The sequence below is a fragment of the Vitis riparia genome, chromosome 4 (assembly GCF_004353265.1).
Source record: "Vitis riparia cultivar Riparia Gloire de Montpellier isolate 1030 chromosome 4, EGFV_Vit.rip_1.0, whole genome shotgun sequence".
Lineage (NCBI taxonomy): Eukaryota > Viridiplantae > Streptophyta > Magnoliopsida > Vitales > Vitaceae > Vitis > Vitis riparia.
The window spans coordinates 16929043-17056533 of record NC_048434.1 but is presented as its reverse complement, the minus strand read 5'-3'; the positions used below and the strand labels follow the sequence as shown (position 1 = coordinate 17056533).

Sequence of the window (127491 nt, the reverse complement as noted above, 5' to 3'; positions counted from 1 at the left end):
TTCAAACGGTGTACAAACTAGAGCTACAACAAGGAAGATATGGATGATTGAAGAAAACTGTGCAAAGAGGAATCAAAGGAGTGTCAGTTTCACATGATCGTACGAAATGGACCAGAGAGCTTGTTTTCGTAGCAGCGTGGAAATCAGTTTCGCATAAACATGTGACTTTTAGCACAACCATGCCAAATGTGCCAGAATGGTGTTAGAATGTGGCCAATCCATTTATATTTCACATGACCATGCGAAATGGATCATCCTCATGCAAAATCAACATCTTTTCATTAAAGGTTCCCGTGACTCAAATTTTTACAACTTTTATTGAGAGCCCTTGATTTGGAAAGAAGATTTTACATACTCTCTAGGATCTTGCCATGTGTCAACTTAACTTTTAGCCTATAAATAGGGCATTAGAGTTCTTTTTTGGGAGTTCGGAGAATTATTAGATGTTTTGGATTTTCTTAGGGAGAGAAGACAACATTGAAGATTTTCGGTTTGTTTTATTTATTTTAATCAATTATTTCTAATTTTTTATTCAAGAATGGTTCCTTATTATTCTTTTATGGATTGTGTGAATGAAATCACCATGAGAGACTAAAAAGTCATCTTGGGGTGTGAAACATGAAAACCTAGGGTGGTTAGAGCTAAGGGAAAAGAATGGGTAAAATCAAACTAAAAATGGAATGGATGAAGGGTTGAGGCATAATAGATGAAAATAGAAATATCCTCTAATGTTAGTTTGAATTAGGGGATGGTACAATAGCCAATTCCTTGATACTAGGGATTCTCAGTAATTCTTGATGCCTAGTTATTTGAGGTTTTGTCATTGTTATCTACTCTAAGACAAATCTACACAAAGTGGTAAAGGCCTAACTCCTAGACCTAAACCCAATTTCCATACCCATTCATCTATTTGGTATTTCAATAATGGAATAAAACATGAAAAGTTAGGATATGGATGTAACCCTGAGTTGTGGAACTCAGGTTGATCTTGTTTGACCCCACATTCTAATACCCTAAGACTAATTAAAATTGATACCCTTGTTTTACCTGAGGCCCTATACCCAAAGTTGGATTGTGGAACCCCCAATCTTGAATCATTTGAATTAGAAATCAATCATTCTTATGCAATTTATTTAAGGTTTATTTTATTAAATTCAATTTTGTTCAAATCAAATTTTTATTTTTTCCAATTCAAGAATTTATCAAAAAGCAATCTTTTAGACCTAATTTGACAACTTCCATAGGCCAGTCCTTGAGGATGGTACCCGGAGTACTACAAAAGCCGTAGTGACTCTTTCTCTGATTTTTTTTTTGCTAGAGTTGCTATGTAATTTAGGCTTGGTATTTTGGAAAACAGAGAATTGTGGTCAGTACTCCATGTTTGTATGCTGCTCCTCATAAAATAACAAAACCAATTCTAAAATCCTTGAGATAAATTCTAAAATTTGATGCTTCGCCATGACCTCTGATAAGAAAAAAATATTAACAGAAAAATATTTTCTGCACTTCTAGACATTTTGGTCCCGAGGGTCATCTACAGCTATTGGATCAAGCAATATAATCCTAATAGATTTACACTCATCTAAATCAGCTACTCAAAGTTACAAATTCTAACTCTAAATCACCAAGTTTTGTGTGATGTATCAATTGTGAGGAAACCTAAATTCTAGGAGCCCCAAGCTTCTATGTAGCTAACAAACAACTGAAGCAGTGCAAACATGTGATGACTTGTTTTCTCCTATAGAAAATTTCAAAGATCAATATAACTTGTTTCTTCCTAAAGCAAATTTCAGAAACTGATAGTATTTATAGTGTCCAATTGTATCCCACACGATTAATCACTAGGAATTCTTCTGTGAACTTACTTCAATGTTCCAAGGGATAAGAAACGCTAATTAACAGATAAGAACACATCTCGATGATAAAACATTGTCACAGAGTTTGCCAGATAGAACTCAGGCATGCATGCCAAAAGATATTTTCTGCACTAGTACATACTGTGGTTTCAAGCATCATTTAGAACTCTAACATGCAGCAGATTGATCCAGTAATGGTTCATAGTCAGCACTCAGACTTAGCTCTTCAATTCTCATGTTTAGATGACAACAGTTGGGGGCTTCACCACTAGTTTTTGGGTCAATTGTCTTGAAAGGTTGGGATTAGGTGAAATGCCTTTACCTCAAGAGTCTTAAGTGGGATGTTCATACTGCAAACTACCCCATACCTTCAAATGCACAACTTTCAGAAGTTGATTCGCAAGAAATTAACCACACAAATAGTATAAAATGAAAACAAAAATAAATCAATCCTTGCGTAAGATGATTGGGACAATGGCATTCAAAGGTTACCACTCTAGTGTAATTACTGCCTGAGCTGGAACTCATTCCTCAATACCTGCATGCATGCTTTAGTCAAAATTCCAAACTGCATAAGGCCTAGTTTTTAACTCAAGATTGTATGCTGTGTGTGTTTGAACAGAAGTGATATGGAGATGACTTCTAAAGAATGTGTACTTCACCTAAATGTGGAATGCAAGCAGGTATCCACACTTCCAAACTTAAATTGTATTCTTTAGAACTTCAAGGGTGGCATTAGTAATCTCTTGCAGGTGTATATCATCAGTTTGAAGAACCACTCACATCAACCTATCTTCTATCTATGATAATCCTTTTTATAGATGCAAAAAATATGATGTTATGATTAACGTTCAATGATGAATTGAGACAAGCTTTTATTGCATTGTTTTGGAATCTTATAGACATCACAACACATCAGTCGGTGCCAACATCATCAGACGACTTTGTTTATCTAGCATTGTTTCCACAAACTTGCAGAAATGATTACCCTGAGCTTCTATATGGAAAACAAGCATGTGAGGCCATGTAGCTTAGGCTGGCGGTGGATGAGACAGAGAGAGGAGACCAGAAAGTCCATGTGATCCTCGATGAAGTAGGCTCATCATGGACCTAACTGCAACATGTGGGACTGAAGCACACCATAGATGGTGGGTGGTTGACAGAGGGAGAGACTAGGCTTCCATTATGGATAACAAATTCAAGGCAAATGTGGGGTAGATAAGCACAAGAGAGGAAGGCAAGGCCATGTGATCCTAGACAACATAGGTCCTTTGTCCACCCAACAGCCACTTATGCCAACAGAGTTATCATACACTCAATCTTCAAGAATTGGAAAATAAACAATTCCTTCTCTATAAATACATAGCTGAATCCCTTTCAACCCCAAGTTTTCTTCCATATTTTGTTCTTCAAGCTCTAACAATTGCACTTTCTTGTTTTATACCAAGCTAAACTTTCTCTAAATTAAGCTTACTCAATCCTTTCCCTAGTCCTGTTTCATAGAAGATCATGGGCATTCGTTTTCCCTCCATGGTTCAAGCTAAGCAGATTCTCAAACTACAGTCACTTCTTTCTAGAAATCAGGCAGAGGTCCCTAAAGGCCATTTTGCAGTTTATGTTGGAGAAGTGAGAAGAAGTGCTTTGTGGTTCCAATATCTTACTTGAACCATCCTTCATTCAGATCCTTGCTATGTCAGGCTGAGGAAGAATATCGCTTCAAGCATCCAATGGGCAGTCTCACAATTCCAGGCAACAAAGATGCTTTCATTGATCTCACTTCTCAATTAAATACATCATGAAGAGAAGGAAGATCAAAGGGTTGGCAAAATAGCTGGCTACTTGAGTCTACTTTCTCTAATTTTGATCCATGTAGATTACATTGATGATGTAAATAAACTAACAAAGCAATAAGAAACTGATCATCAATTGACAGATCAATATACTTCTCCTATCTCTTCCAAATTGCAGAAACTCAAGTACTCACTTTGTTCAATCTGATAGTTACATACACGCTAAAATTCAACAAGATCTGTCTTTCACAATCGTAGTTTCAAGTTTTTAAGTGCAATGTACCAAGGGAAGAGAATTGAGATTTAGCATATAGGAATAGATTATCTTGCACCCTGGAAATCTCAATAATAGAACTTTGTCCCCAAATTTACCGGTATGTATTCAGGCATTTCATGAAAATATATTTCACGATAGATCTTGATCACCTTTTGACAAAATTGGAAGGGGAAAAAAATTCTGGGCCTACCTAGTCCATTTCTACTAAGAGAATTTTTATGCTCGTATGTTGCTTCTCAAACAACAACAAATACAATGCCAAGATCCTTGAGACACATTCTTAACTGTGATGCTTCACCATGGCCCTTCATAAGAAAAAATATTGTGAGGAAAATATTTTTTAGACTATATGGTACTGAGTGTCATTTACAACTATTAGATCAAGCATAATAATCAATAATCTGAATAGATTTATGCTCATCATCCAAACGAAAAAAAATGGTAATTTACCAATAGGAACATGATATCCTGCATCTCTTAAATCTCAATATGAATTACTTGCTTCAAAATTTAGTTACCATCTAGTATTCAGACATCAACCTTTGGGTTTTTTAATTCCTCTCTAGAAGCGCAAAAATTTTGTGAGATATGTCAATTATAAGCAAACCAAAATTGTAGGAGCCCCAGGCATTCTAAACAGATGACAGCAATGAGGCTGTGCAAGAAAGGCTGGTGGTTGAGACAGAGGGGGAGAGAGAGAAAAACTGCCAAGCCCATGTGATCCTTGATGAGGTAGATCCTCCAAGAATCCAAGTCCCACAGGTGGGACTGATACACCATAGGCTGTGGGTATATGACAGAGTGAGAGACTGGACTTCTACTACGGAAACAAATTCAAAGGCAAAGGAGGGGCTGATGCACGTAGGTTCATATATTGGGGTTGGATGGGAGATAGAGATACCAACTAGGACCATGTTATGGGTACTTAAGTAGTGGGGTGTCCGGGTGGATATCCCGGGGCAGTAAGGTGTCCCAGTAAGCAACCCATCCTAAGCAGCACCAGTCCAAATGATCCCAATTTACCAAAGCCTACTTGGGCAATGAGTCGCCATAAATAGATGAGTTACAAAAGTAAATATGAGAGTAAAGAGGGGTCATAATGGCCTGAAGGCAGTTACAAAATTCATCCTATATAAAGGCAGAGGGATCAAAATTAAAGGTAGGCATGAAATTCTTCCCAAAAACTTGATTCCTCAAACCTCAAAGCAAACACATCTGAACACACTTTTTTTGCAGGATTAAGAAGGAGGCATTGAAAAAGCTGCCTAGAGGGTCGGTCTGCCCAAAACACATCTGAACACACCTTTTTTTGCAGGATTAAGTGGAGTTGAAAAAGCAGCCTAGAGGGTCAACCACAATCCAAAACCAACACAAGTGATCCTTCATAAGTTAGGTTCTTCATGGACCCAACTGCCACTTCCCCCATACCACAATCTTCAAACACTCCATTTGGATTACTCAGAAAATAATCAGTTCATTCACTATAAATTCATAGACAACACAATTAACATTTCAAACCCAAGTTCTCTCCATATCCAGTTCAAGTGGAAAAGCTTTCAACTCTTGACCTACATTAAGCTCATTATATCAATTCAAGATCATTTTCTTACTTCCACTTCAGAGGAGCCAATTGGAATCCATTTTCCATCAATACTTCATGCCAAGAAAATTCCTAAACTATAGTCTCTTCTTACTAGAAGTCAAATATCTATATCATCAATCACAAATGGGGCAGAAAGTTACAAAAATAGCTATTTTTAAAATTTAGAGAAGAAAGTAGAATAACAAGTTAAAAGCATAGAAGAGAAAGAAGAAGATGACACAAAGATATAACGTGGTTTGGCAAGTTGCCTACATCCATAGAGGGGAGAAGAAAGAATTTTTCACTATTGTAGATCTTTGTCAAAGAATGGCTCCAAAATAAATACAAGATACTATCACCTTCCAGGTAAGTCAACAACCATAAAAAATTTTAATAGAAATAATTGGAGCAAATCAAGGTAAATCCCTCTAAATCAGCCATTGAGTGGGAAACTAATATTCAGCACCGGATTCTACTCCTTTGGAAATATGATTCAGTCTGCTCTCCACCTCAATTTTAACACTCCCCCTCAAGTTGGAGCATGAATATTGAGAATGCCCAACTTGCAATGATGGGAAAAAAACAAAGCTTTCCCCAAAGGTTTGGTGAACATGTTTGCAACTTGATGATGAGAAAAGGTGAAAAATGGTCTGCACATCTTCGAATTGAATTTTATCTCTGACCAAATGACAATCTAACTCAATGTGTTTTGTTCGCTCGTGAAAGACTAGGTTTGCCACTATGTGCATGGTTGCCTGATTGTCACAATGCATCTTTGCAGCTTCCAAGTCAGTAACTTGTAGATCTTGAAGAAGGTATCTCAACCAAGTGAACTCACGAGTGAAGGAGGCCATGGCTCTATACTCTGCTCTTGCCAAGGAGTGGGATATAGTGGTTTGATTCTTAGTCTTCCAAGAGATGAGTGACTTTCCAAGGAAAATACTATATCATGTGATAGATTTTCTTGTGGTAAGACAATTAGCCCAATATGCATCACAAGATCCAACAAGCTTCAAATCATTTTGGGCTAGGAACAACAAGCCTTGGTCAAGTGTTCCTTTCAAATATCATAAAACGCGAAGAGCAACATTAAGATGTGGTTTTCGCTGGTCCTGCATAAACTAGCTGAGAACTTGAACAGAGTAACAAATAGAAAGCCACGTGATGGTAAGATAAATGAGATTCCCAACAAGTCTTCTATACTATGGGGGATTATTAAGAACATCTCCCTCTGTAGGTGTGAGTTTAAGATTTTGTTCCATAGGAAAGCCACTAGAGCAACACCAAGAAGTCTCATATCATCAAGAATATCCAAAGTATATTTCCTCTAAAAAATGGCAATTCCTTGCTTAAAACGTACTACCTCAATACCCAAGAAATATTTTAACTGGCCGAGATCTTTTATCTGAAATCTATCACAAAGAAATCTTTTGAGAGACTTTATTGCCTCTGGCTCATTACCTGTAATAACCATATCATCAATATAAATAACAACAGCAATAAAGGAATCTCCGAAGGATTGAATAAATACAGAATAATCTGCCTTGAATTGTTGAAATCCAACACTCTAAATGGTTGTTAGAGAACCAGTTGCGAGATGTTTGTTTCAAACCATATAGTGACTTGTTCATTCAACACACTAAGTTCTCCCCCTATCAACTGTAACCCAGAGGTGGAAGCATGTAGGCTTCCTCATCAAGGTCACCATGAAGAAATGCATTTTGAACATCCATTTGGTAAAGATACCACCCTTTGGTTGCAGCAATGGCAAGTAAACAACAAACAATTACAAGTTTTGCAACGGGTGGAAAGATCTCATTATAGTGCACCCCCTCAATTTGTGTGTAGCCTTTGGCGACCAAGTGAGCTTTGTAACATTCAATGCTCCCATCAGACTTATACTTAATTTTGTATAACCATTTGCATCCAATGGGTTTCTTGCTAGCAAGAAGAGGAGTGAGAGATCAAGTATTATTTTCCTCCAATGCTTGGATTTCAAAGTGCATAGCTTCTTGCCACTTAGGAGCCTTTTTAGCTTGAGCAAATATTTCAAGTTCAACAGATCCAGAAATGCTAGAAACAAAGACATGGTGAGAGGGTGATAAACTGCGATAAGAGATGTAATTAGACAGAGGATAACAAGTACCTTTTGTCGAAGCAGAAACGGACGATGAACCCGAGGATAGCAAAGTGGCCTATGAGTAGTGGTAATCTCAGAGCCATGTCAATGGTCAATGGTTGATGGTCGATGGGTATGTTAAGATCGTCGTGGTCCCTCATAATCAGTTTGATTCCCAATATCTCCAAAAGTGTTGGGCAAATTGATGGGGTTAGCTCCTCTGGAAGTGTCGGGCTCTTGGAAGGTAGAATCACCTGAAGGGGTGGTAGTGACTTCATTGAAGGGTGTGGTCTCAAGAACGAAAAGGTAAAGCATGATAATCTGACCTGGTATCTTGAGGGACAGTGGAAAATATGAACATATCTTCATGAAAGACAATGTCTAGACTGGAGAAGAATTGTTCGATGACCAAATCATATACTCTGTAAGCCTTTTGACCAGGAGGGTATCCAACAAAAATACACTTTCAAGCTCGTTGGTCAATTTGTGTGTTGGTTTGACATTAGTGGCATAGCAAAGACACACAAATGACTACAAGTGGGGGTTCGATTGTAGAGTTTTTCAAAAGGAGTTTTCTTAGAAAGAAATGGGGTAGGAAGTAGATTGATAAGATAGGTGGTGGTCAGAACACACTCTCCCCAGAAGGTAATCGGAAGATGAGATTAAAACATAAGGGCCCGAGCAACATTAACACATGTCGTTGTTTGCGTTCAGCAACCCCATTTTGATGATGTGTTGACACACAAGAATGTTGATGGATCATACCATGCTTAAGCAAGACTAAATGCATAAAGTCAAACTCACCACCATTATCAACTTGAATTCGCCTAACTTTTCTATCAAATTGAGTTTTGACTAGAGCAAAGAAGGATGTCAACAAGTGTTGAGGTCTAAAAAGGAAGATGCATGGTTAGCAAACGGTTCATCTAGAGGAACATCGTGAATAGGCTTTATCTGGAGATACCTTTTAGTAGTTCAGGCCATTATGCTGTCTCCTTAAGCCAATTGTCCTCTTAGTTGAGATATCCTGAGAAAGGCAAAAATCAAGAAAGAATGTGATTGAACAACTTAAGGCTCGAGTGATTTTGCTAACCGACAATAAATTAACATGGAAAGAGGGAGCATGAAGAACTTCTTCAATAATGGTTTTTGACCTAATTTTTTCTGAACCAATAGACGATATTTGTGATTTACTCCATTAGGTAAATTAATGAAGGAGTGTTTAGAAAAAGAAGTCTTATGCAAGAGACTACCCGAGGAAGCAATATGATCCATTGCACCACTATCAATGATCCAATCAACAAATTTATTTGAAGTGAGGTGAGAAGAAAAACAATTTGGAGAAACAAACCTACAACATTTACTTTTGGCTCAGATTTGCCATCACAAAAAAGGGTAAGAAGTTGTTGGTATTGTTCCGAAGTAAAGTTCAGTGTCTCCGGCAGAGTCCAAATATTAGCACCAAACTTGTCATTCTTCTTGTGGTTCTTAGGAGGAATTCCATGAAGATGATAGCATTTATCAATAGTGTGATTTGTACCATTGCAATGAGTATCATGAAATTTCTCTCGAGTTTTATTAGAAGAGCGGCAAACCGAAGAGAAATTATGTCCGGAACTAAAGCTCTCCAAGGTCTGAAGGATTCCTCTGGAAGCTGTCTCCGAAGCATGGATCTTTGACGTATATTCCCACCAATGACCATGGCTTGTTTTGAAATCGCTCATTCTCTTTGTTTTTCTTCTTGTAGGATTAGAGAATAAGCCTTTCTGATAGTAGGCAAATGCTGTCTAAGAAGAATTGGGCCACGAACAGCAGTGTAAGAATCATTTAATCCCATGAGAAATTGCATTACCTTTTATCTTTGGATCCATTCATCGTGTTTCTTCATGGCACCACAAGAACAAAGTGATAAGTTGTTGTAAGATTCTAGCTCATCTTAAAACCCTTTTAATTTTGTGAAATAAGCCATAATAGATATCATTCCTTGATGATGGGACACGATTTCCCTCTAGATTTGGAAAATCCTTGGCACATTATTCTGAGAAAATCTTTCTTTGAAAGCCACCCAAACTTCAGCAACTGAATTAGTGTATATAACACTATTTGCAAGGTTTGGAGCCGTGGTATTAAGAATCCATGATAACACCATGCCGTTGCATCGCTTCCAATAGGAGAATTTTGCATCAGTACGTGGTGGCCTTGTGATAGAACCGTCTATGAACCTGATCTTGTTCTTTGCACTTAGGGCTATGGTCATGGAGTGGCTCCAAGTCCCATAATTTTCTCCATTGAGTATTTTGACTACAACATGATACCTGAATATCGGAGGGATCAAAGTGATAAGGATCCAAAGAATCAATAATCTTCATGTCCTTTTGATGACTCGAACACCATTGATGAACAAAAAAAATGGAGAAAGAAAAATAAGTCCGGAGATTCGTAAGGATTAACGCCCTAATACCATGTAAAATTTAAAAAAGAAAGTAGAATAACAAGTTAAAACCATAGAAGAGAAAGAAGAAGATGACACAAAGATATAACATGGTTTGGCAAGTTGCCTATATCCATGAAAGGGAGAAGAAAGAATTTTCCACTATTGTAGAGCTCTATCAAAGAATGACTCCAAAATAAATACAAGATACTATCACCCTTTTAGGTAAGTCAACAACCATCAAAATTTTTGAATAGAAATAATTGGAGCAGATCAAGGTAAATCCCTCTAAATCAACCATTGAATAGGAAACTAATATTCAACTCCGGATTCTACTTCTTTGGAAATATGATTCAGTCTTCTCTCCACCTCAATTTTAACACTATCCACTTAGGTTTCCATCACCAACTGATTGGAGCAAAAATATGTGCTCTAATGGCACATATTCAATATGACTTATGCACCAAAGGAACATTCAAATCACCCAACTTGACCTAAATCAATGCTAAGGCCCTAGCCATGAGTTTAATTTGTACTTTGGAGACTTATCTCAGGTTCAAGGGAAGAAAAATGTGCAAGTTGAATCACTTTAGATTTTGAAAGATCAAGAAATGGCTAAATGAGGAAATAAATGAGTCAAGACTCATGGACCATAAGGAAAGGCAAGACGAGGACATCATGAGTTTGGAAGATGAGAAATAACCATTATGGAATAAGAAAGAAGGCAAGAAAACATGGGAAATGAGGCATGAAGCAGGATTCAGCTGCATAGAAATTCAGAACTCAAAAATCTGATGGCAATATATACTCTAACTTTGAGGACAAATTTGGAGCACTTTCCAGAGTCCATTTTATATATACCATATATCGTTTCAAAGCTCGGGAAGTCAGGAGTCCAATGCTTCAAACAGTGTGCAAATCGAAGCTGAAATGAAGAAGTTATGGCCATTTGAAGATAACTGCACCAAGCTGAAGGGTCATTTCGAAATGATTTTGAAATTCAACTTATGAATTCGAAATCCACTTTGAAATGACACCAATTTTGAATTCACCAACTGCCACTTTGATGTTTCGTCTCCTCTACCTCGGAAATTGCATCTAGGGCACTCCATCCGCCCTAAGCGGACCCCACATAACTATAGATCACCATTTTATTATTTTTTTTAATTAATTTTAGGAAACTATTTTGTAATAAGTGGCCAATGAAAGTGTGTCACATATTAGGTAATTGATGATATTATATAAACTCTCTTAATTCTAGGTTTTAGGGATCTTGGATTTTTTTCCAGAGAGTTTGACATTGAAGGTGGAAGAAGACAAGAATTTTTAGTTTGTTTTATTCTTCTTCTTTATTAAATATATTGTTTTAGGTTTTTTTTATTCAATTTATGGATTTTTACCCTATTATGGATTGTGAATGTGACATCACCCTCATGAGAGGCTAAGAGCGAACTTGGGGCTTGAAGCATGAAAACCTAAGGGCTAGGAAGCCTATAGGGACAATGGATAAATTATTATAACAATGAGATTAATTATTGATTGGGTGACAATAATTTATCAATTTTTTTATTCTATCCTTGTGAGTTAGTTTAGGGAACGATACAGCAGGTTATTACCCGATACTAGTGATTCTTGATAATTCTTAATCATTAGTTATCCTCGTCTTCCCTAACGTTATTTGCCTCAAAACAAAGCTATAAGGAGTAGGAAGGGTTAAAAAGTCAAATCTTAAAATGGTAATCAATCTCATTCATTTGATGGTTTTAGGAATCTATTTTCAAAAGGAAAAATTAGATTTCGAATGCAATTTTGAGTTATAGAACTCAACTTGATCGCGAGCGGCTAAGGATCCAAAACCCTAAGATCATATTACTTAAAAGACCCTTGTTTTCTCTAATTTCTATACCCTAGGTTGGATTGTGGAAAGCCCCAAACTTGAATCAATCGAATTTAAAATCAATATCCATTTTGTTATTAATTTAATTTCTTTTACTTAGTTTCACATTATCCTCATATTGTTTTTCAAAACATTTTCTAGCTTAGTTTCTTAAATGATAACCCAACAAAACCATATTTTCTAGCTCTGACACTGATTATGGTTATTTCCCAAGTTTATTGAGCCCATGTACATTTGGGCTTGCCTATCTCTTAGCCTTAACCTATTAAGCAAGAATAGCCAAATCACAGGTCTTGAGTAGAGTGATCCTGTTATCAAGTTCACATTTTCTAGTTCTAATCTTAACATTTTATCTACTATTCAGTACTTAACTATTTGAGGTCAGCAACATGGATCTCGTCCCCTTGCACAGCCTCATAAGAAGCCATATATATAGTTGGAAAGCCAAACTGGTGGATTCTAAACACAAACCCTAAGATCTTAGAAACAAGAGATGGATCAAATTGAATTTATTTTAATTGGGATTAGAAATCTCTTATGAGCCTAATTAAGAAAATAGAACAGAAGAATACACTCATGCCTCTCATTAACACTCTGATCAGCTCATCTTCTACCTTCCTGCAATCATTTGTATAAAAGAAAAATCACAAATCACGGATCATAATTCATGATGGATTTAGACTAGCATTTATTTCTCGTCATAGATCATCTCTTCCTTTACATTTTCAAGGTTGGCCTAATTTCCTATCACCTTCACATTGTATTTTTCAGTACCAACACCATCACATGAACTTGTTTCTCTTCCTTGTTGTCACGTTGTAACTACTAGTAGCCATGATATTCGGTTTTCAGCAGTTCTACAAGGGTAACAACTTTAAAAGGAAAATAAAAAATGTGGAGCTGATGCAACATAGGTAGGGTGGATATGAGAAAGGGAGAGGGGCAAGACCATGTGATCCTTGTTTAGGTGCAACCTTTGTCCACCCAACAGCCACTTATGCTGACTAGAGTCTTCACATTCCACACACTCCATATGAAGCATTGGAAAAATCATCAATTTCTTCTCCATAAATACATGGATGACCAAACACCCTTAATTCAGCTGTAGTTTCCTTCCACATTCAGTTCTAAGCCCTAAAACTTACAGTACTTGTTCTAGATTAAGCTTAACTTGTCCTACACTAAGCTTACAAGATCTATCAAGATCATTTCCGTAGTTTCATTCATAGAAGATCATGGGTATCTAAAGAATCTGAAGAATTGGAAGGATAAAAAGAACAAATTTTTTCCTTAATTTCAATCAGGCCCACATATTTATACAATTATTCCTAGCACCAAAAATAGGAACCTTCCTAGCCTAATCACATCAGATCCCCTGATTACAAGATTGTCCTAATTCTCTCTTTATTGCAAAATTATACAACTATAACTTCCCTAATTTAGCCAATTTTCCAGCCTACTTGCCAGCCTAAGTACAGATTACATTCTTCAACAGTATCCATTAACCCTCCACAGTCCCAGTCAAGCAGATTCTCAAATTACAGTAACTTCTTTCAAGAACTCGGGCAAAGGTCCCAAAAGGCCATTTTTCAGTTTATCTTAGGGAAATTGAGAAGCATTGATATGTGGTTCCAATATCATACTTGAAACATGCTTCAGTCAAATCCTTGTTATGTCAGGCTGCGGAAGAATTTGGCTTCAATCATCCAATGGGTGGTCTCACTATTCCATGCAAGGAAAACCCTTTTTCGCTTCAAACATATGTGGTTGAAAGTGGAGGGGTTCAAAGACTTGGTCAGGAATTGGTGGACTAGCTACAATTTCAATGGATCCAGTAATCACATTCTTGCTAGTAAATTAAAGGCTCTGAAACAGGATTTGAAAGTGTGGAATAGAGAGGTGATTGGAAATGTCTCCTTGAATAAAAACATCGCTCTTAGTCAGATTGGTTTCTGGGACACCAAAGAAAGAGATTGTGGTCTCTCTTTAGAGGATTGCGAGGCCAGAAAACGGGCAGTGGAGGAGTTCAGCAAGTGGGCAGTCATGGAAGAGATATCCTAGAGGCGAAAGTCAAGAGAATTGTGGTTGAAAGAAGGTGATAAAAATTCAAACTTTTTTCACAAGATGGCTAATGCTCCAAGAAGAAATAATTTTTTTATCTTCTATTACAATGGATGGTAGGAAGTTGACTGAGGAGACTGAGATAAAGGAGGGGGTGGTTAATGTGTTCCAGTATATTTTGTCAGTGAAAGGGCATTGGAGACCAAGTATTTCGGGGCTACCTTTCTCTTCTTTGGATAGTGTTGAGGCGGGGCTCCTTGAGGAGGCCTTTTCTGAGGAAGAGGTCCAAACTATAGTCTCTAGTTTGAATGGGGATAAAGCCCTTGGACCGGATGGGTTTACATTGGCTTTTTGGCAATCTTGTTGGGACATAGTCAAACACGAAGTAATGGGTTTTTTTGCTAAATTTCACAATTCTGGCCATTTCGAGAGAAGTTTAAATTCCACCTTTATTGTTCTCATTCCTAAGAAAGAGAGTACAGATAATTTGAAGGATTTTCGTCCTATAAGCCTGGTAGGGAGCCTTTACAAGCTTCTAGCTAAAGTTTTGGCTAATAGATTGAAGAGAGTGGTAGGGAAAGTGATTTCGAACTCCCAACATGCCTTTGTTGAAGGCAGACAAATTTTGGATGTTGTCCTTATAGCAAAATGAGGCCTTAAACTCAAGACTAAAAAGTACAAAGGGTGGTATTATTTGCAAGATGGATATTGAAAAAGCGTATGATCATGTGAATTGGGGTTTCTTATTAGCAATCTTGGATAAGATGGGGTTTAGGGCTAAATGGGTTAATTGGATGAGGTGGTGTTATCTTCAGCCCGTTTCTCAATCTTGCTTAATGGTTCCCCTTTAGGCTTTTTTCAAAGTTCTAAAGGGCCAAGACAGGGAGATCTTCTCTCTCATTTCCTTTTCATTTTGGCAATGGAGGCGCTGCCTTCTATATTGAAGAGGGCTTTACAAGGAGGCTTTCTCAAGGGTTTCATGGCTAGTGGGAGAGGAGGTGAGGGCGTGGCTGTTTCTCATCTTTTATTTGCTTATGACACCCTAGTTTTTTATAATGCAAGAAAGGAGCATGTGGAGGTCTTAAGTTGGGCTTTTATGTGGTTTGAAGCGATTCCCGGGTTAAAAATCAATCTTCACAAAAGTGAGCTGATTCTAGTGGGGGTGGTTCCTAATTTTGAGGACATGGCTAGGGTGTTGGGCTGCAAAATGGGCTCTCTTCCCTTTTGTTATTTAGGTCTACCTTTGGGAGCTACTTTCAAATCATCTCGGGTTTGGGATGTAGTGGAAGAGAGATTTTAAAAATGGCTCACTTTGTGGAAGAGACAGTATTTGTCCAAAGGAGGAAGGTTGACTTTGGTACAAAGCACTCTCTCTAGCCTCCCAATTTACTATATGTGATTGTTTATCATTCCTTGCAAGGTGAGCCTAAGGTTGGAGAAGATTCAAAGAGACTTCCTTTAGGGGAGAGGAGCTTCCCAAAGTAGGCTGCATTTGGTGAATTGGTCTATTATCTGTATGGAGAAAAAGAATGGGGGCTTAGGTATCAGAAATCTTTCTAGGTTGAATAAGGCTCTTCTAGGAAAATGGTGTTGGAGATTTGCTTTGGAGCAAGATTCTTTATGGAAACAAGTGATTGTAGAGAAATATGGAGAAGAAGAGGGAGGGTGGTGTTTTGGTGCTTCAAGGGAGGGTTATGGAGTGGGACTTTGGAAGGCGATTAGGAACAGGTGGATGGAGTTTAGCAAAAGGATGGCTTTTAAGGTGGGGAATGGTAGAAGAGTGCGGTTTTGGAAGGATAGGTGGTGTGGAGAGGATTCCTTGGAATAGGCTTTCCAAGCTTGTACTCTCTTGCCTCCTCGAGAGATGCTTGGGTAGCTCAAGTGTGGGATCAATCCGAGGATTTGGGTCACTAGAACCCTGTATTCACAAGACTTAACAATGATTGGGAAATGGAAGAGGTGGAAGCTTTTTTCAAAAGGTTACATGGTCAAGCGCTTAGAAGCGATGATGGGGATGTCATGTCTTGGAGGGTTTCAAATAAAGGTTTCTTTACAGTTAAGTCTTTCTACTCATCCCTAGTTCCTTGCATCGGAAGAGAGTTCCCTTCTAGCTTAGTTTGGAATCCTTAGGTTCCAAAGAGAGTCTGTTTTTTTTCTTGGGAGGCTATTTGTGGAAGAATTCTAACTATGGATCAACTAAAAAGGAGGGGTTGGATCTTACCAAGCAGGTGATATTTGTGTAAAGCGGATGAAGAATCAACAAATCATGTGCTTATTCATTGTCCTAAGGCAGCTATGATTTGGCACCTTATTTTTGCTCTTTTTGGTGTTCAATGGGTTATGCCCAATTCTATCATGGAAACCATTCTTGGTTGGAACAACTCCTTTGTTGGAAAGAAAAGAAAAAGGCATGGAATGCAACCCCTTTATGTTTATTTTGGACTTTATGGAAGGAGAGAAATAGAAGAATCTTTGAAGATACTGAATTAGCGGATCAAGCTATTTTACGATCTTTTTTGCACATGTTTTCAGATTGGGTTAGGGTGCGTGTAGATTGTACATCATGGTCCATTTTTTATTTCATTGATTGGTTGGGATGTAAGTAAGGGGTTTTTATGTTATTCCTTTTCTTTTTGGCCTTGTTGCCTTGTATACATCGTGTATACTTTCAAGTGTACTTCAGGCTTTCTTAATACAATTGCTTTTACTTGTCAAAAAAAAAAATTCTTTCATTGATCTCATTTCTCGACTAAATGCGTCATAAGAAGGAAGAGCAAAGAGTCAGAAAAATAGTTCACCACTTGACTTCATTACCTCTGATTTTGACCCATGTAGATTATACCATTGTTGTACATAAACAGGCAGAGTTATAAGAATCTTACTTCCATAGAAAGATCAATATAGTTTCTTTTCTCCACTATGATAATTATGAAACATTGAAACTCACCCAGATTGATCACTCAGAATAGTAGCTAACTACAAAGCACCAAGTTGAGAAATGAGAATTTATGGATAGGAGTACATAAGATTGTGAAGTCATATCTTAGTCTAAATGTATCTAGAATTGATAGTCATGAGACCATCTGAGGTAGGCTACAAGGATTTCACTCTGCCATAGCTGCCCCTTAAGAAGCCTTGTATTTAGTTCCACCTTTTTTTTCAATCAGAAATGCAATATATTCATTTCATCAAATGAGAAATACAAACAATCCTTCTAATATCTACAATTGTTGATCAACAAGTAGAAATGTACATTGTTTCACAAAACCTACAACTATCTACATAGACTATGAGCGGACAAAGCAATGTACCCACCCTATAAAAGCTCTATTACTTATGGGCAGAAAAAATGTTTCTAACAAAAGGAACCAAGTGCTTTGCTCCTTGCTTGGCTAATTGGTCTGCAGCTTGATAGCTGAGTGAGGAACCCAATAGAAGAAGCATCCCACTTAACTATCAGCATCTAGAATTTTCCAGAGTCAATTATTGAGTTTCCATGAGCCTCTTTCCCTATTGGACACCAAAGAGAACCACAGAAACTCCTTTTACATTTAGGTATCAAGCAAGTTTAGAGTAAGCTCTCAATATTGTACCCAAATGATCTTTTATCGCACCTCCTATACTTGATTATCCCGGATAACCCAAAGAACACCCATCAAGGTTTATCTTTATCGAACCTACTGAAGGAGATAACAACTCCAGTGTAGCCTTACCATGCAACCTCTTGGATATCTTGTGCTAGACTAAGCTTACTAGGTCTACTTGAGATCATTTTTCAGCATTGACCATGGGTATTTGTTTTCCTTAATGTTTCAAGTCAATCAGTTGCTCAAACTAAAGTCTTTTCTTCCTAAATCAATTAACTATACTTCAGCAACCAGGGCAAATCTCCCAAAAGGCCATTTTTTCAGTTTAGTTGGAGAAGTTGAGAAGAAGATAGATTTGTCATTCCGATATCTTGTTTAAACCCTCCTTCATTCAAATCCTTATTAAGTCAGGTGGAGGAAGAATTTAGCTTCAACATCCAACAAATGATCTCGCTTGTCAATTAGATGCATTGTGAGAGAAGGAAGAACAAAAAGCCAACAGAAGTGTGGGTCCTATAAGTCCAATATTTCCAATTTTGACCCATCTATGATGTAACTTCATAGATGAATATATGTCACTAAAATTACAAAGGAAACTTATCATCCATGCAAAGGTGATCAGTGGACTTTCTTTCCTCCAAATTCCTACTAATTTCAAAGTTTCAAATAGTTTGTACTCAATACCATGAATCATGTTCCACAAATTCACATAGGTCAGTCACTAACACAATGGACACTAGAAAAATGCCGTAATAAACAGAGAAAGAGACTCAACCTTTAACCCTCATGAAAAGATCTTTAATACAATATTAAACTGCCAGTTGCATAAAAAGCTTAAGCTAAATGTTAAGGGATGAACAGATAATGTATGTCACACTGATAATGCTCCATCTCTTCTTATCTTCAAAAGCACAAAAAACCACCTTCTATTGTCATGATCCTTGAAAAGAGACTAGAAATGGATTAGAAAAGCACAACGAATTCCTTTTATTTTGAACTTGCTCATAGAGTTTATTCTAGATAAGAAATCTTGTACCGAGCTCCCAAGTAAAAACATGAATCTGAGGCAAATCCCTAAACCTGCAAAATACCATATTTAGCCATACTATTCTACATGGTTAACAGTTTTTCACAATAACTAGTTCATTAGATATGCTAGAAAACCAAGCACATTGGTAGGAAAGTGAAAACCCAAGCTAACAACACAATGTTCTCAGACCTGTGAAGTCTGTATGCTAGTTTTTCATAAATTGTGTATTTGCTCTGCGGTTAATTGAGACCCATGATTTTATGCCTATGGAAGATCTATAAGTGGATGTCTCATTTTGGTGATTGATTCCATTATTATTCCATAATCTCCTGAACAATAATAGTTGATCCTGAATAACTGAAAGATTAAAAAAGAATAATAAAAAATAAAAATTTGGGCCTTAATAATTGGACTACCTATTCACCCTCCCCTTAGGTAGGTTCAAGGATCAAGAACATAGAATTAACATAGTATGACTTCCATTATATGATGCTTGAACTTCTTAAGTAACTGATAGTTTAATATTGTATGAGCTCTAGTTCCCTAGAAATCTCAAGTTCAAGACTCAAGGTTGGTTTTCTTCATTTTGTCTTGCTCTTCCAGAACAACATTCTAAGACTAAATTGTTAAGATAACTCCTCTTATGAAAACACAACAATGAATTAAATCTAAATTTGAACCACTACCAAGCAGCAATAGGCAAAACAGAGAAGCAGAAAGATTAGAAGAAACCAAAATCTAAAACTCAAATAAGTCCTAGAATCTACCTGGGATCCCAAACCCGAAAAATTTTTCTCAATAAGAATGACATTACCATCAAAGTCAAAATGAGAAAATAAATGCACAAAGTTTTTCAATATGCATGCTCAAAGGAATTTAAAATGCCAAACAAGTCTGTAATTGACAATGTTCCTATTATAACAATCTTAATATCATTACAACCCAGTACTAGCAGGCTTAAAATTTTAATAATTCTAACTATACAGTTGTCTGCTTTTGGGGCCCCAACAACAGAATATACGATACTTTCATGAGTCGTGTGCCAGACTCTCATTTGCAGCCTAACTAATATCCCTAATCGCAAAGGTCGAACTAAATGTGAGCTAACAACAATGAAACTAAGGAGGCATATCTGATTCGAATGATCAAGTTGGATCGATTTTACATGAAAACTAAACTTACTGACTGCTCTGAGTGCTCTGAGTGTGCATGCTAACAAACAGAGTGTGCAAAAACAGCCAAGAATTTTGAATATAGACTTTTTATTAAAACCAAGATTACACATATTGGCAAGATACATATTCTAAACTGAACTTACCAACTCAACATCCTAACACACTGATTCTGAATCCCCAACATCCTCTTCAACAAACGCACTTGCGTCTTCCCTGGTTATAGTAATGCTTGAAGCAGATGAGCCAACAGTTTCTGGTTGGAGCTTCTGCAAAACATCTGCCTTTCTCTTGTTCCTACTCCGTTGCCATCTTTTCAATGATTCTGAAGCCTCTCTAGCATCTCTAGCTCTTGAGTCTGGTTCTTTGGATACTTCCATGGTCAAATCTCTTTCATTATGATCTCTTTGACTTGCTGTTGTTACAGGGAATAAGACAGGCCTAAAGCAACACATGAGAACTACAAGAAGCATAATGTAAACATACAAGGACATCCACACATAGAATGTCCATTTCCAACTGTGCACCAGTTTTTTCTTCCAAGGGAGTTGGGAGTTCATGAGGAGTTCAGCTTCATAAATCTGAGGGAGAGATAAAGTTCCAGCCCTTGGAATCAAAGTTACTCTGATGGCTTTGGTTCTTGAATACCCTTCCTTGTGCTTTAATATTTCAATAGTTAGCTCCTGTGTTTCACTTGAAATTCCTAGCAATAGTGGAACCCCCATGAGAAAAGTTCGCGTGAGTTGAACTGGGAGGCTTCTAAAGTGCAACATGCATGGATGGCTAGATTTTGCTAGCACATCTCCATTGATCGACATGACTTCTGCAGTCAACTGTTATTACAACTCATGAAAAATGCTATACATAATTAGCAAAGTTCATATTTAGCTAATTTTTCTCAATTAACAGACACATATGTAATCATGCATTCAGATAAATATCAGCTCTGTTGGTAACCAACCCAACCCAACCCCACCCTAATCCACTCCCTGAAAAAAAGATATAAATAATAATAATAATAGTAATAATAATAATAACAAAATTGTGCAGGAACTATCAACAGAACTGAAATCACAAAATAGGAAATAGTTCACAATTAAATCAGAAAATCACAGAGGAAGAAAATTAAGAATCTCACTAAAATAGTTTGAAATAAAAAGAAATCCTAGTGAAACTACATCCACACCAGCTGAAGGCATGTAAGGCAACACTTGGTATAGAATGTTCGTTTATTAGATGATCATACAAATATCAAAAGACTACCATGGTTTTTCAAAAAAAAATTGATTAATCACCATTATAAAAGGAAAAAAAATTATAATAATTTTTTAAAATAAAAGTTTTGGAAGGAGCTGGGTAACATGTTGAACTACCAATTAGTCCAAAAACCTAAGCTGGTAGGGAATGTATGCTTAGCTAACATATTTTTCCAGGAAGTAAGCCAAATTTTCCGGCCATACCTCACCCAAATTTAAAACATCAGATAGCACCATAGCTCTCTTTGAAAAATGTGATTTCTTTGTTGATATAACTTGAATGTTGTGACAAATTCAAGAATAGTTTGAGCAACTGTACAGAATAACAAGACTAAGAATTTAAACACTGAAACCATCATTAATGAGAAAGAAGAAGCAGCGGGAAACCCTAACAATTTTCTCTTCATCTACTAAAGAATCTTATCTACCTCTTTGCTCAAAGTTGAATTTTTGTAGACAAGTTACATTGTTGAAATTTGGCATTCAAAGTTAGGGTTTTTTTAATTTAGGAAAGTATGCTAGGAATAAAAAAGGAGAGATCATTTAGATGATTCTGTTTCCTAATTTTAGGAGAGAATCAAGCTAGATTGATTTTTTCTTATTCAGTTATTTGTGTATATATATGTGTATGGTGTGTACCTATCATTAATCAATAAAGGAATTCAGAAATTCTTCATGGTATCAGAGCCAGGTTTCTGAAACCCTAATCCCTTCTGGCCACCTCGTATTCAGGCCATCATTCATTCCGGCCAAATCTCTCTGGCCATCTCTCAATCCGACCATCTCTCATTCCGGTCATTAGTCCCTGTTCTCAGAGCCAAGGGAGAAAACGCTTTCCGATCAGTCGAATCGTCGTCAGAAAAACATTCACCGCCGGCGAACTTTTCCGGCGAACTTTTCCGGCGACGGTTTTTTTTTTCACACCGCAAGGAGCGTCTGGAGGAGATCTACAACTTTTCCCAAAACACCGGAGCCAGAAAACCATCCACGCGCCGCCCACGCGCGTTTTTCCGGCCGGCGACTGCATCTCACGCGCCGGCGCGTGAGGGCGCGTGAGCCACTTTCCGGCGACGCGCTTCCTACTCCAAGCTCGCCTGACGCCGACCAGCCACCCTACGTACCTGTTTCTGCCATCCAAGCCCTGCAAGTGCCTCTTTTGGGGTCTTTTTGCCTCCGCGAGCCCTCCGATCAGTTTTTCCGACGTCCTCCGGCTATTTTTCCTCAACTCCAATCCCTGCACGTGCCTTGGGAAGTGTTCTTCTACCTTTCCGGTCCATGACAAAATACGGAATGGCATCATCACAAGTATCCAGCGTCACGTCACCAGAATTAGGAGGCAGATCTGAAATTCCAAACCTTGGTGGCAGTGATTCCTCTCCTATTCTCATCACAGGACACAAATTAAATGGCCATAACTATTTACAGTGGTCACAATTTGTGTTGCTGTTCATTTGCGGTAAAGGAAAGGATGAGTACCTCACTGGAGAAGCAGCCATGCCCGAAACTACAGAACCGGGTTTCAGGAAGTGGAAGATTGAAAACAGCATGATCATGTCATGGCTTATCAATTCCATGAACAATGACATAGGTGAAAATTTCTTGTTGTTTAGGACTGCAAAGGACATATGGGATGCAGCCAAAGAAACTTACTCAAGTTCTGAAAATATTTCAGAACTTTTTCAGGTTGAATCAGCCCTACATGACTTCCGCCAAGGAGAGCAGACAGTTACTCAGTATTACAACACACTCACAAGGTATTGGCAGCACCTTGACTTATTCGAGACTCACTCATGGAAATGTCCTGATGATGCAGCAACATACAGGAAAATTGTGGAACAAAAGAGACTGTTCAAGTTTTTCCTAGGACTAAACAGGGAATTGGATGATGTTAGAGGCCGAATCATGGGCATTAAACCCCTGCCAAGCCTTAGGGAGGCTTTTTCAGAGGTTAGGCGTGAAGAAAGTAGAAAGAAAGTGATGATGGGATCCAAAGAGCACCTGCCCCAACATTGGATGCCTCTGCCCTTGCTGCTCGGTCATTTAATAGTAGTGGTGGAGATCGTCAGAAACGGGATAGGTCTTGGTGTGAATATTGTAAGAAAACCAGGCCATTATAAGGAGACTTGCTGGAAGCTTCATGGCAAACCGGCTGATTGGAAACAAAGCCACGGTCTGACAGAGATGGCAGAGCACACGTGGCTGCCAACTCTGAGAGCACATCTGTTCCCGAGCCGAGTCCATTCAACAAAGAGCAGATGGAGATGCTACAGAAACTATTAAGCCAAGTTGGCAGTGGCAGTACTACCGGTGTAGCCTTCACTGCTAATCGAGGAGGAATGAAGTCATGGATAGTGGACACAGGTGCTTCTGATCACATGACAGGAGATGCTACCATTCTTCAAAATTACAAGCCAAGTAATGGTCATTCATCCGTCCATATTGCTGATGGTTCAAAGTCAAAAATTGCCGGGACAGGTTCTATAAAACTTACTAAAGACTTATATCTTGACTCTGTTCTCCATGTTCCAAACTTGGATTGTAATCTTTTGTCCATTAGCAAATTGGCCCGTGATCTCCAATGTGTTACTAAATTTTATCCAAACTTGTGTGTTTTTCAGGACTTGAAGTCGGGGAAGATGATTGGCAGTGCTGAACTGTGTTCCGGGCTCTACCTCCTCTCATGTGGCCAATTCTCAAACCAAGTCTCTCAAGCAAGTTGCGTACAGTCTCAGAGTATGTTAGAGTCTTTCAATTCTGTGTCAAATTCTAAGGTCAATAAAGATAGTGAGATTATAATGTTACACTATCGCCTTGGTCATCCTAGCTTTGTTTACCTTGCAAAATTGTTTCCCAAATTATTTATCAATAAAAATCCAGCATCGTATCACTGTGAAATTTGTCAGTTTGCAAAGCATACTCGAACAGTCTATCCTCAAATCCCATACAAACCTTCGACTGTTTTCTCTCTAGTACATAGTGATGTGTGGGGTCCCTCCCGGATAAAAAATATTTCTGGCACTCGATGGTTTGTGACATTCGTTGATGATCATACACGGGTAACATGGGTTTTCCTTATGAAAGAAAAGTCAGAGGTCGGGCACATTTTTCAAACCTTCCATCTTATGGTTCAAAATCAATTCAATTCCAAAATTCAAGTCCTCAAGTCAGATAATGCAAAGGAATATTTTACTAGTAGTCTTAGTACTTATCTTCAAAATCACGGCATTATCCACATAAGTTCTTGCGTTGACACCCCACAACAAAATGGGGTGGCTGAACGCAAGAATAGACATCTCTTGGAGGTTGCCCGGTGCCTTATGTTTTCCTCTAATGTTCCAAACTATTTCTGGGGGGAAGCTATTCTCACAACTACTTATTTGATTAACCGGATGCCATCCAGAGTGCTTAACTTTCAATCTCCACGTCAACTTTTCTTAAAACAATTTCCTCACACCCGTGCAGCCTCTTCTGATTTACCACTCAAAGTATTTGGTTGCACGGCATTCGTTCATGTGTATCCTCAAAATCGTAGCAAATTTGCTCCTCGAGCCAATAAGTGCATTTTCCTAGGGTATTCTCCAACCCAAAAAGGGTACAAATGCTATTCTCCAACCAACAAAAGATTTTACACCACCATGGACGTCTCTTTCTTTGAACATGTCTTCTTCTATCCCAAATCTCATGTTCAGGGGGAGAGCATGAATGAACATCAAGTTTGGGAGTCTCTTCTTGAGGGTGTACCTTCTTTTCACTCAGAGTCACCAAATCCTTTCCAATTCGCGCCCACTGAGTTGTCCACACCCATACCGTCATCAGTCCAGCCATCTCCTGTGACCATCCAGTCTCCCATGCCTATTCAACCTATAGCCCCACAACTTGCTAATGAGAACTTACAAGTTTACATCAGGAGGAGGAAAAGACAGGAATTAGAGCACGGATCACAGTCAACATATGGCCAATATATTGACTCCAATTCAAGTCTTCCTGAAGAGAACATAGGTGAGGATAGGGCTGGAGAGGTGTTAATTCCCAGCATTGATGATTCTACTCTGCCGATTGCATTGAGGAAGGGTGTTAGGAGATGTACAGATCATCCAATTGGGAATTATGTTACATATGCAGGGCTATCACCATCTTACAGAGCATTTGCTACTTCTCTTGATGATACTCAGGTTCCCAACACAATACAAGAGGCATTAAAAATTTCAGAATGGAAGAAGGCAGTACAAGATGAGATTGATGCACTTGAGAAGAATGGGACGTGGACTATCACAGATTTGCCGGTTGGGAAGAGGCCCGTGGGGTGCAAGTGGATTTTCACCATAAAATACAAAGCAGATGGATCAGTCGAGAGATTCAAGGCTCGTTTGGTAGCTAGAGGGTTTACACAATCCTATGGGATAGACTATCAGGAGACTTTTGCTCCTGTTGCAAAACTGAACACTATCAGGATTCTTCTCTCATTGGCTGTCAATCAAGATTGGTGCTTGCAACAACTGGACATAAAAAATGCGTTTCTAAATGGTGACCTAGAAGAGGAAGTCTACATGGAAATACCACCTGGTTTCGAAGGAAGTATGGCAAAGAATCAGGTTTGCAAACTCCAAAAATCCTTGTACGGCCTTAAACAATCTCCCCGAGCCTGGTTTGATAGATTCACAAAAGCAGTCCTGAAGCTGGGCTACAAACAAGGTCAGGCTGATCATACTCTATTTGTCAAGAAGTCTCATGCCGGGAAAATGGCCATATTGATAGTCTATGTTGATGATATTATTCTATCTGGGAATGATATGGAGGAATTACAGAATTTGAAGAAGTATTTGTCAGAGGAGTTTGAAGTTAAAGACCTTGGAAATTTGAAATATTTCCTTGGTATGGAAGTGGCTAGATCAAGGAAGGGAATTGTAGTCTCTCAAAGAAAATACATACTCGATCTTCTTAAGGAGACCGGTATGCTTGGATGCAAACCAATTGATACTCCTATGGATAGTCAGAAGAAACTTGGTATCGAGAAAGAAAGTACACCGGTAGACAGGGGGAGATATCAGCGGCTCGTCGGGCGCTTGATTTATCTCTCACACACTCGGCCAGATATTGGCTTTGCAGTGAGTACTGTAAGTCAATTCATGCACAGCCCCACTGAGGAACACATGGAAGCAGTCTACAGGATTCTTAGATATTTAAAAATGACACCAGGGAAAGGTCTATTCTTCAGAAAGACAGAGAACCGTGACACTGAAGTATACTCAGATGCGGATTGGGCAGGAAACATCATTGACAGGCGGTCCACTTCTGGATATTGTTCTTTTGTCTGGGGAAATCTTGTTACCTGGAGGAGTAAGAAGCAATCAGTTGTAGCCAGAAGTAGTGCAGAAGCTGAGTACAGAGCTCTTGCACAGGGAATCTGTGAAGGGATTTGGATAAAAAGGGTTCTTAGTGAACTGGGGCAAACGAGTTCATCTCCAATTCTGATGATGTGTGATAATCAGGCAGCTATAAGCATAGCAAAGAACCCCGTGCATCATGACAGGACCAAGCACGTTGAGATTGACAGACACTTCATCACAGAGAAGGTGACTAGTGAGACGGTTAGATTGAACTATGTTCCTACCAAGCACCAAACCGCAGACATCCTCACCAAAGCTTTACCTAGGCCTAACTTTGAAGACTTAACTTGCAAGCTGGGATTATATGATATATATTCTCCAGCTTGAGGGGGAGTGTTGAAATTTGGCATTCAAAGTTAGGGTTTTTTTAATTTAGGAAAGTATGCTAGGAATAAAAAAGGAGAGATCATTTAGATGATTCTGTTTCCTAATTTTAGGAGAGAATCAAGCTAGATTGATTTTTTCTTATTCAGTTATTTGTGTATATATATGTGTATGGTGTGTACCTATCATTAATCAATAAAGGAATTCAGAAATTCTTCATACATATATGTGAAACACCTTGTATATTAAAAAATAAAACTACAGTTTATAGGTACTTAGCCACTGATAAACATGTAGCAGAAACATGGTGGTGGGGGCTTCCATAGCCCAGTTGCACAAGTAAAACAAGAGGATAGAAGAAGACAAGACACCCATATAGAACATAGTTCATATGATTGTTCCACAAATCAATGTGAAAGGTTTGGAATATAGTTTCTAAAATTCTTATAGAATAAATGCCAGATATTTTTTCTCTAGCTAATTTCATTTCCTACAGCACAATAGCGTTTTCTATAAGCCTCGCACTGATCTGCAACTGTACCAGATTCACCTATTTGTTTTGGCTTGTAAAAGTAAGATGTGTCCAATTATAATCATCATTGGACACAGAGTGGAACAAGCCGTGAGTGCCCCTTCAGGCCTAGAGCGGACAATATATACACTGTTGGGTGTGAGTCATTACAAATGGTATAAGAACTGATCCCTGACCCCGGTGTGGGGTTTTGTTTGACCCCGTAGGGGGTGTTTGTCTGTTTAGCCCCACAATCTCATGGGACACAACGAGGACGTTGTGTCTATATAGGAGGGTGTTTGTGACATCCCACATCAGATAAGGAGGAAAGTTTCTAGCGCTATATAAGTATAGACTCCTCTTAACCTTGTAAACGCGTTTTAAAGTTGTGAGGGTCTCTTTGGGTCCAAAACAGACAATATTTAAACGATTTGAGGTGGGTCGTTACAAATGGTATTAGAGCCGATTCCCAAATCCAATGTGGGGGTTTGTTTGGCCCCGTAGGGAGTATTTATCTATTTGGCCCCGCAATTCCATGGGACACAACATCCTTGGGGAGGGGTGTTGTTTGTGATGTCCCACATCGAATAAGAGAGAAAGCTCCCAATACTATATATATAGAGGCTCCTTTTAACCATGTAAACGTATTTTAAAACCGTAAGGGCCCCTTTGGGCCCAGAGCAAACAATATCTGCACGGTTGGGAGCGGGTCATTACAAATAGTATCAAAATCTATCCCCAACCCCGGTGTGGGAGTTTATTTGGCCCTGTAATGGGTGTTTGTTGGTTTGGTCCCGCAATCCCATAGGACACAACGAGGACTGTGTCTACATGGAGGGGTGTTTGTGACATCCCATATCAGAAAGGGGGGAGAGTTTCTGACGCTATATAAGTATGAACTTTTTTTAACATTGTAAACGTGTTTTAAAACCATGAAGGCCCCTTTGGGTCCAGAGCGGACAATATCTACACGGTTGTGTGCGAGTCGTTACAAATGGTATCAGAGTCAATCCTCGATCCCAATGTGGGAGTTTGTTTGGCCTCGTAGGGGGTGTTTGTCTATTTGGCCTCACAATCTCATGAGACACAACGAGGACGTTGTGTCAACATGGCCTGTCCGGTATTCTACGATCCTCCCATTTCTCATCTAGTAGAAGCCCGTGGTTTCTTTTGGGTTGGTCTACAATGTCATGAACTATTTTTCCTTTTTTGATTGTCTATGGTTCTTTTTTTTCTTATCAACCATAAAATCAAGTTCGGAGACCCAAAAAAAGAAAACTATTAACTAAAAGTTGGAATCAACAAAAAAGGCCCATGAATTGAAAAAATAACTAGCAAGCCATAAACACCCAATTTGTCTCTTGTTATCAAATTAAGCTAAATTTCTAAAAAATCTCATGAAATTTAGCCAAAATTTTCACTAGATTCCATATTTTCACTAAAATTACTATTGAAATCAATAAACATTAGAAGAAAAAAATCAATTCATGAGTGTCAATATTCAAAACAAGGAAAAAAAAAATCTTGAATGTCAGAGAAATTGGTTCACTTGAAACTAAAATTTCATGAAATTCTAGCCAAAATCTTGACAAAGTTTCATATTTTTCGTCCAAAACATTTCTAGACATAACCAACATTTCGGGAAGTTTCATATTTTCAACCCAAATTATGACAACTGACATGTATAAACATTCAAAGAAAAACCCAATGCATGAGAATTCAAATTCACAAAAAGAAATAGAATCGTGAATTTAGGAGAGATGGGCTCACCCAAAACACCTCAATGTCTCCACTGAAGTCAGATTACACGAAATTTCATGAAATTTAGCCAATATTCTCACAAAGTTTACTATTCTTCACAGACATCACTATTGGCATCTATTAATATTGGAAGAAAAACCCTGTGAATGAGACAGAATTCACAAAATAGGAATGAATTTAAGGGTAATGGACTCACCTAAAACATCCCAATGTCTCTACTTAAATCAGATTATACTAAATTTCAGAAATTTAGACAGCATTTTCACAAAGATAATATTGAAATCAAAATCTATAAATGGTAGAAGAAAACCCCCAAAAAACCCAACAAATGAGAATTGAAATTCACAATGTCTCTGCTGAAATAAGATTATATTAGAAATTTCATGGAATTCTGCCAACATTTTCACAAGTTTCAAAATTTTCACCCAAATTATTGAAATCGACAGGTACAAACATTAAAAGGAAAACCCACTAATGAGGCTTGAAATTCACAAAAGAGTCATGAGGTCAGCTAAAGCACCCACCCAATGTCTCTACTGATATCAGATTATACTATATTTCAAGAAATTTATCCAACATTCTCACAAAGTCTCAGAAAAAAACCCAACAAATGAGAATTGAAATTCACAAAAAAGTAATGACAAATGAGCTCACCTGAAACACCCCAACGTCTCTATTGAAATCAGATTCAGGCATCAAAAGTCTCAAAGAAACATAAAAGGTGTGCCCTAATGGAACCCCCATTTTGCCCTTGCTGCCACCAAAAGAGAACACAGCCTTTGGGTGAGGTTCAGTGTAGTCAAAATGCAAGCTCTCTCTGAGAAACACAGGCTCCTCAACCCACAACTGCACCAACCCAACACCCACAACAACAGCCACAACCATCACAGTCACCAGAACAATTCCCATATAGGCAGCACCCAGAAGCCCCCAGGCCAGCTTCCTCACCATCAAGCTGCTGCCATGTGCCACCTTTGAGGGCACATTCTTGGCTGCTGATTTTACACTGTCTTTGGCCTCCTCTGCTCTTTGGTAGGACTCTGAGAGTATGGAGAAAAGGGTGGTGACGGGGGCGAGGAGTGTAAAGATGCAGTTGTGAATCAAGTCTGCTTGGAAGGACAAGAGGACTGTGAACCATGGTGGCAGTTTTGCTATCAAGAAGCTGTACTCTTCTTCTTCCTCTTCCTCCATCCTTCTTGGTGGGTTTTCAGAGAAAGAGAAAGAGAAGGGTTTTGTGCATGTGGGTTTTGGAAACTTTGGGGGTTTCACCTCCACCTGTGTGTCTGCATGACAAGAGACTGAGAAGTGTTGAGCAGGCTATGTGAAGAGTTGACATGTGTGCTGCTCTTTTCGGTCAGCAGACAGAAGCCATTATTATTCTATTTTTCCTTTCTCAATATTTTTAAAAAAGATTATTAAATTTTCTAACATTTCAAAACATTTTCCAATTTTTATGTGATTCTAAATCATTCTATATTTTTAGTTTTATCACTTCTATCATTGCCACTTCATTAAAAATAATTGTTAATAATAGTTAATATTTAAATGAAAAAAAACTCTAATTTTTATAGTATTTTTTATAATATATTAAATAATATCAATTTTAAAGTAATGCCCCATCCACGTTTGAAAAGTTAAAATCTTTCTTTTTAAGCTCAATAAAATTTTTATACTTATTTTCCTAATTTTATTCAAAAAAAATATTATGCATTAAAAAAAGAATTTTAATATCCGAACCAAAATATTGTTTCTTATAAAAGCTCAATCCCGACTTATAAAAGAAATTATTTTATATTTAATAAAATTTTATATTATCCCATTTCATTTTCTAAGTAAAATAAAAATAGAAAGTTATACCAAGTAATATCTAATAATCACTTGAAATGATTCTCCATATTTTTTCAAAGTAATTTTTAAATTTTCACAGAGGTTTCAAGCATTAAAATCATTTTTTATCTTTTCTTAATCATTTTGAAATATATTATGGTGTTTTAAAAGACTATTTAACATTTGGTTTTAGAAAAATATCAAAGGAAAAAAAAAGAATTTTAAGATAAATAATTTTTAAATCAAAAAACATTTAAAAATAATAAAAACTAGTTAAAAATTATAAAATTTTAAATTATTCGATCTTTAAACTAAAAATAAATCAAATGAATTTAAAAAGTGTATAAAAAATATAAATTTTAAATTTTATTTTTAATTTCTTTTATTTTTTTCTTCCATTTTATTTTTTCCTTTATATTTTCTTTTAGGGAGTGTTTGGTATGTAAAAATGAGGAGTGAGAATAGACATCTCATTCTTTTTCTTCCTCATTCTCATGTTTTGGTAAATTTTATGAAGATATGAATAAAATAAAAAATGATTCAAGTATAAATCAAATCCTACTTATAAGTGTGATTTGAATTTAGAATAAGTAAATGAAATTTTGATTTATTCATCTCATAAGAAAATATAAAATAATTAAAAAAAATTACTATTTTACCCTTAAATTTCATTCATCAACCCACATGTTTCTTTATCACATAATAAGACTATTTTTTTTTAGTTTTATTATTTAGTAACAAAAAAGAAACTCTTAAATGTTATTTTTTTAAAAATAAAAATAAAAAATTATTTTAAACTATAGTAAGGATATTATAATCAATTTATTTTTTTCATTATCATTCATATTATTACCAAATATTATAATAAAAACAAATAATTATTTCAATATTAAATTCTTAGGTTCATCCAAACACTAGAAATGAAATCAGTAAATTTATTTTCATTCACCAGAAAATAAGAATGGAAACAAAATATTCATTTCCATTCCAAAAAGTCCCCTTATTTCTTGAATTTTGAATCATAGGCATATTTCTTAAGAATATTTTTCTCAATATTATTAATAATATATGTCGTTTTATCTTGACTATTAAAATAAATTCAGCAATATTCTTAATTATTTTTAATTTTAATTTTTTTTTTTAAATGATAGCTTCTATGTTGGTGGAAATATATCTAACTTTCCCATATTTTCCCCCCATATATTGGGTTTGTTTTTATGATAAATTACCAATAATTTCGATTTATATATTTTTTTTCATTTTACTTTCATTAAATAAATAAACTTTTTAACAAATTCATATCAAATACTAAAATAAAACTTTAATAAATTAGTTAATTTTAATGATATTATATTCAAATTATATTTAAGTGATTGTTAAAAATATAAAAAAAATCATAATTTTTTAATGAGTATTTTTTTTATATCTTTTATATATTAATTAAATATAGGAAAAATATAATTTGTAAATTACTTTAAAAATATAAATATATTATAATTTCTTTTATATCCTTAAATGCGTTCAAATTACATGAATATATATAAATTGTGTTTAGAAGTTCATTTAAGAGATATTAAAGTTCTTTTAAGCTATGTTTGGTTATTGAAAAAAGTTGAAGGAAAATACAATAAAAAGAAAATAAAATAAAATTTAAAATTAATAAATTATATTGATATAGTCGTTGAAACTCATTTTACTTATTTTTCTTCTTTTATATAAATATTAAATGATTTAAAAATACATAAGTTTTTAGTAATTTAATTGTATTTTCTATGGTAAATCAAATATAATAAAATCATTTTTCCTAACATTTTTTTTCCTTTCCTTAAATACTTTGTAGAAAGCAAACATAACCTTAAACATCCTTAAGATTTCTTCAAAGAAAATTTGAAAAATTTTCAATACTTCTTTAAAGGTCCTTAGAGTTTCAATATCTCTTGTAGTTTTCAAGGCTTCAAAATGTCTTTAAATAATTAAGTTTTTCAAAATTTCAAATTTCAAGCTTTAAAATTTACATTTCTGAAAACAAATTCATTCAATTTGAGATTAATTCATCAAAGAGTTCAATTGGTATTCTCTAAATCAATGTTTAAGACCTGGTTCTCAAAATATACTAAGGAAAGGGGAAAAAAAGTTTCATGTTTGGTTTATAAGGAAAAATATGAAAGAAAATAAAATATTTTATGCCTTTTCAATTTTTTAATCTTACACAAAAGAAAAAAAAAAAGCGAAATGAGTTTGAATAAATATACCAAAATAATTGATTAACTTAAAATTTATTTTTATTATCCTCTTATTTTTCCTTTTTTATCTTCTTTCTATTGCATTTTCCTTCAAATTTTCTGAAAAATAAATATAGGTTAAGAATTTAAGTTCATATTCCAAGTCAAGACTCAAGACCCAAGTATCCAAGTTAGGACTTAAAGCCTAAGCCTTCGAATCAACATTGAAGGCCTAAGTGTCCAAGCCAAGACCTAAGGCCTAATTATCCAAATCAAGTGTCAAGGCCTAAATATTCAAGCATTTTTCTCAAAGATCCTTAAAGAGCTTTAAGATTTTGTTGGTCTTCAAGGATTAAAAGTATTTTTGCATAATCAAGATCTTCAAGGTTTAAAGTTTCAAGCTTCAAGATCTAGATTTGCATGCAAAAAGATTAATTTGATCCAAGGTCAAGCTATTTAAGCCCTTAGTAGATGTTTTTGAAATGAAGGTCCAAAACTCAAGTATCTAGGTCAAGACTTAAGGCCCGAGTAACTAGGTCAAGGCTTAAGGACTACTAAAGGCACGAGAGAGAAGATTAAATAATCTAGGGTTTAGGATCGAAGTCAATGTGAGATTGAATTTGAGTCTTAAGATCGATTCACATCTAAAACTAGATTTTTAAGTTCAAAAAATAGATCTCTTAAACCAATTAAATATGATAGTTAATTTAGTTTTCAATGTTAAACACTCACAACTCATATCCATTTTGTAAATTTAACCATTAGATTCGTTAACAATAAAATTAAACAAGTTAATAATTAAGGCTTTCTCAAGAATCACTAGTACTTTGATAAGAATCATTTGTACCTTATCTAAGACTAACTAATACGAATGATTTATTCCTACTAATTCAAACTAAAAAGCAAGAATAAATCATTTAAATTTTTACCGTGCTATTGCTACTTTTCCTTTGGAATCTTCACCTTTATGCTTCCTTCTCTAGATCACTTAAAACTAGTCAAATATGGTGGAGGATCTCTCCTCACAACCTATGTTTGGTTTCTAAGAAAATCAAATAGTAAGGAAGACCTAAAACTTTATTGAAAAAAAAGTGAAAATACAAGGGTTCAGTCTCTCCTTACTTCTACCTCTAACATCTTGAAACCTAAAGCTAAATGAACTTATTGTAGGGCTCCCTCGTATGTGAAGGAATGGGCCCCATATTCTTGGGGCCCAATTCAGTTACAATAAAAAAAAAAAAAAAAACAAACAAAAGCATAAGGAGATTGGGAAAAAAGGAAACATAGAGATAAGAGAATAGAGAAAGGAAAAACACATCTCACTGCCCAGATTTCATCAAAGAGCTGATCCCACTTCATCTGTGATCCGATCGAGTTGAAATTTGGAGGAGAGGTTCGAAACTCAAGTAGCTATAATATGAACGATGAATATCAGATTTTGAGCTCGGGAACTAGTGTTACTGCCCATGAACAGTAACAACGTTTTTTTGGGTATTATTTCTCCAATTTTCTTTGTTTTTTTTTTAAGAGAGATTATATAATCGAAGGTTATATGTGCTCTTGATGTATTTGGTAGCCTTTAGAGATTATTCTAGAGAAGACAGGTGTAACTCATTATTGTTGATAGTGAAAGTTTGAACTAGACTAGGTCCTGTGGTTTTTCCCTTCGCGTTGGAAGGTCCACGTAAAAATTTTGGTGTCTGATTTATTTTTCCGTTGCATGAGTTTATTTATTTATTGTTGCTAGTTGTTATTACCTATTTAATTTTGCACAAAGAAATGGTAGAAAAATCCTGGTGTTTGTTGGAATATTGTAAATTCACCCTAACAAGTGGTATCAGAGCCAAGTTGATCAGCAATGTGATCTCTTGTGTGAATTAAATGGAGGAGGCTAGTAGTGGAATGATTAAACTTATAGATTCAATTATTTAATTTGGAAGACTAGGATGGAAGATATTCTATACTGCAAAGAGTTGTTTGAGCCCATTGAATGCAGGGGTTATAAGCCAATTACTACAACTAAGGATGAGTGGAAGAAATTAAATAGGAAAACCATTAGACAGATTAGGGAGTGGGTTGATCAGAATGTCTTCCATCATGTAGCCAGGGAAGTTGATGCATATAGCTTTTGGAAGAAATTATAGAGTCTTTATGAGAGAAAGACTGCACAAAACAAAGCTTTTATGATAAAGAGGCTTGTGAATTTAAAGTACAAGGATGGTAATAGTGTTGCAAAACATTTCAGTAATTTTCAGGGACTATTGAATGAGTTGTCTACCATGAAACTTGAGCTAGATGATGAGGTACAAGTTTTACTTTTGTTGAGTTCTTTACCAGATAGTTGGGAAACTTTGGTGGTATCTTTGAGTAATTCAACCCCAAATGGTGTGATAACTATCAACATGGTAAAAGACAACATGTTTAATGAAGAGGCAAGAAGAAAAGAGTTAGGTATTTTCTCTAATATAGAAGCACTTGTTATAGAGAGGCGGACAAGAAGTAAAAGCAGGAAACGTTCCAGTGATTATAATCGTGACAAGTCAAGGGAAAAGTCAAAGTCCCGAAAATAGATAAAATGTTTTTATTGCAACAAGTCAGGGCACATTAAGAGAGAGTGCAGAAAATTCAGAAGATAGCAGTTTAAAGGAAAATATGAAGAACCAAAAAAGGACAAAGACATTGCAATAGTTGCATCTAATGGTGATATGATCATTCTTTTTTATGATGTGTGTGTAAACCTTGCATGCCAGGATTCCACTTGGGTGGTTTATACAACAACGTCGTTTCATATCACTACACGTAGAGATTTCTTCTCTTCCTACACTAGTGGCGGTTTTGGTTGGGTTAGGATGGGTAATGAAGCAATATGTGAAATTGTTGGCTTGGGAGATATAGAGCTAGAAACTAGCATTAGGTGCAATTTGGTTATGAAATATATTAGACATGTTCCTGAAATGCACTTTAATTTGATCTCTGTTGGGAAGCTTGATGATGAGGGCTACCATAGTCACCTTGGAGAGGGTAAGTGGAAGCTTACTAAGGGTTCTCTTATTTTCGTTAGGGAAAAGAAAAACAATACCCTCTAAAAGACAAAAGCGAGACTAGTCATGGGAGAGGTGAACATTGTTCAGAATGAAGCCTCTATTGAGCTATGGCATAAGCGGCTTGGTCACATGAGTGAAAAGGGATTTCAGGTTCTTGCCAGAAAGAAGCTTCTACTAGTTAAAGGTATGTCACTATTACCTTGTACACATTGTCTGTATGGAGAGCAAAGTAGAGTTGCATTTCGTAGATTTCCTTCATGTAGAAAATCGGATATTCTTGATTTAGTTCACACTAATGTTTGTACTATGCAAAGTAATACTCTTGGTGGTGCACTTTATTATGTGACTTTTATTGATGATCATTCAAGAAAGGTGTGGGCATATGCTTTGAAATCCAAAGACCAGGTACTCGATGTATTCAGATATTTTCATGTGAATGTTGAGAGGCAAACTGGCAAACAGTTAAAATCTGTCAAAGCAAACAATGGTGATGAATATAGGGGGCCATTTGAGCAATACTGCAGAAGTCATGACATCAAGCTTGAGAAGACGGTTCCTAAGACCCCATAACAAAATGGTGTAGCTAAGAGAATGAATAGAACCATCTGTGATAGAATCAGGTGTATGCTCTCTCATGCAAAATTGTCTAAGTCTTTTTGGGGTAAGGCCACGAGGACAACTGTTGATTTGATTAATCTGTATCCATCATATCCTTTAGAGGGTGATATTCCAGAGAGAGTTTGGACAAGAAAATTTGATTCCTTTGAGCACTTGAGAGTGTTTGGTTGTAGGGCATTTGTTCATGTTCCTAAAGATGAGTGGTCCCAGCTTGACATTGAGACTAAAAAGTGTATTGATTCATGCCTAATTGGTGTCTCAGCTGATTCGTGTCCAGCTGGTGCTCCTTGATTGAGAGATTAATCAACAAAATTTATAACCTATTACACCATATACTAGGGTAGCAAAGACAAAGCTACTATAGCATAGTGGCTCTAGGATCGTTCACTAGGATGGGTTTTCACTTCACAAATGATATTAATTCAAAGCTGAATTGGTGCCTTTTCATTTCAAGGTTAGCTTTAAAAGAAAACATAAAGACGTTTGAATGAAAAAGGGTTTGGTTTTAAGCTAACCAAAAGTAGTAACTGATTTTACTTATAAAGAAAAGTGTTTCTTGGAGTTTCAGATCACTAGGCTCAGATTCCTCATACAAAAAGGAGAGTTCCGGCCACTTGTTTCTTTTCCTCGCATTAGAGAATTAACATATAGTTCCTTCTCCAACCAGTGTTGTACAGATGCTTCCCATTAATGGGTTCAAACACTAAATCCCTCTCACTGATGCACCTTGCAATGGCTCATACCTCTCACCTAGCACTTGCCATTCAAGGTGATCTTTAACTTTGGACTTGACCGAAATTTCTCTATTGTACCAAAATACTTAGCCTTTTTACGTAGTAACTCTGGTCAAGAAAAACTAGAGAAAGAGTCACTACGGCTTTTGTAGTATTCCGGGTATCGTTCTCAAGGACTGGCTTATGAAAATTGTCAATACTAGAATAAATGAATTGTTTTTGTTTAAATCCTTAAGTGAAAAACAATATGTGAATAATGTGAAACCAAGTAAAAGAAATTAAATTAATAAGAGAAAATGAATATTGATTTTAAATTCAATTGATTCAAGTTTGGGGTTTTCCACAATCCAACCTAGGGTATAGAAATTATAGAAAACAAGGGTATTTTAAGTAATATGATCTTAGGTTTTTAGGATCCTTGGCCACTCGCGATCAAGTTGGGTTCTATAACTCAAAATTGCATCCGAAACCTAATTTTTCCTTTTTAAAATAGATTCCTAAAACCATCAAATAATGAGATTGATTATCAATTTAAGATTTGGCTTTTTAACCCTTCCTACTCCTTATAGCTTTGTTTAGGGGCAAATAACGGCTGGTAAGACGAGGAAAACAAATGATCAAGAATTACCAAGAATCACTAGTATCGAGTAATAACCTACCGTATTATTCCCTAAACGAACTCACAAGGATAGGATAAAAATAATAATAAATTGTCATCCAACCAATAATTAATCTCATTGTTATAGTAATTTACCCATTATCCCTATAGATTTCCTAGCCCTTAGGTTTTCATGCTTCAAGCCCCAAGTTGGCTCTTAGCCTCTCATGGGGGTGATGTCACATTCACAATCCATAATAGGGTAAAAATCCATAATTTGAATCAAAAGAAACTAAAAACAATATATTCAATAAAGAAGAAAAAGAAAACAAACCAAAGTTCTCGTCTTCTTCCACCTTCAATGTCAAACTCTCTAGAAAAAAATCCAAGATCCCTAAAACCTAGAATTGAGAGAGTTTATGTAATATTCTCAATTACCTAACATGTGGCACACTCTCATTGGCCACTTGTTTTGCCTTTCCTTGCATTCAATGAGTCTTGACTCACTTATTTCCTCATTTAGCCCTTTCTTGATCTTTCAAAATCTAAAGTCATTCAATTTGCACAATTTTCTTCCCTTGAACCTGAGATAAATCTCCAAAGTATAGATTAAACTCATGGCTAGGGCCTTAGCAATTATTTAGGTCAAGTTGGGTGATTTGAATGTCCTTTGGTGCACAAATCATATCGAATATGTGCCATTAGAGCACATATTTTGGCTCCAATCAGGACTTCCCGTCAAAAGCTCGCAAGAGATAACTAATGGATGTCTCCTTGGAGTCCAAAAGCTTACCAAGTGTTGGCAATTCTAGAAAATCCTACCTTCAACTCACCTCCCAGAGGCTCGCAAGGGGTAAACTAGTGAATCTCCATGGATGGAGATCACTTGCCTTACCAAGTGTTGGCCCAGGTGATTTAAAGGAGTTTTAAGTTAACTAAAAAGACAAACACCATCAACGGGTCACACTTTCTCTTCATTAAAAACTAAAACAACAAAACTTCCAATTTATGCATGAGGAAACTTACCCGGCTTTCTTCACTCCAAAAGACAAAGAGCCTAGCCTCTCATCCTCTAAGGAAAAATCCTCAGAGTTTGATTGGCTAGAAAGAAAAATGAAAATGAAAGAGAAGACAAGAATATATAGGAAAAACAGAGCAAGTGCTCTGTATTTTACTTCTTTTGAAACTTTTACAAAAGGTTCATCACTCACACCCCCTCAGAACAGGCTCCTCGGGCTCCCTTTATACCAAAATCACATAATCAACTATTACATTGATATTTTAGTCAAATTCCTAACTTAAAAACTAAGGAATCCTATCATTGGTGACTTACAAGGAGAATTTGGGCATTTAGGCAACAAAAATCTAATGAAAAATATCTCCAAGTGTCGGTTACAAATATCGGGAAGCACTCAGGACCACTTCGCAGGTGAAAGGTGAGGTCTGCGAAATTTCGCAGGTGCACAAGAAGGGCTGCGAAATTTCTTCATAGCAACCAGCTGATTCAACACCTTTGCAAAGTGGACTTCCATCTTGTGGTGTTTGGCTTCCATCGCGGCGTGAAGCTTCAGGGGAAATCCATAGCACTGTGCAAAAAGGCTGCGAAATCATTCCGCAACAAAATGGTGATTTCGCAGCACTTTTCTGAAACCTTCCTTCAGCTTAGAGCAGTTGTCTTCCAAAGGCTGTAACTTTCTCATTTCAGCTCCAAATTGCACACGGTTTGAAGCATTGGATTGTTGACTTCCTAAGCTTTCAAATGAAATATAGCATGCATAATTTGGACATCAGGAAGTGCTCCAAAAGTAGCTGCAGTGACTGTCATCAAGAATGCTTCAAGGCTGAATCCTCTTTGCTTTCCCTTGCATTCCAGACTTTGCTTATGGAAAAAGTGCTTCAAGGCTTTGATTCTTCATTCCTCTAAGCTTCCCATTGCTTGCCAAGGATTCCATAAAACTCTCCTCAATCTCATAATGCTTTGGTGATCAAAATACTAACAAAAACACCAAAACTTACACAATTTGATTAGAATTGATTGAAAGGGGCCTTAACATGCCAATTGGGTTAAAAGGCAATAACTACTACTCAAAAGTGTTTAAAAGAGTTAATTATAAGCTATGAAATAGCACTTTTTGAGTAGTAATCATGTATCTTCTTGGGTTATTCAAATGAAGAGTTTGGGTACAGGTTATGGGATCCAACTACAAAAAGATTATAAGAAGTAGAGATGTTGTCTTCTTCGAAGATCAAACCATTAAAGACTTGGATAAGGTTAAGAAGCCAAAGCCTTTTAGTGAAGAACAAGTTGATTTAGGTCTAGTCTCTCCTAACTCTATGGGACATGATGAACATAGGGAAGTTATGCAAGAAAAACATGTTGAAACAGTTGACAGAAATGATGAGTCTGTAATTGATGATGTAGAAGAAAATCCTACAATTAAGAATGATGGCCTAGAACAGCAGCAAGAACAAGCTACTTCAAATTTGCCTACTGACACACAGTTAAGAAGATCTACTAGAGAGCGTCAACCTTCCAAAAGGTATACTAGTGATGAGTACTTGATACTTTCTGATGGAGGATAGTCAGAAAATTATCAAGAGGTTTTGCTGCATGATGAGAAAAAAGAGTGGTTGAGAGCTATGCACGAAAAGATGAAATTCTTGTATAAGAACAACACTTATGAATTGATAGAGTTGCCTAAGGGTAAGAGAGCATTGAAGAATAAATGGGTACTGAAAAGGAAGCTTGAACCAAACAGATCACAGCCAAGGTACAAGGCAAGATTGGTTGTGAAGGGTTTTAGTTAGAAAAAAGACATTGACTTTGAAGAGATTTTCTCACATGCGGTTAAGATGTCTTCAATCCAAGTTATGTTAGGTTTGGCTGCCAGTATGAATCTAGAGATTGAATAACTTGATGTGAAGATTGTTTTCCTCCATGGTGACTTAGAGGAAATATATATGGAGCAACCAGAAGGGTTTACAATCAAAGGCAAGGAACACTTAAGTGTGTCGACTGAAGAAAAGCTTGTTTGGTCTCAAGTAGGCACCGAGATAGTGGTACAAGAAGTTTGATTCCTTCATGGTTGAGCATGGGTATGATAAAACTGCTTCTGACCATTGTGTGTTTGTGAAGAAATTCTTTGATGGAGAATTTATTATTCTCTTGCTATATGTGGATGACATGCTGATTGTTGGTCATGATATTGGTAAAATTGATAAACTGAAAAAGGAGTTGAGCAAGTCCTTTGAAATGAATAACTTGGGGCCTGCAAGTCAGATTCTTAATATAAAGATTTCTCGAGATAAGATGAATGAAAAATTGTGGCTATCTCAAGAAAGCTATATTGAGAAGGTTTTAGACAAGTTTAATATGGGCAAAGCAAAACCAGTGAGTTCTCCACTTGGAAGTCATCTAAAGCTAAGTTCCAAATAAAGTCCTTCAAGTGAGAAAGAAAAAAAGAAATGCAAAAGGTGCCCTATGCATTAGCCGTGGGTAGCTTGATGTATGTCATGGTGTGCACAAGGCTTGATATTGCTCATGTTGTTGGAGTTGTCAGCAGGTTTCTTTCTAATCCTAGCAAAGAACATTGGGCCGCAGTGAAATGGATTCTCAGGTATCTGAGGGGTACTTCTAAGACATGTTTATAATTTGGGACTAACAAACTTGTGCTTATAGGATGCACAGATGCAGATATGGCTGGGGATATTGATTCCAGAAAGTGTACTTCTGGTTATTTGATAACTTTTTTAGGGGGAGCAGTGTCATGGCAATCAAGGTTGCAAAAATGTATTGCTTTGTCGAACACAGAGGCTGAGTATATTGCTATCACTGAAGCTAGCAAGGAGTTACTATGGATGAAGAAGTTCCTACAAGAATTAGGTCTACAACAAGAAATGTATCTACTATAAAGTGATTGTCAGAGTACTATTCATCTCAGTAAGAATCTAACTTTTCACTCTAGATCAAAGCATACTGATGTGAGATATCATTGGATTCGTGATGCACTAGAGATTAAATTGTTTTGCCTTGAGAAAATCCACACTGATGAGAATGAATCAAATATGATGACAAAACCAGTACCTACAGAGAAACTACAAGTCTGTAGAAAGCAAGCGGGCTTGGTAGAACCCCTCACATAGTTTGGAGGGGGAGATTTGTTGGGTCCCCTCGTATGGGAGGAAGTGGGCCCCATATTCTTGGGGCCCAATTCAGTTACAATAAAAAAACAAAAAAACAAAACCAGGAGATTGGGAAAAAATGAAAATCAAAGGAAAGAAAAGAGAGAAAGGAAAAACACATTTCACTGCCCAAATTTCATCAAAGAGTTGATCCCGCTTCATCTGTGGTCCGATCGAGTTGAAATTTGGAAGAGAAGTTCGAAACTCAAGTAGCTACAATCTGAACGGTGGAGATCATATTTTGAGCTCGGGAACTAGTGTTACTGCTCGTGAACAGTAATGCCATATTTTTGGGGTATTCTTTCTCCATTGTCATTTTTCTAGGAAAACACACAACTTTAAGTAAGCTATTTAATATTATTTTTAATAATTATTATTACAAATAAAATTGGAAGGTGATATAAAGTGAAAATGTTAGGAAACTTACAATTTTCTCACATTTATTACTAAAATACTAAATACCATGATTAGTAGAATTTGGATTTGTACAAAAGCATAATATAAAGATCATCAAAAAAATATTAATTTTTTTCTCTTTTTTATTTGAAATATTAGACATTGAAAGCTTACTTTTTCTTATTATTCTATTTTTAGAGTAAAATAGGAAACACCCTTGATAATAGAAATATTAAAAATGGTAAATATCTCATTTTTGTTTTCCTATTATAAGTATAGTTGTAGACCCCCTCAAATGGGGGACATTTCTTTTGTTTTATTTTCTCCTTCTTCATCAACCTGGGAATAGGCTATATGAGGCGGCTAAACAGGACTGGCGGCCAAAGGGGATTGATAGGTGAGTTGTTTGAAAAATGGGGAACATAGCCGTTTGAAGAAGGGAGACAAAACAGAACAAAAAATGGGGCTGCATGACAAGAAAGACATTTTTGTGGGTTGTGATAGGGATATAGATAGCTTGTGGAACAAGTTGGAGGGGGACAAAAAGTTTTTGTTTTCGTTTTCTTGGAGAAAATTGAGCCAAACGAAGAGCTGGCTAGAAACAGAGGGAGGTAAGGATAGCTTGGGGGGACAAAAGGGCATGTTCTGCAAGCTAGCTAGAGGATTTAGAGAGAAAAAAATATTTTTTTGGGTGGGGGAAGAGAGAAAATGAGCTTCCATTGGCTATTGCAGGAAGATATGAGATGAGCTTGGGGGAGAAGGAGATTTTTTCGGAGAGAGCTTGAGAGTTAACCAGTGAGGAGTCTTAGAAAGAAACTGAAGAAGGAGCAAGGGAGGAGCTTGTCAGTCCGATCCAGGTATGATTTTGGCACTCCTTTGTATTTTCTCATTTCAAAGTGTTCTCTATCTTGTTTCCTGATAGTTTTTGGGTTCATTGGATGATTTGGTGTGGACGTCATGGGTCATTTATTTGCTTTGCTATGTCTGCTTTTTTATGTGCATTCTCTATTAGGACCTCACATTTCGATGTCTTTGTTTTCTTTTGGAAAACACTTGATGTATTAATCTCTCCTTGAGTTTGATAAATAGAAATCTTGTTCTCACTTCTTGAGATTCTTCCACCTCTATTTAGCTTACTGATCAACATGAGATAGAGCTAAATATAACAGTCTTACTTCCTTTTATGCGAGCTCTGTTTTTCTTTCATTGTATCCTCCATTTTGAGAGTTCTTTTTTTTTTTTGGAGAGAATATCATGCTTAGGTTGGTCGTCTGGATTAGGGTGCTTCTGAGGGAACTCAACATCAGAGTCGTTGGGAGGTACCTAGACAAAGAATACAGATGAGATTGTTTGGGCAGTTTAAGTTGATGAAACTGTTGACATTATAGGTTCTACCTCGGGTGGATCAATGGTAGTATTTGGTGCTTATCTATCATTTTCTGGGTATTTTGTGTCCATCAAAGAATAGGAAGTTTCATCTTCAGAGCTGGAACTGGACCTTAGTGGTGGTAACAAGCAGTGAAGTTCATGTTTGATCTAAAGAATGATGCAAGAGAGTTGAAATATTCTAATATGAAATTGAATCTGGAAAATTTTGAACTTGGATTGTTGTTATTTCCATGCCCATCTCTAACCCGTTTCTCTCACTGCCATATACCATTCTTTTCTCTCTCTCTCTCCACATTTTCATCCCACTCATTACTCATCCCCAACTTCATGCCCCACTAATCTCGTACCCGTCACCACATTCCTCTCTCTATACCCTCCTTACCCATCTTTAAACCCACCTTTTTCTCTAAAGCTCCATTCATACCCATTAAACCCATTTCCTTCAATACTTCTCTCATTCATTTTTTCTATTCACTTCCTTGTATATTTCCTTTCCCGTTTATCCTCATGCATGCATGGCCATCTTACATCTCCATTTCTTTCATTACCTAACCTTCATTTTTTCTCTATCCACCATGCACTTAAATCTTCATCCATCTCTTCAACCTCTCTTCCATGCATACCCATTTTTTTATCCCATGTATGTCACCACCTTCATGAAACCCTACATCATCATTTCTCTCACCACATCCCACTACCCATCCCATATCTTCCATACCCATTAATGTGTTCACCATCACTCATTCTTTCTACATTTCGATACCCATTAACCCATTTCATTTTTTACATACCTATTGTCACCTTTCTCTCTCTACACCACACCACCATTTCCATTTATATCCTCTAATATCCATTAAACCCATGCCCCCACATTTGCATGGCAATGGCTAGCCTTTGCAAATGTCTCCACCATTCCTTTTCATCCTTCATGTTCCATTATGCCCATCACCATTTCTCACGTGCATGAAGTCCCAAGTGCATGGCCATCTCTATTTTTGCCCTCATACCCGTTTCTCTCACATCTCTTACCCATCATACCCACCATCTCACCACTTTCCCATCTTACCTTCATGCTTCATCAAACCTACCACCATTTCCATTTCTATCCTCTAATATCCATTAAACCCATGCCCCCATGTTTGCATGGCCATGCATGGCCAACCTTTGCAAATGTCTCCACCATTCCTCTCCATCTCTCATGTTCCATTTTGCCCATCACCATTTCTCACGTGCACGAAGTCCCAAGTGCATGACCATCTCTATTTTTGCCCTCATACCCATTTCTCTCACATCTCTTACCCATCATACCCACCATCTCACAACCTTCTCATCCTACCTTCATGCTTCATCAAACCCACCACCATTTCCATTTCTATTCTCTAATATCCATTAAACTCGTGCCCCCACGTTTGCATGGCCAGCCTTTGCAAATGTCTCCACCATTCCTCTCCATCCCTCATGTTCCATTATGCCCATCACCATTTCTCACGTGCATGAAGTCTCAAGTGCATGGCCATCTCTATTTTTGCCCTTATACCCGTTTCTCTCACATCTCTTACCCATCATACCCACCATCTCACCACCTTCCCATCCTACCTTCATGCTTCATCAAACCCACCACCATTTCCATTTCTATCCTCTTATATCCATTAAACCCATGCCCCCACGTTTGCATGGCCAGCCTTTGCAAATGTCTCCACCATTCCTCTCCATCCCTCATGTTCCATTATGCCCATCACCATTTATCACGTGCATGAAGCCCCAAGTGCACGGCCATCCCTATTTTTTTCATCCCTCATACCCATCTTTGCATTCCTGTCACCACCATTCTCTCTTTAGAAATATAAGTCGGGTCTCTTTGTCGTTCACAAATCACATCCCAAGTATGAGATTCACTCATTGAATATGCTTTAAAAAATGGGTTTGTGATGTGAGTATGATAGATATATGCATGGGAAAATGGGATGGTGGGGTGGGTATGATATTTTGGCAACATTAAAATGGGTTTGTTGCGTACTGGGGATAGCACAATGAAGTTGGGAATAGGCTTGAATACATGGAGAAAATGAATTTTAGGATGGAGTCCACAAGCTTGATTTGAATTTGATATTGTATATAAAGCATACGTTGGAGTGTTTAGCTATGCATGGCCACCTTTCCTCATGCCACGTGTCATTCTCCTAAATCGTCTTCTTATAAAAATTTCATTCTCAAAATAATTTTTCAAGATTCCAATTTTCGAAATTTAATTTTTCGAAATTCCATTCTCAAAATAATTATTTAAAATTCCACGTTTTCGAAATTTAATTTTCCGAAATTCCATTCTCATAATAAATTTTCAAGATTTCAATTTCTTTAATTTCCCGAAATTCCATTCTCAAAATAATTTCCCAAGATTCCAATTTTCAAAATTTAGTTTTCCCAAAATACCGTTCTCAAATAATTCTTCAAAACTCCGATTTCCCAATTTAATTTCTAATTTCCAAAATTCCATTTTTCGCATTTATTTATTTAATCATTATTATTCTCGTTATTATTTTATTTATTTATTTATTTATTTATTTATTTATTTTTTAAATTTCACATTTAAATAATTCTTCAAAATTCCGATTTCCAAATTTAATTTCCAATTTCCAAAATTCCAGTTTTCGCTTTTATTCGTTTTATCATTATTATTTTCTTTATTATTTTATTTATTTATTTATTTATTTATTTATTTTCAAAATTCCATCTTTAAATAATTCTTCAAAATTCTGATTTCCAAATTTAATTCTCAATTTCCGAATTCCAAAATTCCAATTTTCATATTTATTTATTTAATCATTATTTTCGTTATTATTATTTTATTTATTTATTTATTTATTTTCAAAATTACATCTTTAAATAATTCTTCAAAATTCTGATTTCCAATTTCCAAAATTCCAATTTTCATATTTATTTATTTAATCATTATTATTTTCTTTATTATTATTATTTTATTTATTTATTTATTTATTTTCAAAATTCCATCTTTAAATAATTTTTCAAAATTCCGATTTCTAAATTTAATTTTCAATTTCTAAAATTCCAATTTTCAAATTTAATTTCCAATTTCCAATTTCCAAAATTCTAATTTTCATATTTATTTATTTAATCATTATTATTTTCGTTATTATTATTATTTTATTTTATTTATTTATTTTTAAAATTTCATCTTTAAATAATTCTTCAAAATTCGGATTTCCAAATTTAATTCTTAATTCCTGAAATTCCAAAATTCCGATTTCCAAATTTAATTTCCATTTTTCACATTTATTTATTTATTTTATTATTATCATTATTATTATCATCATCATTTTATTTATTTCTATAAAAAAAAAAAATCATCTTCAAATAATTTCCAAGATTCCAATTTTCATAACTTAATTTTCATAGTTCCAATTCTCAAATAATTTTTAGAATCCTAATTTCTTTCAAATTTAATCTCCAAAATTCCAATTCTTAAATTTAATATTCAAAACTCCGATTCTCAAATGATTTGCTAATTTCTTTTAAATTTAATTTCCAAAGTTCCAAGTCTTTAATTTAATTTCCAAAACTCTAATCCTCAAATAATTTTAAAAATTCCAATTTTTTTCTAATTTAATTTCCGAAATTCCACTTCTTAAATTTAATTCCCAAGACTCCAATTTTCAAATAAATTTCAAAAATCCAATTTTCTTTGGAACCGTTTTAATTCCACTCTGATTTTCAAATAATCTTTTGTTTCTCTTGATTTTATATAAACAAGAATGATTTTTTTTTTTTTTTCATAATTTCGAAATAAGGAAATTTGTGAGACCAATTCATGCAATATAAATTGGGCTTTGGTAGGAGCCCTACATATGAGTTTTCTCTTCTGATCGTCGACTGTTATACTTAATGAATGTTGCTTGATTTTAGTATTGCTCTTTGATATGCATGTGATGATTTTATACTTGAGCTAACCACGTTTCCATGATAGCGCACTATTACTCACTGCCAAAGTACGCTCCCACTCCCATTTTGCTTACTCTTACGCGTGATTCATTTTATTACTTGATCATTTCATTGGTATCCATTGATTTTCTCATCAATTGCTACACTTGCTTTACCTTATTTAGTGGAGACCCATTTTTAAGGGCTTAGAGGGGTGTTACTGTCTTTATCGTACCTTCCCAATGAATAACTTAACCCCCGAACTCATACTTGGTTTTTCACAGACCACCTTTTCCAAATAAAGAGTCACACTTAGAGTTTTTCTTTCTTATTTTGTTTACTCTTTAAAAATAAAACAAAAATAAGTGACGATCCAAGTATTTTTCACCAAATAAACAAAAAAATGAGTTTCGCCATCGAGTGGGAACGCATCATGCCAAAATGTGGGGTCCACAATATTATTAAGCAATTATTAGCATTATTATTGATAGAAGTAAGGAATTATATAATATTTAGTGAAAAATATATCTTGAAAAAATAAAATAAAAATCATAAAAAAAAATTAAATTCATACACTCTAATCAATAGTAACATAGACGAATAAAATAAGTACTTATAAAATCACACAAAATTATATTTTTAAATATATTCTAATTATGGCACTCTCAAGTCAAAGTAGTAAGGCAATGGATAAAATTAGTACTTGTATTATAAAATAGTAGTTTGGTAAGAGATAATAATTTTTTTATATCTAAAAGGGTATATAATTTTAATTATTTTTAAATAAATATATTATATTTAGATTTTACAAATAGATTCCTATTTTGTGATTTTTTAAATATGCGTATAAAATTTTATTTATAAAAAGAATAAAAAGTTATTTACCTAACATTAAATTTATGATCAACTAAATAAATTTATGGACATTTCTTAAAATAAAAACCACTTCCTAAAATATTGTGATATTAAGAAACCAAATTACCCTTTAATAGGGGTCAAATAATCTCGGCCAAATATATTATATATGACAAAAAAAAGGTTATTTGATTAAAATTGTTGTTGAAAACTTAATTTCGAAAATCTAATCCTTCATTAGTTTTTTATTATATTTTAATAAAAATATATTTATTAGTTTTTTTTATTATATTTTAATAAAAATATATTTATTATTTCCTTGTAAAAATAATTATTTCTTTTAAGACTTATTCGTGAATACTTTAAATAATCAATAATATTTATATCAAAAATAGATTACTCTTTTAATAAAAATATGATTAAAATCATAAAATGGGGGTTATTTCATCATATTTTAATCAAGTAATTCAAAAGATATTCCACCTTTAACTTTTTTGAATATTTTTATTTTTTTTCTAATTACAATTATTAATAAAAATAAAATGAAAAAAATAATTCCAGTTGCAACAAAATCCTGAATTTTGGTTGGTCGTTTAAATTCGTGCTCCAGATTTTCGGTTGTAACTTTTGCCACGTGGAGTCTCCTCTCTCCCTTCTTTAGGCTTTAAATTGAAATCCACACTCCCACCCTTCCCGGAGAAAGAAAACTGTGATGGTAGGAAACAACGTCAAAGGGCGTCGTTTCCCACCAATCTATCAGTTTCAGCTCCACCCTCGAAACGTAAGCTTCAGAAATCTGGGGTTCTACCCAGTATCAGAAATCTGGGGTTCTACCCAGTATGGCGGCTGCTGCTACCTCCATGGAAGTCTGAGTCGTTTTTTCCTCCATGGATGGCATGGATTCGAGCTCTAAAGGTGGCGTTGAGGAGATGGAACCCTTGGATTCGACTAGAATAAATGGCGGGAGCATTGCGGAGAGGAGAGCCGCCAAGTTTGGCTTTGATGCTTCCATAATCAAAACGCCGCGTTTCAGGTGTTGCAGACTCTTGGCGTCGCCGGCGGCTCGGTCGCCGCCCCTCATTATACCTCCGGGCATCAGTCCCACCGTCTTGCTCGATTCTCCGATCATGCTCCCCAACACTCAGGTGAAATTCACTTCTTGTTTATTTATTTTGGCAAACTTCATTTTTCTTCAAAAAACACTTTTTAGACTAGAAGTGCTTTTTAAAAACACTTCGAAACGGAATGTTAATTGTTGATTACGACTGGATTTTTGTATACATTCTATGGAATTTCGAATGAAATATTGGTGTGTTTGGTGGACTATGGTTTCTCTGATTGGTCCAAAAGGATCAGTTTCAGTCAAAATGCAAATGGATGTAGCTGTTTTTTTACATTAAAATTTGGAATTTTCTAGAAATGGTATGATTTTGTAATAAATGGGTGAATAATTAGGTGGGTTTGGTGATTTAATTTTTTCTGTTTCGGTTCAAAAATTGTATGATGTGGTTTTGTGAATCTCCAGGATAGGATTTAGGGTTGAAGGTTTAGAATTTAAGGCCATTTATGGGAACATTTTTTAAAACATTTCTCAAAGAACAATTTTTGAGGGAAGTTTTCAAAACACATTCTTTGGTGTTTTTTTGGAACAAAAGTATATTTGGAACTTGAAATGTTCTCCAAGGTTTTTCAATCATTCTCAATGCTGTATTATTAGTTTTTTTTTTTTTTTTTTTTTTTATAACTATTTTCTATTAAAAAATTATCTAAAACAACAATTGCCAAAACTATATCCTTGTTGTAATGTTTTGAAGCTGGGGGATTGCCCCTCTCACCAATCCAAAATATTTTAAAATAAATATTTAAATATTTAAATATTAAAAATCATTAAAATAAATATTTGATTATGCCCGATATTTTTAATTGAAAAAAATAATTATATGATTTATTGAATGAACATCATTTGCAAAGGAAAAAGTGTGTTTTCATATATTCATATGAAAATAATCACAAAATACTAAAAATAATTTAAGTTTCATGTACTTTTCGGTCAAAGTATCTAAGATAGTCAAAGATAATACCTATATCATTAAAAGTTCATACCTTTGATCAAAAAATGTATGAAATGCTAATTATTTTTAGATAGCCGTTTGAAATTTGTATTTTATAAATTTGGGTTCCTATTTTGTAGTTTTTTTCATATGAGTGTATGAAAACACACTTTTCCCTTTTGCAAATGTTATAAAAATAATTTTTATTCATTTTCAATTCCATGATTTTTTTCTTTCTTTTAGTCTCTTGTGATACTAGTAAAAATTTATGTGCATAAAGGCAAAAGGCAAAATGGCAAAATAGAGGGTATAAAGAGATAGGAGTTAAAAAAATAATGTCTTTGTAATCTAATAAATTATTATTAATTTTTTTTATCTTAAATTATTATTTTTTAGTTTTTAAATATCAATGTCTCTTGTATTAGTGTTATTTATTTTAGTTTTTTTTGAAAGATAAAAATTTTAAACTAAATAAATGTAAACTAAATTATTATTTATCTTCATCTTGATATGTATATATAGTAATTTAATAAATAATATATTTTATTTTGGTCATTATATATATATATATATATACATTGAAGATAATGTCTTATAATGTTTTAATCTAATAAATGACATAAGTTTATTTTAATCATTATTTAGCTGTTATTAAAATAATATAAAATCTTCTATTATAAGTATTCTAATAAATATAAACCATATTTGTATTTTGTTGAAAAAAAAATCATAAATGATGCTAAATGTTTTCAAGCATAATCATGCCTCTAAAAAATGTTTTCTAGCATGATTATGTATTTAAATAATAACAAAATATTTTAGTATGAAATTTTAGTAAGAAGTTTGAGAAATTTTTATTATATAATAAAGTCAAAGAAAAGAAGAAATAAAATAATGATAAAAGAATGAATTTTCTTTTAATAAAAAGAGGGAAAAAATTAATAGCAAAGTCATGAAAATTTGATGTATCATGTTTTGATTTTTTTTTCATATTTTTATTTCAAATCTTAAGGGACAAAATTTGAAAAAATAAAATAATGATAAAAAAAATGAAAGATTTTTCCTTCATAAACAAAAGGAAAAAAAAAATTGTAAAGTCATGAAAATTTGATGTATTATGTTTTGATTTTTTTTTTTTTTTTCATATTTTTCTTCCTAATATTAAGGTTTTATTTTATTTTATTTTATTTTTAAGTGTAATTCAAAATGCTTTCCAAGATGTTGCTTTATTGTCATCTTTTATTTAAACATTTGGTTTTAAATACATTCATTGATTAAAATATGAATTTTAGCTCTATAGAGATAACGCATTATCTCTCCTATTTGAAAGCCAAATGTTGTGAAAGACAGATGATTCATTGATTCCTCATCCCTGCTACATAAGCAGCACCAACTAAACATGTTCTACCCTGTTTCCTTGATGCAAAGTTAGAAATTCTTTCTTCCAAATTGCCATATCTCTTTGGCTATATATCCAATAAACTCTTAAGGAAGCCAAAAGGAGGTATAAGCTATATGGATTTCACCAAGAATTCCCTTCTAGGACAACTTTCCATCCATTACTACCATTTCTCTCATTTCTATTGAGAAGAACATTGGTGATAGCTTCTAGAAACACTACTAGGATGAACACTATTGGTAGCCTTCTTTGTTGAATATTGATGCAACTGCATGTTCCTTCCTTTGCCATTACCCACTAGCAGCTGTGAGTAGTAAATCATACTTATCCTCGTTCCTGACTACATCAAGAAGAGCCCATCCTCAGACTGCAGGTTCCCAATCACGCAATAAAGAATATCCTATGTGCCTAGGCACATCCATGAGTTTGCCAAGGTGACAATTTGATGATTCTGGTACTTGTAAGGTACATGGCACAGGTGCCCTGATATTTTTTCCATTAGGGTATGAAATTCAGATATAATTCTCATTAAATACCCACCCTATGTGCCCATATGCCTTGGGGTGGTTTTGGATCCAAAGATGGGACCAACTTGGCTTGTTTTTGTTGAGTCACCACTTTATTATTCGATGAAGCATTGGCACCTGCACCTAATAGTGCAAACTGCTCGGTTGCCCTTCAATTTGTCTTCAAACTGCTAACTGGTCAGAGTGGTTGTCTGATATTGCCTCTTAATCTTTTCTAAAATTCCACTACAAAGGCTCTCAACCTATATTTGAGCCCTTATTCACCCATACCAAACTTTTCCTGCTGTAGACAGTGGTCCTTGAACCAATGTAACACTAAAGATCAGGAGACAGATAATCTGTAAGGCATGGCTGATATATCCAATTTTTAATTACACAGTGGTGTTTGAACCAATGTGACACTAAAGCATCCATTGCTGAATCAAAGAATACTTTCAGCTTAGACAACCAATAGCCAGAAGGCAGGATGAACAAAGGGACAGAAGCATTTTTTCCTGGGACATTAGATATTGGCACTCAACTTGCTGTTTCCTTATTTCCTGTTTCCTTGAAGACATTTATCGTTATGTTGCACTAAAGCATGATATTGAGTCCTTTCAATTCCTTTTGATGTATATTCTTTTAATTTCCTTTTAGGCACAACTGTCTCCTACAACTGGAACTTTTCAAGTGCCTTCTCTCATTCATGAAGGTTCAGTAAATTCAGTGGCTCCTACTGTAGATGGTGATCAGGCCAATAACTTCAGTGCCTCCGGCAAGTTCAAATCACATGCAAATCCCATCTCTTTGCCATGCTTTTCTAGTATAGAAATTCAGGTAATTTCTGTTTGATCTTAATTGCTATTGCTGGTTGAGTATTACAAATTTCAGATTCATGGTGTTGAACTAATAAATGGAAATGTTTAACATAACACAAATTTGGGGCATAATGTGGATAATGCATATAATCTAATAGTTATCATATTTGCAGCTTTCATTTGTTTCCAGGTAGCTCCCAAAGTCTTTTTGAGGTCTTTGGTGGGTGAGAAGTTATTCAGTTCTTATAAACCTAGTTCTAATTTTTCCAAGAACACTCTAAATCTCTTCTCTTGGATTTGTAATGAATTTGTAGAAAGTTTGCTTGATCCTCATGATCCTTTTCATAATTTTCTATTTTCATGCCTATGCTTTGAAATGTGGGCAGCTAACATTGGGGCATGGTCCAACTACATATAATATTGGAAAGTGTTTACCATTTTATGTGTTCCTTAGTTTCATAATTTTTATTTTTTATTTTTTTAAATAGCTGCATCAGAATCTTCATGTACAGAGTTTCTAAGGATGCAAAATTACGCTTTATCCTAAGTAACCAACTTTATCAAGAAAGAATATTTTTTCTATGCCAGGGATCTGACTACAAAGCCTTGAATTGCATTGGAGTACCAATTTCAAAAGCCTAGGAAATGTTTCACTAGTTTCAAGATCAGGCCCATTGACCCTTTGAAATGATTTTTCTTCCCTAGCTAAGCAATGAGGAAGTTTTATTCTTGTCTATTTTGCCAGTTCCTTAAATTCTTTCTTCCTACTCAGAATTGAGCTTTTTTTTTTTTTTTTTTTCTCCAAAAGTAGATGGATGATTTTGAAAGTATTGAAAGAAAGTTTCCTTTCTCTTGTTTTGCATTTTATAAAGCCTAGCAGTCATTTCCCAGGGGAAAGAAGGGGTGGAAGGCTTGGTTCATATCCTATTTGTTGTTTTGTAATATTTTGCTAATTTTCTCTTGTGATCATAGGCAATATCCATGCTTGGGAGTATATTTCTGAGGATCCTCCCATTGAATTTTTCCACTTTCATCTCAATTTTTTTTTTAGTGGGTGGCAATGCCATGGAAGGAAATTGATAAGAAACTACTATTACTTTTCTTTGTGGGGTTGCAACTTTGGTTGGACTGGCCAGCTTACCAGGCTGAAAATTAGAAGGCTCAGGTTAGTTTTTTTGTCCTAATGATTGGGCTTGGGTGAAAAATCTCATCCAAATCGCTCAGGTTAAGGTGTTGTGACCCAACTCAACCTGCAATCATTAAATATTTTCACTCAATAATATAATCTTATATATGTTGGTATATTTGTTTGTGGATGCATGTAACTGGATCAAGCTTGCTGACACACTTACAGGGCATGAGAGTGTAGGCTTTATTTTTACTAAATCACCTTCTACTATGAATGGTCTGACACAGAAAAGAAAGCGGAAGTTACTTCTTGTGTTATCAGTTATTATGTTAAGAAGAGAAACTTGACAAGATAAGTGAATATTGAAAAGAACAGTACAGAAAATCACGCTCACATGGTTCTTGACAGAGGAGGGATGTTGAGGGGCAAATCACCTTTTAGATTTGAAAACATGTGGCTTAAAGCAGAAGGATTCAAAGACCTCACAAGGTTACAATGTGAGAGGTTTCTGTAGTCATATGTTGGCAGCAAAGCTAAAGGCCATTCACAGAGGTCTTTGGGAATGTCACAAATAAAAAATTTGAGACCCTTAATAAAAAAAAAAAAATAAAATAAAAAATAGCACTAGCTGATTTTAGCAAATCGGCTTTGTTGGAAGAAACCATGTAGGGGCAAAAATTAAGCAAAATTTGGTTAAAATAGGGGGATAATAATACCAAATTCTTCCAAAAAAAAAAAAAAAGTGGTCAATGATCAAAGAAGAAGAAATCTCTTGATCAAAGTTAAGTAAATGGTGGTCTTAGGAAGTAGACACAAAGGAGGGGGTTGTCCAAGGCTTTCCAAAATCTCTTTTCTAAATTGGGGGATTGGAGACCTAACATCAGTGGGATGTCCTTTGAAAAGTTAAGAAGTGACGAATCTGGGAAACCAAATGTTCTTTTCTCTGAGGAGGAAGTTCTAGCAGCCTTGTCCAGTTTGAGTGAAGATACAGCTTCAGGCCAAATGGTTTCACTATGGTATTTTAATAAATGGGTTGGAACTTTGTAAAACTTGAGGTGACGGACTTCTTTAGAGTTTTTTCATAATGGCTCCTTCAAGAGAAGCTTAGATGCTACTTTCTTGGTTTTGATTCCAAAGAGGAGGGGTAGCTGAGGACTTGAAAAATCTCAAACTCATTAGCCTAGATGGGGTCCTATACAAAGGCTAGCAGATGTCTTGACTAATGGAGTAAAGAAAGTGGTAGGTAAGGTGGTTTCGTCTTACAAACATGCTTTTGTGGAGGGTAGACAAATTTTGGATGTAATCCTCATTGCAAATGAAGCCTTTGATTCAAGGCTGCAATCGACCTCAATTAGAAGGGATGAAGAAGATAGACTGAATTATAAGGAATCTGAGTGTGGCAAATTCTCTTACAAACCTTTCCATTCCTCTTTTAGGAAAGAAGTGGGTCTTTCCCTACATGCATGGTGTGGACCCTTGGAACCTTACAAAGGTGAGTTTCTTTGCTTGGAAAGCTGTATGGGAAAGGATTTTAACATTTGATCAACTCAAAAGGAGGGGATGGACTCTACCAAATAGATGCTACAAGTGGAAAGGGGAAGAGGAGTCAATTGATCATATGCTTCTTCATAGTCCCAAAGCAAGAATTCTATAACAGCTGAATTTTTTCTCTTTTTGGAATAGCCTAGGTAATGCATTCTTGAGTAAGAGGAAACCTTCAGAGCTGACGTGATTATTTTGTGCGAATGAAGTTCTTTTGCGTCTTTTTTGGATGTTGTGAATGGAAGGAAATAGGAAGTCATTCAAAGATTCTGAATAGTTGGATCAAACAATCAAATCTTCCTCTAGGTGTGCCTTTTTGGATTGGATTAGACTGTTCACATAGATGACAATTCCTTGAGCATGGTAGGCTTTGTAGATTGGTAGAGTTCAAAGTAGGTAGAGGGGGGTTGTTTTTGGTTTTCTTTTCCTTTCTGCTTGCCTGATGGCACTTGTTGTGTACTTCATATATACTTCAGTGTGTCCTTTTGTAGGCTCTTTTAATACATATTATTCTTTTTGCCTATCAGGAAAAGAGCACTACCTTTCTTCATATTCAGGAACTTCTTATAATCCTTGTCATACAATAGCATGTGCCTTTGTTGTGCCTTACACAAATCACCACACTGACTTTACTTTGTGATAGAGGGTTCTCTTGTGCTATTGCTCACTAGTCTCACTGTTGATTAGAGAAAAATTCATTGAATATGATATTAGACTCAAGTGGGTGTATCAACCAAAATGCTTAAATGAATATTCTGATAAAACTGATGTGATAGTAGAGATTAAGGAATCAGGTACCAAATCTCATTCTAAATTTTAATCACATTTACCGTACACCAATAAGGGAAAGTGTGTCTTCTTTTAAAGACAAGGTATTACTTCCTATATAGTATTACTCAAGTACAGAATTTACTCAAGGCATCACATGTAAGTTAGTTTAGCGGACTATTCTCCTATCAAGTCCAGCATGTTGAGCATACAATCAGACATATATCCATCTTTATGCTTTTCACATTTTCCAAAAGTGTGCATTATGAATTAATGTTATGGAGCCTGAGATAATTACTTGTTTTTTTATTAGATTAACTTGTGGTGCATATTAATTTCTGAGGTTACACATTATGTTGTTTATTGTATGGCCAACATTTTGCCTAACATTATTTAAGGCTACCCTGTTTTGTTCTTCTATGCAAAGTCATTCTTACACGTAGATGCCGAACTGCATATGTTCCATAAATCACATGCTTAAATGAATACATTCATGCTGCAGTGCAGTGTCTTTGTTTCCAGGCCATGCACATAAATTAGACATATTTGAGTGAAATCTAAATGTGTGGCATTTATGGTTTGATTAGGTTTCTTCCCCTTCCGATCTTGCTCAAAGTTTTGGGGCTGAAGTTCACTATCAAACTTGTGCTCCAACACGTTCACCAATGGGTTTCGAATTTGCCACAGAATTCTCTACAGAAGCTTCTGCTAAAAACTATGTGTGTGATTCTGCCACTGATGTAAAAGTTTCAAACACTATGATTTCTGATATACCTAGTGATCACATGTCTCAGCACAAGGATCCTATCCACAGTGAGAATGTAGGGATGCATCACATTCCAGAAGAACAGAAAGGCACATACCCTTCCATGGGAATGGGAAGAACTTCAGAAGATGGATACAATTGGAGAAAATATGGGCAAAAAAGTATGAAAGGTAGTGAATATACAAGGAGCTATTATAAATGTACTCATCTAGATTGTCCGATGAGAAAAAAGGTACAACAATCACATGATGGTCAAATAACAGAAATTATCTATAAGGGTGGTCATAACCACCCAAAACCACTGCCTAGTCGTCGATCAGCTCTTGGATCCACACTTCCATTTAATGAGATGTCAGGTTTGGGGGAAGGTGGTGGATCTAGTGTCAGAGTTGAAGGTGGCTCAATTTGGAGAAACGTTCAACCAGGATCTAAGAATGATAGAGCTGGTTCTGATTGGAGGGCCAATGGTTTGGAGAGGACATCCTCAACATCTGCTGTAAGTGCGCTCTCCAACTCCTTATCAAACACAGGAGGAATATCCATGGGTATATTTGAATCAGCAGGAACCCCAGATCTTTCCTTAACAGTTGCTAGTCAAGATGATGGTGAAGATGGGGCTACTCAAGGAAGCATATCACTTGGAGATGATGCTGATGATGAAGGTTCTCAGTCAAAAAAAAGGTGTCTTCAGAGTTTTATTTATTTACCTATTATCTTTATTTTTTATAGCTGGTGTTTAGTTTCAGGTCACGATAAACTACATAAGACATCTCTTAAGTTGCCTTGTCATTTCAGGAAGAAAGAGAATTGTATGACTGAAAAAAATTTGGCATCCAGGACTGTACGTGAACCAAGGGTTGTTGTCCAAGTAGAGTGTGAATCGGACGTCCTTAATGATGGATATCGCTGGCGAAAGTATGGACAAAAAGTCGTCAAAGGCAATCTGAATCCTAGGTACTGATTTTCTTTTGTTTCCTTTGTACTGTATTTTTTATGTTTCCCAAAAATATATATATATATATATATATATATATATATAAAATACAAAATAAAAATAAAAGAAGACGGAGAAAAAGAAGAATAAATTAATTTATTAAAAGAACAGATGCAAATAAAGAAAGCAATCAGTGTGGGTTATGGCAGGAACTCCTATTTGAATGTTGATGAATCAGTATATGATATGAAGGATAAATGTTACTTAGAATGATTCAAAGTATTTCTTTTAATAAGCCGTGGTATTTTTTAGGTCACAAAATTCGTATGCTATAGTCCTTATTTTTATGAGTGCATCAAAGTTCAGCTTAGTAATTTTTTAAATTGGCAAGATGAGTAATTCATGCTGTTCAACAGCATGTATTGAAAATATTGGTTCCCTAAACTTTTCATTCCTTCAGGAATTACTACAAGTGCACAAGCACTGGATGCTCAGTGAGGAGGCATGTGGAAAGAGCTTCCAACAATCAGAAATCCATAATTGCGACATATGAAGGAAAACACAATCATGAAGTGCCTGCAGCCAGAAACAGCAGTCATGTGAATTCAAGTGGTGGAAATTTGCCTTCAGCTGCTCCTGGTGCTCAATCAGCACTGGCTTTGCACAGGAATGCTAATGTCCCAAGGCCAGAAGCACTACTTCAAGATCTTGTCCCCCGCTTTGACATAAAACCTGAATTCAGCAATCAGTATATAAGGCACAGTTTGCTTGGGAACTTTGCTAATGATATGAAATTTGGTCCTTCCTCCCTTTATTCAATGCAGTTCCCTCCCCTGCAAAATACCATGCTTTATGCTCCTTTTGGACTGGATTCTAATAATGCTGATCCCCACCAACCTGGTTCAGTTGCTCCAGTAGCCCCAGATTTCCCAATTTCATTGCCATTGAATCTCCCCCCACCTGCAAATCTGGGTCTGCCTGGCTTTGACTTCAACAGTCATGGAAACCCGATTGGTCAAGTTCAGCCATATTTCGTGGGGCAGCAGCTTCAGGAGAATGATATGAGGTTCTTCCATCCTAAAGAGGAGCAGAAGGATGACATTGGTGATGCAAATACATCATGTTCATCATCAACAATATATCACTAGATCATGGGAAATTTTCCACCTTAAAATTCTTTTCTTTTGCATCTAAGTCATAATGGGAGCAAACTCTGCTACTCTGCAATTTGGTTCTTTTATGATCAATTGGTATCTTTTTCTCTTCTTTTCCCTTGTTTGCTTGTTCTTTTCAAATTTAAAGCATTTTAAGAATTTCCCACACACTGCACACTGGCATCTGTAACAAACTAGACTTTCCTAGTTCTCACATTTATCAGATAGTTCTTTCTTTCATAGACATTGGTAGCTTAAAATGGTAGCAGAGCTCTTGTTGGTTAACTAAAGATTTCAAGGCCAAGCCTTGTCTACAGCTACTGCTTATTCTCGATATGCATAAGTTCATGGCTGATATATTGTAGGCTCATTATCCAAATAGCTCAAGCTTTTATGCAAGTTGGTAGCTTAACAAACTCTAATTAGCATTTGATTCTGTTTTAGAGGTATGAATGCTGCTGAACTCTGAGTTTTCTGATTTTGAATGTCTGAAACTACTAATTTCTTCTGTGATGCTCTGTACCGCTCTGCAGGGTCACCCTTCTGTGTTGGTCTTCAACCATGAGCAGCTTGCATTCTTATAGTAGCAGAATGGCAAGAAAAAAGGTAATGTGTCTTGACCCAAACCTTGGAGGTTTTGAGGAAGTTAGTTACAGTCACTCCCACAAAATTTGTCATTAATTTTTTGTGGTGTGTGGGGCTTAGAACCCCTCTAAGTCAGCCTACTTGAGATTTCAACAAGGTGCAAAAAATTTTTGTGATGTGCAGCGCTTAGGATCCGTCTCCTGTGTTGGCCTTCAACATGAGCAGCTTGCATTCTTATAGTTGTAGAATGGCAAGAAAAGAGGTAATATATCTTGAACTGAAACTTGGAGGTTTTGAGGAACTTGGTTATGGTCACTCCCACAAAATTTGTCATTAATTTTTTGTGATGTGTGGCCGGTAGAACCCCTCTAAGTCAGCCTACTTGAGATTTCAACAAGGTGCAAAAAAAATTTGTGATGTGCAGTGCTTAGGATCCCTCTCTTCTGTGTTGGCCTTCAACCATGGGCAGCTTGCATTCTTATAGTTTCAGAATGGCAAGAAAAAAGGTAATGTATCTCAACCCCAAACCGTAGGTTTTGAGGAAGTTGGTTATTGTCACTTCCACAAAATTTGTCATTAATTTTTTGTGATGTGAGGTGCTTAGGACCCTTCTAAGTCAGCCTACTCTAGACTTCAACCATGAGCAACTTGCATTCTGATAGTTGCAGAATGGAAAGAAAAAAGGTAATGTATCTCGACCCGAATCTTGGAGGTATTGAGGAAGTTGGTTTTTGTCACTCCCACAAATTTTATCATTATTTTTTTGTGATGTACGGTGCTTAGGACCCTCTAACTCAGTCTACTCGAGATTTCAACAAGTTGCAAAAATTTCTGTGATATGCGGTGCTTAAGACCCCTCTAAGCCAGCCTACTCGAGATTTCAACGAGGTGCAAGCAGTATCCAGAATGAGAACCAGCTTAAGAATGGAGGAGTGCATTTTCAGTTCTCTTCAGTTTTTTTAGCTGCATTCATGTTGGAGATTTTGAATTCATATTCACTACTTTTGGTATCATAAATTATATTTATATTCTTCTTTCTTATACATTCAAGTCAGTAAAAGAAATGAGGTGCTAAATTTGGGTCGATTTGTGTCGGGTTCATGTCCTATTAGGAAAAAGGATAATAAAATATATTTCAGAGTGCGTTTTACAATAATTCTAGAAAACATTTTCAATCTTTTTAATATTTGAATGATGAAAATTTTTAAGTATTAAAAATATTAAAAAAACGGTTTCTAAAATTATTGTCAAACGGACTCTTAAGAATTCTTTTAGTATTAATTTTAAAAAATACTTCTAACATTTCTAATATTAAAATGATAAAAAATTTTAAGTATTAAAAATATTAAAAGCCCTTTTTAGAATCACTATTAAATGAATTCTTACTCATTTTCATAATTGGATTTCTTTTGAGACATGGGTACCACGAATGTTGATATGGTTTATATTAAATTAACACAAAATTTGGGAGAACAATTTATTTACTCAAGTGTTACCATTTTGAGATTATTATCATCATTTCAAACATACATAGATCATAAATAATTTTTTTTCCTTGTATGATCTTATTATATAAAATTTATAAATAAATAAATGTAATTAAAACTAGTTAAAATTTATATATTTTTAAATTATATAATTTTTATATATGAAAGTTAAAATAAATAAAATAAGTTTGAAGTAATGTATAAAAATAATTTATTATTTATTATTTATTTATTTCATTTTAAGAAATATTTACTTTTTATTCTAAAATATTATCAAACGTGTTCTTTTTTTTTCCTAAGAGCCATTTTAAGGGTGTGATGATCATTTTACATCTTAACTTTGAAGATTAAAAGAAAAACGACTCAAATAGTCATCTTATAATTATAAGGTTGTCAATTATCAAATTCTTGTGAAGATTGGTAAAATACGCTAAATTCCTCAAAATTTAACTTCAAAAAGAAGCTAACACATCAACCACTATGATAATATCCAAACAATTCAAATTTAAATAATTTAAATGGTAATTAAATTCTAACATTTAACTAATGTCACAAGTTTAAAGTATAAACTCAAAAATTCCAAGGACAAATTTTTATAATAATCATCACTCATCGCCTCAATTGAGAGTATTTAAAAACTTGACCATAAAAGGAAATGAGATCAAAACACAATAAAAAAATATTAATACAATTTCATGCATCATACATTTTCAATTATAAGATAGACCATATACAATTTTTTTTCATACAAACTTTAAGTTCAAACATGTTAAATTATTCAAAACTTTTCAACAAACATTTTCATATTTATGTCAATAATAATTTTATATCAAATCCAATTTAAATGCATTCAAACCTTTTTTTTTTAGTCTGGTTATCAAATAACAAATAATATTCAATTAGGTGGAATTTTACATATGGGTGACTAATCTCAAATTTGTTCATTTTAAGTAGATAGAATCAAACACTATTAGTACTAGTAACCAATAACAAAACCATTAAATATTGAGGTTCAAAGTAATTAAATTTCCTATCAAGATATGTAAAGGTTCAACAATTATATCACATTAACTAAGATTAAAAAGTTAATAATTATAACCCATTAATTTTAGTAAAAAAGTCAACAATTTTAACCCAGTAACTATTACAAAAAATATCAACAATTATAACTTGTTGAATATGGTAAAAAAAGTCAACAATTATAACTCATTAACTAAGAAAAAAAGATCGATAATTGTATCTCCTTAACTAAAGTGAAACAAATCAAGTCAAACACTTTATTTCATTTGTTGAAGCTTACCAAAACATGATATTTCCTTATTTTTTTGTTATAACTTAAAAAAAATATTTTAACTATTTTTCATAAAATAAAATTGTCAGAAGCATAAAGAGAAACAATGACAATATTTTACATAATTGAAAATAACGTATAAAAAGGAAATACTTTCTTTTATAAAATTTATATTATTTTCTCAAAAAAAAACACTCAAAATCATAATGAATTTAAACTTAAAGAATCTAATTCTCACTTAACATAACATAACATAACATAAAAATACAATAACTATTATTAGTAACTATTTATCTAAAATTATTAATTGATAATCCTAAATAATATTTTATATTAACATTAATATTCTTAATTACCAACATTAATTTAAAAATCTTGCTTTTAATCCAATTCCAACAATCTGTCATTTTTTGTTTTTCCTTAAACTAAAACTTTCTAAAATCCTCTTAATATTTGAACTAAACTATTTTTATTTATTTATTAAAATTTCATTTTTCTCCTCATTTAAACTTAAACCAACCATTGATGAAAATATCGACGGATATTTTGGAAAAAAAAAAATTTAGGTATTGAGAAAAACTCTCAAAAAGATATAATAAACAATATTTTGACATTTTAAAATTATTGTATAAAAAAAGATAATATATGTATATGATATAATTAATCATATTTGATAATAATATTGTATACGTTCATAAAAAAAATGAATTTTATAAATTTATTAAATTACATCAAATATTATTTGACAATAATATTATGATATTTGATTATAATATATATCACTTTAAAATTATAATTCATTTAATTTCAATTGTATTAAATGATATAAAATAAATTATAATATATGTATAATTTTTATATTTTTATATTTAATTAATATATAAATGATATAAAAAATGGTTAAGAAAATTATAATGATAGGTTTTATATTTTTAGTAACTAATTAAATGAAATTTTAAAATAAAATAATTAAAATTAATTTATTTATGAAAATATTTTTTATAGTTTTACTATATGTTTGTCTGGTGCATATTATTTATCAAATAAGCCATTAGTGTAATGGTCCCAAGGTAACTCTATACTTGTTTTTGGGTTTGGGCAGGTTTGAGTCTCAACACTAGGGATGACAATGAGACGGGGTTCAATTTTAATAAATGGGTTTGAGAATTTTTTTTTAAACCCGGGGGTTGGGGCGGGTTACCTAAACCCACCCCGATTATATATAAAATTAATTTAATTTAAATTTTAAAATTAATTTAATTTAATTTAATTTTTATTTTACTATTTTAATTTATAGATAATAATAAAATATTTTTAATAAAATAAGTTATAAAAAATATAATAATTTAATTACTTATAAAATATATTTATTTTAATGTAATTAAAAAATTTTAAAGTAATTTTTTAAAAATAAATAAATAAAATTAAAAAAAAAAAAAGTTAAACAGGGCGAGGCGGGACGGGCATGAGAATTTATCATACCCGCCCCGTCCCATTTAATTTTTTAAATGGGACGTGGATGAGAATTATTTTGAATAAACGGAGTGAGGTTAGGATAGTGGCGACCCGTTTCGAACCCGCCTTATTGCCATCTCTAGCACCCGCTAATTGCGTTGATTGGACAGAAAAATCAAAGTCCGAAATTTTTTCATCCATAAAACCAACAACCATCCTATGCAACTGGGAATCCCATTCAAACACTAGGCATTGTAGCAATCCAAATCTAAGATTCATAATTTCTTTTCTCATATTTATTTATTTATTTATATTGTTTACATCTATTTATTTGAATATTTAGAATTTTCCTATCTTCATCAATAATCAATCTATATTCACATATTTCTATTTTTTTTTATATAAAAACAAATAAATCAAACCCTAACTTATATTTAGATTTTTCCAATAGAATATTTAAATTATTAAAAACTCTTTAACGAAACTAAAATACTAATTTAAATTTAATATCTTATTTAACAAAACTGATTCCAAACCCTAAGCTCCCAAAACTTCAACCTACGTTCTCTAGTTTCTTTGATTCTTTATCTAAAAAGATTTCTATATAATCAATTCAGGAATCTAATATTTTAATGTTAAACGTTTCAACCATCTTTTAATTAATTAATTTATGTTTAAAATTATGATTTTACCCCTATACTTTAATTTGGGCGGTTACAAGAGTTCTTAAAAAATACCACGTGTAATTAACTTCAATTTATACTCTTTAATTTTTGTGTTTTTTCAAGCTGCTTTTGGCGGAGATGAAGAATTACCACGTGTCCACTCATACCTAAATGCCCATGCAAGCAATTTAACATCTGAAAAATCTTGGGCCTTTTATATAGGTCAACCTATGTTTTAAAAACCGAATCGGCCAATCGGACCGTTCATCGACAACCTTTCTGGTTCGATTCACCCATTTGACCCGTCTACCCATCCCAGGTGGTTCGATTGGTGAACCGGCCGGTTCTTCAAGAACCGGATCCACCTTTTTCTTGTTTATTTTTTGGGCAAAATGGGCCAAAATTCCTTCAAAACTTAGGAAAAAAAAATCTACTTTTTTTTTTCTCCTTCAAAAAAATACTGTGTAGTTGATGGGTAAGAATCTTTGTTGTCCTAACGTAAAGGCAATAGAATAGGTCCAATTCAAAATACTTGTGGCTCAATTTCACATTTGAAAATATATATGAAGAGGTCAAATATGATTCCTTTTTTTTTTCTTTTTAAAAAATATGAATTTTACAAATTTTCCACTTGTCAAGTAATAGTTGTTTCTTTTTAAAAAAAAATAAAATAATATTTTATCAGTGTAGTTAACGCTATTTAAAGTGATGCATTAGGGCAAATTCTTAGATTTGCTTCTTATGACGGATACACCCTCTCTCTACAGTAGCAAATCCTTAACAATTTCCCTCTGTTCTTTATGAGAAAAACCTCAAGAACTACGCTTTTATCCCTGCATGCCCATGCATCAATCCCCTGACCCTAACCCTAACCCTAGTTCATGAGTTGATTAGCTACAAGTTTTCCAATTTTTTAGATTGCAGATTGAAACCCTAGACATTGGAAGAGGCTAGAAGATCAAGATCTTTGCAAGGGTTGTTGTTGACATTACATGGACTACAAAGAAAGATGATTGAATGGGGAGATGTTTACAAGGTGGTGGAAGCCATGGCACCACTCTACGTTGCACTGCTGCTGGGCTACGCCTCTGTGAGGTGGTGGCACATGTTCAGCTCCGATCAATGCGCCGCCATCAACCGTTTCATCTGCTACTTCATTTTCCCATTCTACAGCTTTGATTTCACCTCCCATATCGACCCTTTCTCCATGAATTACAAGTACATGGGGGCCGATATCATGAGCAAGTTCATCTGTGTTGCTGCGCTTGGCCTCTGGTGCAAGTGCAGTAGCAGAACCGGCAGCTATGGCTGGTTCGTCACCTGCTTCAGTCTCTGCACAATGACTAATTCTCTCTTTATCGGGGTGCCCATTTTAGAGGCCATGTATGGCCGGACGGGGGTCAATCTCGTCCTCCAGGCTTCCGTCGTCCAAGTCATTATCTATAGCACCATCTTCTTGATTCTCTTGGAGTTCTGGAAATCTTTCGTTTCTTTAAACAAAACAATTCCTGAGGACTCTAATATTGCACCGGTGGGGGCTGCAGAGGAAGATTTGGAAGGGCATGGGACGACGGAGGTGTCGGAAAGCTCGGGGCCGTCGTCTTTCTGGCCACTGATGAGGAACGCGTTGCTGAAACTCGTGAAGAACCCAAACATTTATGCCTGTGTTCTTGGCCTCATTTGGGCTTTTCTATCAAAGCGGTATACCACTACATATTCATCTCTACAAATTTTGCCTAGGGTTTTTTTAGAATTACCTCAAAATCATTCTCGATATCGACTCAGTTTCAATTTATGTTGAAGGATGCATCCATGGTGAATGAGATTAGGGTTTTTGGTTGTGAATGTTTGTAGGTGGCATATTGGAATGCCAAAAATTGTGGAGGGATCCGTACAAATCATGTCAAGAGCTGGGACATCCACTGCCATGTTTAGTCTTGGTGAGATCAATATTAATGTTCCTTAATTTCCACTTCTTATTCATAATATATTCATCCACTCTATAACAAGATTAAATTCTTATTTGAAGTATCAAATGTTTGGGAATAATTATTATACAGCCGTTTTTCAATGTTTAATGTCTTTGTAAATAGCTCTTTTATGGTCTTTGCTGAAGTGTTAATCCAATTATCATTTTAAGTGGTACTCTTTCAAAAATGGTTTTTAAGGGTTTGTTTGATAATTGTTTTCTAGAACAGTTTTCTATTCGCCATAATAAAAAACCATAAAAATATGTTTAGCAACCTATTTTTTGTTCTTAAGAACAAAAAATATAGTATTTTTGGATAATATCTTTTAATTATTTTGTATTGTTTTCACTTATTTTCTAAAAGTCATTTTAAAAAATAATCATATAACATGTAGAATGATTAAAAATAAAACGCTAAAAATAAAAATTATTTTTAAAACTATTAAAAACATGTTAAAAACATTTTAAATTTCTAAACAGACTTTTGTTTTACAAAACATCAAAAAACAATTTTTAAAAATTATTCTAAAAAAAGAACTAATTTTAAAAGTAGTTATCAAACAGATCCTAAATTTTTATCTAATATTTTATTTTTTAAAGAAAAAAAACCTTTTTAAGCATTTAAAAGTGCTTCTAACTCTCATAAGACGATGTCTTTCAAACAAGTTTTCAATTTATTAAAGCCTAGGGCTCTAACTTGATCTTCTTTGTTCTCTTTCTATTAACTTAATTTGTATTATGAATTATCTTAAAAAGCCACTTACTAATTCATATTTATACGTCTAACAAAGAAGATCTAAAATTCCATGTAGACATGATGGTAATGAATGGAAGCATCTTTAATCTTCTTTCTTAGGCTTAGTTTGATTAGGGTTTTGAAGTATATGTAGGGTTCTTCATGGCAATGCAAGGAAAGGTGATGGCATGTGGAGCGACTCTGACTCTGTTTGGGATGATTATAAGGTTCATTGCTACACCGGTGACCATGGGGGTGGTCGCCTTGGCAATTGGCTTGCGTGGCAATGTTTTGCGCATCGCCATAATCCAGGTATTTAAAGCATTGATCAAAGCTTAATGCATATGTTTTTCTTTCATAAACACCATGTCTATCGGTGCATTATTGAAAGTAGGTTTCCTTTTTCATTGTTGGAGTGCTTAGTGCCTTGGCATTTTGTAGAATGATGAAAAAAAATTCTACTAATGTTGTTAGTGTTTTAGCTTAAGTCGATTTGACATGTATTATGGGCTCATTATCTAATAGTTTAAGCTTTTAAGTCAAATAGAAGGTTAATGTGGTACTGGTTATGATTATTTGAGTCCCTAATTAGTAAGTAAACCTGATATCGACTTGTCTTAATTATAGAGATGATGTGTTTGTACTTCACTAACAACTAACAAATTAAAGTTTTTGAATTAATCTATAATTTCATATTATATTCGAATCTTATTCCTTAGGAATTTATAATCTTTAGGTAAGCCTTGATTATTTGAGAGATAATATTATATATATACCTGTTATCTATTTGTCTAAATTTTAGAGAGGACGTGTATGTCTTTTACTATCAACTAATAAGTTAAAGCTTTTGAATTTATCTATAATTTCATGTGATATTAGAATCTTATTCTTGGAAATTTATTTTCTTATAACCTTTACAAATACCTTATTTTTAAAATCTTTTATGCATAGAGTCTAGAGAAACAAACAATTGTAGTCAAAGAAATTTTGACCTTTCTCTTACCTTGTAAAGGTAAAAATAAATCACGCAAGTTTTTATTTTGGCTTCATTTTAATAACCTTCCAAAATTTTTATTTTTAAAATAAAGAATTCTATATAAAATGTGGGATACAAAAGGTATTCACTTGCCTTAACTTTTAGAAAAATTCAAACATAATTTTTTTTACTATTTTTCTATTTTTAAAAATAGCAAAGAAAAAGTGTATCCAAACAAACACTTGTTATTTTCATTAAATTAAATTATAAAAATTATCTATGTATTTAACTTATGTTTTAATTTAACCTTTAAACCTTTTCCCTTTTTTTTTTTTTTCTTAATTGTTAGTGTCTTATGGCTAAATGATAAATAACTAAAATGATGAAAGAAATAAAACTCATAACAAACACAAACATTATATAAACAAGTTTTGTTTAATATTGTAATGTTCATGTACATAAATCATGGGTTTTTTCATCTATTTCCTGTACAAATAATATATGAAATTAGTTGATATTTGGATATAGTTTAGGGTTGAATTATTTAAAAAAAAAAAAAGCTTTAAAAGACTAAATTGGAAGGGTAAAAGCACAAAGGTGATTCCATAATTCACCCTTCTCTCTCTCTCTCTCTCTCTCTCTCTCTCTCTCTCTCTCTCTCTCTCTCTCTCTCTCTCTCTCTCTCTATATATATATATATATATATATATATATATATATATATATAAATTAAGTATACATTTCAAGAAATAATATAAATTTGTTGTTGATATTGAGATGTTTTTGCTCTTCTATCCCCTTTTGGTTTTTAGGCTGCATTGCCACAATCACTTGCTTCATTCGTCTTCGTCAAGGAATATGGATTGCATACAGAAGTAATTAGTACTGCGTAAGTTAATTATTTTTATTAACCAACAAAACATAATATTGATGCAAAAATATTAAGAATCTTATGATTAATTAATTTTTTTTTTTGTTTTGCAGGGTGATCATTGGAATTATAATTTGTCTTCCCTTGTTGGTTGCCTATTACGCGATTTTGGTATACATAAGATGATCTCTTTGATTAAATACTTTAAAGAAAAGGCCATAATTGTTCTCATCAACTCCAATAAGGGCCATTCATCGTGGTCAATTAATTAAGATTAGATTATAAACCAAGCTTACCATCATGTGAATTAGATTAAGTAAATGCATCTTAAATTAAGGAAACATAATGTTTGTTTCTTAGATTTTTTATCAAAACTTGAGATGTTCTTATTGCTTTGTGCAATAATGAAACAATGAACACAACTTCAGTCTTATAAAAGTTCAAATTTCTTCTTTACTTGGCACAAATTATATATAGTTAGACATAGATGTTTTCATTTTCTACAACTTTATTCTTAAACTTTATAACTTCATAAAAATATTTTATATTATTATATTATTTTTTGTTGAATACTGCAGATTTTTGTTTTTCCTTTTTATTTATTTATTTTTTTAGATTAGAATTTTGGATATATTTGCTTGCTCATGTGTGTATGAACTTATATCAAATGTTTGCATATTAAATTTGCAATATCTAATAAAATTTCATATACAACTTAGGCTACCTTCATTTTACATTAAGGGCCTCTTAGGTAACTGTTTTTAAAAACAATTCTAAAAAATAATTTTTAAGAACGGTTTTTGAAAAATGTTCTCTGATTTTTGTAAAACAAAAGTTTATTTGAAAACCTAAAATATTTTTAATTTGTTTTTAATATTTTAAATATGTTTTAAAAATAATTTTTATATCTAGTGTTTTATTTTTAATTATTCTATATTTGTATAATTATTTCTTAAAATAATTCTTAAAAAACAAGTGAAAACAACATAAAATAATTAAAAGATATTATCTGAATATATATCTATATATATATATATATATATATTAATAATAGAAAATAGAAAATATTTTTTTTGTTGTCAAACGTGTTTTCTTTATTTTTTGTTTTGGAGAACAAAAAATTGTTCTAAAAAACAATTCTCAAATAGGTCTTAATTCTCTCTTAATCATATTTTCCAATAATTATTTTTTTCTTCACATATTAATTATTATTATTTTATGCTTAGATGAAACATATGCATCCTCAATATTGTTCCACATGCTTTGATAATTTTATTATTGAAGAATAATTTTGAAAATGCTCATTCCTAAACATTAATATATAAAATAGAGGAACCAAGTTAATTAAACACATGATTATATAAAAAAGATAAATCAAATTTCTAACAAGAGCGAATCTAAATGTTATAGCTTATGGAAAATGAAATTAATTTTTCGTTCGCATTTCTTATTCTAAAGTTTCAAACATACCGAGATTAACAAAAATTGAACATATTATTAAGGCTTTTTTATTTTTTATTTTTTATTAATTTTCTCTTCTTATGGGCTCATTCCCTTTTACTTTACTTTTAATCTCTTTGGATCAAGGTTAACTTGGTTGATCTTATTGCATTAGGATGGGAAAGTTATATTTTAAAATGAAAAATAAAAAAGATAAAGATTTAAAAAAAAATAATAATGGAAGGAAAGTATTGAAATTACAAGTTGTCTTAAGCGTCCAATTTGAAATTTTTGGAAGAAAGTAGAAGGAAAAGAATGAAAAGAGACAATGAAAAATAGGTTTAAATATAATAAAAGGAAGACAAATGAAAATTAGGGTTAAATATAATAAATTTTTATCCCATGCCTCTTGAAATTTGTTTCTCATTTTTCTTTTTGACATTTTTTTTAGGTTATATTTGGTTCCAAAAAATTTAAAGGAAAATGTAAAAGAAAAAAATTATAGGAAAATAAAAGGTAAAGGAAAATAATAAATGCATTTAAAGTAAATAAATTATCTTTATATGATATTTAAAATTTATTTTATTTTATGTAAATATGTATCATTTAAAAATATATAAAATTTTAACTAATTTTAATTATATTTGATTTTAATGTAAAGTTAAAATCATTCACACAGAACTAAACATAACCTTAATTTATCATTTACCTCGAAAGATTCCAAAGTTTTACAAGGTAGAAACTCTATAGAATTCATCTACCCTCCCAAAGTTTCCAACCATTGGATTTAGGGCAAGAATTTGTATGTAATTGGCATTCAACAATCAAGAAGGATGGGCATAGAAAAAGTTTTTGCTCTATTCTCATTTTAATTATAAGCCATCAATAATGCAAATGACCTTTTGGGGACTTTATATTATTTTATTTCATCCTTTAAAAGAATTTCAATCGATGTAACCCTTTAGGATCCTTATGATCTGCACCTGGCCCTTTTGGATTATTTTTTTCTAAAATAAAAATTATATTTTTAAAAAAAGCATTGGAAGACAATGAAGCTTGATCCCTGTGGGCCCATTCAAAAGATTTATTAAGATGAACACTAAAATATACCCATATAGTATATAATTATTAAAACAGAAATGCTGTTCAAGACTTCAAAACTTGTGATGTTTTTTCTAATTTGATTAGGAAAAAAAAATGATCTCTAAATGCACCAAATCTCTTAAAAGCATCTCGACCCATAAAAACAGCCCACATCCTAAGCACCTATTTGGAAAAGTTTTCAAAAATAATTCTTTAAAAACGATTTCTAAAAATAGTTTTCTTAAATCTTTCTTTCATGTTTTCCATGACAAAAGTCTGACATTGAATTCATCATCCTAAACAAACAAATAAACAACCTTTAACCCACTAACAATATTCATCATCCTTAACATCTAAAGCACAAAAACACATATCGAGTGTTCACAGATAACATGTTTTAATTGTTTTTATTTATATTTTAACAACTATTTTAAAAAATAATTATATATATATATATATATATAGATAATATAATTAAAAATAAAATATTATACATAAAAATTATTTTAAAATATATTAAAAATATTTTAAATTTTCAAATAAACTTTTATTGTATAAAACATAAAATAAAAAAATAATAAAAACATTTTTCAAAAATTGTTCTTAAAAATTATTTTCCAAAACTATTCTAAAAAATAATTATCAAACAAACCCTAAAAATCTGCCGCTAAACATCAGCAGCAACAGCCTACTTTGGACATGTCTAGGCATTTTGCGTATCTTCCCCCAGATGTGCAATTATGTCAGTAGTTAAACACAAAGCTACACCAAAATTTAATGAATTGCAACTCCTATAAAACATTCCACCGACCATCTGAGATGCATGTTTGGTTCTCAAAAAATGATAAAGAAAGAAAATAAATGTTAAACAACAATAATTTTCTCATATTTGATTATTTTATAAAAAAATTCAAAGCAAATCAAATATACTTAAAACCAGTTAAAAACTTATACATTTTTAAATTGTTTTATCTTTATATCGATGAATTAAAATAATTAAAATAAGTTTAAAATGATAAATAAAAATAATTTATTAATTCTAAATCTATTTTTTATTTTCCTTCTTTTTTTTTCCCCCTCAAATTCTCCAAGAACCAAACATGGCATAAGTCTCTCCCTGGAACATCGCCCTGTGTGACCTACGACCAGGACTGCCAACCCAACAAAGTTCACGAGTCTTCATGCAAAGTACCTCACCGAAGACCTACAAAATTTGAAGCCTGCCTTCCGGAAAAATGCAGGATAGGTTAGGTTAGCCACAACCACACCCCAAATGACCAAACAACTTCCTAGTTATCACAATCTGTATTTCTCCTATGTTCCCCGTATCCAGGTTCAGTCAAGGGAAATTGGCCCCAATTAATAAAACTAGCTGCTGACACAATTATCCTTACTGTATTATGCACAACAAAAACAATATATTAACTAGCATTGCCAAATCCATGATTTCATCAACTACATTCTGATATTTTGTTTTTCCCTGATAGGCCAACAACATACTGATAAACCTTCGGGTCATTATTTCCATTTCTCAAACACACCACATCACCAGAATCAACTTCAACTACATGAGAATTCCTTGTGGGGTGATCACAGTCACATGTCAACCAGACAACCCATCAATGATTCCCTGATTAGAGTCTTCAAGATACCGTCAAAGGCTATATAGGCTGGCTCCCGGCAGTGTATCTGTGCTCATAAAATCCACTAAACAGGTAAATGTTGAGAACTAGAGTTTTGATGAAATTAAATTAATAAAACATAATATTCAAATGATGTACTCATTATAAAACCCACAAAATGAACTAAACTTTAACTATAATCTTAAGTTCCAAGTTCAAGTTCAAGTTCTGCCCAAGTAAGAATATCTGTATTATCTTCTGGTGGTCATGCGAGTATGGCTTCATTTGAAGTTCTAAATTTTCAAGTTCATTATCATTCAAATAAAACCTATGTCACTTCATATCACTTGAGCTTCAATACTCCACATGTACATTCAACAATTTAACATGTTGCCATACAAAATCATTCTCTCTCTCCAATTCCCATTTGTCCCCAACTTTTTATTTGGAGGGGAAAAAGAAAAGAAAGTGGAAGGACAAAATGACATTGGACTCTGTAGGTATATTGTTTTGGCACACCACATGAACTAATATATGATCACCACACATGTAATTAGCATGACACTTGAACTCATTCGAAACATGGTCAATTCATCAAGCAGCACAATTCATAAAGCTCCATTATCCAGGTCTACTAGTAGTTGACCCTATATACATATATACACATGCAAAACAAAAATTCATTACTAACAAGTTAGAAGTACAATTTATGGCCCCCCTAATATCTCCATGGATTTCTCTCATTTATGTCACCTGAGCTTCTGAATGCACAAGGAATCATAACTCCACTTCTCCAATATGAAAAGGATGACCCTCTATCTCAGTTATGCCCTCTAATGGAGTCAGTGAAAGGTAGCTTATTTCTCAACGATCAATCTCCAAAACTCCGAAAGCAGCTCTATCTCCATGAATCATCATTGAACATGCTTTCTAGACAGCACCCTACCATTAATATTATTGAGCTAGTTGAAGGCAAGGTTCAAAAGGTCCTATACTGCATGGACTTCTATGAGGGGACTAACCTTTCAACTTCCAAAACCTTGGGATTGACATGGAGCCTTTGGCTTTACAAGAGGCTCACAAAAAGTAGGAATATACCATATGCATTTCAAAACCATCTTCACTGATTTGAGAGAAGAGGAGGGTAAACAATGTCTGGGGGACACATGTCGAGGCAAGTGGATTTACAACATGATAGAGCATTCACCTCACTCATAATGTACCTATGAGCAAGGTGAATGCCTACATCCTGAAATGGATAGGAAAACTTCCCTTGACATGGACATCCAAGAAGTCCAAGCTTTTACACAAGAAATAAGCATCCACTTCCAGGTTGGCACCATGTCCTAGTAGGACAGAAAGAGGTCATGGCTATTAGAGCCACATAAAGATGAAATGACATGTGGAGCTCATTAGTAATCCCATGTGAAGTGGGGCTACTAATGACATGGCCTCTGGAAGCGCATTCATGTGTTCTACTGTATATATATTTTTTAGGAGCACGTTAGTACAAAAAAATTTTGATAGGCATAAAAAAAAAGTGCTAACACATGCTCCTATTGAATATATATTCTGTAGAACACATGTAGCCCACAAAGCATGTAAAGTCTATGCTAGTAAGAGGGGCATATGCACCAACCTATATCATATCATGCCACCTTGCTAACATAAGCCACACAAAGAAAGGAGCTAAATATCGGCGTTCAATTTCATAGTGACACTTAGACCTACAATTTTTTGACATGTATCCATTATGATGTAAAGGCCAAGTGGCACATAGATGCACCTCCAAAAATGCCTATCATTAGTAGTTGCAATTCATAAAAAGCCATTGATGGAGCATCATGTGTCATGATCTTTTGCTTTCTTTCCCATACTAGGACATGTGACAACCTAGTGGGATTGTTTGGATGTCCTATGGTGAACGCCAAATAAAATTCTCCCATACATCTCACGATGGAAGCATTTCACCTTGCTTAAAATGCAAATGAACGAGTCACCTCAACATGTTAATTGAGCAATGGTTGGTTTCTCCCCAACATTTATTAGTTGACTTTACCAGTTCCTTCCCACTCTCATGAACAGGGCAACCCCTTGGAAGGGGCAAGGGCCTAAGCCCATCCTTACTGAGATAAATACATCTCCTGCCTTTCCAAGGGCATAGGAATACAACACTGATATACGTTATACCTCCCCACATCAAGCGCGAAGCTCGAAGAACTCAAAAGGGCTTGATGTACCTAAGTGGCATGCTTGACCTGCTTTACTATTGAGCATATGAGATGGTTTCACAGTTTGAGAGACTTGGTTAGAGAAGTTAAGAGTTGCAACTTTTTAAATAACCAAGACATTTTTCAGCCAAATCAAACTGGAGGTTCCACACATCTTTTTGTTGTGGTTGATTTTCCTACCAAGGTCAGATTAGCTAGTGCCTTTTCTACCCTAGTTGGCTCTTATTCAAAACAACCCTCTAGCTAACAGGAAACACTGCAAAGATGGATTCTGATTTTCCTTGAATTAGAAAAAGCCTCTAGTTCAGAAACCCGTCCTCTGCATTCACCACTCCAGAACATTCAACTGCGGAAGGGCCTCCTACATCCCCTCCCGTCCTCCTCTACGATTTCCAGAAATCGAAACATCAAACTAAAGGAATCCCAAGCCCTAAACACAAACCTATCAACCAGATCTTTTGCTCATCAACAAGAACAATCCCACAACCTTTTCTTAACCATCAACAGAACAAAAAAATAAAATTTGCGGAGCTAAAGCACTCATATTATCATTATTCATATGATCCATAACACCACACTATTCCCACCTAAAGGATCATCACCACGTCTAATATACACACCATAACAACGCTTCATCACATCTCATAGATCCTAATCACCATCACCCATATCGATAAGCCACAGGACACAACATCGAACAGGAAAAAAAAGTTCGAAATCAGAGAAGCAAGAATTACTTCTTGAAGCTGCCACGAACCCCAGGGCGAGGCTTAGACGATTCGGGGACGGAGCTGGCATGGAGATTGGAGAGCTTGGCCTCGTCGAAAGGGACCTTAGGATGGCGAGCTTCGTGGTGGATTTGCATCGATTTGAGGTCGGGAGCGGTGATTTTGCAGAGAGGGCACTCGAGCTTAGCGTGGCCGCCCTTGTCGAGGCCGGAGCGGTCTGCTTGGCCGGCCTTGCCTCCGCCACGGTTGGTGGTGGCGGCGTCGACCTTAGCGGCGATCTCCTTCGCCGTGTGCTTCTTTGGTTTCGCTTTTCCGGTCATGCTCGGAGGTCGGCGGTCGGCGGTCGGTGGCTGATCGATATCAGAGGGGAACCCGAACCCAAACCCAAACCCTAGGTTTTCTTCGGAGAGGGTGCGGCGATGGGTGGGAAGATCTATATAGAGTATGATTGATGGCGTGTCACTCGTTGATTGCTTCAATTTTTTGGATATTATATATATATATATATATATGAAAAATTATTTTTATTAAAATCATTTGGAGGGATAGCAATGCAACGGACTTAGACGAGTCGTCGCGAGTATGAAATTTTTTCATTCCTAACGCGTTTAACTTTGTTTTGATTCTTGAAAAAATTTTAATTTTTTTAAAAAATTATTTTTGAAAAATTTAATTACATTTAAATAAATATATTTAAAAATTATTAAAATATTATAATTATTTATAATTTATTTTATTAAAAATTATTTTTTTATTATTACTATTATTCTTATATATTAAAAATAAAAAAATAAAAATTAATTTCATTTAATTTTTTAAATTAATTTTATATATAATCAGGATGAGACGGGGTAATACCCGAACTCACCCAAAACCTATCTTGCATTTAAAAAAAAAAAAATCTCAAATTTATCTTTAATCCAATTATTTAAATTTCAAATCCTTCTAATTAGGGGAAGAGAAAACTACCTTTCTTGTCATCCCTAATTATTTGCACTAATTTTTAATGTTTAGGTTTTATAAAGCTTGTGAAATTATTTTATTTAATTTTATTTTTGAAAATATATTATTTTTTGTGCTATTTGAGATCGATGATGTGGCTAAAATTTTTTAAATGGACACTTTTCAATCACGAGAAAAATGAATTTAATTCATTTGTTAGAAACTTTACTAATCTTCATGTGGATATTGAAAAATTTGTAAGAAAAGAAAAAAGTAAATAAAAATTCATTAAATCTCTTCTCTAAAATTATTTTTCATTTTCTTGTACACAAATGCAATCGAGGCTTCTTAAATTCAAATGACGTTGGTTCAGGCTAAAGTTCGAACAACTTCAATTTAACTTAAAAGCAAGTTTAGTATTTTGTAATATTTATAAATATATTATCCAATATAATAATTTTTTTATTTTATGAATTTTCTAAAACAAAAATATCAAATTTATCAACTTGGTTTTAATACATAACTTATTCAATATGAATACCCGAATCTAATCCAAATTTCGAGAAATAAGGTTGATTTCCACAAGTAACTTGAATCTAAAGTGGGGTTGTGTTAGAGGTAGGTTTAACGAATTTTAATTGAAAAATGGTGGGTTTACTTTTGTTCATGACCTTTCTCCCCAAGTGAGTAGGAAGTTCAATTTGACCAAACCCTCTCAATCGGTCAAGTTATTTATAAGCAATAAGAGGATTTAATAGATATATACTAAGAGAAGAGATAAAGAGGTGAGATACTCTTCATATTTAGACTTATTCTATGAAGTCTTGCTAATCCAATCGAAAGTAATTAGTCAAAAAGGGAATCAATTATATGTGTGACAAATTTTTAACAAATTTAATGTAAATAACGAGTATACAATTCACAAGAAAATAAGGAAGAGAGGAAGCGAGAAAGATGTAAACTCATTTATAGTGGTTTGGCAAACTTTCTTACTTCCACTTTCCTTTAATTTCAATCCCAAATTTGAGGTTTCTCTATATCAATAAAGTTTTCAAACCAAAGTCTTCAAATTCTTACAATTGGATTCTTCGACTCCAATGGGTCTTTAACAATTCCACTCCAGTGATCATTAACTGCACTTAAACAAATCCTCACAAGGTTTACCAAAGATGCAAAAGTATAAAACTCTCATAGTTTGAAATTTTGGCTAAAAGATACAAAAAAACTATAATTAAATGGTACACGAAAGGATTATACAAGTTTCTTGGACAAAGGAACACAAAAATACTTTCAAAGGCTCAAAGAATTATGAACAATGATTTGGAATAGTTCTCTTAGCAATAAATAAAGTGGTGAAGCATTATATAAGAGTTTCAACGAGAAAATGGTCATTAAGCATTTTTTATACTCTACCAATCAATCAGGTAGTAAACCACTCAACTAGTTGTTGAAGGTACAAAATATAATAGGTAACCATTGGGAAGCAAACAACTTTGATCGATTGAGCTACCAGTAGGCTAGCGCTCAATCGATTGGAGCTTCAAAGCTCCATCAATGGCTACTACCATTTGAAATTGCAAAAGACTCCTTTATCAATCAATGAATTTCCCTATTCTTTCATAATTTTGAAATCTTTCATCCTTTTTACTTACAAGCTTAGAGAAAAGTATGTTGGTGTATCTATTAAGAACTCATCATTGGCTACTTCCGATGCAAATGCTGGCAAGACCATTTGTAATCAATATAGAACAAATGACAGATCTCAAGTGTGGTATGACTATTGCAACAAACCTCATCATACTTAGGACGCTTACCAAAAGATTCATGGAAAACCAATAAATTGAAAAAACAACAAACCTAGTGACAAACCTAATTGTGTATTTCCTTCTATAAATTAAGCTAAGATGACTTCTTCAATAAAGAGCAAATGGATCTTCTTAAACTGTTGAAGTTCAATTTCTCATCTATTGCAGGAAAAGGCTTAAGAAAAATCTCAAAGAATATAGATCTTAAATCTATTCTCCATGCCCCTAAACTTGCCTATAATCTTTTGTCTATGAGTAGGTTATCCAAATATTCTAATACTTTCTTTCTTTGATTCTCATTGCGAATTTTAGGACTAGAGCTCAAGGAGGATGATTGGTGGTACTAAGATGATAGACGGTCTTTACTATTTTGATGACAACCTCTTCGGTAATAAAAAAAAAAAAAAGCTCAAGGTTTCAACAATATTACTTCAATTTCTGTTCATGAACAAATAATGTTTTGGCATCTTAGACTAGGACATCCTAGTTTTCCTAATCTTACACATTTATTTTATGTTTTATTTAAAATTTTGGATTGTTCATTTTCTTCAATGTGAGAGTTGTCATTTATAAAAAAGCCATCAAGTTACTTATATCTCAAAACCCTATCATGTTTCAAAACCATTTTATTTGTTTCATAATGATGTTTGGGGTCCTTCAGAGGCTACCACTTCATTAAGAAAAAAACAGTTTGTGATCTTTATAGATGATCACACTCAATTATGTTAGGTATATTTGATGAGTGAAAAATCTAAAGTGGAAAAATTGTTCAAAGATTTTTATAGTATGGCTGAAAATCAATTTCAAACAAAACTCGATATGCTTCACTCTAATAATGGAACAGAATATTTTAAGGAATGCTCAGGAAATTTTATGAAAGAAAAAGGTATCCAACATCAATCTATATGTCATGATACTCAACAAAATGAAATTAATGAGAGAAAATAATAAACATTTACTTGAAGTGGCTTATGTCATAATGTTTTCTGTGCATGTTCCAAACTATTTATGGGAAGAGGTTGTTTTAACATCATCCTATTTTATTAACAGTATGTCTACCTAGGTTTTAAAATATATCACACCTCTAGAGTGTCTCAGAAAACTCTCCCACTATCTAGAATCTAATCTAATTTGTCATAAAAAGTTTTCATCTACATTGTATTTGTTGACATACCTGGAAAATTTTGATCTAAACTTGAACCCAAAGCTGAAATTTGATTGATGGATTTTTGTTTTTTATCATATCAAAACCAAATTTATAACATAATTCAACTACACTAAAGTAACTTTTTCTCAATCAAAAATTGGCTTTCAACAAAAGTTATTGTAATATAGTGGTTTTAGGTATCATCCACTAAGATGACTTATTTTCAATAATTAATTCTTAAATGGGAAGAAAAGAAATGAATGTGATCAACTGAAAATGGATTGACAATTCATGATAAAAATGAAAATGGCAATGACTTCAAAATAGGAAGAACAATTCAATTTAAAACAATCAAATTTTGAAAGAAGATTAATATGAAAAAAAGCTCAAAATTAGGAATCTCTAGAAAATAATCTCTTATCTTAAGGGCCTACAAATTAAATATGAAGGACCATGAGGTTGTATTGTTATAACAAATCATCCATAAACATTACTTATAATCTGGTTCAACATGACTGGATAAAGCATGTTGAAGTTGATAGACACTTCATATAAGAAAAGTTAGAAAGTAGGTTAATTTGCACTTTGTTTGTGTCATTAGATAGACCACTTACAAATGTTTTAACAAAAGGTTTAATGAGCACAACATTTCAAGCAATTATAGGCAAGGGTTGGGCATAAATAATATTTATTCACCCGCTTGAAGAGGAGGATTAGAAATTTGAATTTTCATATTTGGGTTTCTTGTATATACTTATGTAATTGTATATAACTATAAATTAGATTAGGGAAGTTCATATAGCTGTAAATTAGACTAGGAAGAATAATCCTTGATTTATAAAGATGGTCTTACTTTATAGGGATTATTAATTTATTTTTTCCTTATTTTTTTTTTTAAATATAGGATTAGTTTATTTTTTTCTTTAAATTACTTTGTAAATATTTGATATAAATTAGGATTGTAACAACTAATTGAATTAGATTTTTTTACCACTTTCTCCCACATTTACCAACTTATTTCTCCTGTTCAAAGTTCTTATAAATAAATACTTTCTTTTTCTAACTATAATTCTTCAAGCGTACCATTAAGTCAATCTTACCTCTCTTTTTTTATTGTGGTAAGTGTTTTTCATATAAAATAAATTACTTCAGTATTTGTGAAGGTTTATTGGAACCACAAAAAAGCTTGAGATTGAAGCATTGAGGAGAGTGGATATAGATTGATTGCCGAAACATTATAAATGAAGTTTGCAATTTTTGGCTCATTTATACGTCTCAATTCTTTTTACATTTGTATATGCTAATTAATTGTTCTTAATTAATTTTTGAAAAGAAGACCAATATCTAATTCACCCCCTATATAACTAGATTTGAATTAGTTTGCGTTCACACATCTAAGCTACATTTAATTTTCCTTCATCACAAATTTCTTCCTATGATTACACCAAAGAATTTAGCAATTTTCCTTCTATGCTTGCCACAAAGAATTTGAATTTCATCACAAATTTCTTCCCATGGTTAGACCAATAAATTTAGCAATTTTCCTTGTCCTATGGTTGCCCCAAAGAAATTGAATTCCATCATAAATTTCTTCCCATGGTTGCCCCAAAAAGTTTAGAAATTTTCCTTTCATGGTAGCCCAAAGAATTTGAATCCTCATAGAAATTAGGTATTGACAAATTTGATTCTAAAAATATGGAGAGAATCACTTCTTTAAGGTAGTTCAATGATTCTTCAAAAGGATCTCTTTTTATATATAAACTATCAAAGTAAATTTTTTTTAGTTTGTTTCCAAAATTTAAACGATTTTTCTTAAAAATATTATAGATTAAAAGCATAATCACTCCAAACCTTCTATACAAAAATTAAATAAGAGAAACTAGAAAAAAAACACCATGTTTAAACCAGAGAGAGAAAGATTGAACTAGTTTTTTATTCAACTTGTTCTTCTTGTATATGGTATCAAAAAGAAAAGAAAAGAAAAAAAATGAACCATTTCTCAGTAACAATATGTGGTTTCTGAAACAACCACAAATATGAAAAACCCTAAAAAGGAATTAGAACAACCACCCAGTGACAAAAACCAAAAACAATGTAGGTAGTTGTGGGTTGAATATCAGTTACAGAGGGTTGCTTCTAAAGGGGGGAGAGAGATGAATGAACAAGTATTATATGTAATGTAACCTAACCCTAACCAGGAAATGTACCACCACCATCTTCCTCTTCTCCTGCTAAATTGAGGCTAACCTTGCCTTATGCACATTCTCTTCTCCTCTGTAAAGCAACCTCCTCTTGTTCGACCCATACCCTTGGTACCTGTAGATGATGCTGTAAAGGCTTTGCCTCATACTTAATATGTCATATGTCTCGATGAACTTCATATCGTTGATCCTCGATTTTGCTCCTGCAAAGCGCTGGTACTCCTCAACCACAGAAGACAAACACCAATTCTGCAATTTTCTCAAACAACCCACAAGACAGCCTGTCCGGTGCTGCAATTCAAACGTACAGAACCTAATGAGCAAATCATTCAATCATATAAACAAGAATTCAAATAATGTAAGAATGAAATTGCAGGGTTCTTAGTTCTTCCTGTTTCTTTTTAACAGTCCATGATGGTCAGATAGATGAAGTGGTATGGCATTATAACATGGAACGATACTATTTTGTGCTGCAACAACCTTCATCAATTCATTCTTGTGGAATTCCAATGAAAGCTCTATTTTTTTCTTTAAAAAATGAATGAAAGTAGTAAATATAGATGATGTGGGAAGAGGATTTTTTCATTCATGATGGCACCCTTTTTGAAAACCAATGCGTAACTTGATCAACAAAGGGAGGAATTTGAGACGATAATTAGTCCCATGAAATCTATGAGGTTTAATATTCAAAAAAAATAAAAAATAAAATAAAATAACTAGGAAGACAAAGATTTAATTGCTGATAAAGTGAAGGCCCAGAATCTGCAACATACCTTTCCGCGTTTGCAATGGATCAGAATGGGATGATTTCTCACATCTGCAAACACCAAAAGAATCGAATATCAGAACAATAAAAAAGAAAAATAATAATGCTGAAGAAAAGTGTAATCTAACATTACAAAAGTTAAATAACTGAATGGCCAGTTTATAACATAGTACCCATTAAGACTTTCAAAGCCTCTGAGATGGTATCCGTGGACATAGCCACAGGAGGCTCCTGCAGATGGCAAATGTTCATGTTGTAATTAACAAAACAAAGAGCAGAGAACAAACGATGCAATCTAACAAAATCATCGTGTTTAAAAACACACATCATGTAGAGTTTCCTGTATTTCTATTTAATGATCAGATCCATCAGATCATCAACATCGCCCATCACAAAACTCATCCATATTTCCCAATGTATCATCATCTTAATCACAAATCATAAGTAGTCAAAGTAATCCAAAACAAGGAAAACTAAGAATATGATGCATTCATATGGCAATCACATCAAATGCTTAAAACCTTATTTTTTATGATAAAATCTCCAAACTCTCCCCAAAATCACATACCAGAGTGATTTCTTAAAAGGGGTTCTCTCTACATAGGCTAAACTTAATCGGGAAGAAAATAAGTTTCTTCAAATTTTCAGCTTATGAAAGGATTGTTCAAGTTGAAAAACCTACCTATGATCCAATGATATAAGTCGTTTTTTCCAGATAGTATGCTTTAATATACCGCCCTCTAGAAATAACCTGGTTTCTATAAATATCTTACATTCTTAATATAACAATCACCCTATCAATATTCAGTCTTTGCTATAATTTTTTATATTCATTAGGATTGTAAGTGAAAAAAAAAAAAAAAAAAATTATACCTTCTTTCCTTCAATGCCAAACTGGAAGAGGCGGATATTCTGAGATTGAAGAAATTTGCAGTTTTCTTCCGGATATGGCTCAGGACACAAGTATCTGTTCCAATTCAAATCAAACCCAAAGTCATATATCAGTTGATTCACATTTCAATCATGTTCAAATTGATGTAAACAGTAATCAAATTTTGAATTACCCTTTGCTTGGCAGCCGAGAAAAGGTAGGAAAATTGAATAATAAAAGAATGGAAAACTTTGAATTTTGGATTCTATTTTGTTCGTTTTGACAACAGATGGAAAATAAAAGATGAGAATCTAAAACTTCCTACTTTTTTTTTCTTTCTCACTTTCTTGCCAAAAAAGGAAAAGAAAAAGACTCAAATTTGTAATCCTCCGTTTGGCTCCCCAGAAAAGTTAGGAAAATCAAACGTAAAAGAACATAAAAGGATGAGAATCCGAACTTCTTTTCTTTCGTTTTCTTCAAAAAGGACATTGATTCAAATCCGTAATCTTCCACCTGGTTTATATAGAAAGATAGGAAACAAGAAAAAGCAAAACAAGAGTCGCAATTTTCTTCCGTTGTCGTCGATTTTCTCGGTAACCAAACAGCCCATAAAACCTTTAGAAGGGAAAAAAAAATCCAAAAATTCTTTTTCTTTAAAAATAAGCATGAGCCAAATAAACACTCCGTTTGGTTCCCGAGAAAATCCACGAACCAAGCCCAAATCTCCTACATTCAAATCCTAGAACCCCATTACTAAAAACTGCAACAAAACAAGAACAAGAAGAAGCAGAAAACATAATAACATTAATAACAAAATAGAACCACATTAGTAAAACCTGCAACAAAACAAGAACAAAGAGAAGCAGAAAACACCATAACATTCATAACAAAATATTTCCTTTTCTTGCATTGTCGCCCATTTTCTCGGCAACCAAACACCCCAAAAAATATAAAAAATATATATATAGGATAAGAAATACCCACATGATGGATCGAAGATTCAGGGTTTCGAGGAAGGGGAAATTGATGGGGCTGGGGAGGCCAGATCTGAAGATGTTCTCTTCAACCATGGAGAAGTTGGAGGGAGGGACATAAACGGCGTCGTTTGCAACGCCATTTTCCAACATCAACCCCATGGCAGGATGAGAAAAATTTGTATAATTCTTGACACCAAAGCCAAAATGCAGACGCAAAAAAAATCACAGAATGGGGGGAGATTTAAGCTTGTAGGGTTTAAGAGAGAGAAAAGGAGAAAAATCTAGAGAGAGAAAACAATTCTATGGGAATTCAGGAATCTGTTTTCGTTGGGTGATTGGTATTTTGGATTTTTATAGGTTTAGTAATTAGGAAAATTATAATCCCATTCAATTCAAAGTCCAAAAAGTGTGGCCACTTCCCCCACCCGGGCCACCCCTATTTTTTTAGGGTTTTTTCTTCTTTTTTTTTTCTGGTAGGGAATCTATTTTAATTTAAAATTCACAAATAGCCATTCCCATTTACAATATTCTTAATTTTTGTTTGGCAGCGATTCCCACAATATTCTTAAGACATTCATTAAAAAAAAAACATTTTTAATTTTTTTAATACTTTAAATTTTTTTTAATAAGATCACGATTGTTTCCTAAAATCATTCCTAGACGAGCTCTTAAACTACAAGTTCAATTAAATATATATTCTTTAATTTAATTTTTTTTTATATTTGGCATATTATTTACCTTTAATAATAAAAGTTGATTTAAAATCTAACATTAATTGGTTAAAACTTTTAATATTTCTAGAATTAAAAGTAAAATAAATAGAATCTCATTCAAACTTTATCTTGGTGTCAATCTCAGAAATATTATCAACTTGTTTTTACTTTCTAAAAAAAATCAAATATCTTTTTATTTAGTCAACATTTTCAAAGGATATTTATTTAAAAATAAATATATTTTAATGATTACAAAAATACTTATAAATACCCATTTGTCCCAAATTTAAAATATCAATAATTTAATTAAAAAAAAAAATTGAACACATTGGTGGGCTATGATGGGGGAGGATAGGATTAAAAAGAGGACAAAGTCAAGGATGAGTGAGAGTAGAATAAGCCTTTGGGAATTGGATATTTCCATGAAAAAGGGGTGGAGGGAATCTAGAATTCAAAATTCAACAAAGGTTCTTTGGACCTAGTCTTTGCATGGGAGTGTTTGGATACTTTCCTCTCTCCTCTCTCCCTCTTTTTTGTCCCTTTATATGAAATTGACATGTGTTTGGCTGCCCTTTCAAACCGCCCATTTTTGTCTTTTGGTCATTATCACATTATTTTGGGCTGCTTGGTAAAAAAGTTGTTCCACCACTCTTTTATTTATATAATTTAAAATATCAATAGAAAATGTTATGTTATACCGATACTTAAGGAACAAGGAATTCATATTGTCTAATAAAATATAAATATATGAGAATGAGGTATAACGATACAAATTAATAAATTTTTAGATATAAATAATAAAACTTAAAAATATGTACATGATATCATTGTTGGCTTGTGAAGCCTAAATCAGTTTTACTACGTTTTACTTGAGATGTCGGGGTTAAGTAACTCATGAGGGTCGAGCTCCTAAATGAGCTCACATGGTTGAAGGGGGTAGCCTCATGGAGAAAAAATTTTATATAATGATTTATGAGTTTACCCTGTATTATATATTTAACCCTTTTATGTTTAGGGTTTTGGTTTTTTCAAAGTATGTCGCTGTAATTAAAGATGTGTTTTTCGAGAGGTTCATCATTGTAATTCTTCTCATTTGTTTTGACTAGTGGATTAGTGGATTAGTAGATTAGTGGATTGCTGAATATGAGAATCACATTGATCACCTTAATCGTTGAACCACGTTAAAATTTTTATATTTTTCTTTATTTATGCTAGTGCATGTATGTGGACACTTCAATACTATAGTCAATAGATTCCATCGAAAAAGGTATTACATATGTATTTAAATCTCGTTACTTCATATTAAATCTAATTACTTTATATTAAGTCTAATTTGTATTAAATCTTATTCATTGTTTATACCTTAATCATCTAAAAGTTTATTTAATAGTGATTCTAAAAAACACTTTTAATATTTCTAATACTTAAAAAACTTTTAGAGACAATTATATTTTAGAGGCGGATAAGACTAATAATGGGCCTAAGGTCCATAAAATGCGTAAAATTCAACTTTCACCAACATTGTTTATATCTAAAAAAATAGTTATTGCCCTTTTTCAAATATATGAAAATTACATTTTAAAATCCTGTTATTAATATTAAATTTTAATGAAATTTTTATTAACTACTTTCACCAACATTACTAAAATGTCATATTATTAATAATAAAATATAATAGGAAAATAAAAATAAAGCCAAAAATAAATTTAAATTATACAAAATATTTGTTTTTACTTAAAATTTAACTTATTCAATTATAAAATATAAAAATTAAAATTAAAAAAATATAACTATAAAAGTCTATAATATGTTTATTGTGCTTTCATTTTTCAAAATTTTTTAATAAAAAAGAGAAATAGAAAAATATTAAAATATTTTTAAAAAAGAAATTAAAAAGGTGAAATAAATGTGAAACTTGGAGTTTAAAAGGGAAGTAAAATAGTAAAAGTAAAGAAAAAGGGAAAAAATATATAAAAGTAAAAATACAAAATTATCTCTAAAACTATTTCCTAAAATTATGGTCAAACAATTCATAAAATTTATTTCAAATTTCTAATAAAATTTTTAGTGATAATTATTTCATTACTAGAGTCTAAAAATAAAAAATTATCTCCAAACTCAAAACATTTAAACCATTTTTTAAACCAAATTTTTGTTATTAAAAGGGTTATTGAAAACTCATTCATCATTTTTTTTTTTTATCTCATTTTAACAAAAATACTCTCATTTTAAAATTTATCTAATTTTAATTCAATCATTTATACTTGCTCTTTCATAGTTTTCTTTATATATATATATATATAAAGTTTGCCAACAGTATAAGTTTATATAAAAATACTAATTAATTTTAAAAAATACAAACTAATGAAATTTAAAACCAATGAGAATTAAATCTACATGAAATTTGCATGTATAAGGAAAAAAAAAACTTCCACAAATATCAAAAGAAAAAAATGTTAAAAAAAGACAATGATGCGGAAAATAATTAATTAATTATTTATTTATTTAAAAAAGGCACCATGGCCGCCATGGGTGGCTGTGCTTGAAGAAAACCTTGAAGACAAGAGATAATGCCCATAGAAAAAATATTTATTTATTTACCATTAACAAAATAAAATAAAATAAAAGGCACCATGAGTCATGGGTGGCTGCTGTGTGCTGAAGAAAACCATTGGCTGCTGTGCTCTTAAGGAAATCTCTGTCATCTGGTTTTCTTCGGAGACCATGGCAATCTGCGGCTCCCACCTTCCCACAACGTTAATTTTTTATTTTATTTTTAATTAATTCTTGTTGGGAACGATAATGGCCACAAACATGTAGTGGTAGCTATAACCTGCAATACATAAAATTAAAAATAAATAAATAAATAAATAAAAGGTGTTGTATAGCTTAATTGAGGAATGCTGACTTAGCAACATGCTTTATTTTTAATTAATTAATAATTTAAACTCTGTTGGGAACGATAATGGCCACAAACATGTAGTGGTTTTTTGGCTGTTCATTGCAGTCATTTTGGACGCGTGTCATCGGTTTTTTATTAAATGCATGTAATATTTTTGGTCAAAAATTTCTTTAAATATTCAGATATTTTGAATGAGAGAGGAAGATATGGGAAGTATTCAATGAAATCTCTTCTCAGATAAATAAATTTGTTTTAAAATCAATGGAAAACCGTTTTTATGAAATATCCCCAAGAACTTTTTTTCGATAACTTTAAAAATATTATCAAATACACTCTCTCTCTCTCTCTCTCTCTCTCTCTCTCTCTCTCTCTCTCTCTCTCTCTCTCTCTCTCTCTCTCTCTCTCTCTCTCTCTCTCTCTCTCTCTCTCTATATATATATATATATATATATGTATCATTATATGTAATAATATTCATTTTCGTTTTAAATTTTTTTAAAAATATATAAAATTTTACTATATCATATACTTTTGTATTTTTAAAAAAATATATAAATTTTCTTTTATATTGTTGTTGAAATATTTTATTATGTAAATTTTGATATAAATATATAGAAATTATTTTTAAAAAAATTAAGATTATTCAACCCAACCAGGTCTAATCTAATCAACCCAAGTCTAAATCCGAACTTAGAGAAATTAGGTTAAGTGTTGAGTTCCAATTAATTATTTCTTAAATCATATTGGACTTGAATTAGGCATTAATCGAACCAAGCCCTTAACTTACTGCCCTATAATTTAATATAAAACTAAAAAAAAAAAAAAATGTTATGAAAGCCTTCCTTTAACTTATATTTAATAAAAGGTTTTTTTTTTTTTGGAATATTATTAGTGCACTTTGAACAAACTTTGAGTGATGGGATAAAACTCTCCGCAATGGGCGAAATGTTATAAGTAATAATAAATATTAATATTTTTATTCAATTAAAATTTATAAAAATATGGAAACTATCCTTATATTTAATAAAAATATTTTTAAAATAAAATTCTCAAATAAAAAAATTTTTATTACAATTTTTTTCACATAAATTTATGTTTTAATTTTTTTTGGATAGAAATGGAAATAAAATTATAATATTAATTAATATTTATTACTCACTAAACAATTCTGCATTTTTAAAAAATTATTAATTTATGAATACCACTATGTAGACCTTTATTTAGAAGACCATTCTTTTGCTCCCATTTTCTTTTACCAAATAGTAGAGTTTTGAGGAGCATGTTGTCACAGAATGCTTCAAATAAGCCTCCCCATGGGTATATATAGAGTCCGAGAAGCTTCTGGAGACTCCTGAAGCCATCTACACTAAGCCATTGGTGGGAATAGTGTGAAAGGTTCTAAAAATGCCTAGAGATGTCCATACATCTCTACACTATGAGAAGACATGAGAGGAGTCTAAGACTTTTTAGAGAATTTTAGAGATCTCTTGTATATTCTTGTACATATGTTTATATATAGAATTATGTAGGGTGTTCTAGAATCTTTTTGATTTGTAAGGAACCCTCCAAGGTTTTAGAGAGTTCCAATGGTGTCTATAAATAGGTGAGGGTCTCATTTGGCCAAGACACCACCCAAGAACCTAACCAACCAAGCAAGTGAGTTCTCAAAGCACTTGTAAAAGCTTTCTTTGAGCAATAAAAGCTTCCATTCTTTAAGAGTTGCCTACTACGCCTTCTAAAGCTTCCGAGTTGTGAGCATCTTAGCCTAGCAGGTTAAGCATCTTAGCCTAGCAGGTGAAGCATTGGGAGTCAGACTGACTTAGCAAGATCAAGTGTCTTAACTTGTCTAAGTGCTGCACGAGCTTAGGAAAAGACTAAGTCCGTGACAAGTTGTATTAGAGCACGACTACGAAGCGAGCATAGTAAAGGAAGCATGTCGGGTTCCAACATAGAAAAGACAAGCGAGCAAACCCAGGGGACGAAGACCGAGCCTACTGCACAGGGCAGGGGTAGGAAGGATAAATCTCGTGATGTCGTTGCTAACATGGAAGCAAGGTTAGCTAAAGTGGAGCTAACCATGGCAGACACCTAGGAAGGGGTGGACTTGATCGAGCAAGGCATGGAGAAGAGCTTGGAGGATCTAATGGAGTATATCCAAGACCTTCGTGAGAGGATGATAGGCTTATAGGTTCAGTCGATGTCACACAAGGAGTTCATGTCCTTCCAAGACAAGGTCATAAGTATGTTTGCTTGTATAGAGTCAAGGGTGGAGGCCTTGGTTGCGTGCATGGAGGCCTTGGCTGCGCGCATTGAGGTCTTGGTTGCGCGCATGGAGGCCCGAGACCAAAAGGTTAGGTAGGAGTTAGTCATCTACAAGGCTGCTATGTCGGCACGAGTCATGGCCACACAAGAGGCATATAGGGTGGAGATGCCGAAGCCACAAGGGTTGAGTGGCAAACGAGATTCCAAGGATTTGGATAACTTCTTATGGCATATGGAGTGATACTTCGAGGCTATTGCATTGACTAATGAGGCAGCTAAGGTAAGAACTGCAACCCTCTACCTTACTGACACAACTACTCTATGGTGGCATCGGAGATTCACCGATATGGAGAAATACATTTGTACCAAAGAGACGTGGGAGGACTTCAAGAGGGAGATCAAAAGGCAGTTCTACCCCGATGATGTGGCTTACTTGGCTAGGAAAAACATGAGGCGTCTTAAGCACACAGGCTCGATACGCGACTATGTCAAGGAATTCTCTTCACTCATGCTTGAGATTCCTAACATGACTGAGGAAGAGTTGCTATTCAACTGCATAGATAACCTACAAGGGTGGGCCGAGCAAGAATTAAGGCGCTAAGGCGTTCAAGACTTAGTCACTGCTATGGCAGTAGTAGAGTCTTTAATAGATTACAAGAGGAGAGACTCCTCCAAGGTTGAGTATTTGGAGGATAGCCACGCCACGGGTGGAGGAGAAGAGGTTTCAAGGGACCACAATGTTCTTAAAATGGGATCAGGTAAGACTCTTAACGTCCGGGAAGGAATGGGTAAGGCGGAAAGGAAGGAGTTTACGTCTAAAGTCAAATGCTTCATGTGTGACGATCCACATTGGACACGGGATTGTCCAAAGAGAAAGACACTCAGTGCCATGATCGAGGAAAAGAAACAGGAGGACAAAGCACATATGAGCTCGATGCAACTGCTAGGTGCTCTCCAAGTTAACCTAAAGCCTAGTACACCTAAGACCTCCTTACCATCAGGGGTGCAAGTAAATGAGGCAAAATGGGACTGAGATAAGGTAGCCCGCACACACATGGACAAGGTCACTAAAATGTGAACTCAATGGGTAAGAGGAAGCAACACTCCAGGAACCGAAAGTGCAAGGGTTTGCATCCATCCGAGGCCTCATGGGAAAAAGGAAGTGAAAAATATCCTGGTTGAACGGGTTACCAGGAGACGAGGTGTTCCTCCTGTGATAAAGTATCTAGTCTGATGGAAAGGACTACCTAAAAGGCAAGTAAGCTGGGAACATGTGGATTCTTTGAGAAGGTTTTGGAAACATATCGAGAGGTTTCAAGAAAAGGAAACAACGGGGACGTCGACGGCATAAGTGGGGGAGAGTGTCACATGATGCTTCAAATGAGCCTTCCCATGGGTTTACATAGAGCCCAAGCTTCTGGAGACTCTTAGAGCCATCTACACTAAGCCATTGGTGGGAAAAGTGTGGAAGGTTCTAAAGATGCCTAGAGATGTCCATACATCTCTACACTATGGTAAAAGGCATGAGAGGAGTCTAGGGCTTTCTAGAGAATTTTAGAGATCTCTTGTATATTATTGTACATAGGTTTGTACCAAGAATTATGTAGGGTGTTCTATAATCTTCTTGATTTGTAAGGAACCTTCAAAGGTTCCAGAGAGTTCCAATGGTGCCTATAAATAGGTGAGTGTCTCATTTGGCCAAGACACCATCCAAAAACCTAACCAACCAAGCAAGTGAGTTCTCAAAGCACTTGTAAAAGCTTCCTTTGAACACTAAAAGCTTTCATTCTTTAAGAGTTGCCTACTATGCCTTCTAAAGCTTCTGAGTCGTGAGCATCTTAGCCTAGCAAACTAAGCATTGAGAGTCAGGCTGACTTAGCAAGATTAAGTGTCTTGACTTATCTAAGTGTCGCACAAGCTTAGGAAAAGACTGAGTCTGTGACAACGTGTTGCATTTAGGAGATGTTAGCAAATGGCAGCATGTTGAGGGAGTGAGGGATGACTTCCATAGGTGAGCGGGCTAAATGGAACACGTGGCCAATGACACTACTACCTCACCATGGTGGTGGTTAGGATGGAGATGTCTTTGAGCAAGGAACAATAGAATTGGTGGAGGTTTGCAAAAGAAAAAAATGGTGAGTTGAGTAGAGGAAGGAAAGTTGGGTGTGGTAAGCAAGTTTTTTTATATTAAGGGGTTTGAGTGAGAGCTAAGAGGAGGATTCCGGGGGGAGAAGGAAAGCAAGCAGATTCTAGGAAAGGTATGAAGTAGAGAGGATTGAGAAGGCTAAGAGAAAAATGCATTTTTGAGAGAAAGAAGAGTATAGAGAGACGATACCTATAGCTAAGAGCCAGGCATATCGACGCCTAAGAGGGGGTTTTACAGGTATGAGTATTCACTCCCTGCTATCCTTATTTCCTTCCTATTGATTTTGGGTTTATTTGATGCTTTGATGGGGATATTAGAGGTTGCATTTCATTTTATTCTATCATTGGACTTGATATTGCCTTGCTCATCTGATTTCTTTAAGCAAAATCTAAGAATGAATGTGAACGTAGACTTGTATTTTGCTATTGGATGCTTGAAAATCATATCTCTATTTTTGTGCGAAGCACATTTCCACTCTCCACCTGCTCTTCTATCTCATTGACAACCCACAAAATGGAGCTAGTACACCGATGTTTAGTTCGTTTATTTATGCTTTGTTTATTTTTTTTTTCTTGCTATTCTATGTTATTTGTCTCATATTTCCATGTTTGCCATTGTTGTTGGTTGAGGTATCCTACATGTAACACTGCCCGAAAGTATCAACTCCCTGACCATCCTTTTCACAACTTACTAATGTGTTGCTCTTGGTGAAGAATTGGATTTGGAACCCACAACACTGCTTTGTGATGATGCGACCACACAGTTGTTCTCAAAGACTTCCAGGACAAAATGATCTTCATGATGTTCATAGAGATATTAGGATGGTGTTGGTTCCTATAAAAATGAATTTGGGTTCTATACGGTCTCTTGTCATTGTGACAGCTTCTAAGCTTCAAGCCTTCTATAACGAATCCCTCCGAGTCCACTCACCTTCTCCAATCACCTCCACTAGGAAGTGTGTTTATCTCCTAGAAATAAAGCATGTCAGGCACCCATTTGATGATATATGTCAAATCTATGTCTAGATGAAGGCTAGTGATGTTTGAGCAGGACTATTGAGATTTGTGATTCGGTGGGCCCAAGGTTGTTTCATGTTGAGTGGTGACTTTGTGGGTGATGAGGTGGCAGGACCATTTAGATGGTATGTGGTGTCGTTTTTGTCTTGGAAAAAAAAAATGAGAATTAGAAGTTAAGAGGAAACTTGGAATTCTTTAATTCCAATAATGCCAGATTAACTCACCACCAACAAAGCAACCACATTTGCACCTCAGACCCCACTCCTGCATGGCCACCCTCCAATGTACCACCTTGAAGTACACGTGCCTGTCATCCTCTTAATTATTCAGCTTTTGATGTCAACATTTAATTTTCGAAACTCTAATTTTCAAATAATTTTCAACACTCCAATTTTCAAAACTTCAATTTTCAAAACTACAATTTTCAAAACTCCAATTTTCAAATAATTTTCAAAACTCCAATATTCAAGTAATTTTCAAAATTCTAATTTTCAAATAATTTTCAAAACTTCAATTTTCAAATATTTTCAAAACTTCAATTCTCAAATAATTTTTAAAACTCCAATTTTCAAATTAAATTTCAAAACTTCAATTTTCAAATAATTTTCAAAACTTCAATTTTCAAATCTTCAATTTTCAAATAATTTTCAAAACTTTAATTCTCAAATAATTTTCAAAATTCCAATTTTCAAATAATTTTTAAAACCGAATTTTCAAATAATTTTCAAAACTTCAATTTTCAAATTTTAGTTTTTCAAATAATTTTAATTGCACCATGGGTTTCAAATAATTTTAAGTCATTCATTTTCTTCTTCATTCATTAGGGTTTAAAGTCACTACAAATCCCATTTTTAAATAAACTTGCTACCTTTTCTTTCAGGTAAGCACTTTCACAATTTTTTTTATTTTAAAATAATTTTCCATTTTCCTTGATTTTTAATAAGCACGAAGACAATTTTCATAATTCCAAAGTAATGAAATTTGTGGGATTAATTCATGCAAAATAAATTGGGCTTTGGTGGGGGCCCAACATCTGTAATATTTTCTTTGAAAATAATTCAAGTGAAGTGTATGATTGATATTGTTTGATTTTAACCAGTTTTGTGTGAGATATTTTACATTTATCATTATGAGCTAACCTTGTTTCCATGACAACACATTCTTATTTGCTGCTAATTATTTGATAATTTCATTGGTATTCATTGATTTCTTCATCAATTGTCACACTCGTCTCACCTTATTTAGTCAAAACTCGTTTTTAGGGACTTAGAGGGCTATTGTGGTCTTTCGTCGTACCTTCCTAATAAGTGACCTGACCCCCGAACTCGACTTTGATTTTCCATATACTGTTTTTTTCAAATAAGAAGTCACACTTAGAGTTTTCTTTCTTATTTTATTTTCCCTTAAAAATAAAACAAAAATAAGTGGTGACTCTAAATATTTTCTAAAAATCATATTCTTCACCAAATAAATAAAAAACAAGTTATACTATTGAATGGAAACGCATCGTGCAACATGTGAGGTCCACACACCCTCACAAAAAAAAAAAGTTAACATTAAAATTTTGCTTTATTATAAGACAATTTTCTAAAAGAATTCTTTTTTTTTTCTTTAGAAATTCCCTTTTATTTCAAATCATCAATCCCAACTTTAAAACCATAAATCATATGGGCTTTAAAGGTTAAAAAAATGATTTAAAATATCTTCGGTAACTATTTTCAAGAATAATTTTATCTTCTTTATAACACGTTTAGCAACTAATAATTGCTTTCTATTTTCTATTTTCTATTATTAAGAATAAAAAATAGGATGTTTTTACATAATATTTTTTAATCATTTTATATTGTTTTTACTTATTTTTTATTGCTATTTTAAAATATAATTATATAAATATGTAGAATGATTCAAATAAAACATTAAATATAAAAATTATTTTTAAAGCATATTTAAAAGTATTAAAAATAGGTTAAAAACATTTTAGGTTTTCAAACAAACTTTTATATTACAAAATAGTTTTAAAAAACTATTCTAAAAAACTATTTTTGAAAATAGTTACATCCTTAATTTCTTCAATAACAAAGTTGTTTCCAAATACTCAAGTACTTTTAAAATTTTTATGGCCTCTAATATTCCATTTCCAAGAATTATTTTTTTTTACCAAATTTATAATAATATTAGCAACAAATTGGTTTCATATATTTCAAATTACTTTTATAAAAAATAAGAAAATAACTTGAATTAAAAATATTTTAAAACAAAGTCTTGACAAATTCGTTGAAAATTAGGTTATATCATAAATAATAAAAATTTATTGTCAAATATAAACCGTTTAATAATTCCTATCAAAATTTTTAATACTAATACTACTCATTTTGTACATAATCATAAAAGCATGTAATCCATTTAATAAATAGGTCGAGTTGAGGTGAATCGAGTCATCTTAGATTAATTTGAATACCATTGTAAAATTTTAAATTTATAATAATCATAAATTAATTTTTTTAAATAATTTTATAAAAAATATAATTGAAATTGTGCAATTTATTAATAAGAGTCTTTATATTGAAGGTTACAAATGGGTCAGGTTTAAGTCGAAGATTCTAAAAAAATCTTTTATTATAACATTCAACAGTAATACGATTTATTTAATAAATGGGTTAAGTTTAACTCAAAATTGGACACCCAATTAGGATTGGATTCGCATTCAATCCAATTTCAACCTGACCCACCATCCAACCCAATTCTAACCCCACCCATGACTCCGATCCGACCCACCATCCAAACCAGATCCCAACCCGACCCGCAACATTGAATTAAAGGATAGATAAGGGGATAAGGTCACAAGCACCAGGCATCCAATGAAAACCCAAGAACAACTACAACCACACCCCCAACATGGCCCCTCCAAATCTTTAACTCTTCTTTCTATCTATGTCCACCACTCTCCTCTTCATTTCTTTCTACCAAAGCCTCTCTAAACTGAGAGCCCTGAGATTACCAAAGAAGCAGGATGGCAACAGCTTCTCCGATGGCCAGCCAGCTCAAGAGCAGCTTCACCTCACCAACAACCTCTAGGGCCCTGCCTGTTGCCTCTCCCAAAGGCCTCTCTGCTTCTCCTCTTAGGCCATTTTCCTCTAGGAGGGCACCCTCCTCTTTCTCCATCAAGGCTATCCAGTCTGAGAAGGTAGCTCACAAAAACTACTTCAATTTTTATTTTCTCAAATTTTGATGAATGCTGAAATTTCTCAAATGGGGTGCCCTTATGTCTAGCCGTAAGGGTCCTATAGACAAAAGGGTGCCCATATAGATATAGTATGAGGGTGGTATAGACAAATGGGTGCCCATATTTCAAGAGATATTGTACAAATTTTTGTGCAAAATTCCACTATTAGGTCCTATGAACCAAAGGGTGCCCATTTCTCTAGAGAATTTATACACTTTTTATGAAATGTTCTATGCATATGGGTGCCCATATTTTTGGAGATTTTGTACTAATTTTTGTGCTTAAGGGTCCTATTCCTATAGAGAAAATGGTGCACATATTTGAATATATTTTGTAGATATTTTTGTGCCAAATTTCACTATAAGGGTCTTATAAACGAAAGGGTACCCATATTTGAAGAGATTTTATGGAAATTTTAGTGCATTATCCCACTATAAGGGTCCTATAGACAAAGGGTGCCCATATTTTACAAAGATATTTATATGTTATTAAAAAAAACACTTTTAAAATTAAATCTAACCTACTAGAAATATTACATACTTGCATAGGTATTTATTTATTTTTCCATTTATTTTCCTTTTATTATAATTAATTTAGAAAAATGTAAATATTATTATTATTATTATTTTTTTATTGCGCATTTTGCAGCCAACGTACCAAGTGATCCAACCCATTAATGGTGATCCATTTATTGGAAGCCTTGAAACACCTATAACTTCAAGCCCATTGATAGCCTGGTACCTGTCCAACCTTCCAGCCTACCGGACTGCAGTAAGCCCACTTCTTCGGGGCATCGAGGTGGGCCTGGCCCATGGGTTCCTCCTTGTTGGGCCCTTTGTGAAGACCGGCCCATTAAGGGACACCCCCATTGCTGGGCCAGCAGGGTCTCTAGCTGCTGCTGGACTTGTTGTTATACTGAGCATCTGCTTGACAATGTATGGAATTGCATCCTTCAAGGAAGGAGAGCCGTCGATTGCTCCGAGTTTAACCCTCACCGGGCGGACCAAGGAGCCGGACCAGCTCCAATCGGCCGACGGTTGGGCCAAGTTCACCGGAGGGTTCTTCTTCGGAGGAATTTCCGGCGTCACTTGGGCTTACTTCCTCCTCTATGTCCTAAACCTTCCTTACTTCGTCAAGTAGGGTTTTCGCCTATTGAGATGATCAAAGAATTGTATATTTGTTGACAACTTTTATCACAACCATCGTGTTTAAATTGCATGCATGCCTATTTAGATAATGAAGTACGTGTTGTTCTCTTTTTCCTTTCATTTCAAAGCAAAATGACTACTCTAATAGTCGCCAACTTAGACAAAGCAATGCCTATGTCATCGTCTCTATCTATTCTAGCAGAAGAGATGATCTTTTATATTTCATGGTGATAGTATGATTTTGCTTCATGCCACTGGCACAGATAAAGCAATGCATTGTGTCATCATCCTCCTATTTATTCCTTCAAAAGTTTTCAGTATCTATAGCATGCATATGTTTGAAGGCATTGTCCTTCTATGAGTAAAAATGTCTTTATTTTATGTACATACCAACCTACTAGTATCAGCATAGACAACATTGTTGGATCGAAAAGACAAACCATTTTCAACATCTCACAATCACAGAATCGCTAACCAAGCTAGGACGAACCCGAAACAAGAGGAGCATCAACATGTGCAGCCCTGGAAGACTAAAACTGCCTCAAGGAAACAGCAGGGAGAGACAGCAACTCTGGTGGAATGAGGTTGTCCCAGCCCTTTATAGGGTTTGTAGTTGCAGAACCATCCCATCCTATGTGTGTAACGTGCTTCACATCGGTTGGAAAACCTATCTGCATCTCCTCGTCCGAGTCTTCCATGTCTTCCTTAGGGACTGGAACGAAAGAAACGAATGATTTAGGAGAAGAAAACGATAGAAAAATGATGACCAAACAATGAGAGTTACCAAACAATTGAGAGAAGTTCTTGAAACCCTTCACCAGTCTATGGAAACCGGTGGAGATGTTTGGCTTTGGGAGGGCCAGGAGCCTGAATGAGTTCTTCATGCTATCGGAGAAGCTTTCTTGATCTTCCTCTTGTGCTCCTTTCACAAGGCAAATGAGAAATCAGAAACAAGACCCGATAAGCCTAAGAATCAAAAAACAAAACACACACACACACACACAAAAAAAAAGGAAAACCAAGAAACAAAGAGAGAGAACTGATGGTAGATGAGTTTGTGTCAGGTTTTGATCTTCTAGGCTGCTGCTCACTCACAGCCACACTGGCATAAGACACACAGCCTGCAGTGAAGGGAAGAACGACGAGCCTCTCCATTCGGTCTCTCATTGCTTATCAACAGTAACAAAGGAGAGGAGTAGGGAGGAGAGAGGAGACGTGGTGGTTGAGGAAATACAAAACTTCGAAGTGGAGTTGGTATATTATATTGGATGGTTGCTGGCTTTGTTATCAAGTTAGAATGATTCTACTAGTGGAAAGTTAAGAACCAGAATACAGAGTTTGGTGAGAAACAAAGATGGAGGTTTATGTTTACGAGCTCCAGCGATCAATCAACAAAAGTAGGTCTAATTGCTAAGTTTAACCTACTAATAGTTCAACTCTCAACACATTTGATAACATTCCAACCTTTAAGCCCTCTCAAAACCCTTCCTGTTTAAGTCCTCTTTTTGGTGGGCTCCTCCATTTTACTTGCCTCCCTTTTAGAAGAAGCCACCATTGTTTCTCACATCTTATCTTTCCTCTTTGTCCCTTTCCTGTTCTTTTCCTCCTTTCTCATTTCTTTCGGGTTTCTGGTTTTTTTCAATACTTGGTTTGGACTCCACCTTGAATGAGTGTATCACAAGTGATCTTTGATCCTAAAACATAGAGCTAATCAGTGATTAAGACCGGCTACGAATTTCTTCACTGAATGATGGTAGGGATTGAATAACAGGTTCTTGGGGAAAAGGATGTTCCTGGACCAGGAGGAGCAGTGACCGGTTTTTAGAACTCGGTGAGCCACCAAAAAACTCTATTGAGTTACTTGGCTGAACCACGAACTCACCAAAATTCACTGCATACTTCACTAGAATGGGCACACTGCTGTTACAATGAACTACTCAGTTGACTCAGTAACTCGGGGAAGTTTACCGAATCATGTTAACTCATCAATCCAAAGATGAAGAACAAAAGATATCCAAATCCCCATGATCAAAGACCCCAATATACAGCAATAGTAACAACTTGGTTTGACATTGAGATCAGTTTCAGAAATTATTTCAGGTAGAACCAGCCTTAATCCAGGGTTCGCAAACCTCCAAAAACCACCCACTGAGTTGACTCAGGAAATTAGTACAATGCATGAAAAACATTTGATCTTTACCACATCAATGAGTTTTAAGGATTTCAATTTTACTTCCATTTCTTGAGTTTTACTACATTAGGAGTTGAGCAGACCATTCAGGGCTTCCAAAAACTTCCTACTTCAACAATTTTAGACAAATTTAGAAGTTTTCACTTGCCCAGAAAGTTTTACAGAGTTGAGATTCATTAGACTAAAAGGAAAGAAAATCCCGGAACCAACAAGACTTCGAGTTTTCATTCTAAGTCACTTGTCCTGGAAATTCTAGGCCCCATCCAGTTGGCCTTTTTCACTTTCCCTTTCACTCATCATATTCTTTCTCCTAGTCCTCTCAAGAAATCTTCACCGTACTTTTTTTCTAAGCCTTTCCCCTTATTTTGTGGCACGTAATTCATTACATTCCATTGCAGGATAAGCCCTCTCTGCAAGACTTCAAAGGCCTGTCCTTCATCAGTACGTGTACAAAAGTCGAAAACTAATATGTCCAAAAGCAAGTCAAGACATCAATTATAGCTTGAGATTGTGTTCCATATTTTAATGGAAGTAAGAATTTCGGGTGATGTTTGGCAGACACACTGCAGCCAAATTAGAAAGTCTCTATATTGGCCTTTGTGTAGCATAGACGTGATCCCACAAAGAGTGAAGGAAACAAAAGCCAAAGAACAGGAGCAAAGACAAGAGCAAATTTTCATCTATGTTTCATCATTGGAGAAATTGAATCACAACATGGAATGTATCATACAGTTACATCCGTCCATTGGGTGGGTGGGGGGTCGATATTAGTTTTGAGGCCTGACCCTTCAACTAAATGATTTGCTAATATGATCTAAAGCTACTGTAGCATGGAAGAATCATTTTGCATAATAGTATTCAGGAAATAAAAAATAAAAAGCCGATGAATATAAAATTACCTTAATTCTCAATTAGGCATCAATGTCAAGATCAATAGGAGCAGACTGGAAATCATGGACTGAACAACCATGATCTCTTCATTGAATTGTGGAGGTCTTGAATTACTTCCGCGGTCTAGATGAACCCTTGATGAACTGTTTCCGACTTATGGCAATCAAATCCGGTGAGTACTCACTGGCATAATTTATAGCTTGGTGACTTGCAGCATCACCAGTAGTCTGCACAGGAGCAATGCCCATGCTTAAAATGATGGAACCGATGAATGTCTCTAATGATTATTTCCCTGCCCAAGAGCTCAGAAGTATACTTGATAAAGTTGTGACAGTCAATGCAAACGCGAAGGTTTTTCATGACCCGGATCGGTGTTCCAGGAGCAGTACTAATGATGCCATAAGCAATGGCAAGTTTTTCACTGTGATAACCTAGTAGGACTTGTCTTTGCTCTTGTTCTACATCTTGCATCACTGGTGTGACGTCAGTTGAATACCCGATTTCCTTTAACCTTCCAATTAGCTCATCTAAGTATGAATAAATCTTAGTGTCCTGTGGATGAGACCTATCTCCCATGACAAAGCTGTGCACTTGATTCTTCAGCTGAATCCAAGATTGACTCGGGTTTTTCTTAACCCCTCTCTGTTGCATCAGACTCCTGATTTTAGCTGCCTCTTCCCATCTTTGCTCAGTGGCACAAATGCTAGAAAACAGAATGTAAGGTCCTGCATCAAATGGTTCAAGTTCAAGTAATTTTTTGCAGACCCAGATCCCCATCTCGATGTTTTTGTGGACTCGACAAGAAGATAGAAAAGACCTCCATACAGAGCTCAGCTTGGAGATGGCATTGTTATGAATGAACTCCTTTATCTCATTTAGGCGACCAGCTCGGCCATAGAGATCAACCATACAGGTGAAGTGCTCAGCTCCAGGCCTGATGCCATAGACTTCTCTCATCAATCTGAAATGTTTGCAGCCTTCTTCAAGCAGCCCGGCATGGCTGCAGGCAGTTAAAACGCCAACAAAGCTGACCTCGTTCGGTGTAATCCCCTCATTGATCATCAGCTCAAAAAGCCGAACAGCCTCTCTTCCTTGTCCATGTAAAGCACAGCCAGATATCATTGAAGTCCATAACACAACGTTACGATCTTTAGCTTGGTTGAAGATCAACCAAGCATCATTCAAGCTTCCACATTTAACATACATGTCAATGATTGAGGAACCCAGGAAAACATCCAGTCCATGTCCAATTTTCTGAATGTAGCCATGGACCTGCCTGCCAAGCTCCAAAACCCCAGCACTTGAACATGCAGAAACAACGCTTGTGAGGGTAAATTTATCGACCTCAACCTGGGAACAAATCATAGAGCTAAAAGTCTTCAGAGCATCTTCAAACCTACCATTCTGAACATACCCAGAAACTATTGAACTCCATGAAACACTTTCCACCACTGCATCATCACAAGACTCATCAGAATTCATCATTGAAGACTCTTGAGGCAAGTGTTTGAAAATCACTGACGCCTTTTCCATTTCCCCACATTTGCAGTACATATCTATAAGTGAATTCCTCACAAACCCATCATCAAGGACTCCAACTTTCAGTACCTGAGCATGTATCTGCTTCCCTAGTCCCAAAACTGATAAGGAAGAGGCCAACACCAAAGCTATGGAGAAGGTGAGTTTGTTGAAAGCAGGTCCAGCTGCAACCATCTTATACAGAAATTCCAAGGCAACTCTTTCACAGCCATTTCGCATCAGCCCATCTATCATTGTATTCCAACTTGCAGCATCTTTTCCGGGCAATTGCCTAAACAGATCAACAGACTTTTGCATATCTCCAATCTGTAGATAGGAGCTCATCATTATATTCCAAGACACAGTATCTTTCTCGGCCATCAGACCAAACAACTTCTCTGCATATCCAAAGCACCTGCATTTCACATAATAATCAAGGATAGAGTTGTTCAACACAGCGTCTAAATCAACCCCATTCCTCAGAATCCAACCATGAATTCCCTTCCCAATTCGAGAATCATTCACATTCGAAGAACAACTCTTCAAAACTATGGACAAAGTGAATTGATTGGGGCAAACACCTTGATCCTGCATCTTGGTGAATAGACCCAGAACATCAGCAGACAACCCAATTCGAGCAAAACCCGAAATCAAAACTGTCCATGAGAAGACATCCGTTTGGGGAATTTCTTCAAACATTTTATGTGCTTTTTCCAAATTCTGGGATTTCGCATAGAGATTCAGAAGATGGTTCCCTCGAATACCAACACAACCATTCTTGATTAACTTAGCATGAAGAACCTCGGAGTTTGGGTAGTTCATGGAATCACTAAAGGTTGAAGAACTGTACCAATATGATTTAGGTGTGATCGGGATTTTCTTGGTGATGGAAATTACAGAGAAAATTTGAGGGCACCTCACAAATGATACCCCAGGACTTAAGTAACAATAACCCCATTTCATTTTACCACTTTTTGTTAACAATTTTGGATCAGCTCATTGTTTAATGGAAGATTTTGAGCGCCGTATGAGCAATGGATACTGGATTTCAGTTTCCACGGTCTGTTTGGTTGATGAGAAAACTGCATGAAAAAAGGCAAGAAACTAAATATTTGAATCACATGGTTCTTCATTTCTCCCTTCCAAGAAGTGAAAAATAAAGCAGTAGAAAATATTAGATTCAGGATTTCATTCCGTTTCCTCCACTTTCTCAGCAGCCAAACGGAGGCTGCATTAGATGCATCTGCCGTGCATGCATCGAAGTGTGATCCTACACTCAAAACGACGTCGTTTCATAATCCTAAATTGGTTTATAAACTACCAAAATTAGCCACCCAATTTTTCTTTTTCAATTTTACTTTCATAATTAAAAAAATTCAAAAACATCCCAAAAATGATGTTTAATCATTTAAAAAATTAAACCATAAAAATATACAAATACTACTTTGACTATCAAAAATTAAATTTTCAAAATCATCAAAACTAATTAAAAATTATTAAAAAAATAGTTTATTTTTATTGCCATATAAGTAAAATATCTAATATTTTTAAAGATAAAAATAAATTTGAAATAGACTTAGAAGGGTAGGTTGAAAGGCCAAACCAATCATAGAGGCCAAGCCTAAAAAGGGAAAAGTAGTCAAAAAGCCTGAACTCGAAAAAGAACACATCACAACAATCTGCAAGCAGGGAAGGTGAGGAAATCCATCACATTACATTTATATGTAAAGCTAGTAACATTATACAAAAGAATAAGCAGATAATTTTGGTATTAGACCCACTACTACAACTGCAGAGATAAACGTATAGGTTGAGCCTTGATGCTAGGAAAGAATTAAGGATAAGGTCAGGCAATTACAAATATCAAAGAGGAGGATAGAAGTAGGAGGAGAGGGAAAAGCCCAGGAAGAGCAGGCCTCCTACTGTTGCAACTGTGCCTTGGGAGATCTTGGATGCTAGCATGCTTCCTCCCACCACTGCCAGTGATGTGCAGATTGTGTGCCCTATTGTTGCCCCCACTGCTACTCCGATCGCATTCTTGTGTGTTGCCAGCTGCACATTCACAAACTTCACCTTTCAGCAACTGAAATGAAAAGGATTGGGATGTGGAAGATGAATGCATGCTATGAAATTATGCCTGTGTGTAAGGGATTGATTGGATGTGTTGTTCGTTTACCAATTTATTACGTTTTGTACTTCCAGAGAACTTCAAAAGCAAAGAACATGGGAACATGGACAGCAATGATGTGTGGTTTGTGGGTCAAGGGATGGGCCCAAACAACCAAAAAATTCAAGATTCTAAGCATTTAAAAGAATTGTCCAATGGAAAGCTAATGAAATTATACACTCAGTATGTAGTCAAAAATTTCAAAATACGAGGTTTTTTTTTAAAAAATAAAAATAAAAATAGACGGAGCAGGCCTTTCCAGCAAGATAAGTGGCTCAGGAGTAGTTGACCCTTGGGCCTAGGTTCACTTTAACAACTATGTGGAGTTTTTCAGGGTATCTAGGTTTTATCCTAAATCCTTGTGCACCATGAGGGAGTTGGGGCATGGAGGTTTCCCCCAACATAAAAATAAGAGGGAGATAAATTTGATGTTGATGAACTGCATCATAGGCATCATAGGCACCATATGCAACTGATGACATTAAGATTTGAGCGTCTCCCAAATTAAGGTCAGACGCAAGTCTATTTCCTTACAGTTTTGAGGTCTCTCGTTTGTAAGACCCACTTAGATGGCACCTCTTGTATACCCTGAGTATATATTTTTGTTTACCTGTAAGAAAAATCTCATTTGTAGGACCTGACTTGTATCGGACCCATATTGTTTCTACATTAAGCTAAATTAGGTCCGGCAATAATTAATTCTACTTACTTTTGTGGAGAAACCAGTTTGCAGTATGCAAGACACTGAACAACGATTTCAATTTCAATGGAGGAGCCACTCAACAAACAAATTAAAAATAATATAAACATAAGCCAAGATGGACTAGATGGAAAAAGAAATTTCTAACCGCAATTGTTGCGATCTGGCTGCGATCCCCCCACTCAGCTAGAAAAGTCAAAATAAAAGACTGCACATGATAAAACACAGAATGCCTCAGTATATGAATATCATGAGACATCAACAACTGTGACCAAAATTTTCTTAACACATATTGTAACTATAGAATCAAATGTCCTTTGTAAGCCTCAAGAAATGGATAAAAGGATTAATACGAAGCTGAGGAAACAGAAGTTCCATGTAACCAGAAGGTCATAGTATGTTCCACAAGACATACCTCCAAGAATATTGGTGTGCAGAATCTTGAAAAGAAGCGGCGGAAACTTGTTTTCCCTTGTCCAGACTCAAGTTTCTCTTCAACCTAAACATATGAATCAACAAGTAATCTCAGGATAACCATAATAACGTGTTCAAGAACAAGGGGAAAAAAACTTGTCAGGGTGTCAATACTAATGCAACATTTTTCAGCCACTAATTATATATGAAGTAGAACTTGCACGGGTAAGTGAGGATAAAAATATTTTAAAAAATTTGAGTAATGGATCCTGCATTCTTTTGGATGAACCTGGGGCTTTTATACAAGGAAGCAAAATGACAAATAGCACCTATAGACCCTGCCTACATATCCAAATTGACCAGCCTATTCTAGCTCTATGTTGCATGGACACTTTTAGATATGTACAGCTGTATGAAATAAGCGTCAAGCCATGACAAACTTCATTTAGATCATATATCCCTTGCACATATATGCAGCACAACATAGAAATATTTGCTATTATTTTTAATCTAAAGTATTACATAACTTAATATACTAGGTAAATGAAACTTTGGCTTTCTGAACAAGACACTCCATATGAGTTCAATACTCCATCATGCTAATGCCAGAGTGGCTTGGCATTGATATTTTATGATCTTAGTCTGTATAGACATTATAAAGCCACTGAAAGCAACAGATCAGGACTTGAATCCAGATGGCAGTAGATCTGATTTATAAGTGATGAATGACACTCTCGTCAGAGCTGCACAACATAGCGGACAGTAACAGTGCTCTTGATTTTTTCCCTATAATTCAATTTAGTAAAGATCTTAATGAAACACTTGGAAGAATTCTAAAAGAAATGATGGCACTAACATGTTTTCACATAATCAAGCAAATGTTCCCAAAAACCATATCACAGATTATAAGTATCATAAATATTTGTTATACGGTCCCCTCAAAACTTGAGAATGTGTAATCCAACTTTAGTAACATTTTAAATTACCAGTAAGAACGAACAAGCATTATATCATCATACTGATCTAACCAAACAAGAGTCTAGAAAGTGGAATAGAAAGGCAAAAGTAGATAAGAAAATGAATCAGTTTTCTACACCTATACAAATAAAGTGAATCTGCAACTGATATTTAATGAAAAACATACTTCCTCCATTTCCTTTTTCTGGGATGCCTTTGAATCTGATCTCCAAGCAATATAAAGCAGCCGCAGTCCGAAAAATGCATAAAGAACTACACACAAAAAGAGTATGGGACATCTAAGTTCATATTAACCTCATTCAAAAGCCCAAATGACTCATAATTTAATTGCATAATCAAGTTCGAAAAACATCATCCATGCAATGTAATATAAAACCAATAGAAAGCTAAGCTTTCAAGATTTACTCACACTTAAATATGCATATAACTAGTCATATTGTGTAGACAATATCTGGGGTATTGTTATACATTATCCTATTGATTTAAAAGTACAGTCCAATTTTCAGAATTTTGGTTCCTCAAATATTGACAAACATTTGGATTGTGATATCAGGATTGTTCGGACCTTACTTGTGAAGGTGGTTAGGGATGATGATATCATCACTACATGAGAGAACATAATGATATCATCACTACATGAGAGAACATAATGATATCATCACTAGATGAGAGAACATACAAGCAAGCGAATGACAACATCAGGCATTGCATCTCAAGAAATGTCACAGAAGGATCCACAATACAAAGGATTAGAATTTCATAGCTGATATTAACTTTATGGTACATAAATCTTGCTACAACATACACATCATCATGCAACATTATCCAAAAAAAAAAATTTCATCATGCAACATTAATGAGAGCATTCCCTAAAAATGTTGGGAGGCCAAAAGCTAATAAAACTGAGGGTCTATCCAACCTTCTAATGGAGGGATGGGTAAATAAGGAGAGAGAGGCTATGAAGGTTCAATGGGTGGCTGTGCCAAATTTTTCATATTGCTTTAGAGTTTGGGCATTCCTTCTACTGGGTTCCTCAAGCAGCTCACCACATGGTGGATTTGTTAGCAAAATAGGAATCAATCAGTTAATCAAGTTTTGCATTCATGGTTGTAACCACTTTTAGTTGTTGCCGTAATTTTTCTTGTTTTAATGTGAAGTAGCAAGGTACTTCTCAATGCTAAAAACTTGATGGTAGAACAGCATATTATCCACCTTGTATCAGCAATTAAGGTGTTTGTCTTTACTTTATTTGGCTGGCGCTGCTGTATACTAGTTTGTGCCCCCCTTTTAATACTAAGGGCACTTTAATATATCTCTTATTTTTCTATAAAAGGAAGAGTCTTCCAAGAAGTCAAAGGTCTGTATCTAGTAAAGATTGACATGGATTCAAAGAATAATCATAGGAATTTAATGAAAGAAATTGTTACCAGATCCTTGCCATTAGGTGAAGAAACCAACCCCCCCCCCCAAAACAACACGAACAAAACATCATTCTAGTCATGAATAAGATCATTGAAAGAAAGGTGGGTCCTAAATTTGGAGAATTCCGGGTCAAGGATTCTTCGGCTTTGTAAAGGAGAGAAACAGCATTGGCCTCCATTAGAAAAACATGAGACAAAGGACAGCCCAATACTTGCAGATGCTTACCCACCAGCACTGAAGACAAAAATAAATGCCTTACTCTATTCCTCACAAAAGAAAAAATATATTTATATTTTCTTGTCTGAGTCCTTAAAGATTCAAAAAAGGGAAGGGAGGGGAGGGCAGATTGTGTTTGAGACTATTCCTCACCTTTGAGGAACTGAAATACTGTCTAGAGACCCACCACTAACATCTCACCACAACAAATAATGCTGCCACAACCAAATCCACTGCCATTTCTACCTCCACTAACTCCAAAATCAACATCCATAACCTTCCCCTTCATAGAGACTGCCACTGCTACAGCTTTTAAAAGAAATACCAACACGTCCGCAAAGCAGAATTGCCATCACCACACTATAATTACCACAACCACAACCACAACCACAACCACCTACACAATGAGACTAGCCCAACTCCATCATTATCACTATATCAACTCCCAACACTACTTGATGAAAAATAGCATTGCTACTGCCACCAAAACAGAACACCATCACCAATACCTTAACACTACAGCAACTGCCACATCAACACTCATATTCCCCATTCATCCATACCAACACCACTGACATCAACCCCATTGCAACCCCTTCCAACCTCATCACCAAATTCCCTAGCAACTCCTCTGCCACCTCTTATAGAATAATAATCACTGCCTACTCCAACACCACCATAACCATATAATAGAAAGTTCAATATGCCCATTTTTTCCCAGCATATTACCTAGCACTATAGACTTATAGGAACTGGTTACTTAAAGAACTCATCCTTCTCAAATAGACCCCTCCATATCAACATCATTATTTCATTAGTAATTACACTATGCCTCATTAAGAGAAGAAAACAAATTTCAAATTGAAACAATATTTTGAGAATTAAGTGGAAAAAGGTGGCCAAGACAGATGGAAGTCGGAAAGGATTTTTCTTTTTCTTTTTAAAATTTTTCTGGCTTGGCAGCATAGATATTCAAAATATTAAGTCAAGATGGCTTCTAAGCACAAGCCAATAGTTTCTATAATAGACTTCAGTAAAGATTATAAAATGAAGAATAAGAATAAAAGGGAGAAAGGAAGCAAAAACTGCCAGAAATGGACAACTAAATTTATGTTAAGAACTATACAACCAATTTCAAATTTTCTACATGCATCAGCAATCCAATAATCAAATATAAGAGTAGGTCATAAGTCAAAACTAAAATCAGCCAGCATGAGGCAACCAAAAGGTAAACAATCAAATCGATGTTTTAAAATAATTAATGTCAAGCGTCAAAATAATCAGGAAGCAGAATATGAAAAAGCATTGCATAAAAACTAAAAATGAACACATGCACTGCAATAAAGCAACATAAAAACGTAAACTATATACCTGTAGCTGCACTATTTGTATGCTTCCTTGATATCAAATTTGGCACAATCCTGCCAAGCCCAGTGGAGAGTACCTAATTGGCATGAACAACAACTTTGACCTTGACAAAACTGAGAATAAGGGAAAACTTAATAATAAATCGTGCTTCATAGTTTCTGAAACTACAGAAAACCTATGGCACATGAAAATGATCATTGCATCACACCCGTGCATTGGGGCATCAGAAGAACAAATGGAGAAAGCCGAAGCACAAAAAGGCACAGCTCTTGTATGGAAAATAAACAAGAAAATAGATAGCTTACCGTCATTACAATCAAAGCACTGAGTGCACCAGATAAAACAATTGATTTAGGGTGTCTCATTGCCATAAGAGCTGCTATTATAAATGTTTCATCTCCAATCTAATAACACCATTATCAATAAAACATTCATCAGATGCAAATATAACAAAACTGGTAAACATACAGTACCACAGATAACAGTTCGAGGCTCACTATAATAATCAACAGAAAAATGCCCATTTCTAAGGTCCAAAATGTTAAGACAACAAGACAGTATTTTTAAATGTATCATATGCTGTTTGATACTTTCTTGAGATGATACATTGGTACCATTAGAATATGTGATCCATTCTCACGGCCAAATAATTATGACCTCCAAAAACACATAAAATAGAACTGGCAGCAAAATGAGACATTTTGGCAGTGAATCACAAATTTATTTATGAAATTGACCAAAAACAAATAGAACTAAGAACTAATTGCAAGACCTAAACAACAATTATTGCTACATAAAAACATTAATAAGAAGAATAGCACTAAGAATCGAGTGAACGAACCTCACTAACAATTATCATTGACAAACTTGCAAAGAAAGCATCAAAAACTCCAAGACCAGAATCCAAACTGAGATCAAGACTAATAGAATCAGGGTCCTTCTTGTCTCCTGTAGTTTCAACCTCAAGGTCCTCCAGAACAATCTGTGCCCAGATATTTATACAAACGTATAACATCCATGCAGAGAGAATAAACATGAGCATATAAGTAAAAACTTTCAATACATATAGATTCTAAACCAATACCTCCTCTTGTTGTAAGGTTATAATTATCAATGCCAAAATTTCTTTTTTTTTTTTTTTTTGATAGGTAAAAAGAGTGATTAAATTAAAAGTGCTTGAAAAAGGTGCATCAAAAGTATACATGGAGTATACAAACGTATAACATCCATGCAGAGAGAATAAACATGAGCATATAAGTAAAAACTTTCAATACATATAGATTCTAAACCAATACCTCCTCTTGTTGTAAGGTTATAATTATCAATGCCAAAATTTCTTTTTTTTTTTTTTTTTGATAGGTAAAAAGAGTGATTAAATTAAAAGTGCTTGAAAAAGGTGCATCAAAAGTATACATGGAGTATACAAAAAGCACCTTCCGGCAAGCCAAAGGAAAGGCCAACAACAACCCGCCCCCGAACCAAGCCTAAAGCATAAAACACCTAGAGAAAACTTATCAATGCCAGACTTTTACTTCAATCAAGTCCCTCTCATGGCTGCAAGTTGACCCAATTTACACTTTTGTAGGTTCTCATTTGTTCATCATTATTGACTTATATTTCCAGAGCCTAATTTTACATTCTAGGTCTTGATTTTACTTTTCTGAGCACCTCTAGTGTATTTTCCAACAGCATTTACTTTTGACCCAAAACTGATCATTCATTACTTTGAGAATCACTCTGCTTTCTGTTTCTTTACCATATTCTCCCTTCAGGCTTTGTGGGATCCTCTTCATTGGAGCATTGAAAATAATCTAGAGAAAGAATCCAATTCTCTCAAGCAATCACTTGATCCCACAACCATCCCCAAACTGGTGCCCATTTATACTCAAACACATGGTAGTCCAATTTTTTTAGGTGAAAGCTCCAATTTGACCAATTCAGCTGATGGAGCAGCTCAACCAGCTTCAGTGTTTAATAGCCAAACAGTCTTTTTCTGCAGAAAATTGAAGTTTGGAAAACAAGAGAGCATTTGAAGTCTTTGATTGGAAAATCTACCATAACCCATCTTGAAGAGGCTATACCAATCTTTCTGCACCATTTTCTCCTTCCTTCTTTCTCTTTAGAAAAGAGAAAGCAGGTAGCAATTTCTGCCCTTGTTGCTAAATGGCCCTTAATTTTTCTATTCTGGCTCTCAATTTTCATTCTTTCCATATTGAAACCAAAGGAATATAGAAGAAAGTTGGCTTCGCTAAGCCCAGCTCAATTCGCTACTTCGGCCCCAAATTTCCAATTTTTTCTCCATTTCCCCCCAACCAAACAGAAACCAACCCTAATTTTCCATTTTTTTCCCCAGAAATTTCCCTTTTCTTCCCACATTCTCACAGCAACCTAACAGAAACAAAATGAAAAGAAGAACAAAATGACAGAGGAGTAATCACCTTGCTACGCCGTCCCAGATCCAGAACCGATCCATTCGTCTCACCCTGTTCAATTCCATCCACAGATTTACAAAAAACCTCAACAACAAACCACAAACCAATCACGATCAATAAAACGGAGACGCAAAATCGAAACAGTACCTGAGACAAGGCCACGCAAAAGATGGACGCAAGGAGAAAAACAACAGCAACCAAACCAAATCTCCTTCCACTTGCCCTGAAGTACAAATAAGAACCCATGGCGTCTGAATTCGGAGAAATCCAAAGGGAAAATGAGATACTCTCGGGAAATCAGATCTAGATACCAGATCTCAATCGCCTTTTTATGGAGTGCTGGTTTGCTTGCTCGGAAACACCTAAGCCCGTGACATTATAAGGGAAGTCAAGAGATTTTGCAGTCGTGCAAGATCTCCTAGACTTGCTCGGGACAAGTTGCATCCAGTCCTACGTTATATATCACTCGGTTTCTCTGTCGGTCTTGCCATGCTCCAATTTTTTCAAATTTTTAAAGATGAAGGTCGCGTTGTCTATATGGACTCCACCAAATGGTATATACGCGACCTAGGTTGACACTAAGGTCCTCATAAATATTTCTAAAAATATTTTTCAAAAATAAAATGAAAAAATAAATAAATAAACTAGAGGCTATTTTCAATTGGTTTTTTTAATAAAAAAAAATTAATTTAAAAAAATAATAATAATTACATTGTTGGTATTTGAATAGTGAGTATTAGATTCGTCGTTAATCTAATCCAACAATGTTGGTTGATAATCCTCTTATTGCTCTTAAGCATCTGCACCAAGGTTAATCAAGGGGTTCCTTAATTGTATTCATCAAGATAGAATTGGGTAAGGGAGGAAATCCCCAAGATTACGTGATTTTAAAGTTTTGCGAAGAATTAAGTGGCTATGAATTGAATAAGAGTGTGTGCACAAGTGAAGGAATGCTTAAGTTTTAAGGGCAAGCTTGTTTTTTTTTTGTAGTGTAAGTCTTATTTATATAGTTTCTGCTTGTTATGTCTTGAATGGTTAAGGGGGAAGGGATAAAGTCGACTTTCTCCTTGTGAATGAGTCGTAGTTGGTTAAGCATGTAGTATCATGTCAAGTCTGTTATTAATTGGTTAGATATGTGACAAGTGACACTCAATAGGTTTCAGGGATATTGGTTGTTGATGGGGCATGTTACTAACTAGGGTTCGCTTGTTTTACTGAGTCACAAGAGTGATAAGTCAAGCAAAAGTGAGCATAACTTTGACATCCAATTGCTCGTGTTGCGGTGCTTAGTGCCCTCAAGAGCTCTCTCTCGACTATGACCACTTAGGACTAGAAGAATCAGACAATCTTCATTATGGTACATTAGGTTAATAGGTGAAATCGAGTAGGATTGATAGTTCTAGTCTCACCCAAGCATCGACGCCCAAACTACAAGAAGAGTGTGGGCGAATGGATGGAGATGGGAGCTTGGTTCCCTTGAATGAAGTGCAATGTAAGGGTGCTTGGCATTCCAAAGGAATCAACCTCGTGTGAGGGTGCTTGATGGTTGTATTGCAGACTTGCAGTCGAGTTGTTTTGGTCAATAGACCCCAGTGGTTATGTATGGATGAACTCGATACCTCCATACACAATCATCCTTCTTTCATTACTCTTTTGTCACTCAATACTTAATTTTTTTTACATACCATATTCATTAGACAAACATATTCTAAATTAAGCAAAACCTTATGGATAAAATTAGTCAATTTTTAAAATAACATGAAACTAGAAAAAAAATCAACCTAAAAATTCACAAACAAAAACTCATTTCGAATAATTTTGGTTTCTCTTTTACATATGGTTAATAATTTTTCAAAATTTCTCATTAGAAAAATGGGCTTCAAACCTATTAAGACTTGATGCACTAGATTCATTAATGAATATGATAATTTAAAAATAAAAAAAAAAGAACTTGAAGCTCAATTATTAATCAAATAATACAACAAATTCATCGAAAAAACTAAGCTAGAATAAATATATTGTTCTTCCTTTGTACAAAACCATAATTTGCCATATATTCGCACCAAATAAAGAGACCAAACATCAAAAGTCTATTAATTTTAAAAAACAATTTGGAACTCTAAAGCCAATCTAAGTAATAGTAAATTTGAGATATTGGAATTGATCCAAAATTATAATTGTGATCTTGCAACTGTTTTTTAAAATAACTTTTTGTTCTCTAAATAAATAAATAAATAAAATAAAACACATTTTCAAGCAAAAAACTATTTTTCAAAAAATATTTTTAGTTGTTTTCACTTATTTTCTATGGAATGTTTTAAAAAATAATTATATAAAATGATTAAAAATAAAGCATTAAATATAAAAATTATTGTTAAAACATATTTAAAAACATTTCAAGTCTCCAAATAAACTTTTGTTTTACAAAATATTAAAGAACAATTTTCAAAAATTATTTTTCAGAACTATTTTCAAAAATAGTTACCAAACAAAACCTATATTTTTATGAATTTTTTCATTAGACAAAAAAGCTCTAAAGTAATATTTAATGTGTCAAATTTTTTTTATGATAATTTCACTATTTTTTTAAAAAATAAATTAGAATCCAAAAATGAGTCTAATAAATATAAAAACCATAACAAATTAAGAAGAAAAAAAAAAAGGACTACTATTTCTCCTCTACATCCAATTATAATTTTTGGAATTATCTCACTCAACATAATCCAGACCAAGGCAGAGTTAATTTTTATGTTCTTTAAGACTAGTGAGTTTCAAAATTAATTTTGGATTAAAAAATTAAGACAATTTTTTATTCTTAGAAATTTTGTGAAGAAATAAAAAGAAATAAAATAAATAGGAAAATGAAGGAAAGAAAAAGTGAAAAAAAATTAAAAATAGATTTAAAATTAATAAAATATTTTTATGTGCTACTTCAAACTAATATTTCTTATTTTACATCTTCTATACAAAGATTAAATAATTTAAAAATATGTAAGTTTCTCATTAATATTTGATTTTTAAAACCAAATATAAAAAAATCATTTTACTTTTTATTTTTTTTCAATACAAAAATTCATAAACTGAGAATAAATTCATAATATTCTAGTAGTGATTGCTAGTAAATATATTTTTAGCGAGCTTTGCATTTTTTAAAATTTATTTTAAATAAAACATTATCAACTATTATTATTTTTAAAGTATTATTAATTATTTTGAACAAAAATATAATTATATATTAATATTTTTATTAAGATGCTAATATTCATATTTTATATATCTTTCTATGATATTTACTACTATGAATTTTTTCACAAAAAATAGATTTATGATTTATTATAATATTATTTTACATATTTTATCAAATATTATTTATTTTTAATTCATAAATGTAAAATAGTTTTTAGTAACTTAAATTGAATTTAATTTCATATAACTATAAATTAAATTTTCAAAATAAAATAATTTTTTTAAATAAAACATTAATTCTTTTATTCAATTTGGTTTTCTGCCTTTTGTTTTTTTAAACTACTTTTAAAAATAGCTTACCAAACACACTATTTCCAAAAATAATTAAAAAAAGAAAAGAAAAGATTTTGTTAGTTTATATATCTTTAATTACAAGTTTCAAAAATAAATATGACATTCAACATCATTTATTTATTTAAATGAGATTTCTTTTTTCTTTTCTTTTTTTTTAAGTATTTTTAAAAATGGCTTACCGATCACACTATTTCCAATAATAATTTTAAAAATGGGATTTTGTTTTTTTACCTTAAAACAATTTTTAGTTACAAGTTTGAAAAACATGACAAAAAAAAACCCTAAAATAAATAAATCAATGTTATAAATGCATTCATAAAATGCATTCAATACAGTGATGGATGACCACCACCTTCTCCCTCCTTCCTCTTTTCCATGTGCCCGCTTTATTACTTTTAATGTCCCAATTATTTTAAGCTTCATTTATTACATTTAAGACCATAAATAAAGTAGCAATTAATTGAAGACTTTTGTATAAAAGGCTCTTGGAATGAAAAGAATATTCATCCCGAATAAGAGGTTCTCTCAAAATCTCCTTATTTCTCTTTAAATTACGATATCTCAATCAATTATGTACAAATGGAAGGAAAATGTGATTGAAATAATATTGCTATTAACACTAATTTTGTTTTCCAAGTGACTTTTAATGTCATAAGAAATGATGAGGATCTCGAACCATAAAATGCGAAAGAATGTTGACACAAAAATGATTAAAAAAAAAAATCTGATCAAGTAGAGTTAAACTTATTAACAAAACAAAAGGTTTTTGGACCTATAGTCCAAACACCTAAAAATGTAAAACTTATTGGGTACAAATGAGTATTTGTACAAAAACAGAATGAGAAGAATAAAATTGAAGAATAAAGTGTGATTAGTAGCACATGATTTCTTACAAAGACCTAGTAATAACTACAACAAAACTATCAAGATTGAGTCTTAAAAAACATGACATAATGTAACAGATTGAGATTCGTTTATAAAATTATTATGTATGTTTCTTGGTTTCCCTTTTATTATCACATTTGCATTAATTGGTTATTTGAGTATGCTTATTTGCATTACTTGCATTATACATGACTTGAGTGCATTAGGATTGTACAAAAGATTCAAGTCATGGATACCTTGTAGAGTGATGACCACAGTTGATTCATGGATTTGAGCAATCCATTTGAGATTATAATGCACTACCTCCTAATCAGAGGAATGCTTTCTTTTCGTCATCATGATGATTTTCCTATGGTAAGTGCACTAATGCATGTGATACATATTGAATAAGACCTATGATGAATCATAACGTAAGGTTATCAATTGTCATGATTCACCAAGTTACTATACTACATGGACTCTTAATCTTGAGAGAATATTAAGTCTATGTCGAAATCAATGTCAAAATCACAGGAGGGCTTTGACTTATGGATGAGACCTTAATGTGGTCATATATCCCTATGATTGAGTTACTATTGATAGAGGCTTATGACAACAGATATTCTCAATAGAGACACCATAATATTTCATAATATTGAGATAATGTATCTCATTGGGTGATCCAAAGAACATGTGACTTAGAAGACTATGGTCATAGCATTTCCTTCCATGGAAGTTTTGACATATGCTCCTTGAAACTAGAGTATATTAATTTATCACACAATAGGTGGGATCCATAACTCAAGAATTGAATAAATAATCTTGCTAGGTGATAACATTACCTTGTTAGATTACGAATATCAGTTCATAAGAAGTTTGCATGCAATGGATAATAAGGCACAAAGCTGAACTATGCTCATTATAATCTCATAGGATATTAGAGTGCAATTGATTCTCTTTAGTGAAATGATTAATCAACTTCAAAATTAGATTCTAAGGTAGCCAATATTTTCCTGTGAGTCCCTACGATCCCCACTCAAGCTCCTAATACAAGAAGACACGCTTTTCTTTTCTTTTTTAGGATTTTGAGTTTCTTGATCATAAGTGTGCATAAAGGTGTTTTGGTAAAAAAGTAAGGTTATACTACGTCTTACGAATTGTCTTTATAAATTGAGCTAATTAATTAATTAGAGCTTATAGAGCTAATTAATTAATTAGGATCCAAGTGGGTTGGATTAAGTGACCCAAGCCCATTTTGGGCTCAAGTTACTTAAGCCCATAGGGAGCTTTATATATTCCTTTTAGGAGTTAGGGCTTTAACTTTCGCCTATCATCTTTTAGAGAGAAAACCTCCAGAGAGAAAGAAAGAAACCCTAATGGTCTTCTAGAGAGAAAAGTCTTTTTATTTTCCTTGAATGAGAGATCGGGTGAAAAAACACAAGGTAAAAGACATCTACGGTGGTTTTTTGATATCTTTATCGGATAGGAAATGATCTAGAAACATTCAAATCAAAAGTATGATTCTTATACTCTCTAGATCTATCTAAATAGTATTTTATTGTCATTATTTCTACTAGAATAGTTTTTAGAGAAGCTTAAGGTAGAAAAGTTATGATCCGGGGCTAAGGAATGGAGTAATTTGAGAATAACAAAGTAATCCGGAATTCCTAGCAAAAACATACTCTCCTATTATGGACATAATCAAATTTTGCTTTTTAATTAATTTTAATAATCTTCGAAGGATTGGATTTAAGTCTCATGAATGTTATTACAACATATTTATATGAATCCATAAATAATGATATATACATGAAGATCTCTTAAGGATTTAAATTGCTTGAAGCAAATAGTACAAAGTCTTGTAACATATACTCAATCAAGTTACAATGATCCTTGTATGGATTAAAGCAATTTGGATCATGTGGTATAATCGAGTCAACGAATACGTACTAAAAGAAACGTATGTGAATAACCTTATATGTTCATGCATTTTTATTAAGAAATCAAAAAGCGAATTTACAATTATTGTTGTGTTTGTTGGTAACTTAAAATCTTGTTAAAAAAAAAAGAATTTGAAATGAAAGATTTTGGCAAAACAAAATTTTGTCTTGGCTTGAAAATTGTTCATTTTCCAAATGGAGTTTTAGTACATCAATCAACATACATTAAGAAAATTTTGAAGCATTTTCATATGGATAAAACACATCTCTTATGTTCTTTAATGATCGTTCGATCACTCGAAGTGAAAAAAGGATCCATTTCACTCTTACGAAAATAGTGAAGAATTACTTCATCCTAATGTACCATATCTTAATGTTATTAGTGCATTTATGTATCTTATCAATTATATATGACCAAACATTATTTTTTTTGTCAATTTATTAACAAGATAAAGTTTTGTTTCAATCTACAACAGACATTGGAATAATATCAAACATATATTGCTCTATCTTCGCAGAACTACTAATATAAGTCTACTTTACTCAAGGAAATCGAAACATAATTGCTTAGACATGTAGATGCAAGATACCTTTCAGATCCACATAAAGTTAGGCCACAAATAGAGTATGTATTTAATTATAATAGTGTTGTTATTTCATAGAGATCTGTAAAATAAACAATGATGATTACATCATCAAATCATTTGGAAATATTTGCAATTCATGAAGCTTGTCATGAATGTATATGACTAAAATTTTTGATCTAACATATTCAAGAATCATGTAAACTCTCCTTTATTAAAGAAAACCTGATAATATTGTTTGAAGATAATTTGGTATACATTGCACATATAAAAGGAGGTTATATTAAAGAAGCCTTCTTAAATTCTTTTTCTCATTCTCTCATCTCAATTCTTTTTTACAACTTACATTTTTTTAATTTATTTTTCATTTTACAACACGTTATCAATACAAATTGCTTTTAAGGTAATTCTCTGATCTTAACTTTGAGGTTGTTTATATAAAATAAATTTTGCATATTTATATTGATTTTGTTTATTTAAATTGTGTTATATATTGTTAGAAACTATAAGCAAATTATTTGGTTTTGATTATAATCAATAGTTATACTAGTGTTATCAATTTATTGTAACTGATTCCAATAATATTATTTTGTTATATATCTAAAGTTCTTTGACAATGTTGAATCTCACAAAATTTGAATTTGTGGCACTTGATATTTTAAGAAAGAACTATCTATCCCAGATCCTTGATGTTAAAATACATCTTGATGCAATGATTCTTAGAACTATAATCAAAGAAGGAAGTCAAGCATCCCTGCAAGATCACGTAAAAACACTGATTTTCCTTCACCATCATCTCTATAAAGGTTTAAAAAATGAATATCTTACGATGAAAGATCTTTGTACTCTATAAAGTAATTTGAAGGAAAGATATGATCACCAGAAAACTGTGATTCTCCCAAAAGCCCGATATGACTAGATGTACTTGAGATTGCGAGATTTTAAAATTTTTAGTGAATACAACTCCCTATTATTCAAATCAGCTCTCAATTAAAGCTGTGTGGAGAAAAAAATCACAGAAGAAGACACGTTAGAAAAAACTTTTACTACATTTTATGCCTCGAATGTGCTGCTCTAGTAGCAGTATTGAGAGCATTGACTTTACAAAATACTTTAAATTAATATCATGTCTTCTTGTTGTTGGATAAAATAATAAACTTTTGATGAGAAATCACCAGTCTCATCCAACTGGGATTGAACCATTTCTTGAAGTGAACGCAATATTGTCCCAAACTTGTGGATGTAGACGAGAACGTGGTCGTGATTGTGGAAAGAAGCCCCGCACAATAAAGTCTTTCTCAACTTGTCTCTCTAACTCTTTCTCTAGTTCTCTCAATTCTTCTTTGTATAAGATTGATAGTTTGTTTATCGTTTTATAACAATTAACAATTAATGATAGACTTTTGTAAACTAATAAAAGACTTTTGGAATGAAAAGAAACTTCGTCTTGAGTGAGAGGTTCTCTCCAATTCTCTCAAGCTCTCATAATTCTTCTCTCCTTAATACATTTATGAGAATATTTATATATTTTTTCTTATTCCTCTTTAAATCTTGCATTTTGTTTATTTTTGTTTTATAACAATAAGATAAATTGTAAAAACTATTCCCATATTTTTAAATCCTAATTTGTTTTTAAAAGCTTAAAAGCTCAAATGTGTGCTTGAATGGTCTATATGGAATTAAAAATGAAAATTGCTTTTTCATCTTAATATATATATATATAACATGAACACCTTTTTTAATTGAAAAAAATATAAATAAATTGTTTTTTTCTTCTTCTTTTTTTTAGGTTAAAAAATGATAATATTTTTAAATTTTCTGTTTTTTATTTAGGCTAGTTTGATTCCCTTACAATTTTTTTTTTCTATTACACTTCACATTTCATCTAATTGACATAACATACACATATATTTTATTTTTCTAAAAACATTATAATATTTATTCAAGAAATAATTTAACCAAATAATTTGAAAAATATAATTTTTCTTTAAGATTCACATGCTCACAAAACATTATTAAAAAATTTAATTATAACATAAATTAAATTGAATTTGAAGACTAAATCAATTAAAAAATATAAGAAAGAAAAGTGAAAGAAAAAAAGTTTAGGTTCACAAAATTTTCTTGTAATTTTTTTAAGATACTAGAGAATTTAAAACTATAAGTTTTAGATACTTTTATTATATTCACAATTTTTATCATAAACCAAATAATCTATTTTTTTTTTAATTTTCTTTCGTCCTTTTCATTTTCCAAAATGTAAATGAAATATTAACTATATGTATAAATGATGGAAAGAGTTTGAAAAGTGACAAGTATTTAAAATTTCCTTCCCTAATTTATTGTTAAAATATATGAAAAAATACAAAAAAAAAATATTTAAAATTTTATATATTTTTAAAATCTCTTTTGTTTTTAACTGTAAAAAATTGAGAAATAAATTTAGAGAAGCATATAAGACAATTTATTAAGTTTAAATCAACCAACTTTTATTTTTCTTATTTTATTCTATTTTTTATTTGTCTATTTATTTTGGCTTTCCTTCAAGCTCTGTAAACCTAAACGAAGCCTTGGAAATTTTGGGAGAAGTTTGAAAGAAAGGAAATAAATGAGAGAATTATGGAAGAAAATAAGAAGTAAATATATATATATATATATAGTGGGTATTTGGTAAATAAAATCAATAATTTAAAGTGACTTAATAACTTAATTTAAATCATTAAATAAATTAAATATATGTAGTGAAATAATTTAATGGTATGATTTAAAGTCAAAAACAATTTTAAGTAATAAGTAAAAATAATTAACTTATTCTTAAATTCACATCTTCACATTTTTATACTTTTTACCCTAATTATCTTAATGATTTTTTTTGTTACTCCACGACCTCTACTACTCAATCTTCTTCACTCAAATGATAATTTATGAAGATAAATATGTCAATTTAATGATTTAAAATAAGTTTTAAATTAATTTTATCAAACAACCTTAATACTTAAGTAATTAGTTTTAAGTCAATAACTTAAATATAATTTAACTTAAAGCCAATTTATGTTATTAAATAATAAATATTAAGTTTTATGAAACACCCCATTAAATTCTAAACTTTTTTTTCTTTTAATATTCTTACCATTTTACAAAAATAATATATATATATATATATATATATATATATATATATATTCTTATTATTGTGATTGATCCATACAATCATACATTTATATTTTATCATGTCAAACTTAAAAATAAGTTTTTTTTTTAAAAAAAAGGTTATTCAAATTAAAAATAATTAAATTAGAGTAATAAATTTTGAAGTTTCACTTAAATTTTAAAGTTTTATTTCAAAAAAAAAATTAACTTATCATTTTATTTATTTTTATCATCAACTAATTTTCAATAAAATATCAAAATATGAACGAATAATTATATCACATTAGCATATTATTTTATGTGATACAACAAGCATCCTTGGAACAATACTTTTCTAATTAAATTTTCTATATTTTCTTAGTACTTTTCATGATACAAATAAAATCTAAAAATATCTAATAAAAAGAATTACTAAGTCAATATGAATTTGCTAAATGATTTGAAAATGAGAAAGTGTACAATTCCCCAATTGCTCAAAGTGGATCCATCTCAAAGCCTCAACTCAAATTCAAGTTCATACATGGAAATGGAAGTGAACCCATCCAACTAATGGTTGACCCATCAACCACCATGACTCAAAATCAACATGTGTTTTTTTTTTTTTTTTAAGGTGGAATATAATAGAAATTGCTTTAAACCATGTCTTGTATTTGGGTCATTGCCACTAAAAAGGTCCACCCCACTATGCCTAAGTTGTGCTCTTATGGTGCCTTTGACCAAGAAACAACCCAAAAAAATAAAATTATTAAAAATTAAAAATAAAGAGAGAGAGAGAGAGGAAAAGAAGGGGAAACTTCCTATTGCTTGCTTCACATCTATCTTTGGCAAAGCTTTACTTATTTTAATGGTTGTTTGCTTGATGTGTCATTTAGCCCTTTTTAGGGTTTACTTTTCTCTCGTGTCTATTAAAGTGTGAGGAGTACAAAAGGTACCTATTTTATTAAAGGATGATACTTTTCTAACAAGACTTAGATTTATTGATTGATTAACTCATGATCATCCCTTAATCAAATTTTTTTATACTATGTTAATAAGAAAGTCTATAAAGTATTGAATGATTGTCATCCTGATTTGATATTATATTGATGAGTTTGGAAAATTTTAAGGTATCAAACAAAATTTGTATTATTAGAAAGGACACTTAATACAAAATTTGGGTACAACAATGAGATCTAATCATGACACAGATAAATGAAACATTTTTTATCACACGGTCATTTTTTTATTGAACATCTGTATGGTACCGAATTGGTACCATAGAAAAACCCTAAAAAGTTTTTAGATTTATTTATCGATCTTATTTGATATGATGAAAGTTATAAACTTGTTACCCCTTGTATTAATAACCTTTTCTAAATCAAGATTTTGATATTATATTAAATTATCAATCTAACTAAAGAATTTAATCTAATAAATAATACAACTCTGTGTATATCAAACTCATTTGAATTTAAGTGCTTATAGGCATTAATATGTTTAATTTTGTGCAACATTACTATTTCATATGTCATTATCTTTACTAGTCCGTAATTCAATATCCCGATTATTTTCAATTTTTTTAAACACAATTTCCTTAATATGCTTTGTTATCCTAAATGAAAATAGGAAATTGAAGTCTTTATTTGATTGAATTTTTAAATACTTATTAGAATTTTGATAAAACATTTGGTGAAACGATGGATATGAGTTTGCTTATGGTATTACCAATTAAACATGTCATTTGTACATCTTGTTTTCGTCATTTTATAGTTGATATTTCATTACTTTGCATCTTATATGTGGTTTTTTTTTTACTTTGTGCCTCGGTCTCATTCCTTTATAACATGGTCAAAATTATTTATACCATAATTTCATATATGCTTTATTATTAAATCTCAATAATTTCTAATTATTATTTAAGTTTCTAGTACCTATTCTTGCAAGGCTAATATAAGAACACCAATCATTCAAACTTTTTCAAGAAAGACAATATCATATCAATTAGTGCATCAATAAATGGTAAATCAATTATTTTAATCCTTATTTTGAACACTTAAAAAAGAATTAAGTGTCTATTTGATAATATATTCCAAAAACAGTTCTTAGTTATAAGTTATAACGGAAATATGAAAAACAATTTTCTCAATTTATTTTTCATGAACATTATAAACTTTTCTAAAATATTTTTAATCCTTGTAATTGTTGCTCAAAATAGTTGAAATTTATAATGAAAAATAATCTATTTTTAGAATATTTTTTTTAAAAAAAAAAAAATTCTCAATAAGAGTTTTGAAAATAGTTCTCAATTATTTTTAGAAAGAAAATTTTGTTAAGTACTCAAATATAAAAAATAGTTTTCTCACTTATTCTCTATAAAAACATCGTATGTTTATATACAATATAAAAGTTTCTGACTTATTCTTTATATTTTCAATTATTACTTAAAACATTTTATAAGAAAGCAAATGAAAATACCTTAAACTTATTCTAAAGAACTATTTTTTATCAAAAGTTTGTTGACACATGTTTTCTAATTTAAAAAGGTCTTTTATAAATTTAATACTATGACATCAAAATTCCAAACTTTCTAAAGTAAGGCATGCACGTCGAGAAGCAACAAATTACACAAGAAACCAATGCATTTTAACATTTTAACATTATACTATAATCAAAACTAAAACGATATTTTTATTATTAATTATATTATATAATTATAAAAAAAAAAATGGAGGGCATGGAATGGAATTGGAATCACCAAATACCAATCATCAATAATAAGTTAGGAGAGCATATGTCCAACAACCATAAAATCCCAAAACTAGCAAATGGAGTAAAGTTGGCAAGCATGTGAGAAACATCAAGAAATAAGAAATTAAGGATCAACCACTTGCAGAGCCAAGGACCCTCTCCTTTATAAAGAGGAATTAAAAGGAAGCAAGCAAAGCAATAAAGTCCAAAGGCCAAAGGCCAATGGAAACCAATGTGTGCAAAGCCTTCAAAACCTCCTTACAATGGAGTCTTTGTGTTCCCTCCCAATTCTTGTGATTTTCCCTACCCCCTTTCCCACTCCACCATCCCACTAACCACACACTTAAATTTTTTTCTCTTTCTTCTTCTTTTTTTTTTTTTTTTTTCTCTTGGCCGTAGCTAATTTTCCCTTCAATCAACTATTTTTTTTTTTTTTTTTTTACTTTAATTAAGTTTTTTTAAGTTATAATTTTTTTTTAATAAAATTAGACAAATAAAAACAAAAACTTGTATTAAATTCTTTTTTTTTTTTTTAAAAAAAAAAAAAAGAACTTGTAACTTCTTGATCAATGAATCCAAATAAAGCCAAGTTCAATCATTTATTTGGGAGTTTGATGTAAGTCATTAACTCGTAAATTAATCAATAGACTTAGATAGTTGAATATGGAGAGATGACTTTTTGTCTCTTTATTTCTTCATTTATATGAATCCTTTGATGGGTTAACAATTAAAACCACCTTTTGGGTCATGATGATTTAACTATCAATGACTTCCATGTGCTCATTAATCAAGAAAATTGAAATAAAAGAATTCAACTAAATTTTCAAAGTTTTGAAATTTTGAGTGGAAAAAAAAGGATTCTATGAACGAGAAAGAAAAATGTCTCGAGTCAATTGTTTTTTAAACTAATAATTTTATCTTTTGTTGAATCACGGAGTAAAAGTTTTACATTTGAGTGGTCCCTTTTGAATGTGTCATTCTAAAAAGACAAAAGACTATAGGATCCTAAACTATTTTGATACCAACCATGTCCAAAGTAAAACTCCTCTCACTTTTTATAGTGCTTCCATATCTTTTTGGAAATGCCTTTACAAATATGTCTAGGTGGATGAAAATTTTTCACATGCATATCAATTTTGAGGTTTTTTTTTTAAAAAATAAAAATAAAAATAAAAATAAAAAATAAAAAATCTTCCCATATTCTTAGAAATTGACACCAATT

The 127491-nt window shown here is 33.5% G+C and overlaps 7 protein-coding genes and 1 pseudogene across 17 annotated transcripts in view; 3 read left to right on the top strand and 5 right to left on the bottom strand.

Moving 5' to 3' along the window:
- LOC117912380 (seipin-1) overlaps window positions 1-30304 on the bottom strand; it is a 42594-nt gene extending 12290 nt beyond the window's left edge. The window contains exons 1-3 of one of the 3 annotated variants that reach the window (XM_034826947.1): window positions 29696-30304; window positions 19949-20635; window positions 8569-8651 (exon numbers count right to left, since the gene is read on the bottom strand). In XM_034826947.1, coding sequence (XP_034682838.1) covers window positions 19961-20635; window positions 29696-30232 — 1212 coding nt within the window. In that variant the 5' untranslated portion in view covers window positions 30233-30304 and the 3' untranslated portion in view covers window positions 8569-8651; window positions 19949-19960. Of the gene's footprint in view, window positions 1-8568; window positions 8652-18465; window positions 18553-19948; window positions 20636-29695 lie in introns of those variants that run through there. The other 2 variants (XM_034826948.1, XM_034826946.1) reach the window with 2 other exon arrangements.
- Window positions 30305-49552: 19248 nt separating this feature from the next.
- LOC117912059 (WRKY transcription factor SUSIBA2-like) lies at window positions 49553-61539 on the top strand. Of its 8 annotated transcripts, none has more exons than XM_034826505.1 (10): window positions 49553-49987; window positions 53456-53635; window positions 57643-58502; window positions 58617-58775; window positions 59216-60355; window positions 60443-60515; window positions 60678-60756; window positions 60919-61000; window positions 61099-61178; window positions 61278-61539. In XM_034826505.1, exons 1-5 carry the CDS (start codon window positions 49730-49732, stop codon window positions 59901-59903), a joined length of 2145 nt encoding a protein of 714 aa, XP_034682396.1. In that variant the 5' UTR covers window positions 49553-49729; the 3' UTR covers window positions 59904-60355; window positions 60443-60515; window positions 60678-60756; window positions 60919-61000; window positions 61099-61178; window positions 61278-61539. The 8 variants fall into 8 exon arrangements, with proteins under 8 accessions (XP_034682396.1, XP_034682395.1, XP_034682401.1 ...); XM_034826504.1 differs by having other exon boundaries at window positions 59216-60005; window positions 61278-61537; XM_034826510.1 differs by having other exon boundaries at window positions 58659-58775; window positions 59216-60515.
- A 4602-nt stretch (window positions 61540-66141) lies between these two features.
- LOC117913541 (auxin efflux carrier component 5-like) lies at window positions 66142-70388 on the top strand. The gene is made up of 5 exons (XM_034828535.1): window positions 66142-67093; window positions 67247-67332; window positions 68252-68409; window positions 69886-69962; window positions 70058-70388. The coding sequence occupies exons 1-5, from the start codon at window positions 66402-66404 to the stop codon at window positions 70128-70130; spliced, it is 1086 nt and encodes a 361-aa protein (XP_034684426.1). The 5' UTR covers window positions 66142-66401; the 3' UTR covers window positions 70131-70388.
- A 3475-nt stretch (window positions 70389-73863) lies between these two features.
- On the bottom strand, window positions 73864-77462 carry LOC117912867 (protein METHYLENE BLUE SENSITIVITY 1-like). 2 transcript variants are annotated; one of them, XM_034827632.1, is made up of 2 exons: window positions 77058-77462; window positions 73864-74174 (listed from the first exon to the last, which is right to left on the bottom strand). In XM_034827632.1, the coding sequence occupies exons 1-2, from the start codon at window positions 77366-77368 to the stop codon at window positions 74129-74131; spliced, it is 357 nt and encodes a 118-aa protein (XP_034683523.1). In that variant the 5' UTR covers window positions 77369-77462; the 3' UTR covers window positions 73864-74128. The 2 variants fall into 2 exon arrangements, with proteins under 2 accessions (XP_034683523.1, XP_034683524.1); XM_034827633.1 differs by having other exon boundaries at window positions 73864-74156; window positions 77058-77459.
- Window positions 77463-82859: 5397 nt separating this feature from the next.
- On the bottom strand, window positions 82860-86091 carry LOC117912307 (tyrosine-protein phosphatase DSP3-like). Its single transcript, XM_034826845.1, has 5 exons — window positions 85765-86091; window positions 84783-84876; window positions 84083-84140; window positions 83917-83960; window positions 82860-83434 (listed from the first exon to the last, which is right to left on the bottom strand). Exons 1-5 carry the CDS (start codon window positions 85914-85916, stop codon window positions 83174-83176), a joined length of 609 nt encoding a protein of 202 aa, XP_034682736.1. The 5' UTR covers window positions 85917-86091; the 3' UTR covers window positions 82860-83173.
- An 11639-nt stretch (window positions 86092-97730) lies between these two features.
- On the top strand, window positions 97731-99287 carry LOC117912343 (photosystem I reaction center subunit XI, chloroplastic). The gene is made up of 2 exons (XM_034826896.1): window positions 97731-97980; window positions 98668-99287. The coding sequence occupies exons 1-2, from the start codon at window positions 97807-97809 to the stop codon at window positions 99157-99159; spliced, it is 666 nt and encodes a 221-aa protein (XP_034682787.1). The 5' UTR covers window positions 97731-97806; the 3' UTR covers window positions 99160-99287.
- A 159-nt stretch (window positions 99288-99446) lies between these two features.
- On the bottom strand, window positions 99447-100577 carry LOC117912344 (CRIB domain-containing protein RIC4). The gene is made up of 3 exons (XM_034826897.1): window positions 100208-100577; window positions 99952-100089; window positions 99447-99879 (listed from the first exon to the last, which is right to left on the bottom strand). The coding sequence occupies exons 1-3, from the start codon at window positions 100332-100334 to the stop codon at window positions 99698-99700; spliced, it is 447 nt and encodes a 148-aa protein (XP_034682788.1). The 5' UTR covers window positions 100335-100577; the 3' UTR covers window positions 99447-99697.
- Window positions 100578-102265: 1688 nt separating this feature from the next.
- LOC117912345 lies at window positions 102266-113986 on the bottom strand (annotated as a pseudogene).
- Window positions 113987-127491: the final 13505 nt, after the last annotated feature.

Coding starts and splice junctions, on each gene's coding strand:
- LOC117912059 (XM_034826505.1), top strand. CDS start 49,730: ATGGATGGCATGGATTCGAGCTCTAAAGGTGGCGTTGAGGAGATGGAA. Junction 49,988..53,455: donor TCATGCTCCCCAACACTCAG/GTGAAATTCACT, acceptor ATTTCCTTTTAG/GCACAACTGTCTCCTACAAC. Junction 53,636..57,642: donor TTTCTAGTATAGAAATTCAG/GTAATTTCTGTT, acceptor TGGTTTGATTAG/GTTTCTTCCCCTTCCGATCT.
- LOC117913541 (XM_034828535.1), top strand. CDS start 66,402: ATGATTGAATGGGGAGATGTTTACAAGGTGGTGGAAGCCATGGCACCA. Junction 67,094..67,246: donor TGGGCTTTTCTATCAAAGCG/GTATACCACTAC, acceptor GAATGTTTGTAG/GTGGCATATTGGAATGCCAA. Junction 67,333..68,251: donor CACTGCCATGTTTAGTCTTG/GTGAGATCAATA, acceptor AAGTATATGTAG/GGTTCTTCATGGCAATGCAA.
- LOC117912867 (XM_034827632.1), bottom strand. CDS start 77,368: ATGACCGGAAAAGCGAAACCAAAGAAGCACACGGCGAAGGAGATCGCC. Junction 74,175..77,057: donor GTTCGTGGCAGCTTCAAGAA/GTAATTCTTGCT, acceptor TTACCTGTTTAG/TGGATTTTATGAGCACAGAT.
- LOC117912307 (XM_034826845.1), bottom strand. CDS start 85,916: ATGGGGTTGATGTTGGAAAATGGCGTTGCAAACGACGCCGTTTATGTC. Junction 84,877..85,764: donor CTGAATCTTCGATCCATCAT/GTGGGTATTTCT, acceptor GAATTGGAACAG/ATACTTGTGTCCTGAGCCAT. Junction 84,141..84,782: donor TTGGCATTGAAGGAAAGAAG/GTATAATTTTTT, acceptor TGCCATCTGCAG/GAGCCTCCTGTGGCTATGTC.
- LOC117912343 (XM_034826896.1), top strand. CDS start 97,807: ATGGCAACAGCTTCTCCGATGGCCAGCCAGCTCAAGAGCAGCTTCACC. Junction 97,981..98,667: donor AGGCTATCCAGTCTGAGAAG/GTAGCTCACAAA, acceptor CGCATTTTGCAG/CCAACGTACCAAGTGATCCA.
- LOC117912344 (XM_034826897.1), bottom strand. CDS start 100,334: ATGAGAGACCGAATGGAGAGGCTCGTCGTTCTTCCCTTCACTGCAGGC. Junction 100,090..100,207: donor CACAAACTCATCTACCATCA/GTTCTCTCTCTT, acceptor GCCTTGTGAAAG/GAGCACAAGAGGAAGATCAA. Junction 99,880..99,951: donor GAACTTCTCTCAATTGTTTG/GTAACTCTCATT, acceptor CTTTCGTTCCAG/TCCCTAAGGAAGACATGGAA.